This window comes from Manihot esculenta, chromosome 12 (assembly GCF_001659605.2).
Source record: "Manihot esculenta cultivar AM560-2 chromosome 12, M.esculenta_v8, whole genome shotgun sequence".
Taxonomy (NCBI): Eukaryota; Viridiplantae; Streptophyta; class Magnoliopsida; order Malpighiales; family Euphorbiaceae; genus Manihot; species Manihot esculenta.
Window position 1 is genome coordinate 36092355 of NC_035172.2, and position 140499 is coordinate 36232853.

General features: G+C 36.3%; 17 protein-coding genes across 28 annotated transcripts; 7 read left to right on the forward strand and 10 right to left on the reverse strand.

Annotated features, from left to right (window-relative positions):
- The first annotated feature begins 220 nt into the window (after nucleotides 1-220).
- Nucleotides 221-3479, forward strand: LOC110628690 (UDP-glucuronate:xylan alpha-glucuronosyltransferase 1). 3 transcript variants are annotated; one of them, XM_021775483.2, is made up of 5 exons: nucleotides 221-437; nucleotides 548-666; nucleotides 1249-1443; nucleotides 1526-2136; nucleotides 2228-3479. In XM_021775483.2, the coding sequence occupies exons 2-5, from the start codon at nucleotides 599-601 to the stop codon at nucleotides 3256-3258; spliced, it is 1905 nt and encodes a 634-aa protein (XP_021631175.1). In that variant the 5' UTR covers nucleotides 221-437; nucleotides 548-598; the 3' UTR covers nucleotides 3259-3479. The 3 variants fall into 3 exon arrangements, with proteins under 3 accessions (XP_021631175.1, XP_021631176.1, XP_043804929.1); XM_021775484.2 differs by having other exon boundaries at nucleotides 221-384; XM_043948994.1 differs by lacking the exon at nucleotides 221-437 and having other exon boundaries at nucleotides 449-666.
- A 2157-nt stretch (nucleotides 3480-5636) lies between these two features.
- On the reverse strand, nucleotides 5637-8303 carry LOC110627286 (probable pectinesterase/pectinesterase inhibitor 51). The gene is made up of 2 exons (XM_021773544.2): nucleotides 7002-8303; nucleotides 5637-6514 (listed from the first exon to the last, which is right to left on the reverse strand). Exons 1-2 carry the CDS (start codon nucleotides 8038-8040, stop codon nucleotides 5829-5831), a joined length of 1725 nt encoding a protein of 574 aa, XP_021629236.1. The 5' UTR covers nucleotides 8041-8303; the 3' UTR covers nucleotides 5637-5828.
- Nucleotides 8304-8622: 319 nt separating this feature from the next.
- On the reverse strand, nucleotides 8623-11132 carry LOC110627331 (probable pectinesterase/pectinesterase inhibitor 51). Its single transcript, XM_021773597.2, has 2 exons — nucleotides 9931-11132; nucleotides 8623-9480 (listed from the first exon to the last, which is right to left on the reverse strand). Exons 1-2 carry the CDS (start codon nucleotides 10949-10951, stop codon nucleotides 8789-8791), a joined length of 1713 nt encoding a protein of 570 aa, XP_021629289.1. The 5' UTR covers nucleotides 10952-11132; the 3' UTR covers nucleotides 8623-8788.
- A 1513-nt stretch (nucleotides 11133-12645) lies between these two features.
- LOC110627987 (probable pectinesterase/pectinesterase inhibitor 51) lies at nucleotides 12646-14760 on the reverse strand. The gene is made up of 2 exons (XM_021774415.2): nucleotides 13763-14760; nucleotides 12646-13522 (listed from the first exon to the last, which is right to left on the reverse strand). Exons 1-2 carry the CDS (start codon nucleotides 14664-14666, stop codon nucleotides 12837-12839), a joined length of 1590 nt encoding a protein of 529 aa, XP_021630107.1. The 5' UTR covers nucleotides 14667-14760; the 3' UTR covers nucleotides 12646-12836.
- Nucleotides 14761-16340: 1580 nt separating this feature from the next.
- On the forward strand, nucleotides 16341-23723 carry LOC110627885 (zinc finger CCCH domain-containing protein 38). 2 transcript variants are annotated; one of them, XM_021774262.2, is made up of 5 exons: nucleotides 16341-16530; nucleotides 17443-17506; nucleotides 19872-20295; nucleotides 20934-23154; nucleotides 23374-23723. In XM_021774262.2, exons 3-5 carry the CDS (start codon nucleotides 19916-19918, stop codon nucleotides 23404-23406), a joined length of 2634 nt encoding a protein of 877 aa, XP_021629954.1. In that variant the 5' UTR covers nucleotides 16341-16530; nucleotides 17443-17506; nucleotides 19872-19915; the 3' UTR covers nucleotides 23407-23723. The 2 variants fall into 2 exon arrangements, with proteins under 2 accessions (XP_021629954.1, XP_021629955.1); XM_021774263.2 differs by lacking the exon at nucleotides 17443-17506.
- A 9034-nt stretch (nucleotides 23724-32757) lies between these two features.
- LOC110628199 (cyclin-dependent kinase C-2) lies at nucleotides 32758-39624 on the reverse strand. Of its 6 annotated transcripts, none has more exons than XM_021774738.2 (13): nucleotides 39435-39624; nucleotides 39170-39304; nucleotides 38513-38594; nucleotides 38187-38277; nucleotides 38024-38053; nucleotides 37739-37848; nucleotides 37565-37637; nucleotides 37358-37478; nucleotides 37084-37201; nucleotides 36041-36180; nucleotides 35823-35880; nucleotides 33617-33687; nucleotides 32758-33512 (listed from the first exon to the last, which is right to left on the reverse strand). In XM_021774738.2, exons 2-13 carry the CDS (start codon nucleotides 39280-39282, stop codon nucleotides 32972-32974), a joined length of 1548 nt encoding a protein of 515 aa, XP_021630430.1. In that variant the 5' UTR covers nucleotides 39283-39304; nucleotides 39435-39624; the 3' UTR covers nucleotides 32758-32971. The 6 variants fall into 6 exon arrangements, with proteins under 6 accessions (XP_021630430.1, XP_021630429.1, XP_021630428.1 ...); XM_021774737.2 differs by having other exon boundaries at nucleotides 39170-39336; XM_021774736.2 differs by having other exon boundaries at nucleotides 39170-39343.
- Nucleotides 39625-58494: 18870 nt separating this feature from the next.
- LOC110628249 (bifunctional aspartokinase/homoserine dehydrogenase 1, chloroplastic) lies at nucleotides 58495-69581 on the forward strand. The gene is made up of 18 exons (XM_021774818.2): nucleotides 58495-58998; nucleotides 60195-60262; nucleotides 60371-60745; nucleotides 61250-61338; nucleotides 61429-61732; nucleotides 61916-61968; nucleotides 62057-62271; nucleotides 62379-62466; nucleotides 62548-62661; nucleotides 63131-63229; nucleotides 63355-63549; nucleotides 64363-64445; nucleotides 64767-64992; nucleotides 67049-67194; nucleotides 67668-67803; nucleotides 68232-68315; nucleotides 68543-68635; nucleotides 69111-69581. Exons 1-18 carry the CDS (start codon nucleotides 58856-58858, stop codon nucleotides 69354-69356), a joined length of 2757 nt encoding a protein of 918 aa, XP_021630510.1. The 5' UTR covers nucleotides 58495-58855; the 3' UTR covers nucleotides 69357-69581.
- Nucleotides 69582-71025: 1444 nt separating this feature from the next.
- Nucleotides 71026-72093, reverse strand: LOC110627689 (transcription factor HEC3). The gene has a single exon (XM_021774035.2). It carries the CDS (start codon nucleotides 71944-71946, stop codon nucleotides 71266-71268), a length of 681 nt encoding a protein of 226 aa, XP_021629727.2. The 5' UTR covers nucleotides 71947-72093; the 3' UTR covers nucleotides 71026-71265.
- A 4650-nt stretch (nucleotides 72094-76743) lies between these two features.
- Nucleotides 76744-77915, forward strand: LOC110628133 (protein TRACHEARY ELEMENT DIFFERENTIATION-RELATED 7A). Its single transcript, XM_021774641.2, has one exon. The coding sequence runs from the start codon at nucleotides 76790-76792 to the stop codon at nucleotides 77720-77722; it is 933 nt and encodes a 310-aa protein (XP_021630333.1). The 5' UTR covers nucleotides 76744-76789; the 3' UTR covers nucleotides 77723-77915.
- Nucleotides 77567-80424, reverse strand: LOC110628132 (pentatricopeptide repeat-containing protein At5g04780, mitochondrial). Of its 2 annotated transcripts, none has more exons than XM_021774639.2 (2): nucleotides 78802-80424; nucleotides 77567-77704 (listed from the first exon to the last, which is right to left on the reverse strand). In XM_021774639.2, the coding sequence occupies exon 1, from the start codon at nucleotides 80289-80291 to the stop codon at nucleotides 78804-78806; it is 1488 nt and encodes a 495-aa protein (XP_021630331.1). In that variant the 5' UTR covers nucleotides 80292-80424; the 3' UTR covers nucleotides 77567-77704; nucleotides 78802-78803. The 2 variants fall into 2 exon arrangements, with proteins under 2 accessions (XP_021630331.1, XP_021630330.1); XM_021774638.2 differs by having other exon boundaries at nucleotides 77579-77718.
- A 2059-nt stretch (nucleotides 80425-82483) lies between these two features.
- LOC110628134 (cell wall / vacuolar inhibitor of fructosidase 2) lies at nucleotides 82484-83214 on the reverse strand. The gene has a single exon (XM_021774642.2). The coding sequence runs from the start codon at nucleotides 83120-83122 to the stop codon at nucleotides 82565-82567; it is 558 nt and encodes a 185-aa protein (XP_021630334.1). The 5' UTR covers nucleotides 83123-83214; the 3' UTR covers nucleotides 82484-82564.
- Nucleotides 83215-84484: 1270 nt separating this feature from the next.
- LOC110628131 (O-fucosyltransferase 38) lies at nucleotides 84485-93506 on the reverse strand. The gene is made up of 11 exons (XM_021774637.2): nucleotides 93217-93506; nucleotides 91961-92039; nucleotides 91561-91628; nucleotides 90276-90364; nucleotides 89959-90136; nucleotides 87879-88007; nucleotides 87444-87580; nucleotides 86230-86443; nucleotides 85952-86136; nucleotides 85176-85271; nucleotides 84485-84922 (listed from the first exon to the last, which is right to left on the reverse strand). The coding sequence occupies exons 1-11, from the start codon at nucleotides 93463-93465 to the stop codon at nucleotides 84793-84795; spliced, it is 1554 nt and encodes a 517-aa protein (XP_021630329.1). The 5' UTR covers nucleotides 93466-93506; the 3' UTR covers nucleotides 84485-84792.
- A 661-nt stretch (nucleotides 93507-94167) lies between these two features.
- Nucleotides 94168-95779, forward strand: LOC110628178 (chitinase 2). Its single transcript, XM_021774701.2, has 2 exons — nucleotides 94168-94309; nucleotides 94825-95779. The coding sequence occupies exons 1-2, from the start codon at nucleotides 94237-94239 to the stop codon at nucleotides 95646-95648; spliced, it is 897 nt and encodes a 298-aa protein (XP_021630393.1). The 5' UTR covers nucleotides 94168-94236; the 3' UTR covers nucleotides 95649-95779.
- A 161-nt stretch (nucleotides 95780-95940) lies between these two features.
- LOC110628175 (phosphatidylinositol 4-kinase beta 1) lies at nucleotides 95941-111021 on the reverse strand. 2 transcript variants are annotated; one of them, XM_021774698.2, is made up of 16 exons: nucleotides 109046-111018; nucleotides 105850-106041; nucleotides 105570-105618; nucleotides 103961-104093; nucleotides 103354-103819; nucleotides 103191-103271; nucleotides 102981-103100; nucleotides 102584-102653; nucleotides 102077-102174; nucleotides 101892-101996; nucleotides 99135-99188; nucleotides 98581-98724; nucleotides 98349-98402; nucleotides 98179-98253; nucleotides 97137-97220; nucleotides 95941-97051 (listed from the first exon to the last, which is right to left on the reverse strand). In XM_021774698.2, exons 1-16 carry the CDS (start codon nucleotides 110522-110524, stop codon nucleotides 96950-96952), a joined length of 3306 nt encoding a protein of 1101 aa, XP_021630390.1. In that variant the 5' UTR covers nucleotides 110525-111018; the 3' UTR covers nucleotides 95941-96949. The 2 variants fall into 2 exon arrangements, with proteins under 2 accessions (XP_021630390.1, XP_043804909.1); XM_043948974.1 differs by having other exon boundaries at nucleotides 95941-97220; nucleotides 109046-111021.
- Nucleotides 111022-113976: 2955 nt separating this feature from the next.
- On the forward strand, nucleotides 113977-116924 carry LOC110628177 (NAC domain-containing protein 82). 2 transcript variants are annotated; one of them, XM_021774699.2, is made up of 3 exons: nucleotides 113977-114119; nucleotides 114592-115900; nucleotides 116325-116924. In XM_021774699.2, the coding sequence occupies exons 2-3, from the start codon at nucleotides 114908-114910 to the stop codon at nucleotides 116520-116522; spliced, it is 1191 nt and encodes a 396-aa protein (XP_021630391.1). In that variant the 5' UTR covers nucleotides 113977-114119; nucleotides 114592-114907; the 3' UTR covers nucleotides 116523-116924. The 2 variants fall into 2 exon arrangements, with proteins under 2 accessions (XP_021630391.1, XP_021630392.1); XM_021774700.2 differs by having other exon boundaries at nucleotides 113978-114119; nucleotides 116328-116924.
- Nucleotides 116925-117519: 595 nt separating this feature from the next.
- Nucleotides 117520-119135, reverse strand: LOC110628895. Its single transcript, XM_021775718.2, has 3 exons — nucleotides 118956-119135; nucleotides 118808-118870; nucleotides 117520-118302 (listed from the first exon to the last, which is right to left on the reverse strand). Exons 1-3 carry the CDS (start codon nucleotides 119049-119051, stop codon nucleotides 118171-118173), a joined length of 291 nt encoding a protein of 96 aa, XP_021631410.1. The 5' UTR covers nucleotides 119052-119135; the 3' UTR covers nucleotides 117520-118170.
- Nucleotides 119136-129402: 10267 nt separating this feature from the next.
- On the forward strand, nucleotides 129403-135608 carry LOC110627494 (BTB/POZ domain-containing protein At2g13690). The gene is made up of 3 exons (XM_043949164.1): nucleotides 129403-130351; nucleotides 133587-134521; nucleotides 135374-135608. The coding sequence occupies exons 1-3, from the start codon at nucleotides 129650-129652 to the stop codon at nucleotides 135570-135572; spliced, it is 1836 nt and encodes a 611-aa protein (XP_043805099.1). The 5' UTR covers nucleotides 129403-129649; the 3' UTR covers nucleotides 135573-135608.
- Nucleotides 135609-140499: the final 4891 nt, after the last annotated feature.

Below are 140499 nucleotides of genomic sequence, written 5' to 3' on the forward strand. Positions count from 1 at the left end.
ATTCGTTATTAATAAATATTGAGACGAATAGTTTAATTTTTTTTTAAGTGAAATCGAAAATTTTATCCTATAAATGAATTAATATATAAATTCAAGATTTTACAACTTAATTTATTAGTGGAAAGTAAACTTAAGTATCAACGATAGTATCCATAGAGTTCTATATAATTAAAGTGAAGAAGAAAAAAAAAGAGTTGGTGAATGAAAAAAGAGAAAGAAAAAGAAATAAAAACAAGGAATTTCTTAGGGAAAGGAAAATTCAAGTGAAAGTTACATGTTCTATATTGGCATCAACTTGTTCCTTGCTATGCTCTCAACCTCTTCAGTTCCTTTCTTCTCCATATTTTTTTTATACCCTAAAATCCTCCAAACAATAAACACCAGGTTTGCTCCACTGTCTCTTCATTCTCTTCTTGAAAAGACACTGCAGCTCCTTAGTAACTTCTCTTCTCTTTCTGTTCTTGATCTTTAAAGAAATCTTTGTTGATTTGATATTTCACTTTTGGAGTGTTGTGTATGGAGTTGAGGTTGTGTGTTTTTGTTGCAGAGAGATCAGATGGTGGAATTTCTAGGTAGTTGCTGATTAATTTATATTGGAATGAGAGGAGCAATGATGGGTAACTCACCTGCTAATGTTGAAGCTAGGCATCGTTTATCTTCTTCCATGTGAGTTCTTGCTTTTTGTTTTTCCAGTGATTTAAGTCACCATGCAAGGCTAGCTTCTTCTGTTTCATCATCATCATCATAGATATTTCCTTCACTTTCCTGGGAAAATATGGTTTGAAATATGATCAAGCAAATATTATTCTTTGGTTAATAATAAACCTCATATATTAATTAATTTGGTATAAAATACCTTAAAGTTTAGTACAATTGAGAACATTTAAAGCATGGACTATAATTGCAAATTGAAGTAATCTTTTGTTGTTGATCTTTCTCTTTCTCCCATCACAGCTTATGCTATTGCTAACATTAATTAGGGAAGCATCAATCTGATTACTTCATTTTAAAATTTTATTTTCTTTTGAAATGAAATATAATGAAAAAATTATAAAATTATTAATTTTATAATCAAAGACTAAAATTCCACTTTGAAACAACAAAAATTGAAGTTTATATTATGGAAAATATCAAAGTATGTTTTTTTTTAGCTAAGCAATTGTAAGAGGTGCCATTAAATTTTTTTTTTTCCCCTTATAGTCATCCTTGCCTATTATTCACAAGCTATAGCTATATCTCATTGAACAGTGAAGACATATACAAAAGAAGGTTACAAAAAAACAAAGTGAAAGGTATTGAAAAGCCTCTCCACATCCCCATCCAAGACAGGAGCTCTTGCTGCAAATTTCCTCTCCTCAAACTTGCCTTTCTCATTCTCATTTGCTGCACCATTGTTACTCTCTTTCGCTCTCCAGAGGTTGATCTATCACACTCCAGCTCCAGGTACATTTTATTTTTGCAATTTTTCTTATAATAGCTCGACTTTGAAGACATTTTTCACCTGATCCAAAATAATTAACTCCAGGTGGATATGGGGAGGCTCAGATCCGAGATACTTTTCAGATATAGATATGAATTGGGATAGTCTGATGAAAGTTATAGAGAAGCTTGGTGAACAGAATGATTATCAGGGAATTGGGCTTTTGAACTTCAATAAGACTGAAATCAATCATTGGAAGCAGCTTTTGCCTGATGTTACACACGTTGATCTCCAACTAGATTATGCTGATAGAAATTTGACTTGGGAATCTTTATACCCAGAATGGATTGATGAAGAACAAGAAAAAGAAGTTCCAGTTTGTCCATCTCTACCCAAAGTTGATGTCCCTAGAAAAAGACTTGACCTCATTGCTGTTAAGCTTCCTTGCAGAAATGAGTGGAATTGGTCAAGAGATGTTGCCAGGTTGCATTTGCAGATTGCAGCGGCAAGTCTTGCTGCTTCTGCTAAAGGATCTTATCCTGTTCATTTGCTTTTTATTACCAAGCGATTTCCAGTTCCGAATCTCTTTCCTTGCAAGGAACTTGTCGTACGAGAAGGAAATGTCTGGTTATACAAGCCGGATTTGAATGTTTTGAGAGAAAAACTCCAGCTCCCAGTTGGCTCTTGTGAACTTGCTCTTCCTTTAAGAGATAAAGGTCAGTTTTTTTAGCATTTAAGCTCAGTTTATATATGTACATATTCTGCTTGGTGCTGCAGAAACACAGCTAATGCAATCTCTTGAAACAGAGCCGTTTTATTCTGGAAATCCCCGACGAGAAGCATATGCAACAATTCTACATTCTGCACATGTTTATGTCTGTGGAGCCATCGCAGCAGCTCAAAGCATCCGCTTGTCAGGATCAAACAGAGACCTCGTAATACTTGTGGACGAGTCTATCAGTGTTTATCACAGAAGTGGACTTGAGGCTGCAGGATGGAAAATCAGGACAATAAAAAGGATAAGGAATCCAAAAGCTGAGAAAGATGCATACAATGAATGGAATTATAGCAAGTTTCGGTTATGGCAGTTGACAGATTATGACAAAATCATTTTTATTGATGCAGATTTGCTTATACTTAGGAACATTGATTTCTTGTTTGGAATGCCGGAAATTTCTGCAACAGGAAACAATGCTACTCTTTTTAACTCTGGGGTGATGGTCATTGAGCCTTCAAATTGCACATTCCAGCTACTCATGGAACACATAAATGAAATAGAATCATACAATGGTGGAGACCAGGGATACCTAAATGAGATCTTCACATGGTGGCATCGTATTCCTAAGCACATGAACTTCTTGAAGCATTTCTGGGTTGGTGATGAAGAAGAAGTTAAACAGAAGAAAATTCGGCTTTTTGGTTCGGAGCCACCAGTCCTCTATGTTCTTCACTATCTTGGTGTGAAGCCATGGCTATGCTTCAGAGATTACGATTGCAACTGGAACGTAGACATATTTCAAGAATTTGCAAGTGATATTGCTCATGCAAGGTGGTGGAAAGTACATGATGCAATGCCTGAGAAGCTTCATCAGTTTTGTTCCTTGAAATCAAAGCAGAAAGCTCAACTAGAATGGGACAGGAGGCAAGCTGAGCAAACAAACTACACAGATGGACATTGGAAGATTAAAATTCAGGATCACAGATTAAAGAAATGTATTGATAATCTATGTAACTGGAAGAGTATGCTGCGACATTGGGGAGAGAGCAATTGGACTGATGATGAATTCTTTAATCCAACACCTCCTGCAATTTCCACATCTTCTTTATCTGGCTTGTGAGTTTTTATAACTTCTCCATGTCAATGACACAGAATTCACACATGGGTTCACTTTCTTTTTATTCTCTTCATTTTTGAAGCATAAGAGTGATTTAGACTCATTCTGTTTTGGATAGAAATCATCACCTGATTGGATGTTCTGAAGCTGAGTTGCTTACAAATTTTACCTTGTACTAGATTCTAGTTAATTATCTTATAAGAGAACCCTTGAGTTCATATTAACTTCAAGTGCACTATTATCCAAAGGAATCTCTCCTAAGTGATACACTGACATCTTTCTACATCGGATTTACCTGTAAATCATATATATTTAAACTACAAATTTATATAAACCCGGTTTAAATAAGAATTATATTTGATTTGAAATCAATTCGTGTTATAAAATCAATATGGTTTTAGGTTTTTTTTTTTTTTTTAGTCTTTGAAATTTAATCAGAAATAAGGGGTTTTTTAGAACACAAATGCATTTTCAATGAGTAATTAACTAGGAAAATCTGCTGCAATGATGGGTTCATTACATTGGATCATTAATGCTTTATTGGGACAAAGCCCAAATTTGCAGGGCCATGATAATTTGAATACATGATGAGTGTGATTCAGATTTTTCTATTTGAGCTCTTGTTAAGAGCCCAGCAATTAGAGGGGATGTGTTGGTTTTGTTTTTAAGGGTCTTGATTAATATCTCACCCTAAATTTTGTATAAAATTCTATATCTCATTGATAAGAATAATTAAGCTTTATCAAATTAAAGAAAATAATATAACAATTTATTTTAAAACAAATAAAATGATATTCTTATTTATCTCTTAGAACATTAAAAAATGACTTAATTTTTGTCACTCAATTTAACAAGTTACTTTACTGAAATTCTTCAACTTTTTTGTATCAATAAAAACGCTTTATTTTAAATTTTAGAATGCTCTGTTTATAGATTTGAATTCGAAAATATTGATTAAAAGAGTATGAACTCGTAATATCTTAAAAGATTATAAAAGTTGAAAAAAAAGGTAAGAATATGAATGGCTATCAAGAAAAAAACCAAACAAGAAAAAGTTTGGGCACCTACCCATCTCCCACCAATATGCTCTTCTAATTCTAAACAAATGAGGTTGACAATTGAGCCCCACTACAGTTTTTGGACTTGTAAAGGCCATGTGGTAGTTACTAGTTATTGACTTACTGGAATACTTTCTGCAGGGTAGGAATAAAATTGATCTACAATAATGCAAACAAGAATAACTAATGATCATATTTTCTAACTAAACTAATAAATTATAGGTAATGTCAAATTAAATGGTACAATCATAAAAAAAAAGAAATTTAAATGATTTTTTTTTTCCTTGGGAAATGATAGGGGAGGCAGATGATGGCAGTATAGCACCATTGAGCTAGTGGATGCAGAGAGTAGTGGTGCGCCACAATGAGCCTGCTATGAGTGGCAGCCACTAACAAGAGCATTCTCAATTACTTATTCTATAATGCTTTGGCAACCTAAATACATTTAATATTTATGTACTGCCCACTTGGCATACACTAGTGAAATAATTTACAAGAAATTATAAATAGTTACTCTGTGATTTGTCTGATTTCTATTTGAAATTACTCAAATTATTTTGCTTTGTAATTTCTCTAAATAGATTATTAACACTCTGTTTATTAGAGTGAAAATTCATAATGTGATTTTTATGTTTTTGTGCTAAAACCCTAAAGTTTAGTTGCCTAATCTTTTTCCTTTTCAGTGCAATAAAGAAGTGATAGTGATAATTCTCTATTTAGGTAAGGAGTGTGTTTACCTGCCCCATGTGAATTGCATCTCATGCAGAAGAAAATGCCCAATTTGCTTCACTCCATACCCCACTTATTTGGTAGAATTTTCACCAAACTGATAGTGTCCCTCTAAGTTTGAAAGTGTAACAAGTATACTTATTTCTGAAATTTTAATGTTTTATTTCGTAATTAATAGCCTACTGTTTCAATGATGAAGTATGTAGCTTATCATACAAGAGAGTAGTAATTTAAATTCTAGAGACTTCATTACGATGCTTGCAACTTCCAATTCCTGTTTAGCCAAAGGCCATGTCATTCTGATCTCACTTGGAGTTTCTGTATGCAACATGTTACCCTATGATGGATGGTACGCAAAGAGTACACACAACTGCATCATGAAAAGAGCGAGTTGTCCCCCACACATACACAACCAAGGGAGGAAACTTCAGTTTGCTTTCATGGCGAGCTTACCTGCAAGTCAAGTTATATATCATCATTCCACCTTCCTTGCATAAGACGCATGTATGACATAGGGTTGATTCATTATCTCCTCCTTTGTCGTTTACAATGCTCATCTTTTTCAGTCTATGGCCAGAAAAAAGAAAAAAAAAGGAGAATTCGAACTTGAGATATTATCTAAATTGATGGGTGCATCTGCAACCAAGCTAAGTTCAGCTTTCTGTAATCAATCTCCACATTCAACATCAAATTAGATGATTTTACAAGTACTAAGAAATGTACTGCAGCATATAATCAAGGTCAATATACAAGATTATAATTATGACCACATTGAATTTTCAAAAATCAAGAAGATGTTGGCATCCATTCATCTCCTTGAATGAAATTCTGAACTGAATAAGCGTTTACATGCTCTGCCGGAATCTGACTACTCCAGGTTACTCGCTGAGATAAACTAGATCCTGGCCCAGAATTCTTAAACTCTCCATAGTATAGTGTGCTCAGTGCGAAATCACCACTCCAAGGCAGCCATCCTTGTGCTGTTATAAGAGCTTCAAAATAACAGTTTATGTAAACAACTCTTGAGTATTCTTTCCAAGGCCTTCCCAAGAAATTCTTGTGAACTTTAGGTTTGCTATAGTATAATGCCATATATTCTGCAGTGCCATTGATGGAACAATTTTGAAAAACAAAACCTGTTGGTTGGGCAGGGTCTCTCCTTCCGTGTGCTGTGACAGCATTGTTTTCTCCCTTGTCTGGCTTTTCTTGCCTGGGACTCACTAAGATTTGGCAATCTTGAAAAACTGCAGCTGAGTTTCCAAAGATGAAATCTACATTGCCCTGAATGCGACATGATTTATAGAATTGGCGAAGAGAATGTGCATACAAAGTATCTTGATTGCCTAGGAATTCACAGTTCTCAATATATGACAGATCACTGTCTGATCTAAACGCCACTGCTTGGTGGGTAGGAGGTCCTGCTGCATTTTGGAATGTTATACCACTAGCCATGAACCCATCACCAAGAACCGCTGCAAAACAATTGCAGAACATATCAAACTACAATTCACGGGCTATGAAATTTATCTATAAATTTTTCCAATAAATTATACTGGAGCTTATATACATTTAACCAATAAAAAAACAAATTGTACATTTTTTTATTTTGAATAAAACTAAGACTAGTCTACACCAACGGGTATATCCTACCAATAAATTATGAACATATCACTAAAAGATATACCAAGTCTTCTTAGAAAAATGCAGGTTGTGCTACCAAAATTAGATAATTCCCTAAACTGTAACTGATAGCATATGCAATAAGGGGTAACCATAAGTTAATTATAAATTGGATGAATTCAAAAAAAAAAGAAAAAAAACTTTCCCATATCAATTTTGTGCACAAGAAAATCTACAACTTAGATAAATCACAGTGGCATTAAAAATTCCACTTTAATAACAAATAATATTAATAAAATTGGGACAAAAATCAAGTGAAAATGTGAAATTTTGACATACCAACGGTGGCCGTGTTGTAAGTAGAAATACCAGGTTGACCCACAGTCAACGATCCTGTGACGACCGTTTTGCCCATCCCATCTCCCACAAACACAACATTCTTCTTCTCTAACGGAATCCTAACGATCTCGCTATAAACCCCTGCCTTTATGTACACGACAAACTTTTTGCCCACTTGATTATCCGGCGCCGCATTTACAGCCTCCTGCACTGTTTTATAACACCCGCCACTCCCATCCTTACAAACTGTAACATCCGCTGTTAACTTCGACGGGAACCCACCACGGAAACCCATATCACCGCCCGACCCGGAACCTTCCCAAAACCCGTCTCGCTCCGTCTTCGGTGGTGTCCACGACGCGGTTTGCTGCCCGTATACGTCGTAAGCCATAAGCATGCTCAAAGCATTGCTGGTTATCATTTGCAATGTATCCAAAAACGCCATCGTTTCACTTGTCTGCGACGAGTCATTTGCGTACTTGAAATTATTCCAGCAATCATACTGATAAACCAGAGCAGCACCCATCCAAGCTCTCCCGTCCTTATTTCTGCCACGTGGCATAGCATCGACCGTGGATGAGATACGATACGCGGAATTACCGAGTTGCTCTAAGCAGTTTTTAGCTGCGATCGTGCGGTTTGCATTACCAGCGGAGTTGGCTAGAATGGACTTGACCATTGATAGGGCATTTTCGAGATTAGCAGCGGAGATAGAAATCGCCGATTGGATGATTTGTAGGGAAGTTGGGTTAGGAGGGACATGTTTGGGATCGGACAAAGATGATGCGCAGATATCTGGGAATCTGGTGGCTTTACAAGCCTGGAGGATCTCAGGTGGCGCAGAAGTGGGGACTGGGAGTGGTTTTGATTTGGGACGGTGGTTTCTGGGAATGCCAAAGGAGGAGGAGGAGGAGGAGGAGAGAAGGAGAAAGAGAGTGAGGACGGAAAAGGCGAGCAGAGAAGCCATGGAAATGGATAAAAAGCCGTAGTTGGAGAGTGAAAATCTCGTGGGTCTTTTGTGATGGGCAAGTGGTGTCATTGTAGTGGGGTATTTATAGCGGTGATGGATTGCGATTGAGGGTAATGGGATATGGAGATTAGTGGGAATTGGAATGAATTTGGAAGGCAAGCTCAGCAGCTCACGAGAGTGGTCACGGGCTATTATGGGGACCTTGGCGTTTCTGGCGAAAAAGGATAAATGGCTTCATTCACGGATTCACAGCACAGGAATCGAACCGGAAAGAAACTAGATTTTTATACATTGCAGGTTGTTTTTGGATCTAAACTCTCATCTCGCAGTTTCACTCTCCTCCTCTCAAAATTTTTAATTTACTGTTTAAAATATACAAAATGTTATAGATTTCTATATTATTTGGTTTCTAATAAACAAATTTTGTTGTTGCTACTTTTATTATAAATATAAATTATATGAAATACTGTGAAGTTAAAATATATATATATATATATTTTTTTTTTTTTTTTCTCAACCCTTTAGATTTTTCTAAAAAATTTTATAATTTTAATTAAATATAAAACATTAAATGATATTAAAATTCAATACACAACCAATGCAAGCAACTTGATTCTGCAAGTCACCTTATGTATCATAATTCAACCTTGCTTGCCAAAGACACATCCACTAGATTAATTCTCTCCCTCCATTTTCAATTTCACAGAAAGAGAAGACCTCTAAATTGATTACAACTTCTGTAATCAATCTACAAATTAAACAAATTAATTCTGTAAAAGAATGAATTACACCATTATTTATATTGAATCTTCAATAATCAAGAAGATGCAGATGTAGGCATCCATTCATCTCCTTGAATGAAACTCTGTACTGAATATGTGTTGACATGCTCTGCAGGAATTTGAGAACTCCAGGTTACTCTCTCAGACAAATTAGATCCTGGTCCAGAATTCTTGTATTCTCCATAGTACAGTGTAGTCAGTGCGAAATCGCCGTTCCAAGGCATCCATCCTTCTGCTGATATGAGAGCTTCAAAGCTGCAATTTATGTAAACAACTCTTGAGTATTCCTTCCAAGGCCTTCCCAAGTAATTCTTGTGAACCTTTGGGTTGCTATTGTATAATGCCATATACTCTGCAGTGCCACTGATTGAACAATTTTGAAACACAAAGCCTGTTGATTGAGCAGGATCTGTCCTGCCGTGTGCTGTGACAGTATTTTGTTCGCCTTTTTCTGGATTTTCTTGCCTGGGAACAATTAAGATTTGACAATCCTGGAAAACTGCAGCTGAGTTTCCAAAAATGAAATCCACATTGCCCTGAATGCGACATGATTTGTAGAATTGGCGAAGAGAATGTGCATACAAAGTGTCTTGATTGCCTAGGAATTCACAGTTCTCAATATAAGAGAGATCACTGTCTGATCTAAACGCTACTGCTTGGTAAGTAGGAGGTCCTGCTGCATTCTGGAATGTGATACCACTAGCCATGAATCCATCACCAAGAACCCCTGCAGAATAATTACAGAACACATCAAAATACAATCGACAGGCTATGAAATTTATCAAGAAATTTTTCTTTGTGATTAATTTTTCACTAGATTTCTTTTATAAGTTGAAAAATGGACATCATTTTACAGTTTTCAAACATATACAGATGCATCAGCAAAATTCTTTTCCTTCAGAGACTTCAACATACAGAAAGCACTACTCATGGGTTGAAGATGTTCATGCCTATAAGTTCCATTAACAATACGTAGTACTGTACAGTGCAGACATCTACAGTATCTAATGACTCGTTAATTACCAGCAAAATCTCGTGGAGCTTGCCTTAAAATAACTCAGGAGACGAGTTGACTTATAAAATAAAGTGCACAATTTAGCAAATTTTGGCCCAGTTTGGCACCACAGGTACCAATCCAAGCTGCTACTTAAGAAGCATGGAAATGGTTTAAACTTACCAACAGTAGCAGACTCATATGTAGTTACACCTGGCTGAGCAACACTCAATGACCCTGTAATTATCGTTTTCCCCATTCCGTCGCCTAGAAAGACCACATTTTTCTTCTCAAATGGAATCCTGACGATCTCCTCATAAACCCCTTCCTTTATATGTATCACAAATCTTCGCTCCGTCGCATTGGGAGCAGCATTAACAGCTTCCTGTACCGTTCCGTAACATCCACTACTCACATTCTTACACACCGTCGCGTCCACCGTTAGGTTTGACGGGAACTCACTCCTGAAGCCAATTCCACCGCCCAATTTCGGATCCTCCCAGAACCCATCTCGCTCTGTTTTAGGTGGTCGCCAGGACCGGGTTTCGTTGCCAAACAAATCGTAAGAGACTATCATGCTTAAAGCGTTGCTGCTGAGCGTAATCAAATCTTCAAGAAAAGCCCTTGTTTTATTGATTTCCTGCGAGTTTCCCCCATGGTAACCAAGTCCTCCATAACAATCGTACTGGTAAGCCACAGCCGCACTCATCCAAGCACGGACATTTTTGGACTTACCGAATGGCAAAGTGTTATTAGACACTGAACTGCGGTATTGGGAAAAACCCAGAATCTCCAAACAACTTTTGGCAACGTTGGTGATGTTTTGGTTACCAGCAGCGGAAGCTAAGAGGGATTTTAACATTGATTGTGCAATTGAGAGGTTTTGGGAGGATACCCATAATGCAGATTGGATAATTTGAACTGGGGTGGGATTTGGAGGGACAATATTGGACTGATATAGAGACGTCTGACAAGTTTCTGGGTGTTGTGTGGCTTGGCAGGCTAATTGAATGGCCGCTACTGGTACTTTTGAGCTTGAAGATGATTTTGGAGAGTGGGAATCTGAGATCTTGTGACGGAGGGTAAAAAAGAGGACAACACCGATGAGAGACAAAAGCAGGAGAGCAACAATGATAATGACCAGCAGGCGTTTGGATTTTGAGCGACGAAAATTTTTTCTGCTGGTGGTGGTGGGTGCTGTCATGGCGGTGGAGATGGGTATGAGAAATGGAGGAAAAGGAGTCAAAAGTTGATGCTTTTGGAGAAAAGTGGTAATGGAAATGGAGCACAGCGCACGTAATAGATAACGGACCAGAAGATCTAGATTCAATCCAACTCAATTAAATAATTGAGAAAGCTAAAACCGTTGACGAAGAAGAACAAGGACACTGAAGAGCAAGCTTGCACAGTAAAGTAAAATAGGGTAAGAGAAACTAGTCAGTATTGTGATTTTAAAAAATACATTAAAAAGTAAATATTAAAAAATGTATTAATTAATTTTTTATTAATTTTAAATATTAATTATTTTATTATTTAATTTTTATAATATAAAAAATATTAATTTTTCGATTTTATAAAATATGAATTAATTGATTCTTTAATTGGTAATATTTTAAATTTTTTTAGTATTTAATACTTATAATTAATGAAATAATTAATTAATAAAATTTTTAAAATTTTATTAGTATTTTAATATATTTATTAAATTAAAAAATTAATTAGTAAATTTTTTTATACTTATAAAATTCTCAATAGAATATTTGGCGAACAAAAAAGAGACACCTATTTTGACCCTTGCCCTTTGTTTGAATCTATATTGTTTAGATAAAAATTAGAGAAGTTAGAGGAAAAATAAATGGAAAAGAAATAACATTTGAATCTATAACTTCATTATGAATTCTTATAAGAAGTTGAGAAATATATTTTCTCCTCTAAATAAGAAAATTTAAAGAAAAAAAAAATCTTTCCTTTCTCCTCTTTTTATTCTATCAATCCAAAGAAAAAGTTAAAAGTGCTAGCCAGCCAATAATAATATAAGGCTTTAAACTTTTATTAGTACAAATAAGTAATTAAATTATTAAAATAAATTAAATAAATATTTTAAAATGCACCAAATATTTCCAAAATATGCAATTCAACTATTAAAATAAAATTTTTAAAATATTTAAAATATAAAATATGCATTTTTTTATATATAAACCCTTTAAACTTTAAAATGATATAAATAAATTCTTAAACTTTTAAAAATAAATAAAAGGAAAAAAAATACACTAGACAATAACTTCCTTTCAATTTAAGTCTAGCCAAAAGCAATTTACTAAAAATTTTATATCTTATTTGATATATTTTTAAAAATTGAATTACAATTTGAAGGATTTATATGTTTTTAATCTATTTTATTAGTTGAATGACTTATTTAAACCTAAAACGAATTTAAAAGTTTATATTATTACTGATTTATACTTTGAAAATTAAAATAGTTTTTTTTTTTTTTTTACCTTTATTTTATCATACAAGATACTCTTGGTAAATTATATAATATATTGAAAAACATCTGTTTCTTTGCTTATCAATTATCAAACTTTTTTTATTTTCAAAAAAAATTTTCAAACTTTTCTTTTTATCTGTAAAGGTAGATCCTTCTTTTTTCATAATTTATAAAAGATCCATATTTATATAAGAAGATGTTTGGCTTTATACATACAATATTTTTTATAAATTGAAAGGTATCCTTCTTATTTATTTTCTTCATCAAATCAAATACTGCATGATTTTATAAAAAGTTAAGTACAGTTCTTTTTTTTAACAAATTTAATCAAAGCAACCAAAGCTGGCAACTTGGTTCTGTTACAAAAGCAATCTTATCTGCAAGTCACGTTAATATATCATCATTCATCATTGTCAAAGAAACATCTCCATTTTCCATTTCCACAGCTCATCAGTTTTTAATTTATATAAAGAGAAACCCAAATTGATTACAATATCTGTAATCAATCTACAAATTAGACAAAATAATTGTATAAACAAATATAGCAGAGGCCCAGCATATAATGTTTATACAGTTAAAGTTAGCATGCAAGCTTCAACAATCAAGAAGATTTAGGCATCCATTCGTCTCCTTGAATGAAATTCTTTACTGAATATGTGTTTACATGCTCTGCAGGAATTTGAGTGCTCCAGGTTACTCTTTTAGACAAATTAGATCTTGGTCCAGAATTCTTGTACTCTCCAAAGTATAATGTATCCAGTGCATAATCGCCATCCCAAGGCATCCATCCCTCTGCTGCTATGAGAGATTCAAATTTGCAATTAATGTAAACAACTCTTGAGTATTCCTTCCAAGGCCTCCCCAAGTAATTCCTGTGAACCTTTGGGTTGCTTTTGTATAATGCCATATACTCTGCAGTGCCACTGATTGAACACTTTTGAAACACAAAGCCTGCTGATTGAGCAGGATCGAACCTGCCTTGTGCTGTCACAGCATTTTTTTCACCCTTTTTTGGATTTTCTTGTCTGGGTACAATTAAGATTTGGCAATCTTGGAAAACTGCAGCTGCGTTTCCAAAAATGAAATCCACATTGCCTTGAATGCGACATGATTTGTAGAATTGGCGAAGAGAATTTGGATACAAAGTGTCTTGATGGCCTAGGAATTCACAGTTCTCAATATATGATAGATCACTGTCTGATCTAAATGCCACTGCTTGGCTGGTAGGAGGTCCTGCAGCGTTCTTGAATGTGATACCACTGGCCATGAATCCATCCCCAGCAACCCCTACAGCAAAATTTCATAACTATCAAGAAAAGCTTTGTGGTAGGACCTTAAAGTTTTATTTCATTACTAAAATAGTTGTTTAAAATAAATATTTTTATTTTAATTATGTAATTATTTAACGTTATTGAATTCAATCAAGTTCTCTTATGTCAATTATATTATTTCATCCTTTAATAATTAAAGAATTTTGTAAAATAATATATAAAATTGTGAAAAAAAAATAGTTTACCATCGACTTACCAACAGTGGCCGTGTTGTAAGTCTTAAGACTAGGACCCGCGGTCAATGACCCTGTAATGACGGTTTTGCCCATACCATCTCCCAAAAATACTACGTTCTTCTTCTTCAACGGAATCCTAACGATCTCCTTATAAACTCCAGCCTTTATGTGCACCACAAACTTTTTGCTTGATTCATTATCCGGCGCCGCATTTACAGCCTCCTGCACCGTTTTATAACACCCGCCACTCCCATCCTTACAAACAGTAACGTCTGCCGTTAACTTCGACAGGAATCCGCCGTATGATTCCAGCTTATCTCCCGACTTTGGAACTTCCCAAAACCCGTCCCGCTCCGTCTTCGGTACGGTCCATGACTCAGTCTTGTTTCCATATACATCGTAAGCCATAAGCAAGCTTAAAGAATTGCTGGTAATCATTTGAAGCGCATCCAAAAGGGCTACCGTTTCATTAGTCTGAGAAGTATCGCTTACCCTCTGCAAAGAGCTCCAGCAAGAGTATTGAAAAGTCAAAGACGCGGACATCCAAGCCCTAGCGTCCTTGTTCTTGCCACGAGGCAAAGCGTCGAGAGTTGATGAGATACGGTACTGGGAATTACCGAGTTGTTCTATGCAAAATTTAGCTGCGTCGGTACGGTTTAAATTGCCGGCGGAGTCCGCTAGAATATTCTTGACCATTGATTGGGCATGTTGGAGATTGGTACCAGATAAAGAAACCGCGGACTGGACGATTTGAAGAGGGGTTGGTTTTTGAGGGACTTGTTTGGAATTGGCAAAAGATGATACACAAACGTCTGGGAACCTGGTGGAGTTACAAGCTCGGATGATCTCAGGTGGGGTACCGATTGCGGAGGAGAGGAGGAAAAAGAGAGGGAGAAAGCAGAGGGAGAGGAGAGAGGAGGCCATGGAAATGGAATGAAAGCTGGGCAATGGGAGGTGGCGCCATCGGTGGGTATTTATGGCGGTGATGGTTATGATATATTGAACGGAATAAAATGGATAAACTTAGAAAGTAGTTTTGACATGGTGAAAAAAGGAAAAAGGCAGTTTTGAAGGGTTATTTTTAGGCATTTGACATTTCTAGCAAATTACAAATTTATCCATTCCTGCGCCAGGTCATTTTTGTATTGTCGTCTCGCGGTGTCTTGTAGTGGACCCCATTTTATTATCATAAAATACAATATTTTTTATATAGAAATTATTTATTTCTGTAAATAAATGAAACTTTAATTCGAATTCAATTATTTTAATTTAATTTAACTAGGCCCATTTCGGTTTAGAAATTTTCGTTTTTTTTGGTATGGTTTGTGATTTACTAACTAAGATGTGTTCATGATTTTTTTTTCAAATATTTTTGTCTTAAAAAAAAAGATAATGATAAGGGAAGGAATCATGAAAATCTTTTAGAATGTTTACTTCGAGTCTCTCTGAATGATTCTAATACTATTGAATCATGCTGCTTCTTGCCGTTGATAATTTCATTTTAATGGCTTTTTTATGAAAGAGGTAAGGCTACGTTGAGGGTGAGCATTTTGAGAAATATGGATGCTCCAATCTGGACATTCACCTATAGTGATCATGAACTAAACCAAAACCCATAAATTATTTCCATGCTTGATGGAAGAATCTTGACCATCTGCTGTGCTCTATAATTCTATTCACAGAGAATAGGTATAACAATTCAAAAGGGAAATCTTTCAAAAAAAAAAATTAAGTCTAAATCACTCTAAACTGTTTAAAAAAGAGATATCTAATGATTCACTAAATTCAAAACTTTAAAAAGAGTATGTTATTAGTTTTTTCAAATGAATATGTAATTTATCGGAGAAAAATTCAACTGAAAGTCTATAATTTTTTCAGTTTGGAACTGAAATGTTAGTTTCTATATAAATGAAACTGAGCATGAAAGGTACTTTGCACTTGGCAAAATTTTAAATTTGTCTATTAATTTTTGCAATTTGCAGTTTTGCTCTTCATTTACCCATCAAAATTTTACAACTGTGATAACTCTAATACGCAACGTTTTGGCCTCTTGATACAGTAATAAATGCCTAAGATGAGAAACTGGTACATTGTAATTTGCAAGGAAAATCAGATCATCCTCAAATATAAAGAAACAAATTAAAAATTATAGCAACATATATACTAAAAAAATGAAGAAAAAATTTGTTCATCTTCAAATTCCCAATTAAAAGGTGAAAACGAGTTCCAATGCCATGAAAATTGTTTTAGAGCTAGAGAGATGCGGTTTATTCAACTGGATTAGATAACACAGTAAACAGTTGAACGAAATTGTAAGAGCTTATGATTAACAAATATCTTCTAATTTATAAATACATGAAAATATGTTAATAATTCATTTTATCAAATTATTACTGAATTTTTAAATTATAATTTAACATGTAAGAGCTTATGATTATAAATAAAAAATTTTATGTATGAAATTATAGTATTTTCATTAAATTATATTTTATATATAAATAACGTTTTGATTAATTATTTTATTTTAATTTAATTAAACCTTATTAATGCCGACAAACACAAATTTTTACTTTATAAGAAATATGGAAACTCGTCATATAAATATTTTGCAGAGCTGAAGTGTGAAGAGTGGTGACTCAATCCCTAATTTCTCAGTTTTCTTCCCGCACGCGATCGTATCGGCTCGCTCTCTCACTACTGCTGCTTCCACCGCCCGTCTTTAACTCTGCCTCTTTCATATCGCCTATTGCTCTTCTGTTAGACTAGACCATCGACGTTCCCGTTGCAGGTACGCGCTTCATTTCTCTCTCTCTCTCTCTCTCTCTCTCTCTCGCTGGTTGCTTCTCTCTTTTGCTGTCATTTTTGTTGCTTAATTTGTGTTTTTTCGCTCGATAGTTATTCCGTCTTCCTCAAAAAGTTACCATTTCTTGAGAAATCGAAGAAATGTTCCTTCCTTTTTTTTGCTTCAGCAGTGATGCTTAATTTGTGTTTTTGCTGCTTTCGCTCGATAGTTATTCCGTCTTCCTCAAAAATTTAACATTCCTTGAGAAACCGAAGAAATTTTCGTTCGTTTTTTGCTTCAGCAGTGATGATTCCATTTTGTTCTTCCCAGTGAAATTTCTCTTAGGGGCTTTCTTTAACATCGCAGCTAAATATATTTGCTTATGGGGATTTTAGCGCCAAATCCAAAGAGCTGGAACTTGATTAATACTGTGTTTGGATTTTTTGGGCAACTTTCTTCATACACGATAGCTACATTCGCTCAAAAAGTATTCTTTCTTGATTGTGTTAATTGCTTCATGATGGCATGGTAGCTGAAAATATGCTGGAAGGTGGGTGGATATGTCAGCTTAAACTATCTGTCTATTACTACATAAAATGACTGAAAGCAATTCGGGCAATAAATGTTCTCTGTCTTTCTAAAAATCAAAGGTTATTGCTTAACTGTGAAAGTTGAGAATTTGTGGTTTCATCTGTGCATGTCAAAAAGAATTGGAAAGTGAATAAACGCAACTTGGTCACATTGAAATCACCAAAAAAGAGAAAAAAGTTATCACTAAACCTGATAATTTGAGCATGAGTCAATTGCTTATGCATTCAGATTGATACTGTGTTTTGTCTTATCTTTGAGTTTAAATGATGATATGTATTCTCTATTGCTTGTTATTTTTCATAGAATTGATGCAATAATTAATTGTAGGTTCCATGTGTTTCATCTGAATTCATTGAAATGGAGAGCATTTTCATCCAGGAGAGTGAAGTGGGTAAGTAGCAGTGGCATTTGCTTTTATAAGTCTGTAGCTGTGTGATTTAGGAGTTGTTATGGATTTTTTTAAAAATAAAAAAAGGATGCAATGTGGAAAGGGAACTTGTATATTTGGAAATTAAGGCAGGTAGGTGGCCATTCTTTTTTGCATTAATGCTACTTTTGGAGGTTAGATTGAAGATTCCAAAATTTTCTTGTAACTGTTCCCAATCTATACATGCAAGTGGAAGGTCGTCTTCAATGGATACCATGAAAGTTGAATTGCAAACATGTTGGGTGAATAACTTGTTATTATTTACATATATATTGCTTAAATCTCTATGGCCAAAAAAAAAAAAAACACCATACATGTAAAGGTGCACAGCCACTTTTGAATGGAAGATAGAGTGGTAGATGCTTGTATGCATAAATGTTTTGCATCAATCGTTTCATCAATTTAACATTATCAATCAACTTATTGCAGTTGTGCATATTTTCTAAGCAATGCAGACGCAAGTTTTTAGTCTTACCCATAGGCATAACCCAGTCCCTATTGTGACTCGAGCGTGTCTTCGCAGGACCTGTTTCCAATAATTCCTTAAGGGATTTTATCAGTAGGAAAATTTTATTCTGTATTTTTTATTATTTTCTGTAATTCTTAATATTTTTCTTTAAGGACGTTGTATAGACATATTTAGATTTTTGTTGAATTAGAATATTTGGTGTGTATGAACTTAGGATTCTACATCAGATAGCATTGGAGCAAACTTGGGCTTTGTATTGAACTTAGAATTTTACTTTTTTAAAAAATAACATACAAATATGTTGTCACCTTCAAATCCTACCCTATGGAGGTTTATTCGTCATCGTTGCCACCGTTAACTGTGTTTCATGTTATGTTCAATTTGTTGTTGGTCATCACCTGTCAAAGTCACATTGAAAAAAATCATTGGCTAAGCTATTAGAAATTTTCATGATTTTTCCTTTATCATTGAGCTCCTTGCCAGTTAAAACCACCATCGAAGTAGGAACAGAAAGGTCTACTTGAACCCAGCATTTCTGTGTCAGAATCATGCTAGAAAGTAGAAAGACAAACGGTGGTACTTACTGGTGATCCTCAATTCTTTATGATTGGCTTAACAAAGAGAATCTTTTAATACTGTAGTATGAAAAATGTAGAGAGAACATATAGTCACTTGTTTGAAACTTTTTGCTTGCACTTGGTATCACAATACTGCTTAGCAATATGAACTTTGTTAGCATTTGTCTATTACTGGTAGGGTTTTGTTCAAACATTTGATGGTGGAAAATTTTATTCCTCTTTTCTAAGAAAGGGAATTAACCCCAAGTAGTGTGTTCTTTCATAGAGTGACAAGAATGTTGATATTTAAGCCTTGGTGTGAGATAATCTTGTTGCTTAGTATAACTTTTAAAATGCTATTCAATATTGCATCATTAGATATTCTGTTGGACATAATTATGACACAAACTGAATTCATAGTAAGGAGATTTTCTTCCATTGATCAGGGCTATCAGGCTGCAGTATATGCAGGCAACTAAAAAGAATTTTCATTTGTTTGTTACAATTTTGAAGAGAATTGATTATAGTCAATGTCATATGAAGCAGAATGTTACTATGGTGGAACAGAAAAATTACAAGTCACAAGTGTGCTCTAGTGTTGAGAAAATTGTTGATGTTATCAAATTTGTGGTGTCTGATGAAGTTGACAGACAAGCATGTGATCTCTGCTATATTGAATCATAGAGACCTTCAGCAAATGCATGGACGAAACACACACACACACACACACACACACACACACACACACACACACACACACACACACACACACACACACACACTAGTTGATTATAGCAGAAGTTGGAAATTGATCAAACATTTCTAGAACACAATTGAGAACTTTGTTCATATGAAGGGAAAAAACAGTTGCAAAATTTGGGGCATATTGAAAAGTCTATAATGGTGATCAGATCAGAACCAACCTAAAAACCGCACTGAGAAACTAACACACTTATGGTTTCTTTACTATTTTTATTGTCTTACAAGGTGGAAGAGAAGGTCATTGTTGGACTGTCTTCTAATCTTGTTTATTCTTAATGACAACAAAATAATCAATAAGTCTTCTGGATGTTTATATTCTATATTGTTACTTTTGTATACTCTTTCGTGATGCAGCCTAATTTTCAGTACTGCTGCATAATGGTGCCGTTGCTCTATGTTAGCTACATCTGTACCTTTGAATTTGGACCCTGCTTTTAATATATTCTCCTGCAATTAACTGTAGTAGCAAACTTGAGAAGGAAAGAAATTAAATAAAGGCAGGTCGTATATTAAGATTGTAATGTTCTTTTGCTGGCACCAGGTTGTAGTCCTTTTGAATGAGAAGGTAGTGCTGCATTTTGCAAAATGAGTGGAAGTGGCAGAAGGCGCAGCTCTAAGTGGGATTTGAAAGAAGAATCTCGGATCCCATTTGATAGTGTACACGACAATGCATGGCCTGGGAAAGCAGGCTTGTCTTTTCATGACAAAGAATCACAGCGCGGCTGGCTTTCACCTGAAGGAGCTAGTGGTACTCGTGCCAAATGGTCTGCTCTGGAACCTTTATCTGGAAGAAGAGGCTCACGCAGAGATGACAGCATTGACGAGGAACGTAACAGAGATTTAAAAGCAATGCCCACATGGGATGGAGATGAGAATTATGGGACAAGAATGTCTCCTGGTCTTGATGAATGGAGGCAGCAAAATCGACACAATTCTCCTAAAAGTGAAAGGAAAAGATCAAGAAGGTTTGATAGGATTTTTTTCTGAATGATGTTGGTTTTTCCTAAAAGTGAATAAAAAAGAACATTAAGGTCTGTTAAGAATTTTTTTTTATTGATATTAGTCTTCGGATTGTGTTTTCCGTTATGTGTGTATCCATATAAAATGGAGAATGTATCATGTACCTACTTAGACTTAATCCCTCAAACCAGTTAAGGTAGGTTATATGTACCCTTTTCATCCATTTCACCCTGTTAATGTTTACATATTCAGAAAGGCATAGGCCACTAGTCTTTATTCTTTCTTCCACTCTTACGTCTGTCCCTTGCTTTCTCTTATATCCTAATATGTATTAATGATCTATATATTTCTAAGAAATTGTTCTGTTAGTCTTGTTCCTGAACTAGAATTTGCTTGAGATGTAAATTTTAACAACTGCTTAAAGATTTCTTAAATTCTTGTTCGTTTGTAGTTTTTGGTGTTCCTGTCGTGCTTCTCTTGTACTTGGCATAATGTTGTTTCAACTTTCTTATAAAGCTTACACGTTTTAATGACAGATAAATGGTCACTGCTGTCTCTGCTGCTTAAGTTGATTCTATGTTGAATATTTCTCTCTACAGTTGGTTGATGTTATTTGTTTATCCTAATTCTGTTTTATTTGCAGAAGTAGAAGCCGGAGCCAGAGTCGGAGTAGGAGTAGAAGTCCTGCCCGCGGCTTTGGGCGAGAATCAGTAATGCACGACAGAAGTAGAAGCAGATCAGGTGTATCATCTCAATTATGCAAAGACTTTGCCGTTGGAAGATGCAGGAGGGGTAATCACTGTCAATTTCTTCATCAAGATACTCAAGGTTATGCTGATGGCTGGGAAAGACAGAGGAAAACTGTAACTTCAAAATATCCCACTCATGAATCCAGGGAGTACCCCTCAGGGAGTGGAAGATCTATTGATTGTTGTAATGATTTTCTTAAAGGCAACTGTAGGCGGGGTGCATCCTGCAGGTTTTCCCATCATGTTGGCTCTGTGACTGTTAAGGGTTCTTCTAGCGAGGTAACTAGGGAAAGAAATAATGACCGAAGGCATAAAGACGCATCTCCAGAGAGACGTGGTGAGCGTGAAATCCACAGAGCATCTGATGTTCCCTGCAAATTTTTTGCTGCGGGTAATTGTCGCAATGGAAAATATTGCAGGTTTTCTCATCAGGATTTGGCCCATGTAAGTCCTGATGGGTCACGGGATGGCAGGCGTTCACTTGACCAAAACTCTGACGATCTGGAGAAATTGTGGAATGGTCCAAAATGGGGCCCTGCTAGTGCTTTAGATGCTGGAAAGTTGAGTGGGGGTAAAAGTGAGACAGTTGGCGCCCCTGATCAAAGGCGCACTGCACGTTCTGTTTATGATGAATGGGGTCATTGTTTGGAGGATAAGACACTTGATGATGCACCAATTGATCCTAAAATGGTCCAGAGTGAAGCCACCCTTACATGGAAGACAGAAAATGCTAGTGATAACATGCTTGCTTCTGAACAAAGAGCAGGTGGTGAGAAGTGGCTTGGAGATATGGACATGTCTCCTGAGTGGAGTTATAAAGTTCGACATTCTAACCATATTGATAAACAAGATTCTGCTTCTTTAATCAGTTGCAATCCCAGTATAACGAGAGAAGTTTCAGGTCATGCAGGTGATGCCACTGCTGTTATGCCATCATTGATAAATGAACCATCTGCCAAACCCCAGGTCTACAATTTAAGGGAGGTTGGTGCAAATACTCTGCTTCGTGATGATAGTGTGACTGGAAAAATGGCCAGTTCTCATAGTGGTGTTCCTGCCAATATTATTTCTGCACAAAGCTTTGATCATAATGGCATGAATTTAAATGCTTTACCACTTCCAGGCTTGAATGGTATTGGGCAAGGTCAAGTAACAATCTCAACTTCAGGTGGAGGTGATGTGAATCCTCAAAATCAGATGCTGCTTCAGGAGGGAAAGACAATCAACAAGCCAGATAATAGGGAAGAAAATACATCAAAAATTAATTCTGGAGTTTCTATGACACAGAATATGGTAAGCAGTGAACAACTTACTCAGCTCACCAACATCTCGGCCTCTATAGCTCAGTTACTTGCAAATGGACAGCAGCTTCCCCATCTTTTTGTTGTTCACAATGCCCATAATAATACAGAAATATCTTCCTCTGCAAACTCTGAGGAGCTTGTTAAACCAGATTCTGCAGCAACTACAGATTCAAATCAAAATGTAGGTCTGAGGAAGCAGTATGATCCTATATGTGACAGCCTTGATACTGAAAAGAATGATGTCAATAATAATCCAACGGGTTTTTCACAAAACCTTATTATGCAGAAAAATGTTGTGGACAGGAAACTGGAAATGTCATCCAAAAGTTTGTCTCCACCTGTTGCAGGTGCACCAAGTGCTGGTGATTACAAGAAGTTCCATACTTTGCAAGAACCTAATGACAAGAGTTACCAGGTAAATGATATGAAGCCAGGTGCAAACTCCAAGGTTACCAAGGAAAACAATGGAATGGTAACCGAGGAAAGCAGGAAAGTAGAGGAGGACAAGACTGCACAAGAAAATGATCCTGCAGAAAACATTGATGGAGATGGGAAGACTGATGACGGCAAACAAAGCAAGGATGTTAAGGGGATTCGCGCATTTAAGTTTGCACTTGTGGAGTTCATTAAGGAGCTTCTGAAACCCACATGGAAGGAAGGTCAAATGAGCAAGGACGCTTACAAAAACATTGTAAAAAAGGTAGTTGACAAAGTCACTGGTACAATGCAGGGAGCCACTATTCCTCAAACACAAGAAAAAATTCAACAATATCTTTCATTTTCAAAGCCAAAGCTGACAAAACTTGTACAGGTGTGCTCTCATTTACTTGGTTTATGTTGCATTTCTCAGAAAATGATAATACAGTCTCAAATATGACCCTTTTTTTCTCCCTTTAATTCAATTGCTGCTATTACCTGTATCTGTTCTTGGTACAAATTCATTGTGAGGTAGAAGCTATTTAATATGCATACATTTGTTTGCTGTCCTTGATTATAGCTTTTCATTTATTTGTTTTTTGTTGGGTTGCAGGCTTATGTGGAGAAATTTCAGAAGGATAAATGAAACAAGGAACTTCCAGTGTTTTCTATTCATTTATTTTTCCGTGTTATATAGCAAGCCCATACTATTTCTTGTGAATTTATTATGCCTGATACTGCAGTGTCTAGAGTGACATTTTCCTGTTTTGTATCTTAGTAGTTAGAATCAAAGATTGGCTAACCCTTTCAGCTCCTACTTGCAGATTTACCATACCTTATTGTTTGGAAGTCTGTGTTGTCACTTATTTCTGTGTGGGGTATTTATGCTGGCACCTAATTCATGGCAGTGGCAGTGCCCTCTTTTCTTTTATATTACATGATTAGCATTACATGGTTTGGTCTTAGGGGATCTTGCTCACACTTATTTTCATTGCTGCATAGAATGTTTTTGAAGACTTCAAAACTTTCTTGCTCAATTTTTCAGTGTTCATTCTTCTTGCTGACCATCTCACAATTGCTTATGTATTCATTGTACTTTGTATTCTAGTAGTTTCTTGGGGATAATTCTACAGCGCTGTTTTATGAACACAGTTGTCTGGTGGTGTGGTCTGAGCTTTTGCCCCTAACAAGGTCTCTAGTTTTGTCGGGTAGAGATGTCATATGTAGCTTCCAGGTGGTGTGCATTTTCCATCTTTCATTTTCATGGCACTTCACTGGATGGATGGATATGCTTTGTAGGTCTTTATATAACTCTTATTTAATGGTGCCCCTGTGTCTGGACAAGACAAGAATATTCCTGGTTCTGTGATTGGTCCTTTTCGTTTGTTGAATTGTGATGTGGCTATTGCAGAAAGAGATTTAGGTCAGCTGTTCTGTTAATACGTATTTCTTGAACCCTTCTGAATAAATGACGTAAAGGTTTGTGCTGCATCACTGACTGTAATAGTTGAAGAACGATAATACATGGACAGCGATCAAAGCTTCGGGGCAGGTGCTCGATGGAACTGACTGAGGTCCTTTGTGGACCAGGATTTTTAAGCCTTCAGATTTGTGTTTGTTGTGGTAAAAGAAAAATGAGTTGTTCCTGGTTTAGTTATAAACGACCTAGAGAATGCATTTTCCTTCATCGAAGAAAGAATCACGAGAAAGGGAGAAATTCTGTGCAAATTAATACGGCCAAATATAAATTCTAAGATTTATTTTATTATATTCCTCAACTTTTTGGTGAATTTCATGCAATTTCTTAAAAAAGGTATTATCAGTAATGTTTGTTTAATGCCCGCAAAAGTAGGTGATTTTTTTTTTCTAAAAATGCGTAGCTTTTATTTTTTATTTTTTTTTCTTAGTAATCAAAATGTTGCAGAATGTTGAATAAAACAACCCAGTCCAGCATCCATCTTCCCCATGAGAAAAATCCTAACAATCAGCCCTATATATACTCAAGTTACTGCAAATGAAAACAACGTCAATTTAGGTTATACCGTGAGTAGTGTTTAGTTCGAATTAAAAAAAATTAATTGAATCATATTAATTCGAATTAAAAAAAAATAATTAAATTGAATTAATTTAAAATTTTAGTTTAATTTTTTATTTTTTTAATTTAATTTAGTTTGATTTTTGATTGGATTTGATTTTGATTAAAAAATTTGATAAAATTAAATTAATTAATTAACAATATTATATTTTTTTAATAATACAAAAAGAGTAGATTATAATAAAGATTAACGCTTTATAAAATTTTAAAATATTAAAAATAAAATATAAAAAATAAAATATCATTAAAAAAATAAATTAATTAAATTAAATCAGATTGAATTGAATTATATTAATTCGATTTAAATTAATTTTTATTCAAAATCAGTTGGATTTAGTTTTATAAATAGTAAAATTTTAACTTTCAATTTAATTGTTTCAAAACAATTCAATTGAATGCTCCATTTCTAAATATATATTTGTAATTAATGTTGATATATAAAGTGTTAAATAAATTATATTTAATATTATTATTGGTTTATAAAATAATTAATAAGTGTCTATTAATTTATTTTATTAGTGGTTTAACGTGTAGTTATAGATATTTGTAAGTGCTTGATAGCCTGTTCAAGTTTACTCCTAATTCCGTATTGATAAATATTTTCCTCTTCCTGGTCCATGATAGATCTGGTTTTCTTCTGGGTCCCTTCTTGCTGGGCTCCCTGGTGGATCTCTCCATGTTCTTCCTGGTGAAGGGACCTGTAAAATAAGAAAGAATGGTCAGGGGTCTACCGGGTGTGCCCCGGCAGAGGCCCTCCGACGCTCAAGTCAGATTTTATGGCTCAGAGTAGTATATTTAGGCAAGGGTTACAGAAAGAATAATAATGGTGTCCAGGAAGGAAAAGGAAGAAGAAGAGAGAGCCCCCTCTGCGTGGCCTCTACCGTGATATATATATATCTGTCTCTCTGCCACAATGCTAGCTGTCTTCTGTTGCCTAGCTCCGTATGTACGGATGTGTCAGGCGCCTGCTCCATGCGTAACGGCCATTAATTCTCCTCTGATACGTATGATTCTCCTCTGATACGCATGCGGAAGGACCTACCAGTGGGGCATCTTGGTCATTTTCCCCTTTCCGGGCTGGGTTGAATGGTAGGGCTGAAGTTGAGCCTGGTGAGGGCCTGATTACTGGGCCGAGAGGTTTGGGCCGGTTTGATTGAGGAGTCTAGGCGGAGTCCGGCCCTGTGACTGAGCAGGCTGGACCTGGCTCTCGAGGGGAATATTGAAGCCTTCGGATCATGGACTGTTTTCATGGGCCTGGCCTTTATACCGGGGTGAAGAAATTCAGCGATCATCAATTGCCCCTTTATCTCCTCAGCAGTTATTCCATGACTGGTGAGGGGATAAATCTTTAAACTCTATTCATGACCGTGTGGTCTGAGAACTGCTCCTGTCGAAAGTATCACTTTCTTGCCTTTTTATTATTTTTGCCTGAGCGTTGGACTCTTGTGTATGTTTTTTGCCCCTGAGTATTTATGGGCTGTTTTCTCTCGGGCGTTTTGCGGGCTCTTTGTTGCCTGGACCTTTCTCTAGGCCAGCTGAGTTGGTTTAGTGTGAGTGGTCAATTCTCGAGGTCGGTGCCTCTTATGATTGCCCCTGATTCTCTGTTTGGCTTTGTATTTTGGTATGCAGTTTGCTTAGGAATCGTCTTGTCTTAATTCGGTCTGCCTATTGGGTTTACCAGTACGGTGCTCGTTTTCTTGAGATCGGCATGATGCTTTGGTACTTTTGGCTGTTGTGTGAGATTAAAGTCTCTCTACCTGATGACTTGAGCTCCTTTGGGAGGTCGGAGTTTAGCTTTTTCATTTATGGTCCCGTGCCCCAATCTTTTATGTGAGATCAGAACTATGTTCTTTATGAGTTGTTTTTGCTTGTTGCACCGGATGGTCTTGGGGATTCTGGCTATTTTTGCTCCGGGAGATCTTTGAGATCTTTGCCGGTCTTCTACCTCAGTGAGGTCTTCTGCCTCATTGAGGTCTTCTGCCTCAGTGAGGTTTTCTGCCTCTTTGAGGTCTTCTGCCTCTTTGAGGTCTTCTGCCTTATTGAGGTCTTCTGCCTCTTTGAGGTCTTCTGCCTCTTTGAGGTCTTCTGCCTCATTAAGGTCTTCTGCCTCATTGAGGTCTTCTGCCTTTTTGAGGTCTTCTGCCTCTTTTGAGGTCTTCTGCCTCTTTGAGGTCTTCTGCCTCTTTTGAGTTCTTCTGCCTCATTGAGGTCTTCTGCCTCTTTGAGGTCTTCTGCCTCTTTGAGGTCTTCTGCCTCATTGAGGTCTTCTGCCTCATTGAGGTCTTCTGTCTCTTTGAGGTCTTCTGCCTCTTTGAGGTCTTCTACCTCGGTGAGGTCTTCTGCCTCATTGAGGTCTTCTCTTGTCAAGACCTTATTGAGGTCTTCCTTGTCAAGACCTTATTGAGGTCTTCTTTTGCTAGGACCTCAGTGAGGTCTTCTTTTGTCAAGACCTTATTGAGGTCTTCTTTTGTCAGGACCTCAGTGAGGTCTTCTTTTGTCAAGACCTTATTGAGGTCTTCTCTTGTTTTTTCGGGAGTTCTTAGGGGATCCCGGCCTTCTTTGTTTACCCGGGAGTTCTTAGGGGATCCCGGTCTTGTTTGTTTTCCCGGGAGTTCTAGGGGATCCCGGTCTTCTTTGTTCCGGGGTGACCTAGGGGCCCCGCCGGCTGTTTTTTGTTTTGTTTTCCTGGGAGTTCTAGGGGATCCCGGTCTTCTTTGTTCCGGGGTGACCTTGGGGCCCCGCCGGCTGTTTTTTGTTTTGTTTTCCCGGGAGTTCTAGGGGATCCCGGTCTTCTTTGTTCCGGGGTGACCTCGGGGCCCCGCCGGCTGTTTTTTGTTTTGTTTTCCCGGGAGTTCTAGGGGATCCCGGTCTTCTTTGTTCCGGGGTGACCTCGGGGCCCCGCCGGCTGTTTTTTGTTTTGTTTTCCCGGGAGTTCTAGGGGATCCCAGTCTTCTTTGTATTTCCGGGATGACCTCGGGGCCTCGCCGGCTGTTTGTGCACCAGGAGATCTTACGGGATCCTGGCCGTTTTTGTTTTTCCGGGACGACCTCGGGGCCTCGCCGGCTGTTTTTGTTCCAAGAGATCTTACGGGATCCTGGTCATTTTTGTATGTCCAGGACGACCTCGGGGCCTCGCCGGTTGTTTTTGTTCCAGGAGATCTTACGGGATCCTGGTCTTCTTTGTATTTCCGGGACGACCTCGGGGCCTCGCCGGTTATTTTTGCTCCAGGAGATCTTACGGGATCCTGGCCGTTTTTGTTCCGGGGTGACCTCGGGGCCCTGCCGGCTGTCTTTGCTCCCTTAGGAGGTCTTGCGCAAGGTTCAGGCTCATCGGCCTTACTGTCGCTTCGTCATCTCAGCTGGTTTTGTGCCTAACTGAGGTCTTGGGTAAGATTCAGGCTCATTGGCCTTACTGTCGCTTCGTCATTTCAGCTGGTTTTTGTGCCTAACTGAGGTCTTGTTCATTTTTCTGAATTTTTCTGCAAAATAAGAGCTTGTACAGAGCATATATAACGAAGATGCCCGTTGTTAATTCAATAATATTCATCAATAAATGATATGGCGCTCATGCCACTTAGTTTCATTTTTCAGATGCATGCAAGTATTAACTCATGCAATTTTAGAGATGCAATGAACGATATATGTAAATTTCTCCAGAATTTTTCAATCTATATAATGTAAGCAATTATTAGGATATCTAAACTCATAGAGATATATTTTAATTAAATTTAGTCTTACTATTTACATGCGAAGCATGCCTTTTAATAATCTATGAAATCATTTGTATTCAATAATATTTAATTAAAAATAACTTCCAATAACTAAAGGCATCCTTGAAATTCTGAAGCAAGATAATAAATATACACAGCAAATTATGTGTACCTTATTTCAATAGTCAATTGGCATGATTATCCCTCATCCTTCAGTGAAGGATGCAATACAAAATTCTAAGAGCCTTCACTGAACTATGGGCTTGCCCATGAACGGAAGAAATTTCATAATGTGCAGTTGACACTGTACATTGTTGATCTGCAACCTGAGATTTTTTCTGCCAGCCATCAGCTTCTTGAGTACTAAATCTTCCTTTACCATGATGATCAGCTTTACTGTGCAAGCCCTGAGTGGACCTTCTGGGGATGGTTGTTCCACTTACTATTGTTGATTCAAGATTCCTCATTTGTAGAATGACCAGCAAAGGCATTATCAGCTTGCAATTTATTATTCTGTTCCTCCCCACTAGAGACAGGTTTAGTATCATTTCGTCCATCAGAAGTCCGGGACTTTGCATTTAGACCTTCTGTTTTTGATATGTCTTCAAATGCTGTCAATTTCCCCTACTTTCAGGTGATCTCACTTTTGTGGGCCCCCCAATATATATGGTAGTCAGGTAATAATATACTGCTGTTTGCTCTTGCTTGCTCTCTCTCCCTATGTAAAAGTTAGGGTGTGGGCCCGGCTGGTGGCTGTTTTCTTCCATTTCTTTTTTTTATTTTTATTTTTTTTTTTAATTACAAATGTATATGTATTATTGGCAAACAAAAAGGCAAACAGAGGACACTTGTCTTGCTGTTATAGGCCCTAGCCCATTGTAAGAAACCCATGTATATTTTCAAGAACTAAGTGCATCTAAGGTAAAAAAGAAGCACCAGAAGGAAAGTAACAACAGTGACAACAGCCACAAACACAAGAGAGTTCAAAAGGGTACCTCCGAGCTTATCCCAGAAGGAGTCCGAGGTTGTCTCAGTGTAAGCCATGGTAGCTATGGTGTTTATTGTTGTTGATGCCGACGAGGAGTCCGTGTTGAGAATTGAGACCAGAATCACCACAATGAACATGCAGATTGATATTGTTGTTATGATTCTGATTATTTCTTCTCCTAGAAAATCAATAATGCTTTTGGGTCTTTGGATTTGAGCCATTTGGGTGTTCGATTTTTGGATCAATTGAGATTGCGAGGAAGGGTATTCCCTCAGATGATAGATTGGTGGCTTCAAGTTTACTCTGTTTTTGCATTGACTTTCAAGTGGTGGCCTCCTCCCGTAGCGATAGTGGAGCCGAGCTCCCGGTACCAGACGATTATTTTTATCTAACCTGAAATGTGGGCCCGATCACAAACACGGCTCTGACCTCGATCACATCTCAGCTCGAGCACGGGTCCGACCTCAATGGGCAATCTATCGTTGGGGTCGTCGGATTTGCCGAGCTCCTATCTGCCTTGCTATTCCGACCAACCAACTTGTTAATTCAAATTTTAAGAGCGGTCTGGCCATCCGACCAGGAATGCGGGATCGACCTCGAACATGACTTCGACCTCAGGCGTACCTCTATCCGACTTCACGATTTCCATCCCGAGCTTGAGTCCGTCGACTGTTAAGCGTGAGCTGATTTATTCATGTGGTTCACTGTCCAGCCGAGTTTATGATATTTACTGGGAATTTCTTGTGGATTTGTTGAAGTTGTTCTTTCCAAATTTGCTCTATCAACTTGTCTGAGCTTTTCCTCCGACCTCTTTCCTCCTTCCTGAGCAGATGCAGATTTGCATGGCCATCAGGTCTTCATTCACGGGAGAGCCCTCTCAACCTTAACAATCTCGTGCACGACTCGCTGGACTTCGGCGACTCGTTCAACTTCAGCGACTCGCTCAACTTCAGCGATCTCAGGCAGCAGCCGCACTCCAAGTGCATGCATAGCCGACCCGCTGGCGTCGCCAGCCCGGATTGCCAATGACAGGACAACCTTTGTGCTTCGCCGGATTTCCTTTCCGCCGCCGGCGCATACGAAGTCGAAGGCGTTGCAAGAGACCCCGCGATCTCCCGTAGTTGTCTTCCCCATCCTCGAGATGATCGAGCTTTCTCTGCTGTTACAACACACGGCTTCGGGCTTCGCCGGTGACACCCATGACTGGACGCGACCTGCCCTTAATATTTGATTATTTCCTATTGTCGCCAAGTTGCTCTGATACTTGAGGGGCGTTGCTCTGCAACCGAGTTGGCTGGCTATGAATCGTGTTTCTTCCGACCTTGCGCCTTATCCGACCTGAAATGTTAGTCCGACCTCTCCTATTTTTCATTTATTAATTTTCTCTTTAACTTGCTAACCTGATATTTTACAGCCGACCTCACAACTTCAACAAATATATATATATACTTCTCATTCTTTTTTTCTTTTACAGAAAATATTCACCAGACTTCAAAGAAAAAATCAGCCGTAATAAAATCTAATAAATATTAAAATAAATTATCTGAAAGACCATCAAAATATTCTTTAGCACAATGAACCTTTCTTTTCAGCTGGGTTATCTGCTCAAACTTTCGTACCTTATGTGGATCTCAATGGGTGGATCTGAAAACTTTTGAGATAGTAAAATCTCTTTCGTGGAGGGCACATTCCCGGCCAAGCTCGGCGAGGGGTTAAAAGGAATGGGTGGTTGGTTGTTTGGAGTTGTAGGACTGGAAAATAAGAACCGCTGCCCCTCTTGGGCAGAGCTCAGATTATTTGGAATGACGTTAAGGTTATTTTCTTGGTGGTTTGCCATTGTGGATCTCAGTGGGTTTTGAAAGTGAAAACTCCGGTGATGAAAAGATCTCCTTCGTTTCCCACAGACGGCGCCATTTGATAAATATTTTCCTCTTCCTGGTCCATGATAGATCTGGTTTTCTTCTGGGTCCCTTCTTGCTGGGCTCCCTGGTGGATCTCTCCATGTTCTTCCTGGTGAAGGGACCTGTAAAATAAGAAAGAATGGTCAGGGGTCTACCGGGTGTGCCCCGGCAGAGGCCCTCCGACGCTCAAGTCAGATTTTATGGCTCAGAGTAGTATATTTAGGCAAGGGTTACAGAAAGAATAATAATGGTGTCCAGGAAGGAAAAGGAAGAAGAAGAGAGAGCCCCCTCTGCGTGGCCTCTACCGTGATATATATATATCTGTCTCTCTGCCACAATGCTAGCTGTCTTCTGTTGCCTAGCTCCGTATGTACGGATGTGTCAGGCGCCTGCTCCATGCGTAACGGCCATTAATTCTCCTCTGATACGTATGATTCTCCTCTGATACGCATGCAGAAGGACCTACCAGCGGGGCATCTTGGTCATTTTCTCCTTTCCGGGCTGGGTTGAATGGTAGGGCTGAAGTTGAGCCTGGTGAGGGCCTGATTACTGGGCCGAGAGGTTTGGGCCGGTTTGATTGAGGAGTCTAGGCGGAGTCCGGCCCTGTGACTGAGCAGGCTGGACCTGGCTCTCGAGGGGAATATTGAAGCCTTCGGATCATGGACTGTTTTCATGGGCCTGGCCTTTATACCGGGATGAAGAAATCCAGCGATCATCACGTATTAAAAAAGATATTATTATAATTATTAATGAAATATATGTATGCTTATTAATTTACAATGACGTATATAAAAATATAATATAATTTTTAAAATGTAATATGTTGAGATATACAATTACTTTATTCGAGAAAAATAATATTATAACTAATTTATCCTCTTAGCTATTTATCCTCCAATGTATCTAGTGGCGATTTTATCTTACCTCAATAATTAGAAAATTATTGTTACCAGTATTAGATGTTAGATCATTTATAGAATTAACTATACCTATTTATTGCAGGTCGGTTGATTGTCAACATGAATTCAGCTTACAATGTATTTGAAAACCCTTTTCCAAAAGAATATTTTACTGAAAGTCCATAAAACACTTCCATTAATAACCGACCCTTTTTTTGAAGATAGTAAAATGCCGTACATATCGAAGCAGGAAGAGGAAAAATAAAAACCATTCCCTTACTGTAAGTGGGATTACTCCTCAAGCTTCCCTTTGAACACCTATGAAGAAACAACATAATTGGCTTGCAGAAAATTCCGATTGCACATAGAGGACATATCAATCACGAAACCAAATGTATCCACCGATTAGAGAAGCATGTAAGGGTATTATAAAAAGAAAATTCTCAGTTCAAGAATCTTCGCAGCTCATTGAAGGGTATTATAACCGACATAACACATCAAATAGAAAGTGCACAAGAAGCAGGGAAAAACTCCAAGCACTAACCATTTTAATCATATGACTTCTCAATCTGAAGTCACTTAAATATGCTCTTATAGTACATTTGGTCATCAAGCCGCACTATTGTTGCCAACCATACTGCTGGTTGCGGTTTCCACCCATCATGTTTGAGCCACGACCAGCACCAGAGCTCCCATATGGTGCACCTTGAGGATAATTTGGAGCACCAACTCCATACCCACTGCTCCCTCCACCACGAGGAGCACCAGTCATGCCACTTGAACCATAGGGTGGTGCCCGCCCTTGTGGAGGATATGGCCCGCTCCCATAACCTCCACCACCTTGACCTCCACGATTTGGATGATTGTATCCTCCACTTGTTCCACTAGGTGGGTATCTACCTGGACCACCTGCTGGCCCACGAGGCTTCCCATAATGGTGGCTAGGCCCTGTAGCAACTGGAGGCTGAGAATTATGCATGGGCTGATTAGGCCCTGACCTCATCTGTGGATGTGCCTGCCCAGACTGCTGAATTGGTGGAATGCGGCCATGCTGCTGCGGGTGTTGCAGTTTCTGGCGTTTTGCATTCTCATCATGTTGTCTCTGTTGCTGGCGCTTTTTCTTTGTCTGAAATTCGTGTGATGATTCATATTTGGGCAAACTAAACCAATAAACCAAAAATCGTCAAGAAAACAAACCACTTCTGGTACAAATACTTTATTATGTAATGAAATGAAGGCATTCAAGTAAAGAAGAAAACCAAACCTCTTGGGGTCACAAGGCAATGGATCAGTCCAGAAATACTCAGCGTCAAGTGCATCCTTTGCAGATATTCTCTGTTCATATAGAAAAACATAAAAGATTTAGAATATAGTTTAAACGAAGCAATACAAATTCTATATTGAATTTTGCATGTACAAGACCGCCAACTGAAACATCCACTGAAGAGGCAATTTTTCCCCATGTCCCCTCTCTCTCTCTCTCTAGCAACTTGTCTTTTTTCCATAAAATTTGTTGAAACTGATAATAGATCAGATTGCAAATAATGTTTAACCTGGACATTATTTTACAGATCTCTGTTTTACCAAAGTTGCAAGTTACCAGGAAACTTTGTACAAAAGCCATATTTCCATTAAATTGAAAAATGCCATCCACCCAACATAGAACAACCAATTCATAAAGCCAATGTTCATCACCAGATATATGGGATAAAAAAAACTGTTCAAGGCACTAAATGTTGAATAAATTCTTTATGCAAAAACAATGAGTATGCTCATAGAAGAAGAAACACATTTAGTAAATGCCATGAGATGTCATTTAGTAAAGCAGACATCATGAAACGTACCAAGCCAGCAAGTACTGACAATAAAACGATCAACTTTCTACTTCAAGAAAATAACAGCGTAGATTTATAACCACAAATGCAAGGAACAATTACGCAAACACATCCAAGATGCAAGATGAATATGAAGAATGCAATTTCCACAGGCTTAACCAATGCCAAAATTTGATGAATTCCACCAATCAAGTAAGTCCTAAACTCCTGGATGTATGGATGAAATTCTCGAGACAGTTATCAATTAGGACAATTTCCACCATTCAACAATACTCGGGAGTAACTTCATTCATTTATTTACAAACAGTAATAACTTGCATTGCTTCTTATCGGCAAATTGTAACATGAATTTGAATGGGACTATTTATTGTCTAAGAATATAATTAAAAATCAAAGCTTATCGGTACCATCTACAAACAATTGAGTTTAATAATTTAAAATAACTTTAATAACTATGAAAGCAACTCTTGTGAAAAGTAAAATCTTGTATTAATATATGATCTAAAACTTGTAATCATTCTAATTCCATCTTCTAAATAAATTTTTAAATTAAAATTTTAATCCATAAAATATAATCTAATATATTTTCATGATAAAAATAAAAACAATTTAACTCATATAATTAAATGACAAAACATTATCCATAATTGTAAAATAATAACTAAACACTGAAACCAAATTCAATTTTGTATTAAAATCATTATTGCATATAAGTTACAGGTGATACAATATTTTGGAATCTTAATTTATTATAAGTCAAATTTATGAGTCAATATATGTACACACACATATATATATATATAAAGAAAAAGGGTGACCTAGTGCACAAAGTAACCCCACATTGGAGAGGTTGATTATGAGTCAAACTATTATTAGAAAAAGAACTGCATAAGAGGATAAATTGTAATAACAAATGGAAGTTACAAAAGTAAATACCAAATGGGTATTAGGAAAACGTACAAGGAATATTGTTTTGAATGTATATTAATATCACTATTCTTAAGACTACTTTTGAAAAGAAAAAATGTTTCTTAGGAGATTTAATAGCCTGGTCTACACAATGGAAGTAATTTTCTCCTTTTATTAAAAGCATCGCATGCCATGAAAACTATCTTGATCATTGAATTTGAAAAGGAAAATGATTAAGCATCACAGGAGTTGGTAGGGTTAACCCTTGCCGTTGTCAGCATGACCTAACCTCTACATGCTACACAGCCCACACCAGTCAAACAAAAACTGGAGTAATCTCCTCTAAGGACCTGTTTGGCCCGTTAATTCTGAAACTTACTGGGAAATTGGGTTTTATTGGGTTTGACTACCCACACATATTTGGTGGACATCCAAAAGTGATCAGAATGGTTTTAGGTAAACACGATCAGAGCATCCAATCCTGTCTGTGTAAAAGACTAATCCAACTTCTAATTAACTGAGCTCTATATATAAAATAAGTTCCTGCATCAACACTTATAATCTTTAACACATCATCCACATTCAAGGTACAACTTTTGAAATAAATGTAATATTTCAGACAGACATTTACATGCAACTCCACCATAACTGACAAATAACTTTTGGCTCCTAATAATATAACTAGGTTCAGAAACCAAAATGAAGATACATCTGGTAAAGAGATACCTGAGAAGGATCAAGAGTCAGCATTCTCTCCAATAGCTCCAATGCGTGACGGTCAAAACTAACAAAAAATAATGGATGTAAAAGGGCAGGAAAAAGGGGGGGGGGGGGAGAAACAGCAAAACAAAAGGCATACAAGTCATTGAATGTCAAAGAAAAAGTCAAAGTTTCAAAATAATAGAATTATAGCATAGAGCCATAGCACAAGCTTTGTAACTTACTGTCTGAAAACCTCCCTTAGACGTCTCTTCATTGGCCTTGTTGGTTTAAAATTGTTATACCAAGGAATCTTGGAAACTCCAGGCCAATTCACCTCATCTGGAGCTCCACATAACTCGAAAATCTTATTTAATTGTTCAGGCTGCAATCCTCACAAAATAGGTATTAGATGGTGTCATGCGCAAAAAAATAATGATGTAAATGATCAACTGAAAGGGAATTGAAAATTACATATTTTCTCCTCTTTTAGTATTCTTTAATAATACAACCTCATAAAAAATATTAAAAGAAAAATCTTTAAGTGTATCACCATCATCCTACTACATGATTTGCACATGGGACGCTACCTATTGGTTGGTACTCAAATCCAAATAAAAGAAATAATGTTGTAGATCCTCATGGAAAACAAATTCTGACACAATTCCATCTATTATCAATCTCTGACATCATAGAGAGAGAGCCAAAGGTGAGAAGCAGTGACATTTCTCCAATTTTCAGCTGACTCAAAGAAAATATTACTATTGCAATAAGGGATTACATCTGCTGAAGCATATTACTATTCTAACAATTTCAATCAATGAACAAATTGACTCCCATGACTTGTTCTCTTTTACCATTTAAGCATCTAGAATGACTTCTAATTCCTTTTTCACCACACTTAATGGGCATAGGGAATTGTCAAGGTGTTCTAAAAATTAGCCCTTTAACCCTATATGAAAGGCTTTGTATAAGGGGGACTAGGTGAATTGGGGTTGCACTTGCAATTGCAAAGAAAAAAAAATGTAACAAATATTTACTATTATTACCACCATTACTACAAGCATAGCCAATCAGCATTTGCTACTAATGCAAGCATATAGTTCAATAAAATGAAAAACTGAACACACTTTGTAATAACTAACCTCTTAGTTACTACTGTAACATTTCATTCCCAGTCATCTTATCCTTTACGAAAACCCATAAATTATCAAATTGAACATTCACAGCTTCAAATCCTTTCATAAGTTGTACATTAAAATCAATTAACAAGAGCTATTCTGCTCACCTCATCTTTTCCAGGAAAAATTGGCTTCCCATGAAGAAGTTCAGCAAAAATACAGCCAACAGACCACATATCAACAGCTGGACCATACTTTGTTGTCCCAAGCAGCAATTCAGGAGGCCTGCTCAAAATAAAAAGTAATGGATGCTTATTCTTTGACTTTTCTCATTTTCTTATCTTTTGCACTCGTTAGGTGGAAAGGAATGGTGCACAGTTTCTAAAAGAAAGGAAGAAGTTTAGTTAATCAAATCAGAACCATGAAGGAAAAAATTTTTACCTGTACCATAAAGTAATTACACGATTGGTTAGATTTGCATTGTGATCATTTGAGAATGATCGGGCAAGCCCAAAATCAGCAAGCTTCAGATTACCCTCATTGTCTATGAGAAGATTAGAGCCTGCAGTAAAACATAGTTCGGATACTTGGTATCTTATGAAGTACAAAATAAGATACAATAGTAAAATTACTTGCTTTCTTAATAACCTTTGATATCACGATGAAGTACTTGGTTTACATGACAATAGTGAAGCCCCGTCAAAAGCTGCCTCATATAACACTTCAGGAAAAGAAGCAAAATTGAAGGACAAAATAACACAATAAAAATAGACATAAAAAATAAAGAGGATTTTTCCAGCGAACATCAAATGCTTAATATACCTTAATCTGAGGAACTGAAAATCTCATCCCAGGACGATCAGCAAGACCTGTCAAATCATGGTCCATGTATTCAAAGACCATGTATATTCCACCTTTATACTTGTTACCATCTGCAATCCCGCAATAAACATATCAGAAATCAACTATCCTCAAACAAAACAACTATTTAGATCAACATTTTTAGACACAAAAGCCACCAAATGCCCAAGTGCACATGCAGAGGCAAAAACACAAAATGAAAATTACAACCAATTGATAGCAGCACATGCAAAATGGAGAACTTGCCTGGCCTCCCCTGCTCATCCTTTTCAGGACCTACAAAACAATGCCAAGAAATTTAGATTTTTTTTTCAAAAAAAAAAAAACTAATCTGATGCTGTGAATAAAGGATACATCATGAGAGCAGCACTACTCATGTGCAGTGAACTAGTAAAGTTCATAGCATTACCAGGAGATGTCACAATCTCTTTCAACTTGATCACGTTCTCATGATGTAGCTTCTTTAGAATTTTGATTTCACGGATTGCTGTTATGGGAAACTGCAGAGAATAAAAGACTTGTTTTAATAGTGAAACATAATATTTTTCAATTGGATAAGTGGAATCCTTTTTCTTTCAAAAAAAAAAAAAGTGGCATTCCTTTATAATTGATTGACCTCCAAACCAGTGAATAAAAAATACAAACACAAGCAGATCGAAAAGACATATTGGACATATATGATTGTTCATCTAGCAAGTTAAGTTAACAAATAACTTAGCAAAAGCATAGAAGTACCCCCTCTCTTTCATTGTCCATTCTTATTTTCTTCAAAGCAACTATTTCACCTGTCCTTATTTCCCTGGCCATGTAAACTTGACTGGAAAAAGAAAAGCAAAGCATCAGAAATCAAAAATAGGTTCTGTCATCTTCAAAATCACAAAAGAAGAAATCTAGAAAAATAGGTTTTCAACAACATAAATTAGACGATAAGCTCCAGAATAGTGCATCTAGTTTTACCTCATTGGAGATTTGATCCCCAATAAAGAGCTGCACTATAATGAACAGCTTGCCAGAAATTTGGTAGTGAATAGATGAAGAATCACAATGAAGAAAACTGAGCTGAAAGTCAAATTTTTAAACCTTTCTTCTAAAAATTAGGAGCACTAAGAAAATCAACTCACAAAATTATGCTTGAAAAGAAAATGATAGCGAATATCCCATCTCAAAACTAGCAATGCATTAGACGACAATTGTGAAGACCTTATTGACACCAATTTCATAAATTTCGCCAAATTTATGAGCATAAACCATAGAAGCACCACCAAAACGTTATATAAAAAGAAATTAAAGAGAAAGGATTCCTGAAAGCATATGATTTCTCCAAACCAAAAATAGTAAAAGTCATACAAGCACCACCAGAAAGATAACAGAATTTGAGAGTAGGTAACAGACCCGTAAGTGCCCTCGCCAATCTGCTCCAATTTTTCGAAACAATCGACACTTCTTGATCCCCAAGAGGGAGACTCGTTAAGGTTAAGCTGCTGGCCAGGGGCTGTTAAAGCCATAGTCCAATCGTCCTCGGCTCAACTGCGCAGTGAAAACCCTTTCTTCTTTCTATTCTATTCTCTTGCTAAGGCTAAGGCAACATCATCACCAGGTTTCTATCTTCTCTTAAAACCCAAAATAAAGACGAGATAATAAAGAGAAGAAGTCATACCGTCTTCTCCGGCGGCTGTGGAATCCAAAATTAAATAAACTGTCGTCGGATTTTGGTTTTGCGGCGGTACGGCGGCGGTACGGCGGTGGTCGAGCTTCTTGATTTTGCCCCACTTGCCTAAAGCACAACACAGGTTTCCTTTTGAGCCTTGACACTGCAAGTCTGGAATAGACGGAATTTGCGAGTAATTTCTTTTTGGTGTTTCTAAATATTTTTTTTAATTAAAAAAAAATAAAAGTTTTCCTTTAAAAGAAGTAATAAATTTTTAGACTTTTAAATTAAATAACTATTTTATCCTTCAATATTTATCTTTTTCGTCCCTAAATTTACTATTATTATATTTTTTCTCCGTATTTAAAAAAATATTAAAATATCTCTAAATTTTAATTCTACATAAACTTCAATCAATGTTTTCTTTTCTCATTTTTTTGTTATTAAAAAAATGTATTATTTGGAAATTTTTATTAAAAATAAAAATTTAAATGAATTTATATATAAATTATATATTTTAAATTAAAAATTAAATTATCTTATTTTAAATATGAAAAGTAAAAAAATTAAATTAAATGCTTACATAATTTTAATTATAAAGAGAGAATTAAAACCTACCTCTTCAATTCAATATGCATATTATTTTATTTGTTTTTTTTATCAAAATATTAAATATATTATATTTATTTAAGAGCTATAGAGCTAGACTAGATATAAGGTCTAAATCACCAAAAAAAAATCCCAAATAAACAAAATCAGACCTAAAAAAAATTAAACCCAAACTGAATCAATCAACCTCAATCTCCATCTCCAAAGCATGCACCAGTATTACTGATGGCTCCTCACCTCCACGGCGCCACAGTGACTGAACATTAGAGTTGAGCACCGGAGACCTTAAACAAAACCAAAGAAAATAAAAGCACACAAATAGGCATAACAATAGGCATGCATCCAGTCAACAGCACCGAACACATTAACACACTGCCTTAGACATCAACCAGTAAGATCCATAGCCTATAAGTAGAAAGGCATAGAAAAGCAACAAAAACAAGAGAGGTAGAGACAACCGACGTGCAATATAGACAAATAAATAACATGACTTTTATCATAAGATACGTTCATCGACAAAAATAAATTAAATAAAGAGACATTATAAAACTCAATCGAAGAAGCCAATAGTAGCATTGATTAATGGATGTGTTGGTGCAGTCTCGGGATATCGATATCACGCATAGAGCAATCCTTCTCATCAGAAGCTAAAGTCGAAACCCAAACACAAGTCTCACTAGATGCACACTCCCTTACCAAGCTAACGCAGACCTTAAAAAAAAGATAGAAATAAGAAAAAAAAAAGAAAAATAAAAAATAAAAATAATGTCGTCCCATCAATTTATAGCGAGTGAGAGCTGGGATAAATGACAGCTTAAAAAAAACTCTTATTTTTACTCGAAGATAAGCATAAACATACCAAAGGAACCGGCTACAAAATCAAAACCTAAAACCTTTTGCAAAATTAATATTATCCTTTCCGTTTTCTTTTCTCTCTATCTTATATTTTATTACGTTTTCTTTTCTATCTTATATTTTATTACATTTATGATATCATGAGTATTGTAAAAATATTAAAATATTTTATTTTTTATTATTTAATAAAAGTAAATATTTAAATTTATAACTTATTAATAAATATAATTAATATTAATTATTATTTAAAATAATATATAATACTGTATTCAAAATTAATTAATGAAAAATGAACAAACAAATATTAAAACAGCCAAACAATGTGCTTTGCATCTCACTTTTTCACTCTATATGGACAACAAAATTTCTTCAAAAAATCAAAGATTTTATTATTTTTTTTAATATACTTATTCATTATAAATAGAATCATATGAAAAATTAAAGTGAATTTCAAGTACATATATATGTGTGTTTTTTCCTAATAATTTCAACAAAGAGGATCTCACTTCTCACAATGTGTAAAGGCAGCTATCTATGAAATAATAACATCATCGGCTTTAAATTATAGAATTTACGGCATTTAGTTAATTAGATTATTATGTTTTTATATAAAAAAATAGTAATATTTAATTTGGAAAAAATATAGGAACATGATTTTGATTTAAAAAAAAAACTTCCTCCTAATTTGTAATTACATAAATGTTAGAAACATTAATACAAATTACTAATGTTATAAAGATTATACTGATAACGTGGTCAGAATAGAACTATACTGTGATTAGTTAGAGGTAGTGGGTTGATAAAGCATATTCTAGAACAATTTATCATGATATTATTGATGTTAATTTACATTATTTCTGTCTAATTTTATGATTTTAATGTTATTGTGCAGAAAATAGTGTAAAGAGACAATTTGGTGAAAATACCCCTAAAACTGCCTTAAATAGAGTAAAGGAGAGCAAATATGCCAAATGCAACTTGAAAGGAGCCAAATAAAGAAAGTAATTTTAAATTCAAATTTCAAATTCTTAAGAGAATTCAAAATTCAAAATCAAGATTCAGCTCATTAAAGAAAATGGCAAATAAGAAAAGTGGCAAATAAGGAAAGTGCAGTCTGCAGAGCAGTTTGAAATTCAAGATCTTCAAGAATTTTTTTCCTTATTGAAAAAGTCAAATCTCTAGAAGATGCACATTCAAATTTGAAATTCAAATTCAGCTTGTCAAACAAGCCAAAAAAGACACACATGCCACCTCAAGTCTTACACATTCAAAATTCAAAATTCAAAATTCAAAGAGAGGCTCCACCTCATTAATGCAAGATATGGACGGCATGGGCAGCACTTGGGCAGTCAAGAATTCAACTTGGGCAGCAAGTAAGGACCTAGGACAACACTTTCAACTATAAAAAGACACGTAAGGAGCCTCCCCATGCTTTTTCTACTCCCCTTTGGACACACCTATGGGATTGCAAGTGGCACAATCTCTTCTTCTTTCTTTCTTTATTTTTGGGTTTTGTTTCAGTCATGAGTGGCTGAAACTTTTAATTCTAGTTGAAGATTGGTTGAAACATTAGTTGTAACGACCCGAAAACCGGTACCCCTCTCTAACGGCCCGAACCATTACTGGCACTGGGATCCAGATCGGCATAAGGCCGCCGGGACCCGTAGTAAGCCAAATATAACTCTGTGTACCTGATAAATCCCATACATGATCAAAAAGATACTCAACAATCTTGTACAACGACCAGGCTTAACTACTGCTACTCAGATATACAAGTCTGAAACGGCCCTCAGGGCCTATACCAGTGACTACTGACTGCTGTGGGTCAAGGGATTGAAACCCTTTCTTCCCTCACTGTTATGCTTTTGGGTCAAGGGCTTTGATACCCTTTCTTCCCAAACACAACCCACTGGTCTCTCATCAAAGCCATACATTAAGCCTGATTCACACATTTCTCATCAAGAAACGTAAAACAGAATCCATATACAAAGGGATTCATCATACACCACACTACAGCAAAGACACTAGGGAAAGCATGAGTCTATCCAGTATATGACAGTACATATCGATATATTACAGTACAACTCATCTTTTAATTACATCATGTCCATTACTCTATTACAAACATACACTCATGCATATCGTTACTCTTTACTTTTGCCGACTCTGACTTCTCATAGCTATCTCGAAACCTGCAAAACTAGGGTTTAGGGAGTGGGATGAGCTCTATAGCCCAGTGAGTAGGAACAATAAAACAGTTCATTAAATACATGCTTTCATGAAATGCATCACATCACAAACATATCATCTCACGGATGAACTTGTCACCAAGAGCCCTCTACCATAGACATATCGTAATATGTCCTACTGTGCCAAGGAGACTAGGTCGTCACCTGGACTTCTCTTATCTGACTGGCTGACTGTCTATCTCATAGTACCAGGAGCGACCTGGACTATCCAGGAGCGACCTGGTATGGGTACCTCATGCCATATCTCATCTCATAGTATCTTATCTCATATCAAGGGCTACGAATCATCCAATATTCATCCACATGAACAACATCTTATGCAATGCATCATATTCATGAATTCTAATGCAACACAACCTAATACATAACATGGCATTTTATGATGCATGGATTCATGCTAGAAACGTGTCATTTCTCAAGTTAAAACATTAAGGTTAGTTCCACTCACCTCTAGCCACTGCTGGCTCACTCGGGGCCAATTCTCACTCTGGGGCCTCCTCGGTTCTTCGGTCCAAACCTACACAGGTGGACTCAACTGAGGTACCAAACACACTCTAAACAACTCATAAATAACTTTTAAACAACTCTCCAAAACCCCTCTCAAACATCCTAAAACAATCACATAAAGCATGCAAAAGAAGGCTGGACAGGACACTTTCGGCGGCAGGTTCGGCGACCGAATGTCCTCTCCAGAGCCAAAACTCAAGTACCTTCGGCGGCCGAATCTCTACTTTCAGCAGCCGAACCCTTTCGGGAGCAAGGTTCGGGGGCTGAAACATACTCCAGAGACGAAAGTCTCTAACCTTCGGTGGCACCTTCAGCGGCCGAATCCCCCTTCTAGAGCCGAAACTCACAACTCTCGGGGGCGAGGTTTGGTAGCCGAAGCCACTTCCTCAAGGGGTTCGGCGGCCGAATGTACCTTCGGCTGCCGAACCTGAGTTCATCCAGAACTCATCCTCGACGGCAACCAAGCTCCTCACTCCTTCCCAACACCCAAAACATACAAATCTCAATTCCTCAACATACATATACTCTAGTATATGCCCAAAGGGGTCCAAAACTAACTTAAAACCCCAACAAAAACAACAAACATAACACATATACAAGCTTTCACCCATAAACCATCAAAACACACTTTGAAACCCAATTATGCAACTCTACCCAAAACCTCTATAAATCATGAAAAGAAGTTCAAGATCTTCACTTACCTCTTGAATACAAGAAGATGAACGATCTGAACTGAGGGATATAGAGCAACTCTCCTTCAAACTCTCCAAACCACAAAACTTCTCTTTTTAGCTTAAAACCTTCAAAACAATATGAAAACCAATCAAACCTTTGCAAGCTTTGATAAAACCATGAAACATACCCATGGAGGACATGATCTTACCTCTGGAAGTGAAAAGACAAGCTATACTTATCCATTTCACCGACTGGAGGCGTTTTATAGATGGCAAACCGCCTCTCCTTCGGCTGCCGAACCTGCATGCAAAACCATGCAACGTTCGGCGGCCGAACTTGGAGTTTCGGAAGCCGAATCTAAGGCACTTTCGGCGGCCGAACTTCACTTCGGTGGCCGAACCTGGCCAATTCCTCCTTGGTCTTTTCTCTTCAAAACTCAATCCGTTTCCATTCTAAACCTTTAAAACACTTGAAAACATTTGAGAAAACCTTTCTCTTACCCTTCTAGAAACATCTCACATCCTCGAATTCCACCGGACGGTAGGAATTTCGATGTCTGAATCTAGCCAGGTATTACATTCTTCCCCCCTTTAAGAACATTCATCCTCGAATGTTTAAAACAACAATAAACATACAAGTAAGCAATCAAGTAAGGCCGCAAACCTCTCTTCAAAGAGAGACACAGAGACCACTGGAGTAAAAACTCCCGGGTCTTCTAATACAAGTACTATTTTGATCTGTGTCCACACTCTACACTGACTGCTTATCACTCCTGCCGGTACACAACCGACTTGATTCTTTCTTCTGACTACTGACCTTCCTTTCTCTTTGGCTCTTCTACGCTTTATGCACACTATTCTGGCTACACTAACCTTTGCTTCTCTTTACTCAACCCGGTCAGAGGAGCAACAACTCTAAGGAACATTAAGCCTGATTCACACATTTCTCATCAAGAAACGTAAAACAGAATCCATGTACAAAGGGATTCATCATACACCACACTACAGCAAAGACACTAGGGAAAGCACAAGTCTATCCAGTATATGACAGTACATATCGATATATTACAGTACAACTCATCTTTTAATTACATCATGTCCACTACTCTATTACAAACATACACTCATGCATATCGTGTAACGACCCGGAAACCGATACCCTACCGTAACGGCCCGAACCGCCACCGGCGCTAGGATCCAGATCGGCTTAAGGCCGCCGGGACCCGTAGCAAGCCAAACATACATACTATCACCTGGTCAAATCCCATACATGATTAAAACTTAACCATAGAAACATGAAAACTGAACATCAGTTGAACCCAAACCTGACCTGTGCATGTATCCTGACATGAAACATACATCATAAAATCATAAAACCTCCACTGGAGTCCTCATCATATACTCCAATGGGGTAACATTACACGCCTCAAGTTTGGTTCTCAACTCAACATAAAAACATTACATAACCATGCATCAACAGGGATTAACCAGTCTATAGGGCCAAGCACACTCTAATCCATAAACATAAACTCTACTATCAGTTACATACATTATCTCAAATTACATTATATCAACTTATATTACATGTCCACTTCTAGAACTACTAGACTGCAACATAACTATTACATAAAACACACGTCTCTTAATCTTTACCCTGCTGACTTCTGAGCTCTGACTTAAACCTGCAACACTGGGGTTAGGGGAAAGGGATGAGCTAAAAAGCCCAGTGAGTAGAAACATAGAAAACAGTTCATTAATTACATGCTCTCATGAAATGCGTCATATCACAAAGAAATCACATAACTGTCTCTGGTCCGTCTCGGGGCTCATGCAGCTAAATATTCCCCACGGAGTGTTTTTGAGAGTTCCTTTCTTTGCTAGCATCCTTTACTCTCAAGGATCAGACATGACCTCAAAAATCCCTCTGTCGGTGCCCGGCTCCCCCAAAGGAGCTCACACAGGACTTTCACATACATGACAGGGTGCCTAGTCCACAGAGAGCTCACAAGGACTTTCCTATATGTACTTGTCCGGCTCTCAAAAGACTCACCCAAGACTCAATGACAGATATGGGCTATTGAAGTCGCCTTGGTCCGAACCTCCTGAATCAACATCAAATAATGCAATGCGTCACATTCGTGAAACTAGTGCAATCATCCTATTACATATAAACATGATGCATGAGCATGCTTTAGGCATTTGATTTTGTATATAAAAGATTAAGTTTAGTTCTACTCACCTCCTAGCAGACGCTGACTGACTCTGCAACTGCTAACACTGATGGCCTCCTCGATCCCTCGGGTCCGATCCTACACAGGTGGACTCGAATGAGGTGCCAAACACATTCTAACAACTCATAAACATACCCCCAAAAACCCCTCTAAACATCACTTAAACATGCATAGAAAACACCCAAGAAAAGGCTGGACAGGGCACTTTCGGCGGCACCTTCGGCGGCCGAAAGTCCCTTCCAGAGACGAAACTCGGGTAGGTTCGGCGGCAGGTTCGGCGGCCGAAACCCTAGGACAGAAACGAAAGTCCCTCCTTCGGGGGCACATTCGGCAGCCTAAAGACTGCCTCCCATGCAGGTTCGGCGGCCGAAACTCCTTTCGGCGGCCGAACCTGGTCCCCTCTGGACGACAGGTCCGATTCTGCCAAGCCAAAAACCAAACTCAAATATACCCAAATCCTCACATACTCTCTTCCAATCATGCATACTCACTCCCACAAGCATAAAGGAGCATAAACCAACATAAACTCCTCAACACAAACATCACATAACATACATTGGGTATAAAACCCACATGAACCTAAACATGCCATTCTACCCATTCAAAACTCCAATAAACTTACTTAAAACTCATTAAAACATAAAAAGGAAGCATAGATCTACACTTACCTCTTGAAGATCGAGGGTTGCGTGATCTCTAACTCGGAGGTATGGAGAATCCAAGCTCCAAAAGCTCCAAGCTCCCAAAACTCCTTTTAAGCTTTAAATCTTCAAACACAAGGGTAGAAATCATGAAAAACTTGAGAGGATGGGTAGAGAAAACACGAAAACGACCAAAGGAAGGCATAAACTCACCTGAGCTCGAGAATGGGGAGAAAACTTACCCATTTCCGATCTGAGGGCCCTTTATAGGTGGCCTGGTCGAAGACCTTCGGCAGCCTAACGTGCCCCCTAAACTCATGCATGTTCGGCGGCCGAACTTGACTTTCGGCGGCCGAACCTTGACTCGTTCAAACAAGACTTTCGGAGGCCAAAGGCGCTCCCGAAGCCTTCCCATGTTCGGCGGCCGAACTTCACTTTCGGCGGTCGAACCTGGCACTTGCCTCCTTGGTCTTTTTCTTTTCAAAACTCAATTCTATTTCAATTAAAACCATTGAAATCATTATAAAAACATTTAGAAAATACATTTTACCCCTTCTAGAGAGATCCAACACCCTAGATTCCGCCGGAGGGCAGGAATCCCGATGCCGGATTCTAGCCGGGTATTACATATCGTTACTCTTTACTTTTGCCGACTCTGACTTCTCATAGCTATCTCGAAACCTGCAAAACTGGGGTTAAGGGAGTGGGATGAGCTCTATAGCCCAGTGAGTAGGAACAATAAAACAATTCATTAAATACATGCTTTCATGAAATGCATCACATCACAAACATATCATCTCATGGATGAACTTGTCACCAAGAGCCCTCTACCATAGACATATCGTAATATGTCCTACTGTGCTAAGGAGACTAGGTCATCACCTGGACTTCTCTTATCTGACTCATATCATAACATGTCCCACTGTGCTAAGGAGACTAGGTCGTCACCTGTACTTCTCTTATCTGACTGGCTAACTGTCTATCTCATAGTACCAGGAGCGACCTGGTATGGCTACCTCATGCCATATCTCATCTCATAGTATCTTATCTCATATCAAGGGCTACGGATCATCCAACATTCATCCACATGAACAACATCTTATGCAATGCATCATATTCGTGAATTCTAATGCAATACAACCTAATACATAACATGGCATTTTATGATGCATGGATTCATGCTAGAAACGTGTCATTTCTCAAGTTAAAACATTAAGGTTAGTTCCACTCACCTCTAGCCACTGCTGGCTCACTCGGGGCCAATTCTCACTCTGGGGCCTCCTCGGTTCCTCGGTCCAAACCTACACAGGTGGACTCAACTGAGGTACCAAACACACTCTAAACAACTCATAAATAACTTTTAAACAACTCCCCAAAACCCCTCTCAAACATCCTAAAATAATCACATAAAGCATGCAAAAGAAGGCTGGACAGGACACTTTCGGCGGCAGGTTCGGCGGCCGAATGTCCTCTCCAGAGCCAAAACTCAAGCACCTTCGGCGGCCGAACCCTTTCGGGGGCAAGGTTCGGGGGCTGAAACATACTCCAGAGACGAAAGTCTCTAACCTTCGGCGGCACCTTCGACGGTCGAATCCCCCTTTCAGAGCCGAAACTCACAACTCTCGGGGGCGAGGTTTGGCAGCCGAAGCCACTTCCTCAAGGGGTTCGGCGGCCGAATGTACCTTCGGCTGCCGAATCTGAGTTCATCCAAAACTCATCCTCGACGGCAACCAAGCTCCTCACTCCTTCCTAACACCCAAAACATACAAATCTCAACTCCTCAACATACATATACTCTAGTATATGCCCAAAGGGGTCCAAAACTAACTTAAAACCCCAACAAAAACAACAAACATAACACATATACAAGCTTTCACCCATAAACCATCAAAACACACTTTGAAATCCAATTATGTAACTCTACCCAAAACCTCTATAAATCATCAAAAGAAGTTCAAGATCTTCACTTACCTCTTGAATACAAGAAGATGAACGATCTGAACTGAGGGATATAGAGCAACTCTCCTTCAAACTCTCCAAACCACAAAACTTCTCTTTTTAGCTTAAAACCTTCAAAACAATATGAAAACCAATCAAACCTTTGCAAGCTTTGATAAAACCATGAAACATACCCATGGAGGACATGATCTTACCTCTGGAAGTGAAAAGACAAGCTATACTTATCCATTTCACCGACTGGAGGCGTTTTATAGGTGGCAAACCGCCTCTCCTTCGGCTGCCGAACCTGCATGCAAAACCATGCAACGTTCGGCGGCCGAACTTGGAGTTTCGGAAGCCGAATCTAAGGCACTTTCGGCGGCCGAACTTCACTTCGGCGGCCGAACCTGGCCAATTCCTCCTTGGTCTTTTCTCTTCAAAACTCAATCCGTTTCCATTCTAAACCTTTAAAACACTTGAAAACATTTGAGAAAACCTTTCTCTTACCCTTCTAGAAACCTCTGACATTCTCAAATTCCACCGGACGGTAGGAATTTCGATGTCTGAATCTAGCCGGGTATTACATTAGTTGTTTTATGGATTGGGAGATCTGAACATACATTGTTTATCTTTGGTTTATTCAATATTTATGCAATTTCATGCTTGATTCCATTATTGCTTTGTTATTTTGATCAATGTGGCCAATTGATTCTTGATTGCAAGGTAATATATTGTTAGTTTGAATAATTTTGAGTCCGTAATTGCTTGGATTGTTCAAACACAAGAACACTTGGTGTAAAAACTAAGGAAGTTGTATAATCTAGTAATATCACCATGCGTTTGGGTAGCTAGAATTAGGTCTCTCTATTTCTTAATGCAATTGACAGTTGTTTTGATGCCTAAGGCCCAAGGACGTTCATTGACAACTTGATTAGTAATTAATTAGAGGACGTTCCCTAATTGATTTATGCCTAAGGAGAGATATGGTGGTGAGAAGCGTTTTCCATCTCCATAACTAATTTATTGAATCAAACAAAGGAACCTAAGTTTCAATGATCAATCCCAATAACTGAAGTGGATCCAATTCTTCAACTAGATCTTTTTCATTATTGAATCTCTTTATTTTATTATTTTGCTTTACTTTATTGCTTTCTTTATTAATTTAACTGAATCAATCTCAAAACCCTCCTTTTTATTTCGGTTTCAGTTTATTTCGCTTTCAGTTTATTCCGCTTTCAGTTTATTTTCTTGGTCTTGATTTGGAAGATAGGTAAGTTTTCAATTCCCTGTGGATTCGATCATTTCACCACTATCTACAGTTGTAAAATTGTTGATAACCAAAAATGTTATTTTTGACCGGCTTCGACAACCGCGAGTCATGGGTGCCCACAACAGCTATTCTGACGCTCAAATCAGTATGTTGAGGAATAGAAAGAATGCAATGAATTGCTTAGAACTTGAGTAGTGTGAGAGAGTAGCGTACTTTTGCCACAGTGATCCTTTTCTTTTTATACTGTAAAAAGGTGAAGATAAATATAGTATTTCCTGACTCGATGATATAGTCGGCTTCTTGATAAGGAATATTACCAGCTAACAGGTTGGTGATTTCGAGATTACAGGTGTAACAGAGATACGCTGGACTGTCCCCATTTAATGGTAACTTTGTAGAGAGACTCATTCCATCCAAGAGAGGGCGAGCCTTGACGATGAACCGATGTTTAAGATGTTTGGGTTTTTCTTTCCTTGAGTATGACCACGTTACTTACTTATCAAGTTCTTACCACGTGGACCTATCTTGAAGTGACAGCTCATGACTTACTTTGGACATTTGTTATGTAGCATCAGAGGTCCCCACTAGTCTTCAATTTTTTAAATTCGAAGGTGATAATTATTCTCGAGATCTAGGGCACGTGGCCTACTGAGATTGGCTTTCTGTTGCTCATGCTGTTTTGCCTATCTAGCCCCTCAATGATGATTGTTCTGTTTATCGTACCGCATTTAAAGTTTGCTGTCAAAACTATCTTATAAAAATCCTTCTTTTTCCACAAATATCACTTTTGCTTTCACCTGTGACATTCTTCTTTGAAAAAAACTCAGTCACATCTTCTTTTTCGTTTATACTTTCTACGATAATTTTTGTTTCCTTTTTTCTTTTCAAGATGAATAGGAATACTTCCTCTTCCCTTACTCCTAGTGGAGATTATGCTTCAAACTCCTCCTCTGACGATCCCATCTGTGTCTCGGTCCCCATTGTTCTATTGAGGGAGGCTCCAGAAAGTGAGGATAGTTCTATTAGTGACATCCCCTTTGTCTTATCAGAGTAGGATGTAGAGCACCTTTATGACACATACTAAATCCCTCGAGAGACCTTTTGCATCTTTGCCCATTCTCCCTACGTTCGTGTGAATGACTTGATTCTTGCGGAAGACACTATTATGGTCTTCAAGGAGGCATCCTAATAGCTGGAGAATCTTGGTGGTTTTCCGACTTGTCTGCCTTAATAACCACATTAAATCGAGTGTAATGCTTTTGAATTTTAGTATTTTAGCAGGCGAAAACACCTGACTATATTCAATTCAATACCTTCCTCCTTGAAGAGGTGAAAAAAATAAGTTTTTTATTCTCCGTCATTGGACATCTGGGGGTTTTGGGCGCCTTCAAATGAGCTAGCACTTCTGGGTGGAATTGAGGAAGGATGGGGTCCCTATAAAGAGGGAGAAGGATGAGGTTTTAGCATCCCTTTTGACAATGGCTAAATCTATGAAAAAACTGACATTACCCAAGCGGTGAGGAGCTCTGTTTTGTACTGGCAAAGTCATCTTTAGGTGATCCAAGCTTGAGATCCTCGCCCATCCAGCCTCCCTAGCCTTGGGGATGGTACCTCCCTTGCTAATGATCAGGGTACTTCTCTTTCTGCTTTTTTAAGTTTTCAAACTACTTTGCCTACTTACTTTTCTCTTTTTGCAGATATGGCTGGGTCTAGAAGCAGATTTGCTGAGGCAGCACGTGCTGCTTGCAAGGGCAAAACTGTTGTTGGGATAACTAGGCCCCCCTTTAACCATGCTCCTTAGACAGAAGAAGTGATCATGCTTCCTCCTCCTCCTCCTCCTCCTCCTCCTTCGGCCCAACTGTAGTAGAAGAGTCGTCCCACTTACAGCCGGGTCTTCTACTCTGGGCACCTCTGCTTCTACCCTAACCTCTGAGCTTCCTGCTGCTGTCACTACTCCTTCTGAGCCTACTCCTGCGAGCGTGGGGTTGAGTCTTTATGGCCTCCAAGCATCAAACGCATGGCATTGGCGCTAAACCGGGTGCCTTCTCTCATTGATGATCCTACTCTGGGCATCCTGTCAATCAAAAGTGCCTTAAGGCTCGTGGATCTCTACTACCTGAATGAGTTTGAGATAGACGAGCTTTTTGATAATGTCATGCACTCTGCCTTGGAGAGTGCCCTCTATGCTTATGTGGCCAAGGAGTATCATAAAGCCTTGAGGCGGCAATTTGGTACCCGAGAGACGGATATGAGGCTCTTGGTTGAGGAGTGCTCAAGGTTGAAGACTCGGGTCGATGGAGTGAAGGGCACCATGAAGGGCACCATGAAGGAGACCCTAGAGTCGGTGGATAAGCTCCAGGCTTAGCTGAATGAGGCCAATACTTCCAAGCTGGCCCTTGAAAATTGAGCAAAGACTATTGAGGATTAGGTGGCCCTGTTGCATCGTCAAATCCTGGAGTTACAGGCTCATGCTGAGGAGGCCCAAGCCGCCTCTTCCAGAGTTGTCGAGCTTGAGGCAGAGTTGTAGGAAATGGTGGCCCAAAGTGGGGAGATGTTCGTTTGAGGCTAAGACTTGGTAAAGAAAGAGCTGGTGAAACGGTTTCCTTTTGAAGACTTTTCTTGGATAGACGACATCTTCCCTGAGGAGGAGAGAGATGAGATTGAAGAGGGGGAGGGACGAGCTGAGGATAGCTCCAACGATCGAGTCTTTACAAATAATGTAATAAATGCGAAAAATAGTGATGTAATAGAGACTGAGGCTGAGGAACCTAAAGGTATTCCTCCTCCCTTGTAATCTTTTAAAACTTCAATGAAAATATTTTCTCATGTCATTATTTTCACTGAGTGTTTGTATACTCTATGCTCGTTCATAACTCTCTTTCAGGACTTCTTTTAAAGAATTCCTAAGGTTTAACACCTGTAACAGCCCGGAAACCGGTACCCTACCGTAACGGCCCGAACCATCACCGGCGCTAGGATCCAGATCGGCTTAAGGCCGCCGGGACCCGTAGCAAGCCAAACATACATACTAACAACTCATAAACATACCCCCCAAAAACCCCTCTAAAAGCCACTTAAACATGCATGGAAAACACCCAAGAAACGGCTGGACAGGGCACCTTCGGCGGCACCTTCGGCGGCCGAAAGTCCCTTCCAGAGACGAAACTCGGGTAGGTTCGGCGGCAGGTTAGGCGGCCGAAACCCTAGGACAGAAACGAAAGTCCCTCCTTCGGGGGCACGTTCGGCAGCCGAAAGGCTGCCTCCCATGCAGGTTCGGCGGCCGAAACTCCTTTCGGCGGCCGAACCTGGTCCCCTCTGGACGACAGGTCCGATTCTGCCTAGCCAAAAACCGAACTCAAAACACCCAAATCCTTACATACTCTCTCCCAATCATGCATACTCACTCCCACATGCATAAAGGGGCATAAACTAACTTAAAACCCCAACAAAACATCATGTAATCATACATTGGGCACAAAACTCACATAAACCCTATCATGCATCTCTACCCAAACACATACATCAAATCTCTTTAAAACTTACTTAAAACTCATTAAAACATAAAGAAAAGCAGAGATCTACACTAACCTCTTGGAGATCGAGGGTTGGTGTGATCCGAACCTTGGAGATGTGGAGAATCCAAGCTCCAAAAGCTCCAAGCTCCCAAAACTCCTTTTAAGCTTTAAATCTTCAAACACAAAGGTAGAAATCATGAAAAACTTGAGAGATGGGTAGAGAAAACACGAAAACGACCAAAGGAAGGCATAAACTCACCTGAGCTCGAGAATGGGGAGAAAACTCACCCATTTCCGATCTGAGGGCCTTTTATAGGTGGCCTGGTCGAAGACCTTCGGCAGCCTAACGTGCCCCCTAAACTCATGCAAGTTCGGCGGCCGAACTTGACTTTCGGCGGCCGAACCTTGGCTCGTTCAAACAAGACTTTCGGAGGCCAAAGGCGCTCCCGAAGCCTTTCCATGTTCGGCGGCCGAACTTCACTTTCGGCGGCCGAACCTGGCACTTGCCTCCTTGGTCTTTTCTTTTCAAAACTCAATTTATTTCCTTTTAAAACCATGAAATCATGTGAAAAACATTTTAGAAAACACATTTTACCCCTTCTAGAGAGATCCAACACCTTAGATTCCGCCGGAAGGCAGGAATCCCGATGCCGGATTCTAGCCGGGTATTACATTCTTCCCCCCTTACAAAAACATTCGTCCCCGAATGTTAAAACAACAAACACAAGCATGCAAGCAAGCAAGCGAATCCTAAAGCTTCTCTCCAAAGAGAGACACCAAACGCCGGAGTAAGAACTCCCAGGTTCCTAAACACCCATCCACTGTAGTAGCAATAGCTTGAAAACCTTTGAACAATGGAGATAACATCCGGATATATGGCCTAGCAAATGCATGCCTTGGGTCTAAAGTATCCTATAGGATTTTCTGTATCCTTAAGGCTAGTACTCGCCCGTGAACACCAGTCTTGTGGCTTAGGCCTCGAATGTCTCAAAAGTATTATATGAGGCTATCACCCGGTAATTGAATCTAGTGAAACCTGCCTCATGGCATGGCACGAAGGCTTCTATTAGTGAGGCCCTCACCCTTTTTGGCTTGGCTCAAACTCACTATAGCCTTTGGGCATGCCTTGGGATTTTTTATTGGAGATCAACACGTGGCAAGACCCGCCTTATGACCCCTTATGATCGATCACCTTTGATGAATGGAACCAACGCTCATATGGTATGGCGAAACCCGCTTTGTGGCCTTGTTCAGTGGGATCAATGCCCGAATGTCTGGTAGAATCCGCCTTATGACTTAGCCTGGTGGAAAACAATATTGTGGCCTTGTTTAGTGGGACCAATGCCCGAATGGTCTGGCAAAATCCACCTTGTGACCTGACTTGGCGGAAAATCGCTTTGTGGCCTTGTTTAGTAGAACCAATGCCCGAATGGTCTATTGAAACCCGTTTTGTGATCTAGCCTGGCGGAACCCGCCTTATGGCCTTGTTTAGTGGGATCAACATCCTTTTTGGCCTGGCTCACACTCGCCCTATAGCCTTTGGGCACGCCTTATGATTTTTTTATGAGGGATCAACACCTGGCAAGACCCGCCTTGTGGTCTCTTATGATCACCTTTGATAAGTGTGATCAACGCCGGGATGATCTGGCGAAACTCGCATTCTGGTTTGGCGGAACTTGCCTTGTGGCCTTGTTTAGTGGGACCAATACTTGAATGGTCTGGTGGAATCTGCCTTATGGCCTTATTTAGTGGGACCAACGCTCGAATGGTCTGGCAGAACCTGCCTTCTGAGCTGGCCTAGCGGCACCTGCCTTGTGACCTAGCCTAACGAAAACCCGCATTGTGGCCTCTTCTTGTTTCTTTAATCTTTTTTTTAGGAGGGCAATCTCATCGTTCCTTATCACTGAAGAACGCAACATATAAAAATACCTCGTTAACTTTATTATTGAAAAAAATTTTCTTATGTTATAATTATATCGGGAGTAGAGAATCACTCGACCCTCTAGCTTGGCCAGCTTATCCGATTGCTGGGCAAATGACCTTTGAGATTTTACAAGGTCTTTTTCCAACTTATCGAACCAGCAATTATATTTGTTGTCTACTTACTTTCCCTAATCGTCCCTAGGTCCTTCCGTTATTACATATATAACCCCTACATGCTCTCGATCAGGAATGGTTTCGGGAGTTATTTCTTTGGGCTCAGGTCTCCTCTCTTCCCTACTCTTCCTGGTGAATTTCCAAAGAGTATCTTCCTTTATCAACCTCTCGATCTCATCCTTTAGTTGTCGACATTCTTCTATCATATGACCGTGATCTTCATGGTAGTACTTGGTAATATATCATTTTTTTGCTTTTTCAGGGTTGAGCTTGGGCGACCACCTAATTTATTTGTCATTTTTTCTAATCTACATCAAAATATGAGTTCATGAGTCATTTAACGGAGTATAGTCCTTATACTTACTTTGATCATCCCTCTTTCAAGAGATGGGATAACTCTTGTGATCTCCTTTATGTCATCGCCTCTTGGGCTTTTAACTTTGCTTTTGATTCGCTGTCTTGTCTTCTTTTAATACTTGGACTTTGTCATCCAACCTGATATACTTCTGAGTTTTATCTATCAACTGTTGATGCATCGTGGTTGGATTTTTCATTAAGGAATGCATGAATTTAATATTGCGCATTCCTTTCTTTAATGCTTCACACGCTATTTCATGATTTTGTTCTTCCACTTGTATGCCTTTAGCATTGAACCGTAAGATAAAACTCCTTAAAGACTCGCTCTCTCTTTGGAGGATCTTCTGCAAGTTAGAGAAATTTTTTTTATGAGGTATACAAGTAATAAATCTAGATTTAAATAACTTAGCAAACTATGTAAAGTTTAAAATTAAACCTGGACTTAGATATTGGTATCATTTATGAGTCAAACTTGTGAGTATTGATGGAAACACTCGGCACAATACAAAGTTGTTGACATCCTGAAGTTGCATGGTTGTCCTGAAGATTGCTAGGTGGCTTTTGGTATCTGCTGTTTCGTCATACTTGTTTAAACTAGGTAGCTTGAACTTGACTGGAAAGGTTTGTACTAAGATTTCTTCCAAAAGAGGCGAGGCACCATCTAGGCCGAACTCCTCCTCTTATTCCTTTTGGTATCTTTGCACGGTCCATGCTAGCTTCTAATCGATGCCCTTCGGAGTTTCGTCTGATTCATCTTTGGACTCGGCCTTTCATTTAGGCCGCATTTTGTCCGCTTCTATTTGGGCCTTTGGGGTATCTACAGAAGCTTCTTTCATTCTTCCGAGAGCCATGTTTGATGCCTCCTCTCGAGTCTTGTACTGCTCGAGAGTAGCCTACAGTCTTTGGATGTATTGGAGTATCTGTTCGTTGTTTAAATTATTGAGGTCTGCTTCATTGACTATAGAGGGCATGTTTTGTCTATTGTCAGAGACGGAAGAAATGATGACACCTTTGTTGGTAGCAATATTAGTAGTAGCTCGTGAACTATCGGCCATTTGGAGAGTGAAAGGAGAGGGAGGTATTTTTCTATGAGAGAAAGAGTAGGAGCTCGGTCGTAATCCAAATGAATAGAGGGAATTCAATGGATTTCCTGACAACGGAACCAAATGATGTTGTAAAGATTAGATTAATGATGTGATTGGAATAAAGTTACACTGTGATTGACTAGACCTGCAAAGAAGAGAACGTGAGGTGCTGGGTGTCCACGACAACCACTCCAATGCTGAAATCAGTATGCTGAGAAATAGAGAGAATATAATGAATTATCTAAAACTTGAGTGGCGTAAGAGAGTAGCGCACCTTTACTTCGATGATCATTCTCCTTTTATAATATAAGAAGGTGGAGATAATTCTTGATAATCCGACGACGGTATAGCCGGTTGCTTGATAAAAGATATTGCCTGATAACAGGTTGGTGATCCCACGATTACAGGCTGGATTGTCCCCGTTTAATGGTGACTTTATACTAAGACTCATCTCATCTAGAGGAAAGCGAGTTTTGACGATTGACCAAGTGTATGAAATGTCTAAATTTTTATTTTTTTAGATGGAACTGTATTATTTATTTATTAGATTCTTAGCACATAAATCTATTTTGAGATAATAGCTTATAATTTATTTTAGACAATTTATCTAATATTTAGATTACAACAAAAAAGTTCTTATATTTTAAATTCATTTATTAAATTCCCTTCTCTAAAGTTTAATATATATATACTTTTACCATTACATTTTAAAATATAATTCTATTTGCATTAAGATCTAAATAAACAAGACAAACACAGGCCAAACTCAGATTAACAATAAGCGAAATAATATATATATATATAAATATCACTTTATTTTTTAAAATTTAATAATTTAATTTTTATATTTTGACTTTTAAATTAAAAGTTTTTCGCTTAATTTTTATTAATTATTTTAAATAATTAAAATATTTTTGAATAAACCTTTTTCGTGCAATCGTTTTAATATCATGGGTCATGTTTTTTTTTTTATATTTTTTAGATCTAAAATTTTTTGACTTTTTTTAATGCAAATATGGAAGTACATAACAGTAACTTGGTTAATTAACCCTTTTTCTTCCCTCCTCAAGTGTCTGCCAGGCCCTCCTCCATTTCCTCACAGCACTGAACGGCTGCAAAATAGCCGCAATCTCTTCCTCCTTCCGGCGACCAAGGTCAGATCCCGGTTTCATTCACTCTGCACGTCGATCAAATTCGCCGCCTCCTCTTCACCGTCTCTGCGTCAAGCGAGCAAACTGCCAGCTCTTCTTCATCACCTTTCCAATCACCAAAAATTTCGAAAAATTTAATTCTAAAAATCTAGATTATCATATGAATCTTTATCTTCTCAAACTATCTGTTATGCGTTATTTTTGCTGATCAGCTCGCTCTACAAGGACTGAGAATACGAAACAGTGACTGAATGGCGACATATTCGCAGCTAATTTCTACATGGCTAACCCCACAGCTCCATTGCCCATACACACGCATCTCCACAAGCCAGCAAAACAGGAGCCACGCCAACCACCTCCACCGCTTGACAGTACAGCGACACCACCTTGAGTGGTTAGTTCTTGATATATATAAATATACTTTTTTATTTGCATGTATTCTGTTTGGCGATGTGGACATGCTTGGTGGCACATAAAACTTCTAAACGGTGATTCTTATATGGAGCGGGCTGAGGGCGTATTCTCTGGCTGCAGCCCATAAGTACTACATTAGCAAATTCACTATTCAATATGAACATGGAACCACCTGGGCAGATTAAGACCGAAAGAAGTTTGTGAGATATCAGTTAAACTCTGTTTTAGCTATTTTAATGAATTTCGACGAGAATGGTGCCAGAAGTAGAGTTGGGAAGCTTAATGATACAATGTTTTATTCCTTCTAAATACCTTTGTTTGTTACCATAAATGTTTTCAGTAAAGTTGCCTTATAGATCTTTTGATTATTAGCTTATTTCAATCTTAGAAAGGCTATTCAATGCGGTTAGGATACTGATAATTGAACACAAAGGCTGAAAACTACTAAAGGAAAAAAAAAAGAAAAGGTTATAATTATAAAATTCTTAGCATGCCCATGCAATGTTGCTCATCAGAAAATAAAAAGATAAAAAATGTCAATGAAGAAGAAATTAGAGTTGAATTGCCTAGAATTATAAGGTTAATTCTTTGGGAACTAATGGGTTTGATGCCATGGGGTAGCAGAGGAGCCAATTTAATTAACAAAAAATTATATTCATTAATGTTCAGCACTTAACTAAAATGCTTGAAGATATTAGGTTGACTATTGTGGTGTGGAAATGCATCAGCTTGATGCCTTTTTAATGTGATAACTGAATTACATACGTCAAAATAGTGGATCATGCTGTTGCTATGAATTATTGAGATCTCTAAATAAAATCCCGAAAGGTAAGTGGCACAATTCATTAGATGACTGGTTAAGTAGTTATTTATAATGAGACATTATACTAGATGATGGTTAGAATGCTCCAAGTTCGATTGGTGTGAGAGCTGAGAAGCATTAAGACCTGTTATTGGTTAAGCATCTGGAAGGAAGCACTTTTATTTACTTTTGTTCAAATCAAAGTTTTTGTTGTTTAATGTTTCTCTGAGGCTCTACATCCTTCACTTACAATAATGCTGGATATTCAGACGAAGATCCATATTTTGGAGTTGTCATCCTATGTTAGAAGCTCAAAATTCTTTTCTATTTTTGTGAATAAGCTGCTGAACGGTTCATGTGACCTTTTCGTCCAGGACAAGTTTTGTTTCTCAACAGGGAAGAAGGGAGTTAGGATGTGGTCATCTCTCTTCTTCAGTTAAAGGTGCATTGGCTGTTCAATTTTCTTGTTTAGTTTGAACTCATAAATACAAGCTTATAACTAATAAGTATGGTAGTTTGTTCTATTTGTGAATTTTTCCATTGCTTTTAGCTGTTTTGCTGGATGAATCCAAGGAAAGGACTCGCCTTCCAAAAGGCAACATGTGGTCGGTCCATAAGTTTGGTGGTACTTGTGTGGGAACCTCTGAGAGAATCAAGAACGTAGCAGAGATAATTTTTAATGATGGTTCAGAAGGGAAGTTGGTGGTTGTGTCAGCAATGTCAAAGGTGACAGACATGATGTATGACCTCATCTACAAGGCACAATCACGAGATGATTCTTATATTGCTGCTGTTGATGCTGTTTTTGAAAAGCATAGATTGACGGCAGCAGATCTTCTTGATGGGGATGATCTCACTAGTTTTCTGGCCCAGTTACGTGATGATGTTAATAACCTCAGGGCCATGCTTCATGCGATATACATAGGTATCAGACTTGTCTCTCTGCAAAATTGTTGATGAATGGATAGATGGGCACACTTAAGGAAGTACTAGTATGAGAGCAGTCATTCGACGCAATAGTGCTATTTTATTGTTTCTTTTGTCCCCCCAGGTTATGATTGTATGAACTGTGGCTCTTGAGGCCAGTGGTGAATCATACATCATTTGCCTTGCACCTCAATTTCCAATTGCTGGCATTTGGATCTGTCTTTCTTCAAACATGCATTCTTTTTCATTTTTCTTACCCTTGAGGATTGTGAAAGTAGGATTAAGGGTTTTATTAAATAAGAAACAATATCTACTTCTTGAACTTACTGAGAATGCAATAGCAAAGGAACAGATAACAATGTTTATAACATTTCACATGCATTGGCTGTATATTTTGTGTACTAGCTTCTTTTATATTAAAATGAGTTGCTGTAATGTGTTTCGTGAGGATTGTTTTATTTGGACTTCTACTGCCTCTAACAACCAACTTAATCTATTGCAGCTGGTCATGCAACAGAATCATTTTCTGATTTTGTTGTTGGACATGGAGAATTATGGTCTGCTCAGATGTTATCATATGTTGTCAGAAAGGTCCCTCTTTATTTTCTCATAAAGTTGATTAGCTGTCAATTGTAGCTTGTCCATGTTTTCTGAGTATGATTTTATTGATTTCTTGTGCAGAGCGGGTTAGATTGTAAATGGATGGATACAAGAGAAGTGCTTATTGTAAATCCTACCAGCTCTAATCAAGTTGATCCTGACTTTGTGAAATCTGAAAAAAGACTTGAAGAATGGTTATCTCGAAATCCTTGTAAGACAATTGTTGCAACTGGTTTCATTGCCAGCACACCTCAGAATATTCCGACAACTTTGAAGCGGGATGGAAGTGACTTCTCTGCGGCAATAATGGGTGCTTTGTTGAGGGCTCGACAAGTCACTATTTGGACTGATGTTGATGGGGTCTACAGTGCAGACCCCAGAAAAGGTTTGTGCTAGGTCTCATGTGCGTTCATGGTGAACACTTTTCTGCAGAAGGGATCTACCTTAGCATGTGTTACTTGCAGAACAACTAGAATCCTTGATAGCACTTCTTAATAAAAAGGTATTAATTATAAGGTTCAATGAAAGCCTAACATTCCTAATCATTTTCTCCCCTTTGTTTTTGCAGTTAGTGAGGCTGTGATACTAAGGACATTATCTTATCAAGAGGCCTGGGAAATGGTAGCTTTTATCAATTTTCTCATGCCTTTCATAGGTGTTTTAGTTTCTGACTTTATGTTTCTAAGATTAGATTTATGTGCTCATGCAGTCGTATTTTGGAGCAAATGTTTTACATCCCCGCACTATTATTCCTGTTATGCGGTATGATATTCCAATCATGATAAGGAATATTTTCAACCTTGCTTCACCTGGAACAATGATCTGCCAGCCTTCTATGAATGTGAGTGAAGATGGCCAGAAAGTGGACTCCCCTGTCAAAGGTTTTGCAACGATAGACAATGTGGCCCTTGTGAATGTTGAAGGGTGAGCCATTTCATGGTATTTCATTTCATTTATTTGTTTCATATATATATGTATGTACATATGTATGTAATTTTGTCTTTATTTTCATTGTCTTCTTACTTCTGCAGAACTGGAATGGCTGGTGTTCCTGGCACAGCTAGTGCCATTTTTGGTGCTGTGAAAGATGTTGGTGCTAATGTCATTATGATATCCCAGGTATTTCTATCCTCTAATTTCCATAATGATGATTTCCCAGTTCAACAAAGATGTTTAATAATTTGCAGTTATTTATTGAAGGCTAGTAGCGAGCATTCTATATGCTTTGCTGTGCCTGAGAAAGAAGTAAAAGCTGTTGCTGAGGTTCTTCAGTCTAGATTTCATCAAGCTTTGGATGCTGGACGCCTTTCCCAGGTGCTGTTTTTTTATTTAATTTGTACTGCTGGACCTGATTATTGATAAGTATCACAGGATCTGTACTATAGCCCTTTTTTCAGTCTTTGGCCTTGCCATAATGGTACAGAATGGTAAAGATTTGTTGTGTTCCCATACCTAGGAAAATATTAGTTCAGTTAGTAGAGGAACCAAAGAAGAAAAGGAATCAACATTTTATTGATAAGATTTTGGCTTCAACATTTGCGCACTTCGAATTTTGAAGCCTTTCCTTTGTTTCTTACAGCTCCAAGTATGAGCTGGTTATGTTTTTGTTCCTGCTTCATCATTTTAGTTTAGTGTCTTTTTAGCTTGTTTCTTATTTATATGGCATTTATAGCTTTATTCCCAGCTTTACATGTACGATCACATATTTATCGATTTTTTAGCCTATAGATTGGCGCCTTATTTTTCTGACATTAATTTCTCAAAATAACCTTGTTCTTCTTAGGTTGCCATCATTCCAAACTGTAGCATTTTAGCAGCAGTTGGCCAGAAAATGGCCAGTACTCCTGGAGTTAGTGCTACTCTGTTCAATGCCCTAGCTAAGGTCAAATTTTAGATCATTGATTAATTAATTTCATATATTGGTCTGTTCTGAATCTAATTCCCCCTTCTTTCCCCTTTTGGCCCTATATTTTGATACAATTGAAGTTTGAAATATTATATATGCAGGCGAATATTAATGTCCGTGCCATAGCCCAAGGCTGTTCTGAGTATAATATTACTGTGGTAGTCAAGCGTGAAGATTGTATAAGGGCTTTAAGAGCTGTACACTCAAGGTTTTATCTTTCAAAAACCACAATAGCTATGGGAATTATTGGACCTGGTCTGATTGGTGGCACACTACTAGATCAGCTCAGAGATCAGGTACATTCTTGGTTATATCTTCATCCAGTAGTTCACCTAAGAGTGTACCGACTAAGTATAAGGTGTTCCTTATATTGTTGGTTATATCTTTTATTAGTTCACTTAGCTGGTACACTAATTTGGTCACAATACATTAATTATAATTATTTGGGTCATTGGGATCCTTATTGTTAAAATTTTGTTTTTAGGAGCCTTTTATAGTTATTATTTTATGCAACTCTTTTGAAGTGTATTATCATATTGACAATGAATAGTAAAATTAATTGCTATATGAATAATGACAAATTTTCAAAACAAGATCTAATGGCGCTTTTCCAAACAGTTTTGAACCTTAATCCAAAAGAGATCCGATCTCTGGGGATTCTGTGGTTGGATAATTAGCTGGAATAATTTATCCTCATGAATTGCCATTTGTTGGTCTCTCTCAATCCAAAACAGACAAGTCTCTAAGGATCTTATGGTTGGATAATTTTTTGAGATTCTTGATCCTCATGAATTACAATTCATTTGTCTCATACTGTTTCTAAGGATGGGAGTCCCTAGGTCCCACGTAACATTTCTGTTGTAAATGGCTGTGAAGCCTGACCTGCATAGAGGAAAATGAAGTAGCTTCCGGGAGATGCATTAGAGACTAAAGGCTATGATAATTTCAGTTGTTATTGCAATTTGACATTGGCAGCCAAGTTACCAAAAGGCTGAAATGTGGTCTGCTAATAATTCTCTTCAAAATGACAAAATTGGTCCAGTTATAAGTTGTAAGCTTACTTGTTAATGCTCCAATTCAGTTTAACAAAATTTTGATTTCTTTTGCAGGCAGCGGTCCTTAAGGAAGAATTTAACATTGACTTGCGTGTCATGGGGATCATTGGCTCAAGGAGAATGATTTTGAGTGAAGTGTAAGGCATAAGCTTCATGATTCCTAAGTTGCTGCTGCTACCTGTATAATACTGTCTACAGAATTATTTCAATATAACATGAATGCTTTGTTTTCTGTTGAGAGTAAACATAAACATAACCACCATTTGTACATCCTACTGCAAAAACCATTTGCTTAATCAATTAAGTGAAGGATTACTGAAATTTAAACAACCCTTTGTTTTTGCATACATCACATCTGTTTGTCGTGACCAGACTAACATTGTATTTGTTCTGTTAATCACAAAAATACTAGAGTTACTTGCATGTGAGCAATATTCTTAAGTGCCTTTGTCTTGTAGTGGAATTGACTTGTCAAGATGGAGAGAACTTACAAAGGAGAATGGTGAAATAGCTGAGCTGGAGAAATTCACTCACCATGTGCATGGGAACCATTTTATTCCAAATACTGTTTTGGTAGATTGCACAGCAGACTCTAATGTTGCAAGTTGTTATTATGATTGGTTGCGTAAAGGAATTCATGTGATAACCCCAAACAAGAAGGCTAATTCAGGGCCACTTGGTCAGGTAACATGCTAATTTTATTAACACTTAAAAGAGATATGGTTTGATCTTGCTCTAACTGTCTCAATTTAGTATACCTATGTTGCATGCTTGAATTAATTTTTTATCCTGTTTTCTCCAGTTCTTTTTATTTGGTTGCAACCTCCTGTTTCATTCTAGTGAAATTATCCTAGCTTAATGCTATAAATGACTAGAGATTGGAATAGGTTAATTTTTCTGTTACCTCCTGATGTTTTCCTTTAAATAATTTAGACGTGGTTTGAAATGTTTGGAGTTATCTGTTCAGTAGTCAGTCAGAAGCAAGGTCTTTCCACATTAATCAAATCCAGCTTTATTTTACTTCCCACCTATTAACTAGGTTTAGCAAATGCATTCTCCATCGGTACAAAAAAAAGGAGATAACAACATGACATCAAAAAATGAGGCAAAAGAGAAAATATAATGAAAATAACAACAGTCCTGTTGGAAGTAAGATATGCTGTAGTGTCTCATAACTTCTTAAATGAAGTTGCTCCTCCTTATGCCATAAGAATCCTCAATTAAGTTATCCAATAATTCTGGGTAGGAACAGTTTGCATTCATTATTGATAGCAAATTCACCAATATGAACTCCTCCTAAAATATGCAAGTACATATAGAGAACCTTGTCATTAAATTGATTGATACTTGGAGTTCTGTCCCTCCTCTACTTACTGTCTTGCCTTATATTTTTTAACTGCTGCTCCTCTACAAATATTTTCATTTTCATAAAACTATAACAATCCACATAAAACACACATTTTATTTTCATAAAACTAGTTGCCTACACATTTCATTCTTCCTGCTGTGGTTTTTGTCATTACTGCTCTTTGTATGTTATCACTTCATTTGAATACCTCAACTTCTGACATTAACACACCCATTTTGCATTTTCTCAGGATTCTCCTCTTTTGTGCTCTTCTTCTATTTCACATCTATTCACTAGTTAACTGGAAAGACAAGCAACCATATTCCAAATAAAGCACATGGTGGACATTCCTAACAACTTAGATTTTAGAGTCCAATTTGAACTCATCCCTGAAGGTTTTGACAGGTGTAATTTACTCCAAAATTTAACGAACGAGGATTAGACAAAAGGAAAGAATTGTTGCATTGACTGATACTGGTTGAACAATACTAAAGAGACTGCAGTGCTGCTAAAATAATCAGGCAAAATATGTAGTATTTATTCCTGCGAATACTGAGTGCCTGTGCTAATATGGAAGGAGCAACTGAAAATATAGGGACTTTGTCCTACTTAGTATTGGAAAGCTGGAGATATGCCCCATCTTTAACAGTTAAAACAGAAAGGAGAGTTTGTTGATGGTTCTTTTTAGAGGCCAAATGACCAAAACAATTCTAAACGTTTTGCACATTTTATTTATTTATTTATTTATTTATTGTATTCATTTAATTTATTAATTGTACTTGCAACCTTTGCCATTTGCAACAATTATAGGCCATTGACTGGAATTGGCAAACCAAAGACAAGTTTATTGCTTGATCAAATAAAAAAGAATTAATTTCTTTTTTATTTTAAATTGCTTTTGTTTTCCGTTTTTATTCCCTCTCTTTCCTGCACACTCTTTCCTCTTCCTACCCTCCACCATTGTTATGGTACGTACAAGCCAGTGACTTTGCTTTAGATATGATTGGACTTATACAAACATATTGAATATCTCCCGACAACCTTTCTCTTGATGGAAAACCTAACTGCCAAATGCCAATGCCACTACCAACATTACTTGAATTCATAGGAAACTCAATGAAATTATTTTCCACTTCACTTCTAATAATATCATAGATATATGTCAATGGGATCCTATAATGATGACTGTATGAGTTGGTTGATTTATTTGGTTTCTAATTTATTCACAGGAATAGTTAAAGGAGAAAAGATGATATTAAGAACTTCATTTTTAATATTTGATTACGCTGTGGATTTATTGTTTTTTTTTTTTTTTTTTTTCTGCTAAATGCATTATGTTGAGGTTTCAATGATCTTTCTTTTTTTCTTTTCCTCTTTTTGGATTAAATCCAGTATTTAAAACTGAGAGCTCTTCAGCGCCAGTCTTATACACATTACTTTTATGAAGCAACTGTTGGAGCTGGTCTTCCAATTATTAGCACTCTACGAGGTCTCCTTGAAACTGGAGACAAAATATTGCAAATTGAAGGAATTTTCAGGTAATTATTGTCTTCTTTCCTTAGCTGCCAGAAAATCTAGCTTAAAGATTTAAAATCTTTTATTTATTTATTTTATGTTTCTCAACTGTTGCATATTAAATATCATTGTTGAATCCCATATCGGTTGTGGAAAGGGGTAATGTGTCCCTTATATGAGCCATAGGCAATCCTCCCCTTTAAGCTAGCTTTTGGGGTGAGTTAGGCCTGACTCAAATTTAACATGGTATCAGAGCCTCCCCATCCGATGTTGGGCGCCCCATAAATGTGCCACGCACCAGTAAAAAATTCTGGGCGTAGGGGTGTGTTGAATCCCACATCGGTTGTGGAAAGGGGTAATGTGCCCCTTATATGAGCCATAGGCAATCCTCCTCTTTGAGCTAGCTTTTGGGGTGAGTTAGGTCTGACTCAAATTTAACAATTATCACTACTGAATATATTAATGCTAACATTTTTATCATGATTTGTCATCACAGTGGAACTTTGAGTTACATTTTCAACAATTTCATAGGCTCACGATCATTTAGTGAGGTAGTGGCAGAAGCAAAGCAGGCAGGTTATACTGAGCCTGATCCAAGGGATGATCTGTCTGGAACAGATGTTGCCAGAAAGGTAATATCTATCTAAGCTCTTTTTGTCTAATTGTTTAATTGTTTGATAAGTTTGTGCCTACATGTTACTGGCTAGCATCCATTCAAGTGGTTTTCCATATCAATCTGATTATGTTATTCATAATGTATAAGAAGTTACATTTCCTCATGTATGAGTGATTTAGTCAGGCTTTGTTCGAGACTTGTCAGTCAAATTTTGTTAAAGGTCAGTGTATGTGCAACATTGTTCCTTTCCACTTTGTTTTGATTTGGTTTGATGGGTTAGGATCTATTAGTGACTGATTTAATTAGCTGTCAAGGTCAACAATCAATCAGTACAAATCCATGCTGTGCTATGTGATAGAAATAAGCAGATCACTTGATACAACCTCATTGTTTCTGCACTGTGTTTATTCCATTTTCTCTTCCTAAAAGCAATTGCATATGCAGGTGATAATTCTTGCAAGAGAATGTGGTCTGAAATTAGAACTTTCCGATATCCCTGTTCAAAGTCTGGTTCCTGCACCATTGAAAGTAAGTTTACTATTACTATTTTTTAAAATAATCTCTCAATCACTCTAGTTTGGAGACAGATTTTCTCTGACAAGATGGTTTTGATCTGAATATTTATTATTATAGTAATAATAATAATTATAATTATATTATAGTTATTATTATTATCTGAAACATTCTACATCTCACATGCACTGGACTTGAGATGCAAGTTTTTCTTTCTTATGATGGTTTTTATTATCCTTCAGGCCAGTGCATCTGCCAAGGAGTTCATGAAGCAGTTACCGCAATTTGACCAAGACATGGCTAAGGAAAGACAAAATGCCGAGGATTCTGGTGATGTAAGTATATGTTTCTGCTAGTTTCTGAATTAGTCTCAGGATTCTGACTGGCAACTTAACCAGCAATTTATGCACAATAAAGCATTCAAAGAATGCTCAGGATTCCGATTAAACCATTTAGAAAGAAGTATCAGTTAGCTCATAAATGCACATCCAAATGTCTATGGAATTGTTTGCATTAGTACATGAAAGGAATTCATGGACAATCGAGACAATGGGAAGGTGAAAGCCTTTTTCTGTGGGTGAATTCTCTGGGCCAGTTTAGGGTTATTGAAGGACCATTTCTATCATATATATGATGATTGTTTCTTTTCTCTACTTAGCTGGAAATGCGATAAAATACTTAACCAGATGATAGCAATTATGCCATGCACCCTAAATCAACTTTAACTAAAACGAGTAAAATTTCAATCGTTGCATTTTCCCCCTTTTTTTTTTCTCCTGAATTCATTTTGTTACTTCATCTAATCTGAAGGTCTTGAGATATGTTGGGGTGGTGGATGCGGTGAGGCAAGAAGGACGTGTTGAGTTGCGAAGGTATAAGAAAGACCATCCATTTGCACAGCTATCAGGTTCTGATAACATCATAGCTTTCACTACTACAAGGTACAAGGAACAACCACTAATAGTCCGTGGCCCTGGTGCTGGGGCTCAAGTGACAGCCGGAGGAATATTTAGCGACATACTTCGATTAGCCTCATATCTAGGTGCTCCATCATAATAACTTCATTATTTATAGCTGCATTTCCATTAGGTTTTTCCTTCCATTTGTCAATGGCTGAGGTAGTGCTTCAGCTTTAGTTATGTATCCTAATGTATGGATTGCAAATGGAGGTTATTTTATAAAACATTAAATTGCTTTTGGGACTACCGTAGTTTATTCTATATTTCAAAAATGCTTCACCCCAATTCAGTTAGTGACAATTACATTGCGTTTATAATTTTTGTAGCAAATAAGCTATCATTTTTTTCTATAATTGGTTTGGACTGAGATTCAATCTTAGACCAGTTTTGGTGATAACTCTAGTATCAATGATATACAATTCATTCATGTATTATCATTAATCTACATGTATATTGATGATTGGCCGCAATACTTTGACATATATGTATTAAACGTACCCACGCCTGATAATACTACGACCGACTTATATTTATGCTTTAAAGATGTATAATGTCTCAAAATTAACATGAATACGCCAAGGAAGGGATATAGCCTTCAAGTAAAAAGAAAGAGAGCTATACGTGTGAATAAAAAGACCTTAATTTAAAATTTGTATAACAAGTTAATAATTGATGAAAGAAAAACTTTTGTTTTTAATTATTTTCAAATAAACACTTGGTTTCCATTAATATATTGATTGACCAAATTAAAATAAAAATAATGTTCTATTATGAATTAAAGTAAAATAAATATTAATGATTTATTATTTTAGTTAAATATATTATTAGCGAAGTGGAATATATTCACCCTATTGGACATGGAACTTTAGTCTCTACTAATTAACGAAATGAAATTTATTTTTCTTTTTTGGCAAATAAATTCTTGTAAGATTATTTAAAATTTTAATTTTTTTAAAAATAAATTTTTAAAATTAAAATAAATTGAATTTTTTCATTATAAGAAAAAAAAATTGTTAGAAAAAAATAATTAAATTGAATTTTTTTAAAAAATGATTGATTCCAAAGGAAGGATGGTTGACATATGTATCCATATATATGATCTTTATTTTATTTTTTCCTGAGCTATGGTCCTTAGTCATCAAAAGGCTCAATTCCTGTTAAGTTATCACTGGTCTCACAGCTATGATTAATGAACTAATTAATCAGAAAGGTATACAAATTAACACACATGCAAAAGGGGAAAAATAAACTCCCATATAATTAGAAAAATTAAGAAGATGGAGAAAGAGAAACTTGAATGAGTAAGTAAGAAATAGAGAAATCTCTTCACATATATAAAAATCCATTCAAATTGCCCTTCAGTCATAGGGAAACCAGCAATTTCAATTGCTAGTGAGCTTTGAGAGAACATACTGATAAAGTTTTCGCCTCTACCACAGGCCGGAGCTAAGTTACGAAACCTACCATGAATAATTCTTGTTTAAAATGAGTACGCAAAAATTTATAATATCATTTACCGTACGAGTTTATATAGATTCGGTTAAATAAATTACTCTAAAACCATAATACCTTGATCTAAATTATAAGCAGACTTACTGTAATATTCTCTACATTCTCTATAATATATTACTTTCCCATTTTCCCTAATACAAGAGAAATCTTACATTTCCATGCATTCATGAAACTTTGAATACTATATATATATATATAAGAGAGAAAGGGGAAGGAAGATAATATTGAAAAAGTCATCTGACGTCAGTGTTTTATTCCCGGAAGAGAGTCGGCCAAACAAACTTTCCGGCCAACACTCACAATCCATGGGCCTTATTATATAATATATGTATATGGGTTGTACGTAACTGGAGCCAACCGTTATGATTATTCCACAGACCATTATAGTCAACAATATCCTAACAGCTTTTTTTTTTTTTTTTTTTCTCACACATGACACCCTCCTTAAATCATTTACACAATTTCAACAATGATTAACGCTTAATAATTACCCTCTAATCACTGAGTACCTCATGATTGAAGCACATAGCTCCAGGCTCACCACCATTACTGAGAAGAGCGTTTCCAGGGCCTGCTGCTGCTGCTGGAGACTCCAGGGGTGACGATGTGGTCGAAGCAAGAGGTCTCCATCCTCCAATGCTTGGTGGGTTTTGATTAGATTGGAGTAAACGAATCTGTCTCTTCAAGAACTTGACATAAAGAATAGCTTCGTCTAACATGGAGGCAGTGTCCATTTTTGTTCCTCCAGGAACAAGCCTTTGCAGAATTCTGATCTTTTCGCTTATTCTCTCTCTTCTATGACGTGCTGCTACGCTCTGGGGGTCGTCGCTTATCCTTACATTTCGTCTTTTAGGCTTGCGAATTGTTGCTGGATCTATGTCCACAGGCTGCATAGCTGCGATTTTGTACATCATTTCTTTCATGGCTCCTAGCTCTTCCTCTGGTTCTTCCTCCTCCTCCATGTGATCATTTCCTATGCTTATGTGGTCACCAAGAAGGGCTGAGATGGGGATTGAAGTAGAAGAAGAAGAAGAAGAAAGTATTTGGTGTGTTTGGAGGGAGAAACCTGCAGGAAAAAATGAAGTGAAAGGAATTTGGTCTTGGAAGATTTGGGTTTCCATGGACATTTCAAGGCTTGAAGTTTGGTTTATGAACTTAGAAGCGTTGATATCCATGATAAAAAGATTAGGTTTTCTTGGGTGATTTCCTTACAAAAGAAGAAGAAAAAAGAAAAGAACTAAAGATCTTGAAGAGGTTTCTGACTCTAGAAATAAATACTCATCACTATGAAAGCATTTAACATTAAGGGTTTGTCTATAATGATAAAAGAAAAACCTCCTAAGGGATTTCTGAAGGCTGAAACTTTGAGAAGCTGCAAGGCAAATGCCAAGTATAAGAGAGAGAGAGATATGATGCAAAAATTTGGTATTGAAAAAGAAATGAGAAATTAATTAATAAATGGAAAATAGATAGGTAGGGCTAGAGGGTGGCTGAACTTATAGCTACAAATCAAATGATCAAGGGTTGAGATTCTCTTCTTTTCTGGAAAGAACCCTATAGCTATAGAGAGCCAAGAATTGCACCTAAGGAATTGTAGCTAGCAAACTTGACACATAGTTATTATTTTTTTTTCTTCCCATATTGCTTTTTAATATGGGTTTAGCAGGCCAACTCCAGCACTGAAATCCTAGCCTTCTGAGCAAAGGTTTAGTTTTTTTGAAATGATATCTTCTCTTTGTTTCAGCCAATATGGGAAGTGAATTGAAGGAATTGGTTTGGTTTTTCAAAAGTAACTTCTTGATCATTAATATTTGTGTCATTTTTTTTATCAAATGAATTCATTGCATATGGCAACATACACCTCTCTCTATATGCACTATTAATTCTTGAGACTTATTTCTCTTATTTTCTTTTACTTTTTCAAAGCTTGATAAAACCCTTTTCCTGATCAGCCTTTTACAGAAGATCAATCAATAATTTTTGTAGTATTTTTTTAAAGTCAAAGTATGTATTAAGGTTCACAAATCATTCACATTTGAGACTGTTTATATTTGATGGAACAGAAAATCTGAAACAATTTAAAGTTTCACATAGATAGAAATGTACTTGAAGATTGTTAATTTCTTCTTACATGTAAAATTAATTTTATTATAAGTGAAATTATATACGTAAGCTGTTGATGTTTGAAGGCCAAATTACCATAACAATAATATTAGGGTTCTAAAGATGTGTATATCATTTTTGTAACAGATATTAATCAAAGTTGATGAGATTCTGAAACAATGGTGTAGAAAGAAAAAATTGGAGAAAATGAAGAAGAAGAAGAAGAAGAAGAAGAAGAAGAAGAAGAAAAGTAATATATAGAGGAAGGAGTAGCGTATACATGAACTAACCATCTTTGAAAAAGGAGAAGCAGCTGAGTTCACATTATGGAAAGCAATGAGACTTTCCAATTTGAAACGCATTAAATTAAATAAATGCAGAGCTCAGCATGTGATTCGTTGCATTTATTCACCACAAATATACACGTATACCAGCTGCATATTCAGACTCATTAATTAAATCAAATGGATTATTTTGAAAACCCTTAACTTTCTGTGGCTAAATCCTCCTCCTGGTTCATGGGTTATCATTAGACAGAGAGAATTTGTTAGTGTATGCATACACAGCTGTTAGCTAGCTAGTTCCCAGTTAAAAGTTGATAGCATCATGAATAGAAGCTCGACCAGCTTCTTTAATTCTTAATGATTAAAATTGGCTTGAAAACTCCTAAATCCTCAGCAGTTTTTCTTTGGCTATATCTGTCTGGAACATGAGGTACTATCAATCATGAAATACTTGCACCAATTAGCCGAAGAAACGGAGACCCACATGAGACTTTGAATCACGTTCCTCCATTCCAGATCAGACGGTGGTGCAACTATCTCTTAGGTCATATACTTTTTATTTTCAACAAGTGCAACACACACCTGGTTACTTCCTTATGTATCTTTCCTATAATAAGAGATATTCTATACTTGCGCATGCACTTTGCAATCATTCTAGGGTTTCGTTTGAGCTCTTCTCTCCCAAAACCCATCATTTAACTACAGAAGCCATATGCATTTTCACATAAAATATAAAAGATATATCGAACTAATTAATACAGCTAAAGTTTAAAATTATTATGCTTTGAAGAAAAAACTTTAGAAAATATTATATGGAAATTGGGTAGCTTGGATTTGAAGCTAGCTATATGCATGATTCAAATGATACATATAGTCTGCAAAAACTCGATTACTGGTGATGCATGTTGACATGGTTGAGGAATTCAAGCACAGTGCATAAAGCTATACGTCCACTTTGTGATTATCATTTAATCTCATAAAATTTATGAATGACCCATTGGCTATTCCTTTACTAGTTTTAAGATTTTGTGGTTGGAAAATGTCAGGTAAACGCATTAATTATATGCCATAATGATACCATACATGTTCATTTGCATGTACATGAGATGTTTTAATTAATGTATGATGCAGTTGGGATAATTCATAGATTAGGACAATCCATTATGCCATCTTTATAAATAAAGAGACATGGAAAAGGCAAACTAATTTATTCACAAATTCCACTTATCAATCACTGTCCTAATTTAATGTAACCCACCATGAGGGGAAAATTAAAATTTCGTCATTCGTATTTCCTTTATAGATTTTTAGTATACCAAACAAAGACTTATTGATTTCAAATTTAATAATCTCTCATTACCATCCAACTCTTTGGATAATTCTGCTTCTCCAAACATTAAGTAGCATGAAGTAAAAGTAATTATGAGTAGCAAATCCAATGAGGATCCCATGCTAATCATCATTACTGAGTCAATTCTGGGGGTGAAGAAGCAAAAGCAAGCTAGTTAAGCCTGCAAAATGGTGAGTATTGATTACTCACTTTATATATCAATGGTTGGTATTTAAGGAAGAACATGTTTCAAGATAAGGGTTATATTATTGGATTAAAATCTTTGAAACCACTCAAACCTAATTAAAAAGAAAGGAAAATAAAGTAAAAAGAGGGTCATGGTCATGAAATTGAATGCTATCCATGGCTGGTGGCTCCTCCTCAAAGTCTGCACTATACTGACTTATCTTAGGTTGATAGGGAGAAATTTCAAGTTTCCCAAAATGGAGATAATAAAGATAAAAGTAAGCTTCCTTCCTGTTGGATCCTTAAAGGACCCTTTTGAAAACCCCACCTTGTTCTTTTAGATATTATCATATTCTATTATATATTATTTTAAGTAATATATTCATATAACTTTTATTTTTTTTTCCTTTTTAATGATTATGAATATAACTTTAATGTTTGATATATTTCTAATTATTTATAATATCTCTATAATTTTATTAAAAATTATATTAAAGAATTGTGTTATGAATCTTAGATTTATTTATTATCAAAAAAATAATCTTATTAAAAAAAAAACACCATCACCAATGGGCTGTACCCGTGAATAGTTTTGAAAGTTGAACAATCTTGAGCGCAAACCCATTCAGAAAAATCATACCAGAAGAATAAAAATAAAATACTATACACACCTTTGTTATTATTAATTATTAAATTAGAGATACAGTTTATAAATAAATTTATCATTTTTACAAACCTTATAAATAAAAAGCCAAAAAAATTCTTAAATTGCCCAAAAATTTTAGGTTCTGAGTTCCACACTTGGAGTTTGTACATAACGTAAAATTGTATTAACTCGGAGCTAAGTCTTGGCAGGATGGTTGATTGAGATAATGACTACAGAAGTCTTTGGGTGTTGGGAGCCCAAGAACTGGGTCAGGGTGCTTGTGTGATTGGATCTTTGCTTTCATATTTCATAGCCATTGGAGGTGGTTACATTTATGTGCTCCCAAGTTTCACTCAAGCCTTTCAAGGTTCTAGCTGGGATATCTAATTATTGGCTCAAATTCTGATTAATCTAAATTTTGCAATTTCAGCTTTTATATCCCAAAATACTTGTGCTAGATTCATACTACTCTAGTTTTACTTTAATAGACTGTCTCTCTCCCTTTCTAAATTAGTATATCTAATATAGTGTGGAAAAGGAATTTTTCTGAACTATTAATTCTACATCATGGAAAGGGATCTGTTTGTGTTTAGAGCATCATCAGTAATTTTTAGAGTATCATCAAAAGTTAGTTTTAAGTATGAAAAATAAGCTAACATTAGGGGTAATTTCTTACTCTCCAAGTGGTTCAATAAAGGGAATTTGTTCTCAATTTCCAGTCTTACCATACACTGTAATTAAGCCAACTTAACTCCATGAAACAGTCTACATTAAACAATCGAAGGACTAGGTCTTTTCACATGGACAGAAGGTGAAGGTCACATTGGTAATATGAATTTCTATCTTGTTAATAAACTGATACAAAGGACAGAGCCAACTCATTTACTCCCTGCAAGTTTAAGAAACCATAGTTGATCGAATCAGACAATGGAAGCCAGAAATCAATATTCATTTCCATCATAAACCCAAATATCAATCTGTTCAATCGTCAGAAATTTTAGATGATAAGAGCAATAGGGTTTGAGTGAATTTTGTAGAAAACATTCCAATCGGATGGAGGTGCACATGTAATCTCCACATCATTTTCCAAAGCTCCTTGCATAAACTTGATGTGGTCCAACACTTAGGTCCATGTACAATCTAAATTACCAGGAAGACAAAAAAAACTTGTGAATAATTGGTATGGCCATGGCAATCAACACCATCGACATCCTTGTCTTGAATTATTGAAAAAAAAAGCAGGAAGAAGTGTTTTTTAATTCAATCAATGACAGCTCTTCAAAATCTTAGCATGAGAGTCAAGTTACTAAAAGCTTAGAAGCACGCAAATTGGTGCAATCCATTGTACAATTTTACAACATACTCAGGAGTCAACACTACAAATAGGCAGAAGCACCAAGCCATATTCTCCACATCTCAAACACCAGCATAACAGAAGCTGGCAACTTCCATATCTTTCTGGGACTGAAATGGCTCCTATTGATAACTACGACTACCACTTCCCGTATTTTCCTCTACCACCACCACACAATCCCCCATCTCCCCCAAAAGTGACGCCTCCTCATCCTTCTCCATCCCCTCCAAATGTGCCCTCATCCCACAAGCCCCCACCATCTCCAAAAGTGTCGCCACCTCACAATGTGCCCTCCTCTCCAAAAGTATCTCCACCGCATAATCCCATTGCGCCACCACCATCGTTTCCAAAGCCAGGAACTCCACCCTATCATCCATTCCATCCACCACCAAGCCCTTCAGCAAAACCACCCAGCCACCCAATCTCTCCCCCACCATCTCTGACAGTGGCACCACCACATAACACACCCACCCCTCAAGTAGCTCCACCACATCACCCCATCACTCCTCCACCACCATTACCAATTCCTGGAACACCTCCCAATCATCCACCTCTTCCACCAACTCCTGCAGCAAAACCACCCAGTCACCCAATCTATCCCCCACCACCACGGCATCCTATTCCTCCACCATCACCTCCTCATTTTGTTCCACCTCCACCTCCACCTCCAACACCAGCACCAGGACATCATTCAACTGTCATAGTTATTGTCTTTGTCTCACTTGGTGGTCTCTTCTTTCTTGCCTTTCTATCCGTTGCCCTCTGCTGCTTCATTAAGAAGAGAAAGAAGAGAATAGTTCGGAAAACTGAAATTGTAGATTTTGAAGAGCACATGAGAGTCCAGGAAGCCATCGTACCTGGACCACATGGAGAGCAAACCAAGGTACTCACCATTGAAGAGGATGTGCACATTGTGGAGAAGATTAAGAAAAACGAAAAAATAAGTGAAGGTTCACACATCAAATCTTCACATGAGCATTCCCAGGAAACTGATCTCCCAGCATCCTCCTTTCAACCATCTCAGAATTATCTTGAGCACAAAGTCTGATTGAAGTGAAGAAAAATGGAAAAAGAGGCAACATGATAATATTCTTTCATTCAACATCCCTACTGAGATATTACTTGAAAAATTGTATTCTTCATTCCAAAAATATGTATTGACAGAATAACAAGTGAAGCTTGAGGAATAATAATATTCCTTAATATTGGATATCCAAACAAACCATTGAAGGAAATTAAAATAAGACTATCATTATTAGAGTAGCAGAGAAGAACTGAAAATGACACCATCACTAGTAGAGAGATATTTTCACATAAATTTGGCACTAACATGGTAGTCATTGGGATAATTGCATCCCATCAATGTCCTGAATTAAATAGTAATACAAATCCAACATTAAATTCATTAGAAACAAGAAAGTGGACCTTACGAAATACATGCTATACTATATATATAAATCAGCAAACGGAAGATTCTGCTTCAATATAGAAGAAGGTTCAACTACAATGCAACCATATCGATTGTTGTCAGACACAATGGCCTAAGCATAGCACCTAGCGTTACAGCTAAGTTAGTATTAGATCATCTCCTAGTTTTAGAAACAGAATTTATATGATCAAAGTATGCAATCAAGAAATTCAATATACCACAGTACTAGTAAGATAGCATTCCTGTCAAATTGCAGTCAAGAAGCAATTAAAAGCTGAAAGTTGATGCAGATTTTGATAACAGAGAATCCAAGCTTTCCCTTCCTCTGGAACCAAACTGCCATACTATGCATGAAAATACAAACAAATCATTGCCACAAGATAATTCCCCAATCCAAAGTTCTTTCCGAAGTCCATATGAAACAATAGATAACCTAATGAGTTTGTTTGACATTTTACAACCGAAAAAGAATGAAAAATTAATATTGTGCAAAGGTTAAAAGTACCACACTGCAAGCATGTAGAGTTTTTTACATCCATGCTAAGCAATCTGGTTTCACCAGAAAAATGGGGAAAAAATCACAATAATTTCTGAGGTCATAATTTTTTTTTTCTCTTTCTGATAAAATAGACAGTACCATCTGAACATCCTAGTTATTATTGTGGGCAAGCATATTTTGCAAAACAGATTGTACTTACAATTAATGTTCCTGTTCGAAAACATTCAGCAACATGGGGCCCCTGATCATATCATCCAATGCTTCACACATCATCTTTGTGGATGAATGAGAATGATCACCTTGGTAGAATTTGTGTATCATTCCTGCAATGGTTATCCAGCTACAACCAGGAGTCTTCACCAAACCTAGTTCTCTCATATTGCTTCTGATTCTAGTTAAACCATCCCAAATATTCTGAGATTCATAAATACAACTTAAGGCTATGTAATTGCTAGAGTTTATTGGTTCCAGTTCAAAGAGATGGCGAGCTGCTATTTCCCCAACCTTGACATTCTTGTGCATCACACAACCAGCTAGCAAAGCACCCCAAACACTTGCTGTTGCTGCTAACTTCATATTCTGTACCAATCCAAGTGCTTCCTCAAGATGCCCATAACGACCCAAAAGGTCCACCATACAGGCGTAATGCTCTATGCAAGGTTCAAAGCCATAATCTGACTGTATGGAGCAGAAAATTGCCCGACTTTGATCTATTAGACCTGAACGACTGCAACTAGCCAAAACTGCAGTTAGGGTGACGGGGTTAGGTTTAAATCCAAAATCTTTCATTTTTTTAAAAAGATCCAATGACTTCTCTCCTTTCCCGTGAACTCCATAACTGGATATCATTGTAGTCCATGTCACCACATTCAAATTACGCATATTCTGGAAAACCTTCTCTGAATCACCCAAGCCCCCACATTTTGCGTAGGCATCAATCAACGAATTCCCGATTGCTACGTCTTCATTAAATAAGATACTTTTTACTACCTGACCATGAATTTCCTTTGCTTTCATCAAATCACCTCCCCCTACACAAGCATTCAAAATACTAGGAATAGTCATAACATCAACATTTACCCCCTGTGCAATCATATCTCTAAACAAGCTCAATGCCTCTGCACAGCGACCTGCTTTCCCAAACCCCGAAATCATCAAATTCCAAGCACCAGTATCCTTCCACAGCATGTCAGAGAAAACTCTCTTTGCATCAACCAATGCCCCATGCTTCACATAAAAGTCCATAACGGAGCTACCCACAACAACATATCCGTCAAAACCAAGTCTGATTACCCAAGCATGAAGCATCCACCCCAGATAACAATCTCCCACCCCTAAGGATGCCTTAAACAGCGGAGGCAAGGTATAGTGGTCCGGTCGAAAACCACGTTTTAGAAACTTATTAAAAACACCAATAGCATCAGAAAAAAGAGAGTTTTGAACGTACGAGAAGATCATAATGTTCCATGAATGCATGTTCCGGTCGAACATTCTATCGAATACTTTGCGAGCATCTTGGAGAAGACCAGATTTGGAGTAAGCTAACAAGAGATCAGTCTGGAGAGTGACATTCGCAAGGTAATCATTTACAAGAATTTGAGCGTGCGTTTGTTTGGCGGGAGATATTGCCTGTTGAAGAACACAATTTCTCAATTTATAAGAGAGGTGATGAATTGTTTTGTAAGACATTAAAGATGAAAGCGTCAGTATCTGTTCTACAGAGTTTATATACTCTCTTTTTTGAAAAATTACAGAGTACACAGCTTATTCCATGCAAATAATCTCACGTGGAATGGGCGCTCAGTTGTCATTAGCCACTAGTAAATGAACACTTGCATGTATAAATCCCAAAAATTTGTGATTTTTTTTTTCCATGAAATTAATCAATTCTATATTTAAAAACCAAAAATTATAACATGTTTGGTATTTCGATTTGAATGGCTTGAATTTAAAATAGTATCGAATCGAATAAATTAAAAATTAAAAATTAAAAATTTAATATTTATAAAAATTAAATTAAATTAATTTTAATTAAAAATTAAATTAAGTTAAATTTGATTTGATTTGGTTAATTTAAATTTTTTTTATTTATTATTTTTAATATTTTAAAATTTTAATTAAAATATTTTAATTTTAATATAATTTAATATTTTTATATTATTAAAAATAATATATTATTATTATTAATTGATTCGATTTAATTTTTTATTTTTTTAATTAAAATTAAATCAAATTAAAATAATTTAAAATTTTAAAATTAAAAATTAAATCGAACCAAAATAAATAAAAAATCGATATAAATTTTAAAATTAATTCGATTTGATTGTTTCGTTCCACACTAATTGATACAAAGCGTAAAGTTATTTTTTCTTCTCATATAATGCTACTCCATATTAATTAATTGTTGTTTTATATAATCTTTGTCACATTTGTTTTTCATTTTTTATATTAACTTTTTCTACTTTAGCCTTATATATCTATTCTCACAATACATTATTTTTTAGTCAATTACTAATATCTATCTTTAAATTTTTTGAGAAAATATATTAATAATATTTTGTTTAATTATTAGTTTTTTAATAAAAAGAGATTATTCAATAATTTCCTTAATTTTTATAAAAATAATAAAGAAAAGAATCTCAAGCAAGTGAATAATTTTGATTATTATCTTACTTTACAAGATCTAAAAAAAAAATTAGCAAATTCTTATAGTTTCATTTAAAATTAAAAATTTCGTAAAAACTTAATTTAATTATTTTTTATTTAAAAGAAAGAATTTAATTTCTTAATTTAAAAAATTCATTTAAAAATAATTCTTTATTTTTTTTAAATTAAATATTGAGTTTCACTATTCTATAAATTTTAAAATTTCCTGTATTTATTTAAAAAAAAAAAATATCACTGTGATACATCCCTTACTAACAAGTATTATTGTAGTTTCAAAGCTAATTACTTTTCATTTTGAAAATTCGAGTTTGATAATTAGAGATGATATTATTGGAGATATTATAAACTTTTGGAGAATTAACTTTTGTTCAACAATAATTTTAAAAATTATATTTAGTGTATTAAATCGTTATTATTTAACGGTTAAATAAATAAATTATGAAAATTTAATTTTTAAAAATTTGATTACTATTATTTGAATAATTATATACTATTAAAATAATTAATAATTATTACAAAGATTAGTATTATCAATGAATTAGTATTTATGTGGATAAATGTTAAAGATTTTTTTTTTAAAAAAGAAATTTATTATTTAATTTCAAAATATTATAATTATTAATAAATCAATTTTTATATTTTTAAAAATCTATTAAAATATATCTTTTTCAATCAATGGCCGTTAAAATTATCTCACGCTTCTCTTCCGCTACTCCTTCTTCTTCGATTTTGATTATCATTCTTCGATTTTGATTATCATTCTTCATCGGTTCTTTTTCTCCTCCTTTTCATCTTCTTCTTCTATACCCCTCCTCTTCCTTTTCTTTTTTTTTTTTTTAATTTTTTTCTAAACGCCTTTTTTTATAAAAACGTAAAATTATTTTAATAAATTTAAATAAAAATAAAAATATTTTAATAAATTTATAAAAATACACCGTATCGATAGATTAAATAAATAATTTTATTTTAAAAAAAATTAAGTTTTAAAAATTTTCTTCCTCTTATTCATCTATTTTTAATAAAAAAAAAAATAAAAAGAATATTTTATTTAAAAAAGAAATAATAAAAAAATATAGACAGTGAATTATTAATAATAATAATATTCGAAAGCTAAATAATAAATAATAAATCTAAAAAAAAACATATCCTCCGCTCAACCTTCTTTACAGGCGTAGCATCATAAAGATAACTTAACAGTCAATACCTACTAAAAGTAAAAGCAAAAAAGAAATATAATAATTACCAACCAATAATTAGCCATAAGTATTATGCATTAAAAAGGTAGATACAATCAATCACCAACCAAGAAGATCAATGATCCCCAAAACTACATCACAAATATGCTTCAAACCTTGCTCTCTACGTACAATCTCCGGCGGATAAGCAACTGCCGGGTACCTTCTAAAAGCATTATGGCAACCATTTGGATAATCGGCGGCAGCCATGATATGCATATAAGCATAGTCATAAGACTCCATGGCTAGATCTTGAACAGAAGCTTGAAGAGCATCACCTGCATAGCTATACTTATCTGCACACTCTTTTAGTACCTTCTTCAAGACGGTGTCGTTTACAGAGCAAGGGACTTGAGAAGACAAGTAAGAAGATGTAGCTGTTGCATTAGCTATTCCAATACCAATCATGATTAGTGCTAGACCTTTAGTGTCTGCTTTTGAACTTGTGGCATTGGATTTGAGAGATGAAACACAAAGGTCATAGTATTTGGTGTTTTTGCATGTTTTTTGGATCAAATCCATGTCCCCTCTAGCAAAAATATGTGATGGGTGAAAAATCTGTTGAGGAAATGCAAGGGAAAGAAGAAGAAAGAACAAGAAAATGGTAGAGCACCCCATCAGAGAGAGAGAGTGAAGTAGATCCTAGTCTAGTCTCTCACTCTTTCTTTGTGGGCAGATAAGAGTGAAGTAAATGGGGTTTTTAAAGAGCCAAACTTATTGGTACTAGACTTATCTTTGAAGCAGAAATCTCAAATTTGAACAAGATATTAATAATCCCTATTTACTTCTGAATTAAAAAAAGTGATTTTTTTAAAAAAAATTATTATTTAGTTTTTAAGTTGAAATTTATTAATTAATTAATTAATTTTAAAAAATATATTAAAATATTATTTTTTTAATTTGAACATTATTAAAATATTAAAAAATTTATTAATTAATTTTAACTGTTATATATTTTATATCTTAATTCATGTAGCATACGAAAATTTATTAGTCAATCTTTCTGTGAAAATATTATTAACTAATTCTTTTATATTAAAGATATTTAAATTTTTTTATAATATATATTTTAATATATTTTTTTAAAATTAAAAGATTAATTAGTAAATTTTTTTATAATATAAAAATGAAATTTTAATTTTTCTTTTTTCTAATTAAAATTACTAATTCAATACTGACTATGAAGAAGATGGATTTGATCCAATTCTAAACATTATTTATCTTTATGAAATCCAATGGGTATTTTGACTTAGTGGTCACTGACTATTCACTAGACAATCATACATGATTGTAGGCATTGAATGAGTTGTTTTTTTGTAGTTTATGAAGGGCAAGGCCTTATTTTAGGCGGTAGGAATAACAAAATTTGGCAGCTGCCATGCTGCCAAAGCTAGTGTCACGGGTTAGAAAACTACACAAATTTTTAGACACTCATCTCATCTCAGAGCTGTGTGGGTTCTCTAAATGTCTTGTTTGAGCTCTCAACCCTACCATCCATTTCTTGACACTTGCATAGTTTGCAGAGATCTGAGCCACCCAATTATTGTATCATGTTACCCTTTCTAGAACCTATCATCAATAATTTTATTTCCTTTTTCACAATAAAACTTTTAAAATAAAATGGACCCTTTGCCAAGTTTGAATAGAGTAATAATTATGATTATATCAAGAGATGTATGGACTGATTAAAAATATATCAATCTAGTTTGAAAATAAAATTAGATTAATTTTTCATATGTATAATGCTGCTGTTTTGATAAATAGAAGACACTAGAAGAGTGAGATTTTTAGATGGACAAGCTCTTCAGCATGGCCTTCAATCCTCTAGCTTTTCATAGAACAGAAATGAACTTATTCCTTGATGTCAAATCGTTCAGTAGGGCTTTGGAAAGTGAAAGAAACAACAGTTTCTTTCTTTACTTAGTGAACTACCAGGTTAACATAAGGGGAAAAGGATTCATAAATACTTAGTGAGAAGCAGATTCTAAAACACCCTATCTATATATATTGATAGAACTCAATACCATTAAAAACTTACTAGCGCTCACTTGGTGTGGTGGCAATCTGCATAATAATACATAATTTTAACATATTTTGATGTATTGACTAACATTACCTTCTTTTCCCCTTTTCCTTTTCTTTAACTAACAAAGAAATGTCCACTGAGAACCACCAAACTAATCTAAGAACTGGGTTGCTGCTGCTTTGGCTCACTTGGGGAAACCTGGAAGCTCGTGTTTAGTGTTGGTCATCATAGTACATGAAGAAAATGATAATTATTCTTCAAATCACAAGCCTCTTTTTGATCTGCAGATACACTCAGGATATGGATTTTCATAAAAAGATTCTTCAGTTCGGAAACGTGCTCGGCCTTTTACTCCTGGCAATGGACCTTTTCTTTTCCTTGGAGCTCCTTGCCTGTAATGTGATCAAAACTCCAGTCAGCCCTGCCTCTTCTTCATCTAAATTTAATTCAAATTTCGTTGTTCATTAAACACACGATCAGTTCATACAAGTCAATGCAACACAAATTAAAATGGACAACTTTTCAATTCTTCAAATAAATACTGAAACTTATATTAAAGTAAATGGAGTGAGAATTTACTAGAATGCACCAAAAATTAAGAATGAAACTTACTGGATGAATTAAGGGAACCTGCAACAGAATTACCTGTTCTTGTGCATCTCCTGCACGATATGTAAAAATGAAGACCCTTCCTTAAGCTGTCCACTTTCTAGCTTATCAAATAGCTTGACTAGTTCTTTTCTGCAATAGATTATAAAAAATATAAAATTATGGAAGAAAGCCTGTTGACCTCTCCCTCTCAAAGTCATCATTTATGGCAATAGGAATATCGGCTTCAAAGAATGACACATGCACTTACAAAAATACTGCACTAGAAGTGATGAAACTGTAACACTGAATAAGAATAGACTAATCTCATAACTTTCATTGTGACCCAACAGCTCCCAATGAAACAAGCAGCTCATTATAGGCATCAAATCAGGAATATCGAAGACTGAATAGCAAAAGAGTTTTTTGCCAGAAGATCATTTCAATGATAAAACAAGAGCCCAAGTAAGCAATCAATCCATCAAAGTAACTTCCAAGTAGCAAAACTCAATTGTTACAAATATCACAAACTATCAACCTAGGAAACAGCTAAAAAAATAAAGTTGCAGCAACAACAATGCAGTTGCGTTTAGGGCTTTGGGCTTCCTTTTTCTTTTCTTTGAAAAAAAAAATTCCTACAGATCTTTAGCCTGATTGCAGAAAGTCAAAAGGGTGCTAGTACAATTCCCTATTTCATGCAGATAGTTGCCTAGGCCCAAGGTGGCTCCATCTCCAACTGATTAGACATATAAGAAGTGGTTTATACTGGTGGTCTTTTCTTCAGTTTATTATGTTAAATAGTAAAATTTGCAAGAATTTGATAGGACCTGTACCTGTCTGGGGTGATTGTCTTGCGATGCCCTAAGAATCTCCGGTGGCCCTCAACAGCTCTGGCCATATTTCCTGAATATGATGGAATAAAGACATCACTCTCTATAGAAATAATGTAATCAAGTGCTGCTGTCTGAGAAGCATGATTAGAAAATGCTTTTAACTCCTCCGGTGTAGCCAATGTTTCCTGAAATTAATCCAACCGATTCATATTAATTCTATTGGCAGCTGACTGCATCAAACTTATTACCAAAGAAATTATACTAGAATCATTGGCAACCTTGAAAACAGTATTTGGGAACCTAGATGTGAGCTCTACAAGCTGAGATCTACCACCATAAATTTCGCCAGCTGCAATGTAAATCATTGTTGATGGAGAATAACCAAGAGCTTGAAGAAATATCCCCACCTCCTTTGGAGTTAGGGGACAAAATCCTCCCTCTCTCTGCTCCGTTGAATTTATCTTTTTAACCTTCCAATGATTTGTATTCTCCCTAAAACAAAACAAAATAAACAAGTTGATAAATAATAGCCGTTGGCAAACAAAATTACATCACCTAACTTCCAAATGCTGTCTTAAGATGACAGAACAACAATCAATACATGCTAAACCTAAGCTACTGAACCTCTCTGCAGTCTGCAGCAAAGATAATGCTATTAACAAGAATATAGGCATTTCTGGCAGACCAAATCAAATATGTTAAAATCCAAGATATACTTGTTATGACACCTTCTCCACAGGTGAACCAAGAGAAAAGGGGACCAAGAACATTAAGGGTATATTCTAGAAGAAAGGGGAAATTGGTAATTATGATGAGGTGGCAGCAAGTTTTGACCCGTTCGTTACTGGGGGAATATTTGGTGGGTACCCTAGGGAATAAAGGACATATTACAGAAGAGCCGGGGGAAAAGCATGCAGGGAAAAATACGATATAAGCAGGAGGTTAATTTGTTATGGGTGTGGAAAAAATTTTATTGTTAGTAATCGGCTTTCAGCTGGGCCAAGGTCTTCCTTTCCTTGGAGTTTATCTCATTAGTGTGATAACAGTGAGCTCTTGTAAAGAATGCTATATCTCTTTTACTTTGTTGGAGATATTTAATATTATTGCAGCAATTGGCCTTCCCGTTGTGTCTCTTCTTCCTAAATCTTCTCTTGCAAATTCTTAACTCTATCAATACTTTTCTAAATTTCAGACATTTAGATACAAAGAATAACCTAAAATGGCATTAAGGAATAAGAATGGGCCAAAGAGAGAGATCACAGTATTACACATCAACTCCAAACATATTCCTAACAGCATAGCAGTAGAGGAAAACTGCAAAATAGTAGGTATACAGTAGCAAGGTCATCCTTATCATCTGAACAACCAGTCAAGTATATATATATATATATATATGAACCATATGTGTCTGTAATTACAGTGCATATGCACACGTATGCATGCAGGCAAGAGGAATAGATAGAGAGAGAAAGAGATACCCATATATGCTCACCTCATTAGTCGCAGCTCTTCAGATTCTGCCTGAGTCAGCCCATAAGTGCAGCCAGTAAAAGAAAGCATATCCTTCTCATATCTTAAGTGAAGTGCAATGTATCCTCCCCCACGTGATCTCAGCCGCTCCACCAGCTTCTGTTGTGTCATCGTCATGCATTCTCAGAACCTAATTTAACAGGAATCCCCATAGGAGACCTCAATGCATTGATACTGAAAATGAGTGCAAACCTGGGATTATGCATGTTGTTTTATACAATAACACATGTAGCATGAGGTTCTAAACAAATAAACATTGTATCTTTCACCAACTTTAACCAAAACTTTAATCAGATAATCTACTAGTCAATTATAAACTTAAGGATTTGCCAAAACTAGTTATACTTTTGGATAATGGCTGCTTGGAATAGCAATTAAAAGGATATGAATTCCAGACCTTTCCTAGGCTTTCAATTGGGGGAGAGAAGCGAAGAGCCTGATACAGAGCTCGGCATCTTAACCTCTGGATATCAAGTGGCAAATCATTGTTTGCAAGACGAGAATCTGACTTTGCAACATGAATTACCTACAGAGATTAATTCATAAGCAGACATCAACAAATTATAACATAAAAAGGGACCCAGGAACTACCGAACAGCAATCACCCAAACAGAAAGAATTAACCCCAATGCCAATCAGGTCGAGTCCATGAAGATAAAATGAGGAAGTATTTATAAAAAAAGGGGAAAAAAATATGCCAAAGTGTTTATTACATATCCTCAGCTTGAATTCAATAAGGCTAGATTGATTTCATTGGAAGGTAATAAAACAATCAAAATAAACCACCTACTGTGAAGCAAGACAAAAGTCTGTTGGAGAAGTGGGAATCCCACATCAGTAAAAGGAAGGAGAAAGGAAGAGCTAATAAAATAAGGTGAGCCTAATCCAAATTGCCTAAGTGCATTTTGAAAAAGGCTATCACATCAAGCTCAATTAAGTCTCGTTATGGAGCCCAATACTCTCAACACATGCAAACTTGGACCAATCCCATCATCAAATTCCAACAGTGGCATCAGAGCTCAAATGCCCTCATGGCCATGAAGATCCAAAGTCCAAGAAATTTCCTGGCAAGTTGGATTAGCAATTACAGGCTAAACACAGAAAAATACAAGCTTAGGCAAAAATGAAGAGAGACCTAAGGTCTCTGAGACTCAAAAAAGAATGCAAGCCTAGGATGACAAAACAAAAGCAAGTCACAACTGGATTAGGCCAATTGGACTTGAGGGGAGTGTTGGAGAAGTGGGAATCCCACATCTGTAAAAGAAAGGAGAAAGGAAGAGTTAATAAAGTGAAGTGAGTTCAATCCAAATTGCCTAAAGGCATCTTGGAGAAGGCTACCACATCAAGTTCAGTTAAGCCTCGTTATGGGGCCCAACACTTTTACCACATGCAGATTTGGACAAGGCCCATCATCAAATTCCAGCAAAGTCTAGGACCCATTTAACTGTTGAGAACTGAAGCAGTTTTCCAGAAATTTTTCCATAGAAAGAGAAAACTGATGTTTTATGTTTAAATGTAATCGTTTTCCAGTTTTTGAGAAACAGTTTTTTGGAACCCAGCTTTCTACTTTTCCATATCTATACTGATGTTAGAAAATAGATCAATCTCTTATTTTCCTTTATCAAACTCCAACAGTCTACTATTACTTTCCCAATGATCAACCTGTTTTCCACCATTAACCATCACCAAAACAATTGCCACTCCATTCATTGTCTGCCTTGGCTGCACAATCATAAATGCGCAACTCCATCATCTCGCCATGACCCCCCACTACTACATTTAAATGAATCATACTTGATACATATTCAAAACAACTACAATATGTTGTTAAGTAACAAAAAGCAGTTGAAGCATAGAGATGAAAAATAAAGACATTTTTCAATTTCCTATGTGTTAGAAATATATTTTTGCAAGTAACCAACTCCTTCACTATTGGGTGAACCAACCCTTGGACTTACTATAACAAACTTCTTAAGCAACTAATAAGGATTACTAAACATCTCTTACCAAATCAAGCTCTATGAAAACATATAAAAAAAACATATTTGAGAATTGGGTCAATATACAGATCTAGATTGAGATGAAAACATCACCTTTCAAAAGATTAAGGGGGACAAGGGAAGCTTTTTATGCCATATTGGGTGTCCAATCTAAAATCATAAACTATAAACCCCCATACACTTAGGTGCAGTGAAAATTGATTACTCAACATCTCACAAGTTTGTAAACTGAACAATATAGCATCTAAAATATCCAAAGTCCAAACCCATCATAGTGACAGGCTGACAGCTGATGGATTAATCTAGTTTCAACTTTGTTGTTTCAACATTATCTTTCTTCAATGGTATTCTAATTTCTGTGATACTTAGAAAGGTGATATCCTTTTATGTGGGTTCGTGATTATTCAAAAGAGTTGTTCATCCAGAATCTATATGAAATATATGGGGAGTGCTCTAGAGCAAAGTTGTTTACAATACCTGAAATTCCTTCCATAACTGTGTCATCTCTTCATAGTAACCAATGCCAGACCAGGAGGTAAAGTGTTTCCTTGCCCGAGGAATAGATTCCAATCCTTTGGGAAGCTCCTTGATAATTCTTACATCATTTTGTAAGCTTGTGATAAAATGAAGCTCATCAAATATATCTGAAAATGTACTGCACATGGGAACCATGACAAGTGACTAACAGCAACTTCAGGATTATGAATGTGTAAAGAGAAAATTAAAAAGAAACTACATATAGGACACAAATAATTCAAAAGTGCTAGATATGTCGTTGAACTGCTGAAGAACACCTTGTATCTTGCCAAAATGAACGTTTATCTAATTGGGGAATGACTAATGTTGCATTCATGATGTGTGCAACAGCCACCATGTCTGAAATCTGCAGCAAAAGCACATTTATTGAGTTTGTATAGACAATTTTTGCAGCAAATTGAGATGCAAAGCAGCAGAAATGCAGAAGTCCCATCCACAACAATCAATTACAGATGTACATAACACTCCCTTCCAGATCCAGTTATACATTCATCTTTGACATACTGATCTAAGACATCCTAGATGCATGGGACAGTTTGTGCACTTCATGCATCATGTACAAAACTTTTATAGAATTAACTATTCATAAAAATTCTCTTCTTAAATCTTAAGGAATTCATCCTAAAGATAACTGCAATAAGAACATGGGAACCAGGTAACTGCATATTCCAAGAGTTCATGAAAACCACCAATTCAAAATTTCTTAGTCATTCAAAATTATGGCTGAAATTGTTTTAATAGTTTCATAGTTCTTGTCCATAAAAAATTGGCCTATACATAATGGAACAGAAGCTAAGGCAGCAAAAATACACACTGGATCAAATTGTTGTCATGGCCTCATCCATAGAAACAAAAGCATGTCAATAAAATCAGCTCTTTAGAGATGAGAACACTAAAACATGTGCAAAGTACAAGTTATTGAACATACAAGAAAAGAGCACGTTGATAGAATGGTACAAGTGGCAACCATTGCAAATAAGTTCAGGGGGTTGATTGTGATTTTCTTGCCATGTCCAAAACTCCAAATGCTGAAATTCTCATTTAAGTTTGCTTAAATAATAAAATAATAACAGGATAGCAGTTAAAATAAAAGGTCATAATATATTACAATGAATCATAGCTTGACAAGAGAAAAGCATACTAACCAAAAAGAGAAAAATAAGAGGGAGAGGGAAAACAATGGCTATTGAAAGAAAAAAAAAGTTGAGTGAAGGTTTTATGTACACTTTTTATAATAAGAAAAATGAAGTGAAATCTAGAAAAAAAAATAGACCGAACTTGTCAATTCACTATCAATTCTTTCAATTTGGTCACAAGACTCACAACTCAAGTGTGTTTGCAATTCACCCCATATAATGAATCAATAGAATGGAGAATCAAATCAAATTGTATGATTCTAACAACAGTGCTCTATATATCCAACCCACATAGATTGGGATTAAGACTTGGTTGAGGTCAGGTGACCCTTATCTAAAAGAATAGATTCCAACATAGTGAAAGCATATACCATCAAGCAAATATGAACATGCATTATTAACTTACACCAGTGCGCATTTGATTTAATCCTCCATTGCTTTTCACAGTTATATATCGGTCCCATCCTTGGGCAGCTGAAATTTAAAACTGGAATTAGGCAGGGTAAATATACATACATATGAATGCAGGCACATGTGTTTGTCCACATATATTAAGAGAAAGGGAGGGAATACAGGAGGAGAGAAGCCGTCCCCTTAAACTAGATTATGTTTGATGATAACAGAATTTAAAACTACTAACACTACTACTACACAAATATATGTGTGTCTTTGTGTGTGTGTGTGTAAATGGATCCGGAGCTCCTACAATATGTAGTAAATTTAGTTCCAGGTACTTCAAAAGAATAGTAGATTACACCATATATTGAGCAAAAGAATGAAACTACAAAGATGTATACTATTTTAACCTTTATATTTGGCAGTGGGGTTGACACAAGTGCGTAAGCCATAGTTGAGAGGAGTATCCTGCAGCTTTTCATTTGACATCTGCAAAATTAGAAGCATAGCAGCCTTATATCATTTTTTGTACAGAACAATGCATAAAGCTTATACAGAACAGAAAAATGATAACTTGTATTGTATTCCAGAAAATTAAGGGAAATAAGAGGCTTTAGGATTGAGATATACAAGAAATATCTTCAGTATCTAATATGCAAGTAGAAACCAGAACCCATAAATTTTAACTTTGATATGATGTAGGTCAATCACACGGCAAATATCTATCTAACTTGAATAACTTTCAATAATTCTCCAAAAGGGTGCACCAATTTTATAATTTATAGCCTCCTCTCTAATTCAATTAAAAAGAAAATAACAGAATGCGCTTCTATTTTGACATTCTATGGTGTATTGCTTTTTCAACACAATTCTCGAACTCAACACCTCCAATTTCAACAAGTTCATAACTTCATCTTCATGAGTGAATCTTTTTTTTTTCTTCTTTTTTCAGCTAGCAGCCTAAAATTGAAAGTAAAGTGACATTTAAGTAGCATAAAAAATTCTCAAGGGAAGAAAATGCAACTTCCTTTCAGTTGAGCAAGCAAGAAATGTTTTGGCTGATAGGCGGGTGCCCAATAACTTCCTAAATAAAACTGTAAATCATTTTTCCATATCAAAGAACATCTGCACACGTCCCCCTTCCCCAAAGGTCTAATCAGCACAATCAGCAAAGCAAAATCCAATACACAAACTAGCAGTTTATGATCCTAGCATAAACTGCTACCAAAAGCACTAAAAGCAATAATCAACTCTCCCGGTACCAAAAACTGAAGATCTCTCACTTCAATTATTGAACTGAACTCGTCTGAGCCACAGTCGCAGAAACTGAATATTCCTTGCCACACAGGGAACTCACGAATTCACACAAAATAACAAACACAACATTGAAAGACACAAACTGGATCAGAAAGTTGCAATGATAAAGCAACATATTACATATGACCATATTTTTTCCCAAAAAACACGTATAAACAACTCGTACACTCGAGAGACTTGGCAAATACTCAAAGAACAGAACTTGAATATTACTGAAATCATTAAATCGAAGAGAAACAAATGGCCTACTTACCAAACCCACCCAAAATTAACAAATCCCTTGTACAAAAACATTGTCGACCTTAACTAACACATCCAAATTAAAATTTTAAATAGAAAACTAAGAAACCTGCACAGATTGAGGTTGAGATTGAGATTGAGACTGAGACTGAGACTGAGACTGAGATAGAGATTCTTCAGAGAAGCGAGATTTCGGTTCATTGTCCAATATGTCTCTTGCGTTAAAAACAAACACGAAGAGCGAAAAGGCAAAAAGAAGGATCATGTAAAAAGTAATGGCTGAAGGAGACGGTCTTCTTGAGATAAATCTGACCACTGATGAGCTTTTCATACGTGAATGCGCTCTGCTGTTTACCATTCCTCGTCTCGTCTTCTTCGTCACACATTCAACTCCTGTTTCTGGTTATATACCGTTGTCCGGTCACCGGAACGGGGCAGTAGTACTTCGCTCGTTTTCAGGTCGGGTCGGGCCTAATTAAGGCTTGAAGTTTTATCACTGCCCATCACAGGCCCAAGCCCACATTTATTTATGAATAAAATAAAATGATTTTATACATAAATTACTTTATGATCTATAAATATATGAATATAGAAATTTCGTATGATTTGTGATAGAACAATACAATCTTTATAAAATTTTGTACACTCTTTTCTCAATGTTTTTGTTAATTAAATTAATTTATTTTTTTAAAATAATATTAAAATTTGTTCGTCGATATTTTATTTAAATATTTTAATTTTTCATATTCATCCTATACCTGAAATATATGTTAAATTTTACTTAATTTAAATTTTGAGTTAAGGGTATTGTGATTTACACTTTGAAATTTTAATAGTTTTTTATTTTATTTAACTTTTAAATGATATTTATATGTAAATTTGAACAAAAATTACAGTGGAATATGATATTTTTACATGGAGGGTGAGTTTGACCGTTTGTCCAAATGGTAACCTTTGAAAAATTCATAGGAAGACTCGTTGAGATGATTTTTTTTTTTTTTTTCCGACTAGATGAAATCTAAAAAGTGAGTTTAGATGCTTAAGCCGGCTTTAGTTTTCTGCTAATTAATTGGGATTATCTATAAATTAACATTTCTTCTTTTGATCCTCTCATCAAATCATACAGAGAATGACAAGATTCATCAACTTTCTTCTCTTTCTCGTCTTCCATGCTTCCCTCCTTTCTCAACGCTTCACAGCTGGTATGTATTATTTTGTTTTATTTTTATTTATTAGTTATTAAAGACAGAAAGTAGTAGTATCTTATAATGTTTTTTTTTAAGCGAAAATTTTATTTTCACTTGTTTCCATATACCTTATATTGCAGAAATTGAAAGTAATTTTCATTTTTATATTTTTTTTCAGAGAATTAATAATCCTCAGAAAATCCATTAATTATTTTGTTTTATTATGAAAAAGTATTCCTTTTCATATTTTTTGAAAATCGTAAAAATTTCATTTTTCATATTTATCCATTGGATTATATATTTTCATAATAATAATTTACAACCCATGTTTGCACTTATTATCAAAGGCCTTTTTTAAAAAAAAAAAAAAAACTTAAGTTCCATTAAATTAAATTATATATCATAATGCCCACCCTTAACCATAACGTAGCAATTTAATTAATTAAAATTTTTGTAGGTCCCAATTCATAATTTTGCAATTTTAAAGATGATTTTTCATAATGAGTGAAATATTTTAATGATAAATTCAGATGGGAAGGTGATGATGGAGTACATTGGAGCCACAGGAATTCGAGTAACATTTGATTCAGTTCCAGTTGAAGACAAAATAGACTTTCATTTCATACTTAGTTTTGCAATTGATGCAAACTCGTCAGGCAATGCTCAAAATGGTATATTTTCACCATATTGGTCACATACATTGACTCCACAATCTGTTTTAGCCATGAAGAAGAACCATTCAAATGCAAAAGCCTTAGCCAGTCTTTCTGGTTGGAGTTTAAGGGACAAAATCCTAAGCTGGTACAACCCACAAGACCCGAACATTTGGATATCAAATGCCTTCACTTCCCTCAAATCCCTAGCCCATGAGTTTCATCTTGATGGTATAGATATTGACTATGAGAGATTTCCAAAGAATAGTAATGCTACTTTTGCTTATTGCATTGGGGAGCTGATTTCTCTTTTAAAGAATCAGAGTGTAATTTCTGTAGCCACAATTGCACCATTTCATGCCACCGTTTTACCTTATATTGAGCTTTTTAATGGCTATGGAGATGTTATTGATTATGTTAATTACCAATTCTATACTGATAAGGTTAGGACCCCAGAAGCTTATTTGAGAGCATTTAAGCTTAGAACCATGCAATTCAACAAGGATAAGTTGTTGCCTAGCTATGAAGTCAATGGAAGAGGGATTCAAGGGGATGCTTTTTTTGATGCTTTAGCTTTGTTGGAGAATAATGGATTTGATGTTAATGGAGTCATGATCTTCTCTGCTGATGCTTCTTCCTCCAATGACTACTATTATGAGAGGAAATCTCAAGCTTTCTTGCTCAACTCTACAAAAGTATAATGGGGCCTTTTGTTTCATTACATATCTTATACAAAAGCTACAATAAATTTATGCAACAGTTATTTTATCTAAACCAATATATGGATAACTATATCAGTTTCGAATGCAACAATTGGTCTTGCAAACACACGATTATGCATGATTTTTGTTTTTCTTAAAATAAAAAATTTTATATTAAAATAATTGAATTCTTTCACAAACAAGATAATTAATTAAAAAAAAAAAGATCGATTGAATTATATTCTTACAAATTTGGGGATAGAATTAGTAGATTACGTAGATGCAGAACACATGAATCAACAAAATCACATCTCATCACAGGAATTGCCAAGTAAAATTTCCCACTGTACCAGGAGACATTGCCAAGCCTTCGCATCAAGTTGCTTTAACATATTTACACCAATGGTCCTACAGTTGACAAATCAAGACATATTTCTAACACTGACCCACAAAACCTACCATATCCAATGCAACCTAGCTTACAAACTCAAGTCCATCAAATACACAAATGGGACCAGAACTCTATCCCCACCAACGACTATGATATACGACTAGGATTTCAATAAACAATTTTTTCTCACACCTCTAAAGAAAATGGGATACAATCTCACATGATATATTCACTTGCCGCAAATAAGAATTTTATCAGCACTTCTCTGGGAAACAAGTGTCGATAAGTTATACCAGGGAAGACTTGCTATCAAATGGTTGATATCAGAACTGAAGATAGATCGCCAAATCTGATGTCTGACGCTTCTATCTGAAGAATATAGCAACGTCAAAGGGCAAAACTATAGGTATATAAAATCAGGAGTATTTGGTGCTTGTATTGCTTCTGACAGCTATGTGAAATTTGACCAACAATTGTGGCGTTGCAAGCCTTTTCACGTCTGGCCTGTCATCTTCGTAGAAATGAATCTGTACATGTTGTATGAAGAGGTGAAAGTGCACACCTCCTTTTTGATTTTGAATAACTACATTCCCCAAAAGCAAGCAGAGTTCCATATTAAATGACAAGGGGAAACAGTGAAGAATCCACCGAAGACAATTTAGCCTGCTGGACTTCCTAAAAGTATTTCAGCTGATACAATTACAAATTCCTCACGCCAAGAGAAAACAGGCCACAATCTGTTATCACTAACCAGGATTCACAACATCTTCAACATAAACTCCAGAGCCACAAATGCAGCGAACCAATAGCCCTTGCACAGTGATTCACATCACACTCCGATCAAAATGCTTCACTGTAACTGGCAATTGTCAAAGGGAGCAAAGTTTCCGTTGCCATGCAAAACCAAACCTCACAATATTCCATTCAAAACTCTCTGATAATAGTCATACTGCCGTGTCCGCCAAGCATCTAGGCTGCTACTGATAAGAGAAAGCACCAAGGAGACACATTGCTGCTTGAAAGCAACACATTATATTCAACAACCACAGTGGTAAAACCTTGAGCAGAATGATATGAACAACGAAGTTATATATTACCTCTTCTGTCAAACTTAGTTGGAATCGTTTTCTTAGGTTCTGTATGGTCCGTGGACCACCTTTAAAGCAAGGGAAACCAGAGTCCTGATTCACGATATTTCACAAGTATAGTTAGCAACAAAACATCATTAAAGAAGATGATTAAGTGCCCTGCAGTCTTTAACCTAAGGGGGAAAAAACAAACATTTTTTGCAATGCTTGAAACTTCAAAACGCAGGTAAAGATTACAACATGAAACTTCTCTTGTGGCTGTTTCTTGCTCCCTTTAAATGTCCATTCTCACATTTGATTCTATTCAATATTAATTGCAGCTTCACCATTTCTTTCTCTCTCTCTCTCTCTCTCTCTCTCTCTCTCTCTCTCTCCCCCCTTCCCCTGCCCCCATCCTTCAAGCTAACAATTCTTTGTCCCAAATAAAAGGCTTCTAATTAACAGCCAGTGTGCAGGATGAGCAATGCTTTTAAAATGTGGACTTCTGAATCCTCTATAACTATTGTGCCTCCTATTACCTTGATTACTACAATTTTGTTATTTTTATGTTACTTCCATGCATGAATTTTTTCTTTTTTTCTTTTTTTTTTTTTTTTTTTTTTTGGGGGGGGGGGGATTTTAATTAAAAGAGTGGTCAATTGACTCCACATTTTTGAAACATTAGCCACTGCCACTCCCACCACCACAAAATAAAAAAATAATAATAATCACAGTGGTAGGTCAGGGCTGGTCAACCTGAATAGATGCTATACAACCATCATCATCATTGCTGCAAAAGTTTCTGATATAAAGTGCCAAACGATGTATATAAAAGAAAAGGTTAAACAAAGACTTCCCATTTGAACCACTTTCCATCCAATCTAAGATTCTTAGATACAATTAGCATTAAAAGCTCCCATCAAAGAACTTCATCAACTCATGACGTTAACCCTAAGGGCCATATATAGATACAAAACAAAAAACTTGAAAGGAAGAAAAGAAATGCACACTCCAAGTATCTGCGTGCATGCGTGCAGTTAAAGCTAAGCTAAGTTGGAGTTGGTAGTGTTACCTGCAACATCTCAACAAGAAGAATAATCCGCTCTGCATGCTTACGACATGTTAAGAAGCCTTGAATGCACAAAACCTAGATTTGAGAGGCCAAAACCATAAGAAATTATAATTCCCCCATACAATGAGGACAAAAAGTTCCAATAAAATAAATTTTTTATCAGTAAGTACTTTAAAATAGTCAAAGAACTCGCTTGGAACTCCCTCAGCATCAGAATCCATAACCTGGAACAATCACCAGAAGTCCATTACCATAAAATCCAAAGCAAAACCTAAAATCAACTATAAAATACTTAAATATCAAAATCCCATGAGGTTGTAGAACAATGACACTGGAAGTGGAAAAAAGATAAATGGAAAAAGAAACCAGCACAATAGACATAGTACGGATCATAAATATTACCTCAAGGAGTTCTCTGGTTAATTTGAAGGGAGCACTCTCAAAATTGACACCACCAGGTGAATTAGAGAGCATGAATCCAAAATCAATATGTATAATGTGACCATCTTCATCCAGTAAAAGGTTTCCATTGTGCCTATCCTTCACCTAAACAACAGATGTCATAATCAAATTTCATGAGTTTGCCCAGCTGGCTGGCAGTATCAAATAGAAGACTAGAGGCTATCAAACAACACTTCCTTTTTAAAGAAGACTAATGTGCAAAATAGAAGCTGAAATTAATATCTTTCAATTCACACAAGCTGTGACTTGAGTTCAGTGGAACAACTTCAGTAAAAATAAACGAAGACCATGTTGAGCAGTTAATTGACATTATATCAGTGCAGCAAGTAGTTGAGGATGCTGCTGATTCTTAGGAGAAAGGTAACAATTACAGGACATGAACATCACAGATCAATTTACAAGCAAAACTGAAATTACTACATGATTTGACTAGCTAATTAGTGAGGTTGCTAACCAGTAAATTAGATGAAAGAGTGGGAGAGAGAGCACCAAACCTGCAGCAGGTAGCACACTAGGGAATATCCGGCCATACTTTCAACAAAGTTCCTCTGAAGGAAAACAAATAAATCAAATAATTAATAAAGCATCAACTCTGAATCAGAGAGAGAATATCTTCATGTGGAAAGCAAAAAATAGACAAAAATAAATAAATAAATAAACTTTGATTCACCTTTTTCATCATATAACAATTTTTTAAAAAGAGGAGAGGAAGATAAATGCAAAAATGCTAGTCCCAAACCATTTATTTGACCTTTTCAAGGATGAGTAAAGAAACCAGCCATAAGCAGCTTATGTAAAAGATAAACAACCGAATAAAGCATTCTGTAGAAACAAAGCATACAGTATATATTCAATGTTCTCTTTTAATACTTTTCCTATTATATATTACTGCTTCACTATATATCTTCCGACATTTGTAATCATTTTGTAAATTTTAATATATATAGTAACATCTTTCAAATTTGAGTATTTTACATTAAGGATCTGTTCAATTCAAGAGATTTTACCTAATAATTTAAACGGCATCACTGTGCTATTTCTTTAGTATAGGATTATGATTAATAAAAATATTTGGACGTGAAAATAGCCGTGAGAAAGACAAACTAATTAAAAAGAAGAGCGGGGGAGGTTAAGGAAGGGAAGGAGGAGGAAGAAGAAGAACAAAAGCAAAGGAAAATGTGGACTGGCCCCAACTTGACCCAAAAAGTGATAATGATATTTGGGCTATGCTAGGGCTGAATATCCTAAATTCCAATCAGGCTGAACAGGCAGCACCATGCCAAATAAGCCAGACCCATTGGTAATCCTAGTCTCCTAGACATGAGGTACTGCATCCCAAATTCCCAATTAACAACTAAGCTGACCAACTACCCCCATCCCCCAAAAGAATATCATTCAAGATGGCCTACACCAAATAAGTAATCACTCTACTTTTCAAATAAAGATGAAAAAAAAGACAACTCACGCAACAGAAAATGCAGCAGAGATAGACGTCCATTACTATTCACAAACTTCTTATCTTATAGTCCTTTACTTGAAGTCCACACCATGGAACTTGGCTGAGGTTTCCTATGAGAAAAAGCATGTAATAGACAGTTTCACCTTTCAAAAAAGGTCAATTCCTGAAATCTTTCAAAAAAAGATCAGTTCCTGAGATCTCTTCAGAATGAGTGACCTTACCAACCATCCCCACTAAAGGACCCGTTCATTTCAGCCCAAAACAGGGTCAAGCTTAACGTTGACCAAAAGCACAATACTGCACTTCAATTCCGAAGCTTTGGGATACTCTTATAAAGCGTAAACTTCAAGGAGGGAACAGAGAAGACTACAATAAAACCAGATACGACAAGTACAAATACCAACAGCTATGTTAAACAAGCAAGGAAAGTTAACTTCAAAGCCCTTCCCCCACACACCAGTTATCGTCTTAGAATACCTAGTAACTTACTTAACAATGATATAAGTACTACTACAAAAAATAACCTCAAAGTCAAAGGCTTCTATGTCATTTATAATTCCTGCCCCAAGTTGCACTAGGAAATTTCGGACTTGAGCAGAAAGCAAAAGCTTTGTTGGCATATTCTAGTTTCTACATGATTGACATAAGACTACATCACTATTACTTATTCGTTGATGAGATGCATAAGCATCTCGACTCGATGCACGCATGACCAGTTATGAAAGGAGAATTATGGCATAAATGGGTCAGTAGCATTGGCCCTTTATCCAGGTAAGTAAAGCTCTAGCCTCCAAAACTTGTGGTGGGAGGGAGTTACCAGGGTTCCTAAGCCTGAGGTGCAGGCATGTGCTTGAGGGAGGTGAGGCGCCAAAAAAAATTGTGGTCGTATAACCATCCATAATATACTTGTCACTTAGTTCCTTTCCTTGTTTTTGTTCTAATTCCAGAATTAAAATGAATTCCTCTCCCTAATTGCATAATTAAAAATAACCTTTTCCCCCCTAATTTAATTCATAGTTTCAAACAAACAAATTAATGAAGGAATTAATACAAACCTACAATATCAAGCAACAACCAAAGCATCAAATAACAAAGACAAAAACAAGGAGGGGGAAAAGCATAATGATAAGGAGGTCTAGAAAAAGGGACTGACACTAGGCAATTGAGAATGAAGAAAAGGAGGAAGGAGAGGAGCAGGAGGCTGGACTAGAAGGGGAAAAGGATAGAAAGAAGCAGAAAAACATGTTAAAAATAAAAATTGAAAAAACAGATGAAAGGAAAATAGTTGAGGACCTAAGAGGCATGTTTGAGTCATATTGCCTGCCTTTAGCAGGTTAAGAAGATCAGGCTAGTGCCTCTAGTGACTTGCACCTTAGGTGCCCCTTTATAATAACCATGTAGATGTGTAGAACAGCTGAACAGATCTAGATACAAAATATTTGCTCATGCTTCTCACACGGAACTAGCACTTGAGGACAAAATTTTGGTGATATAATGACTCAAAAGGGAAATAAATGCCTCTAATAACCAATCAAACAAAAGAAGCTTTTCATATTATCAAATCATAGACTGCCTAATAATGTTGCGAGTGAGCCAATATTATATCCCCTTTTAAGAATTACTAACATCATGCCTACAATAATTTCGCATCCTATGCAGTGATGGATACTTATCATGGAGGGACTGCTTCCAAGTTTTATGTGAAATATATATTCACAGGGTGATTGAGTTTTTCTAACTACAAAAACAATAATCTGGTGGCATTTCACACCAATAATGCTGCAGTCCGTACCTGCGCAAGCTTAAAACTTGGGGAGTTCTCCTCATACTTAGCAACAAAGAAGTCGCGCAAACTCGTGATGTTGGGATATCTACTCTTGATAGAATGAAGTGAGGCCTGTATAAAGGATCACTGTTACTGAGATAACAAAAGAAGTGTTAAGTGCTGATTAACTAAAAGAGCAGCATTACACATACTGTATCAGGAATCGTCTCAATGAGAGCTGTATAAGATGAAGTGACCAGAACTTCAAAGGGACGCAACCAGAGCGGGAGACCAGCTTCTTGGAATATATCTGGCATCAAAAATAAATTATCATATGTCTCATATCCTGTTAAGAAAGAAAACAAAATGCAAGATTGCAAAGCAATCCATTATAAAGTTTTAATATTATGAGATTCAATTGAGTGTGCCACTGCCACCACAACATATTGATTCAGCAATTACCTACCATGTCCAGCTCGTTGATTACGTTAGTAGAATAGAATTTTCAGCTTCCTTTATCATCTCAAAATTAAAAAGTGAAGAATTTAATTAATACAGGAAAATAATAAAACTTTTAGATGGATGCCGAAACAGACAAGTTCCTTACATCTGACCAAGAACAAACAATATTGCGGTTCTTGCACACTTTAGTAGTAAGAAAATGCAGCAAAACAATGACAACTTTCAGACTGAAAGTATGAACTATTGCTAGCACCTACCATAAAAATGCGAAATAAGTTGCACAGCGAGATGCTCCTGCCTACAATCATCACCACTCTTCACAATAACCTACACAAGAAACAAGCAAAAGGTATCGGAATCACAATCACATGAAAATACAATTGTAACAGAATATTTACGAAAGACTTGGTTGCCCAACCCACTAGCATTTTAAGAATCATAGACATATAACGACGAGCCAAATTAAGAAATTTACCACATTCATTGACCAAATAATCAATTAGTAAATGGTATTTCAATTTCAAGAGACACCACATTGACATCCTTCTAAAATTCTTGAAGGAAAACAAAAACTGTTGATATGCACAAGTTCTTTTTCGTTTCTTTCTTCTTCTTTTTTTTCTATTTTCAAGCAGTTCAATATGCGGAACTTACAGAGCGCAAGTCCCAACCAGGTAATTTTCCATATACAGAAGCTTTACGAATCCTCTCTTTCTTTGCCTCCCAGAGCTCACCAGATAGAGCATCACTGGCCTTAGGGGTTCCACCATTAACCTAATGGAAGTTAAGAACTTTTTGAGTTTCGGCATTCCTCACTAAAAACAACTTGATTTTCCATATTCAAGAATGTTTAAGAATGTCTACCCTCAGTCGTGCATCTGACGAATCTTGCCCAGCCCCCTTTAGAGGAAGTCCAGGAGGGGCTTCACCTTTGGCTGCAGCAGCCTGCATAGATAGTTCAAATTTTACTAACACCAGTAAAAAACCATAAACTAATATTGTAACCTTACTCCATTTAGAAGCCAACCTTCACTTCTTCTATGGCAATCGTACTGGGAACACGACGATGCTCCCTGCGACGAGGTGGTTCTTGATCCCCAATGTCATCCATCCGGACACCAGGGTCTGCTGTCAGCACTACCCTTACCCATTCAAATTCCCCATCATTAGTTGCTCTTTGATGCAGTCCACTGCGATTAATGCCATGGTGGATATCCTGTGCATTGGTGTTTATTGGATGGCGAGGCAATTGCTTCACCACAGAGAGGCTTACATTAGCAAATTTCTGTCTTGCCTCCAAACTATGGGACATTGCCTGGTCAATGGCTTGAGCTGTAGATCTTGACATCCTATCACTGCTATTGCGATACACTTCCTGGGTAGTCCACAAAGGATAGGCCCACGGAGGTGGCTTTGGCAAAAATGCATCTCCATTAGCTAGAGGAATACCTCCTCTGGAAAGTTTTTGACCACCGAATGTACCCTTGTTATTGCTGAAAAAGTTTTGAAAAGAGTGTTTTGAAAAAAAAATCAGATATATGCGCCAATTAAATCAGTTCCAGAAACAAATGTGCTGTAGAATGGTCAAATTGGGAACATTGCTATTTGTACCCATGATATGACACCTTTATTACCTTGGCATTTCACATTTCAAAACTTCAACACAAATCATATATGGTGCCTTTTCCCTAGAATTCAAAAGAATGGCTTCATCTTCAGGTATATGAACTACACGATACATTCCCTTTCCCATCGGAAAGCAAATTCCTAACGATATAAACAACAGATAAGTGTTATGCAGATAAAAGAATAAGAAACAATAGAATGCATGCGAATAAGATTTGCATTTTAACTAAACATTATCATTTTCAGCAACTCAATTACACAAATTGATAATAGTAAAAGAAGTTCAGTTTCTTGGTGCTGAACTTCTATATCTAAAACCTAAAACATGAAAGAGAATATCAATGAACCTTATATGTTACTTACTGAAGGAGATCCTTTATCAGTAAGCCTTAGTTCATAAAGATTGGCACCACTGGCCCAGTTGAAAAACATTGAGAGCCCCATTCACAATGATATTTAAATCTAGACCATTTGATGTTTGAGTTACAAAAGCAATGCCAGATTATTTCGAATTTGCATCAGTCAAAACATGAATATAAAAGAGACCAGAAAAACAGTTGGAGAGGAAGGGAAATGAAAAGAAAAACCAAAGAAAGGCACTAAAAGCAAAATAATTAACCCAACAAAATTGCAAAACAAACGACGCACAGCAATAAATATCATCCTGAGCATGAATGATCAATTTTGAAAAGACAGCCCTGCATAATTTGCAAGATATTTACAAAGCAGTATTATAAAACATCTTGAAATAACCAGCCTAAAAATCCATGCGTGTTTGCATAAATTCTCAACATCATTGAAATATATATAATAGGTTGAAAAGAATTTTTTTTAATTTAAAAAATTAATAACAAAAATGACCCAAACTTTTGATATTGATTTCAAAGTTAAAAGTTTTAGGTATTAGTATAATTTCAGTTGATTAAAAAAATCAATTTCAGCAATTCTTTTAATTTTATGTATGATTGATACCAATAGTTTTGACATTGATTTCTGTTTTATCAATGAAACTTAAATTAACAAAATATATTTTATTCCTTAATCAAATTAAGTATCATTACTTTCAAGTATTTAAAAGTATTTTCCTTCCATTTTATCTCCCCCACTCTCCAGGTCCAAAAACATATTCCCCCCCTGTATGTCCATTCCACCTCAGACTTCAAGCCTATGGAAGAACCCAACAATTAATGTAAAAGAATGGATGTGATTCAAAATCCCTTTTTCTTTGAGAAGGTAAGTAGGTAACATCCTTTTGGTTATTGCAAAAATAAATTACTTTTTCGCTATTCTGCAGTTTTATGACCAAAATATGTCACATCTACCTCAAAATCCGCCATATTTTAATGTTGCCTTATTCTCGATGTCCAATCCTAGATGCCATGACTTGCCTTCAAATGGCCTTTTATAGAAGCAAGTATAATAGCAATGCCATAGACCTTAAATATTCAATATTATAACTTCAAATCTTATAGAAAAAGCACTATCTTGCCACTTTCTGAGACTACTTTAGCCAGTAAAAAGGATGCTCTAGATACCTACATAACAGAATCATTAAACACATACTGAAATTAGAGAGCAATTATTTCAACTTAAATCTACAATAAATATAGCAAGTACCTCCACTATTTTGAGCTTCAGCTAAATGCAAATTGATCTCCACAAGTGACTGAAAATGCAAGAATCACAACAGAGTAATAAATGTGTCAGAAAAAAAATTCAAGATAAATGTCAAGTTTAGTTGCATAATATCTACATCCACACACAAGCAAATGGGTCAAGGTATGTGCACATGCATGTGAGCAAGCAAGCTTATATACATATGTGCTTGAGTGACCAACAGATGGCACCCAAAACAGAAAAAGAAAGCCACAGAAAGCATAAAAAAGAATTGGACAACCTCACGAAGAGCACTTTTCCGATCTTCAAGAGGAAATACATCTACTAAGCCATAAGAAGTCTCACATAGTGACATCACAAAATCCAGTGATTCATGATAAGCCCCTTTTCTGAAATGTGATGCAGTATTGTTATGAAGTGGAGGCTTTGTGTTTGACTTGTCATTCTGCTGCTTTGGTGAACCTGGCCGCTTCTGTCACATAAAATTAAATTAGGAATCATAAGAATCATGCAACTATATACCTTAAGTAAAAGGAATTTCCAACCACTGCAAATACAAGTATGCACTACAGCATGCTAAAGAATCTTGGTTAGCATACTAGTTCATCCTCCAAGAAAAGGAGATGAGTACTATCAATAATTAATTTCTACTTACGCTAGATACCTGTTTTCCCAGATATTCATAAAGTTTAAGCATATGCTCATTAATTAATTTTCACAAGCAAAATTTCACAATCAACTTTCTATTAATTAAGACTTGATGTTGCTGCATGTTCTACATAAATTCCAATTTAGAAAAGGTTTATCTGTGAAAATGCTCACTGGTGGAAAGCCCAGTTTTACACTTAACCATGTGTTGAAATAATATTACAAGTTCATGATCAAATTTCCATAAAAATAAGCTAGCACTGAATGATTCCACATGCTCTCCAATCATTGCTTGGCTGCAAACAGATTTCTTCATTATATTACCTCTTAATGATAATTGTTCCTCTTCTTAATTTTGCTGCATCCTTTAACAACGAATAATAATGTATCTTGATGCTTCAATTTTATTGGTAGTTGCAAAAGTTCTAAATCAGTCTGGGCTCTCAGAAACATAAATCTTTTTAAAAACTAGCAAATGACCCTAGCAAAGGGCACACCAACGCTCCACAACAAATCAACTGATCATTACCACCCATTGCAACCACCAGACAACCAATTCATTCACCCACATCAATCTCTCTCCAATAAGAACATCAATCCAAGCCACCACAAAAATTATCAGAGGCAGAGCACATTGATATGATCCTCATGGCCAAATCCACTATTCCAAATTTTTTAGCTATTTGAATTGGAAATAGTTTACTTGGCCCATTTGTGCTGCATTATACAAATCCTTTTGGCTTAATGCTCTGTTGAATGAATAACTGCTGAAATGATTGTTTATGCACTGCCAGTTCACTTTTCTATTTTGGCATGTTAATTTCAGAGGTTTAAAAAAGTGGAAATTGTGACAAAGATGCCAGTAGGAAAACTGCTGCTGGTGGTGACAGTAATCATTGAGGCAGTGAACCAGTTTTTGCCATGTTTATTTGAGAGAGGTGGATGAATTTGGTGGTTTGTGATGGGAAGCATTGAGGGGTAAGTCAAATTAGTGCTCTAAAATGGTAAGGTACTTAAGGGTGGGGGAAAGGGAAATAAATGCGTAAAGGGGGATGAATTATTACCTTTCTCAGAAAGAATTACTAAAACCTTAGCCATATCACTGCTTAGCCGGTCGGTTTGGACCCAATTCAAGGAAACTAAACCTTAAGGTGAAATTAGGGAAAAAAGGCCATGAGGCTCAGTATTTCACCATAGTTTGAGGGATTATTGATGCATTTGGGAAGTTTGAAGAATGTTGTGCGATAAAAATTTCTAAACCAGACATACCTGAACTCATCTTGATTTAACATATGCTGGAACAATCATAACTACATTCCAACTTAACATGCAAACATGTTTTTTGATGGAGATATTCATTCATCTCCCCCGCCCCCTCCCAAATAGAAAAAGTTAATATTGTCTACCTTATACATAACAACATAGACACGGAAGAGATTGATGAGACTCAGAAATCAATGAAAAAAGCTTCTTTAAACACCATTTGCTGTCTACACAACTCTTATGCTATCCACGCATGATGAGCCCGCAATGGCACAGTCTATACAGGATTTTAGAACACACTACTTACTTCAGAAAATAGTTTATTTAGGTAACTCTGGGTATGTAAAGCATCTAGGGTACCTTTGGTATTTGACATCATTATTAGGATTAGGGTCTATCTTGTGATCTATGTAGGAATTCTTAATAACACATTCAAATGTGAGATCAAAAAGATAAGAATGCAGCTGCAGTGGATGATGAATTTATTCCCTCATTTAAAGGTAATTTCAAAGATACCTGACCAAGTGGGGTGGTCATCCTGATTTTAAAGCTACAAGGATTTCTAGAAAGGAATTTCTATTCACCTGAATTATTAATCAAAGCTGAACTCTCCAAAGTCAATCTTCTTTATTAAGAGAAATGATGTGGAACCCCCAGATAGGAGTTTAAATACTATGTTTTTAGAAGAAAAAAATGTGGAAAATTGGTCATTTTTTGTCCCTCTGGGTCTTATAATTATGTTGGGCATCTTTGGCAATTAGTATTACTAGGGGTAAGCACTGAGGTTTGTTTCATTGTACCTATACAAGCATTCTTATAACTCCTTTACCATTATAGGTTGCTTTGATGATATTGGGATAGTAGTTTAGAGCATTATTTCTTTGCCTTAGTAATTTCATTCTTTTTTGTACTGCCTCTACATGAAAAGATAAACATCATAACCATATACCCTATCATCTAATTTAGGCTACCTAAAAGAATATGAGTGGAAACAGAATATAAAAACTCTACAATCACAATGAGATCTTAAGAGAAATAATAATGGTTCAACACTTCAAGCCTGTCAATTTTACTCTCTCTATGTATAGGCATCACACAGGCATAATTCCAATAGGCTTAAATTTACAAAATTCCATACCAACAAAAACCCCATCCCAAACCCAAAACATCATAAATCACACACGCATATTTACTACCCTCATCGGTATTCAATATCAAAAGCAATACATTTTGAGGAAAAACCCAAACTCTGATGCATTTCCACAAGCACATCCCATGACTAGGATCCACTAAGCAACTTCAATGACCATTAATCTTCTGTATATTTCAAATACACAGTAAAATTACCTTACCAGTGAAAATAAATACAAATATTAGGCCAAGCTATGAAACAAAACTTTATCAAATATTTACATCACAATTTCACATCTGAATAACCATTTCACGCTCATCAAGGAAACATCCATCATTTTAAAGTGATACTATTTATAAACATATATATATACTGCAAGGTGAATATATTTTCAATACTTCCAAGCATGACATAAAATTGATTATCAACATACCTCTTTGTTCTTCTTTGAAACAAACAACTCTGATTCTTCAACTGAACGATCACGATCTCTAAATAGTTTGCGAAAAAATCTTTCAGTTCCAGGGCTGCTCTCAAACAAACCTCCACCATTCCCATTTTCATTCAATGCAGTATTCTTGGCATCCTCAGGATGCACCCGAAACAATCTTCGAAACAATGAAAATTCGGAAGTTTCTTCTTCCTCGCCATTGGCATTTCGGTCATCAATTTTACCATTTCCATCTTTGGCATTTCTGTCATCAATTTTACCATTTCCATCTTTCTTGTCCTCAAACTTATCCTTAAATAATTTGCGAAAAAACCCCTCCTTTTCTTCATCCTCTGCAGATTTAGAACATTTCTCTTCAGAGCTCACCCTTTCTTCATGCTCATCCTTCTTGTCCTCAAACTTCTCCTTAAAAAATTTCCTAAAGAATCCTTCCTTTTCATCATCTTCCACTGATTTAGAAACAGATTTGTCCTCATCATCACTCTTGCTATCCCGAAACAACCTCTTAAAAAACCCTTCCGAGCTAGACGTCAACTCCTCATCTTCACCTTTACTATCCCTTAAAAGCCTCTTAAAAATGCCATCTGATGTTGACGTAATTTCCTCATCATCTCCTCTACTGTTATCTCTCAAAAGCCTCTTGAAAAACCCATCTGAATTTGATGCCGACTCCTCAGCGTCACCTCTACTGCTGTCTCGCAAAAGTCTCTTAAAAAATCCATCCTTCTCACTCTCTTCCTCATCTTTCTCCACTGACTTCCTGAACAACAATGCATCCCTAACTTTTGGACCAGGAATAAACTTCTTAAATATGCTGTTCTGGTCTGGAGATAATAGATTTCCATCCTCAACTAAACTACTCCCGGATGAGGGTGAAAAAGACAGAGACTTATTAGTAGGTGGTGAAGATGTCAGTGACAAAAACTTCTGTTTTGATGACAAGATTTTATTCAGAACCGGGTTCTTACCTCCAACGCTAGAAGACTCACTTGGTGGCCGCACAAGTGGAGGCCATTCTCCCATCAAAGTAGCTGCAATCTGACACTTCTCCTGAATCCTACTAATCCCTTCATTATCATCAGAATCCTCAATCTCCGCCAACAAAAACCAATGCACCTTCAGAGCTATCAGTAGTGACTTTGAGCATATATCAATGACGAACTTATCCAAAGATGGGCTGGGCTTGTGTATTACCATGTAACAAATTTGGAACAGGTAACTTTCGATACCTGATAAAGGCAATGTATACATTCTATTACATAGATAGTCACGTACACCAGCATGATCATGCTTGTATAGGTAGCTCACTGCGATCCACTCACAGAAAAAGGCCGAGTCGAAGAACCTGATTAGCCACCCGCTCTCGCCTGACTCACTTAATAGGCTAGTTCGGGAGGTGATCTCCCTGGGTGACTCGTCTGATTCTCCACGACTCAGTCCCAGAAGCCGCACCATTGTCATACTACCATTATAAGCCCCAAGTCCCAAAATCAGATCGATTGAACCTTGATTGGCTGGCAATCCAAACACAACAATCGAATTGGATAAAGCAGACCAAGCAGAACTCTCCTCTTGAATATTAAACCCTAAAATCGCCAAAAAATTATCAAAATCCTGATTCTGTCGCCAGGGCCAGCTTCCAAAATTCTCAGTTACTTGATTCAAATGAACTCCAGCACATTAAATCTGCTAATTCACAAAAAAAAAAACCTAATTCTCTGCACAGGTAGACCAAAGAATGCAACCTTCAGTTTGTTTCTCGGGAAAATTAGAAGATGAATAAGAAGAAGGTACAGCAAGAAAATGATGGAGAGATCTTCTGAAGTCAAAAGGAGCGCTCTATTTTCAGTTGATGAGACGAGAGAATTGAAATATTACTTGCAGAGAGAAAGTTCAAATGTTAAATATGCGAGAAATAGTAAGACTTGAGAGCAGATCTCGTGAATCAGATACGCATAGAACGACGCCGTAGGCGTTGGGGGTGTTGTCCTCTATGCTGTCACAGACAGCGAAACGGGAGGGTGAAGTAATTATTGTTAATATTAGAAATTCATTTATTTTATTATTATTTAATTTACAGAAAGAAAATTGGGGTTTTGCTAATATGCGCGACAGATCGCGCGCAACTTTGGGAGGAATCTCCTCGACTCCCTTTCCCTCCAAGCTACCTCAAACATGGATTTTGAAAAAAAAAAAGTTTATTTTCTTTGTTTGTTGATGAGTGTACTTCAATAATTTAATTATTTTAGATTAAAAATAAATAAATCATTCTATTCATCACTTCCAATAATTTACTATTTGTCAATGAATTTAATCCAAACAACATAATAGAAAAATAAATAAAAGATAATCTATTTGTTTTCCTCTTTTATTTTCTTTTATCCTATTTAAATTTTGCCAAATATAGCATTGAGCTCAAATAGTCCACAACAAAATCAAGTAGTCCTCTTAATTTTGTTTTTCTAAAATAATTTTTAAATAAAAAGTAAATCATTGCATTCAATTCATTTCCAATTTAAAATGAATCTTAATTTTGTTTTCCTAAAATAATTTTTAAATAAAAAGTAAATAATTACGTTGAATTCATTTCCAATAATCATTTCATTTTAAAAAAATATTCAGTTCAAATAAAAAATATCAATAAAATCGAATTAATTTAAAATTTTAATTTAATTTTAATTTATTTTAATTTGATTTATTTTAAATTTTAAAAATTTTAATTATTTCAATTCATTTTAATTTTGATCATAAAAAAATAAAAAAATTGAATCAAATAAATTGAATCGAATTGATTAATAATAATAATATATTATTTATAATAATAGAGAGATTAGATCATATTAAAATTAAAATATTCTAATTAAATTTTAAAATACTAAAATAAAGTATAAAAAATAAAAAATTTATTAAAAATTCAAGTTAGTCAAACCAAATTGAATGAAATAAATTCAGTTTGATTCAATTTTTGATCAAAATCGATTCGATTCAGTTTTTATAAATACCAAAATTTTTATTTTTAATTTATTCGATTTGATTCGATTTTAAACTAAACTGACCGAATATTCACCTTTAATTATACTCGATCCATTTTTTCAATTATTTATTAAATAAAATAAAATAAAACTAATTCATATTCTTAATTTTCGTAATATTCCATTGAATTGAAGTGCTTTATTTACTGTTGTCTAAGTTTAGTGTCATAAACTTCTTAACAAAAAAAAGTCATAAACTAATAAGAATGATTAAATAAAAATAAATAAATAAATTATATGCGTGCAATTAATATTTATTTCAATCACGGGTTTAGCCTGATAAGTAAATTTGTAAAATTTCGTATTTCACTCACCAATTTTTAATTTTTAATTCAAAAAAATTAATGTTTATTAAATGGTGGATGTTTTTTCACAATGTAACTCACATTTATTATTCTCATTAGAAATAAATTAAATTAAAATATTAATTTTTAAATTTTACATAATTAATAAATTAATTTTTATATTTTCAATATCTCTAAAATCAATCATTTCATATAAGCTACCAAATTGAAATGATTTTATTATTCTTTTAAATTTAAGATATTAATTAAAATCATAATTTTTTATTAAACACTTTGTCTTTTCAATTATCAGTTCATAATGCACTTTAATCTAATTAATAAATTCAATAAATATTAAACATTTTAGTATTTTCACTTATCATTATCATTATATAATACACTTCGTCATAATATCAAAATCATAACATCAATTGCAAATGTAAATTATTAAATTTAATTAATTATAAATATTTTTATTCTTTAATTATCATTGATTTAAATATTTTAATTTTTATAATTTAAATGAATAGAATAAATGGTATTTTAAAAAGAAATTTATATTTTTATATATTTGATCATTTGATTTAATATTTAAAATTGATGAAATTGACTTATTTTTTTATCAGAATGACATATGATAATTTAAATATTATGAAGAAAAATCTATTATTTAATTTATATATGAAATAAAAAAGGAAACTAGATCTCCTGGGCAAAATTATGAAAACTTGGTGTGAACAGAATATCCCAGATTTGACTTCCTTGCCACCCATACGATTCCAAGATTAGAGATGTCCGTATAAAGTTTGATTCCACCCGATTTGATTCTAATAAGTTCGTCATAATTAAAATTTTATTTGTATATGAAAATCAATTTAAAGTTTTTTTAAATTAAGCTGAGATATTTAATTATTAAAAAATTATAATTAATTTTAATTATAATTTTAAGTTGCTGTCCTATCCCTTGCTAGCAATCATATAATATATCATAAAGAAATATTATTTTTTAAAAACTTTAAAACAGTAATTAATAATTAATAATAATATTTTTAAATAATTAATATTTTTACCAAATCTTGATCTGAAAAATCAAATCAGAATTAGAATAAGAAAAACAAGAGAAATGTGAAAAAAAGATAAATTTTTAAAAAGAAAATATTATTATTTGATTCTTATATTATTAAAAATTTTATTAAGTAATTTTTTATTTTTAAATTATAATAAATAAATAATAAAAATTTTAATTAATAAAATAAAAAAATTAATTAATAAATTTTTTAAAATTTTAATATATATTTTTAGAATAAAAAAATCTACTAACGTGTTAATTAAATAATAAATTTTTCATTTTTTATATTGTAAATGTAAAAAAAAAAAAAACACCCCTCTTTTTATTCTTTAAATGGCAGGCGGACGGGGAGTGGCGCAGTCCATTTATGGAGTGGCAAAATCCAAGCCCATATAACTAAATCGACAGCCTGACATGTCCAAAAAGTCCAAATTTATGAAGCAATCGGACCAATCAAAAGCCGAGGATTCCTACAGAAGCTTGCTGTCCAATAGCATTACCCCGAATTAATTTACGGAAAAGCCCCTCTTCCAAGAAGCAAAAACGTGTTATTTTTCACTCGTCCATTTGTGTATATATAAGGAAGGCAAATCCCCTCGCGCTCTGTCACTCTCTAGTGGTGGCTCGCTCTCTGCTAATCCTTCCTGCTCTCAGGCGTATCGCCTCATTAGGTACGATCTTTCTAGGGTTTGTTTGTCTTTATGATTCCTTAATCTGGATTTTTTTCAGTTCTTGCCTGGTTTTTACTATTTTTCTTTTTTTCTTGGGGGACAAGAATTTAGGTTTGATTTTAATCTATTTGTTCCTCTTTTTCTTTTTTCCATTTGATTTCGTTCGATCATATTTCAATGGTTTTTTTATCCATTAGGTACAAATTCTACGTTCTCCTGCGGTTTCTTTGTGTGAAATTTAAAATTTCAATTACCGTGGTCAAATTCTTTATCTTTGGATTTTTGTCCGATGTTATCTTGACGACGTATCTTTGTTTATATTTGACGATCCTGATAGTTTCGTGTTGGTTTCAGTTTGTTTCATTTGTCGGATTCTTTCCTTTATGTTCTGTTTTAGAGTATAATCTATATAGGATTCTTGCACTGTTTATGTCTTGCAACTGATTTCGCTTAGTGATAATGTTTAAAACAGGTACGTATTGCGCATCAAATGTCTTTTGATCTCTGGGAGAAAAATTCGACATATCTTTGGTGTGACTTTGGGTTTATGAGCAGGGGGAGATTGTGGTGTTCGAATAAGATATTGTTTCGACATTGGACTTGATGATCTGTTTCCCGTTTTTCTTTTGTTTATAAGATAAACATCTCGTTTAATCTTAATTGCAAGAGGCAAAACTGCTGTATAGGGTCTGGTACTGCGCAAGCATACTTTGATTGCTCCGGGAAGTAATACTGCATAGTGGATTCAATAACTTCTGCTCATAGTGGGTTTTCTTAAGGCTCCAATTATGGGGAAAAAATCCCTGCCTCCAGGGTTCCGATTTCATCCAACGGATGTTGAACTTGTTAAGTACTATTTGAAGAGAAAAGTGATGGGGAAGAAGCTTCTCATAGATGCCATTGCAGAGGTTGATATTTACAAGTTTGCTCCTTGGGATCTTCCAGATAAATCTTATTTGAAGACTGGGGACCTCAAATGGTATTTCTTTTGCCCCAGAGAGAAGAAATATGCAAGTGGGGCTAGAATGAACCGTGCCACTGATTTGGGGTACTGGAAAATCACAGGCAGGGATAGATCTATTAATTATAATGATAAGATTGTGGGGATGATAAAAACCTTGGTTTTTCACAGAGGCAAAGCTCCTAAAGGGGATCGAACTGATTGGGTTATGCATGAATACAAACTTGAAGATAAGGGGCTGGATCTCAGGGGAGTTGCGCAGGATGCTTATGTGCTTTGTTCAATATTCAAGAAAGATGGACGTGGCCCGAAAAATGGGGCTCAATATGGAGCACCATTTAAGGAGGAAGACTGGGATGATGATGAGGCGGAGGAGGAGGAGGAGGTTAATTTTGTTTCGTCATTTATCATGTCTGCACCAGTGCCAGTTAATCCAAATGGTTCTGTAGTTACAAACCCACATGTGCCAGAAGGCACATGCATAGGATCTACTGCGTTATGTCCATCTGAGATGCCATCTGCATCAAACATCGACACAGTGGTTGCTGATAATTATGTTGCATCAAAAGAGCCTCACCAAGTTGGAACTGAGAATGATGATGTTGCTGTGTTGGCCAACTTCTCAGAGGAAAGTCCGGGATCTACTGCCTTATGTCCATCTGAGTTGCCATCTATATCACATATAGATGCAGTGGATGCTTATGATGATTTTGCATCAGAAGAGCCTCCCCAAGTTGGAACGGAGAATGATGATGTTGTTGCAATGTTGGCCATCTTCTCGGAGGAAAGCCCATTTATTCTAACCAATGACATGAATGAGGTTTGTGACTTTCTCTACTCTTTTTAACTGAAATAGAATAGCCAGTGTTTTCTCTACTTAATGAATTTGTTCCTTGATGTTTCTTTGCTTTTTATTATTGTGACTCCTGGGTCATTGTTTTGCTATCTGGCATAACATCTGAATACTTTTAATGGAAATATTAATTTTAAATTTTTTAAATAAAATGATTTGGGAGGAAAAGTCATAAAAAGTTGTCTTGTAGTGGAGTAATAATCATCTCATGTATAGATGAAGACAAACTCAAAATTATAGTTATTACTTCTAACATTTTCATGTAATTCATTCTAGTTTGGAAGGCATTTTTTAGGGTCGATGTAATTTCTGAATTATGGCTTAGTTTGGCCCTTTATGGCACTTGTATTTGTATCTTGTATTGAAATAGATTGTAATGGTGGTTTCAAAGCAGGTTCATAATATCAATGATGGTGGAAACAATGTGGTTAATCCAAGTTCAGACGGCATTGATATTTATGATGGCTTGGGAGACCTGGGCAACCTAAATAGCTTTGGTGATTATATACCGCCAACCAGGGACCAAATGCTTGGAGGAGATGAAATGCAATATTTGGAGCTGATGGATCTTGATGAGCCTTTGGATTGATCTACTGAAGGTGGTGGATACGAACAAGTCCACACTGGTGGTTTGTATGCTAATGGGAGCCGCCGCTTTGATTCAGAAGACTTGTATTGCATTGCTAATCGTCGTAAGTCTGCAAATTTTGTCCATGAAACAGCAAAACTTCGTCGCACGCGTGAAGATGGGAAAAAGACATGGAGATAAGAAATGCTAGTTTTATTATTATTATTATTATGGAAATTTTTGTGTTCCATTATGTGGGGCACGGACCTAACTAAGGGTACGGCAGCCTTTTTCTGCCAAGCAAAATTTTTATGCCCTCACCAGCTGAGAAACATTTAGGACCTGTTTACTTGTGTGCTGAAACATTGATTTCATTTTCCATATTAATCGTAGTCATCTTTCCACTTCAAACAGTGGAAAACATGTTCCTGCGTGATAATTGTCGATAGCTTAAGGCTTTTACGTGAATGACTTGGAAAGGAAAAAACATGTCTCGTCTAAAATAGTTTTAATAGTTGTATGACATCACACCATTTTTCATAAAGCCCAGTTAAGATTGCTGTATGAACATGAGCTGATGAGCATCAAAGCCAGTACTATTCATGGCCATCCCATCCCTAGGTGCTATACATCCACTGTTCTTACTCCACTTAGCCATCTAAATGTAAACAAAATCAACAAAGCTGTAGTCTAGCATATTACTATATAACTACGCAGCATTATTTGAAAACTCAGCTTTGCACAAGTACTTTTAAAAGTGAGTTGCTTCTGCAACGAGTCTTCTAGTTAGCTTGTTTAACTGTCTTGTGACAGTTAGTTAACCAAATACTTACTCTGACTATGCAATCAAATGCTTGGTTATCATGAAAAATATCATGTACACCAATAAAAAGAGAATGCTTGAGAGATTTTCAAATTAATTGGAATGGTAATTCAGTAAGGTGGAGCGCACGATCTGATGCGTTCTTCAAGATTTCTCCCCGCCTCCCCCCCCCCCCCTCCCAAAAAAAAAAAAAAAAAAAAATAGCTTATTCAATTGCTATATTTGTAATAGAATTTATTTTTATCAATTTTCCAATTATCAAATCATATGACAAATATAAGAGTGAAATGGAGGAAGGGCAAAAAAAAAAAAAAAAAAAAACAAGCTCTCATCTCTCTCTACTATCTCTCTCATTTTGCCTCTTTAGCTGTCTCCATTCTCTCTCACGTAGGCACTTCTTTTGCCTCCCACAGAATATATTGCATTCTCTCTCACGTAGACACTTCTTGCTAGAAGTAGAAACTTTACACGATATATATTGCGACACAGAAATAGTAATTAATTAAAGATGTTACTTGTTTTTTATTATATGATTTGAAGAAATAATTTAAATGGAATCCTGTAATAAGATGCATCACTTTAATTTTTTTAAAACGAAAACTTTTTAAATAAAATAATTGAAAAAAAAATCAATTAGAATTAAATTTTTGTAAAGTTCTTTATTTCAAATCGAAGTGTATGTATAAAAACAATGAGATCCAATTTTTTTACGTTTTAAAAAAAAATCTTTAAAGAGGGGAAAAATCTGAGAATGAATTCTTAAAACTGTGGTTATGTATATATGAGATTGGCAATATGTACAGCATGTAACTATGAATAAAAATGGTAGATTACTATGGAAGAAAGCTAGAAAGGTGCTGATAATACATCTCTTATTCCGGCTAGAAGTTGTAAATGTGCATGTATGCACTTGATTTCTCCATCTAAATCCATTGCTTCACCTGCACTTTGTGCCACACTCACCACTGGCTGTAAACCCTGCAAACCCAATTTCTCCTATCATTTTAGTAAAGGAAATATATCTTTAATTTATAATAGAGTAACAAATTCCAATTTAGAAATACAAGTAAAAAGGGTATTCTATTTTCTTCTATAAGGATTAAAATTAGAATTGAATCAGCAGAAACTTCAGATTACGTTAAAATTCAATTGCTTTTTTTTTATTTATTTAGATTTGAATAGCTAGAGAAAATTAATAATAATTAATATATTGGCTATTTAATTTATTCATTATTTTAATTATTTCATATCAACCCACTAGGTGAGGAACCCTTCATTCCTTCCTTCCTTCCTTCCTTCTGATTGAATTCATATTTTCAAAAGCAAACAGACCCCATATATATATATATATATATATATATATATATATATATATATATATTCACCATGCACAACAACGGAGTTCTGCATCATGCATTACAAACTTAGGAAAATACAGTACAAAGAAAGAAAAAAAAGGGAGTTTGTACAGATTCATTCTTACCTCTGTGAATATGCTCACAGCTTCTTCTTCACTTCTCGTATTCACCACATACAAAGCTGCTTCCTGCACACAAAATCATTTCATTTAGCAATTACGTCGACCATCTTCTTAGCCTTCTTTTTCGCATTGGAAAAGAAAAAAATAATACCCTTGCATATTGGATTTGATCAATTGTGAGAGTCCTTGGCTCGCTTTCTATTGATGATTTTCTTTCAATCCTTACACCTAATCCACCACCCTCCATGATTTAGAGAGAGACAGAGAGAGACAGAAATTTTTTAAAAATAGCTTTGAAAGGTGTCAACGGAGACAGCCATGCGTGAAAATGCAAAATCCTTGCTTCTTATACATATATACCATGGTTAAAGGTGAGATGCTACACCACGTAAAAGCAACGTGGCAATCTATAACAAGAAAAATATTCACACGTGGATTCATGGGGTTAGTTGACTGTACACGTGTGTGGTGATAATATCATGGTCGCAACCGTAGCAACGCTTGTCTCTCAGACCTTCCTAATGAGGAAAAAATTTGGTGGATTTTGTTCTCAAATTCTGATTGTTACGTGTTCGTATATCCTCCTACTGCCAATAGGAAAGTGCCACCCTTGTCGACGCATGGACACGTGTGTGCTATTAATGGGAACTATGGAGTCCCGTTGATCGCGCCGTCGATGAAATCGAGGGGAGGTGTGTGGAAGTTATAAACACGTGAGTTGCAGCCGAATCGTCGGCTGTGCAGGGCTGTTGTATGTCAAGACCACTGAGACAGTTAATTCTTTTATTCATAATATCCAATTTCCCATTTAAAATAAGATAATTTATAAGTTTGAATTTTATTTTTATCTTTTAAAAATAATTTAATTTTTAAAAATATATATTTATGTAATAAAATAATATTTCTATTATAATTTGAATAGAAATAATAACAAATTTTTAATATTATTAATAAATTGTCTTTTAAATTTAGATTTATTATTTCAATTTATGATGGGTTAATAATAATTTTTACATAGTTATATTAACAAAAAGAAATATGGAAGATTAACCTATTTCTTTTTAGAATAAGATATCAAATTGCCATTTTTCATTAAGTTAGAAATCTTTTTAGAGTAATAGAGAAATGAAATACTTTTTTTGTAGCTCTGAATATCAAATTTAGCACGAACGATTAAATTTAATTCAATTCGATGGTTAGATTTTTAAAAAATTTTTTTTTTGAATGAATCAATTGAGATAACCTAAATTTTCTGAACTTATTTACCTTTTTATACATCTACTTTAGTGCCATGTTAATGCAACACGCCTAAAAAAACTTTTAATAGCTTTTTATTATTTTAATTGAAAGTAATAAAGAACTTTAAAAAATAATTTAATTAATTTATTCTTTATCGATTCTCTTATTTTTAATAAAAAAATTAATTTTTTAAAATAATTACTCTTGTATTCTAATTAAATTATCTTTATATTTTATAAATTAAATCAGAATAACTCTTTAATTATTTTTATTAATTAGGATAGTTAATCAATTTATATTTTATAAATTAAATCACCCTCACTTTTTCACTCATCTTCCTCAAGGATCTCTCAATCTCTCTCGTATTCATCATCGAAGAGATAAGACTAATCTATTCAGGCCCATGGTTATGTTTTCATTGGATATGAAAATCAAACCCGTGCCAATATCTCCCTACCCAAGTTACTGATAAGTTGCTGAAGTAGGATTCCTCGGCAACCAAAGAGGCAAGAAAGAAGAGAATTGTACATATCACAACAGCCAAACAAAATTCAGCACCACCAAAATCAGAGTGTAGATCACCATGCAAAGGCTTAATTGGAAATGATAATGTCATGCCAACAATTCAACCTGATGAAAGATCCAGAAATTTTGTTGGGAAAGCCCGATTTTAAAAAATAGTCAATAAAAACAAAACACCTAATATAAAATATACAAAATAAATATATTTTTAAAAAATTTATAAAAATTTATAAAATATTATAATTAAATTACAATTTATTTTTTTTATTAAATAAATTATATTAATAACAAATTTATTTTTTTTAATTTATGATTATATTTTTCTTACTCATGAACCGTAAATAACTTATCTCTCGTTTTATTATAAAATCGACTCTTAATAATATTTATTATAGAAAAAATTCTTTCTGCCGTTAGCTTACATACAAATTTATTAAAAACAATGGCTTTTAATAATATTCATTATATAAAAAACTCTTTCGAATGTAGTTGTGACTTGAAAATTCATAAAAAAAGAAATTAATACTATGAGAGTAACATAATAATTTAATATAATATTTACTATAAAATTTATTTTTTTTAAATTAAATTATTTAACCTATTAGTTATAAAAACTATATTTCCATTTTACTTTTTTCAATTTAAATAATTTACATATTATCTATAAAAATAATACTTGATTTATATTTAAATATTTTAAATTTAAATTATCTAACCCATTACCTATTAAACCTATTACCTATTAAATTTATATTTTTGAAAATTAAATTATTTTTAAATTTAAAGAGTCCACAAAACTCATTCATTAATAAAACATTACTTATAAATACTTTTAATTATAAAAATTTAAAATTTATTTCTCTATATTTAAATAATTTAATAAATAATTTATATTACATAAATAGATTAAAAATAATTAAATGAGATAATTACTTTTTAATAATAAAAATACGTATAATTTAACGTAATGAATAGATAATTTTAAAAAATTTAAATATTGGAGTTGAAATTTTAAAAATAAAAAATAAATTTTTTAAATTGAAATAAATGGAGAATGAGAGGGATAAAATAAAATAAATAATTAAAATTAAATGAATTAAATAATATTAAAGGTGAATAAGAATTTATTTGATAAAAATATTAAAAAATTTAATTTTATAAACTAAAAAAAATTTAATAAAGTAATTTTAAAATAAAGACTAACTAATAAATTTTGTAAATATATAATTTTTTCTGCTATGTATAAAACTACATAAACACCTCCATATAATTTAAAAATTTTCGAGGAGTCCATGGCTCCTTTGGCACCAATGTGGATCCGTCCCTTAGGAGTTGGGTCTACTGGCTTGCTGCCACTGTTGTTTCGGTTATTATTTGTTGGTTTGCCTATAGAACTTGGCCACCAAAGTATAATTCTCCATTAGTGCCATTGAGTCCATGGCTAATTGAGAGAGAGGCTTGAGGAAGGAAATGGAGAGTGAAAGGTAATTTTGAGATTAGAAAATTTTAACAGCTAAATTGGATGATTGTATTTCATTGCTAACAGATTTAAATTGTAGGAGTATTTTAATTTAATTTATAAAATATAAAAATAATTTAATTAGTTTGGTAGTATTATACGGGTGAAAGTGTAATTTATCTCTAATTTTTTTAATTTAAAAACTTTAATTTTAAAAGAAATTCAAAATTTGCACTCCAAGACTTAGTCTGGTGGAAAGTGCATCCTTGTAGTCTTAAGAGATCTAAGATTTGACTCCCCAACCCCCCAATTTCAAAAAAAAAAAAAAAAGAAATTCAAAATTTAAAAAAATTTATTATAATTAAATGAATGGTTAATAACCATAACCTATTGGCACACTACTTTTATTAGTATTTAGCTTTTAGATTGCTATTTTTTTTTAATAAATTATCAAAACATAATAATTAAAACAAAAAGAAATTTTCATCTTAATCCCTTAGACTAATACTATTGAGTTTTAAAGGTAGATTTGCTGGTAAAATCTTGTCCTATGCTTTATTTTTCCTAAACCACTGGCTATTTGAAAAATTTGGATATCATGGAAAGCACTTGTTCATAAGTTTTAAAAGAGTTGCATATTTAAAATTTAAATTCAAAATTATTGGTTAAGGGAAAAAAGAAATTGTGTCATCTCACAGTATCTTATAGGGGAATTATGTAATAAAATTTTTTATACTTCTTTTAAATAATATTTTAAAGAAAAAATGGCGTTAATGTATTAAAAAAATTCATATTTACTTAATAAATTTATTTATACTAACCTACCTAATGAAAATATATTCTTCCAATCACACAGTGACACTGATAAATGATAAAATTTTAACAATTTTCTTTCTACTTTCAAGTAATTAAAAAAAATAAATGCCATCTCATTTATTCCTTTAATTATTCTCCACATATTAATTATTTTTTACATTGATTAAATGAAAATAGGTTTAGGATTGACTGATAAAAATATCTTTAAGAATTGAAATAAAAAAATTTAGAGGAGAAAGGAAGAATCATGATGATATATACCTTTCTAATAATCATATTATTTGAAATAGTTATATAATTAATTATTTTGGTGCAATTTACATAAGAAGGGAGAATTATTGGCTAGCTCCACCATTGATCCAGTTCATTTATTGGGGGTAAGGTAATAAGAGAATATTTCATTAAAATGGAGTAGAATTACCTAAAAAACTTAGAAATGAATGGATAGCACTTGCATTGCATTGTAGGAAGTAGAAAACATGAAACGGCATTACCCACAAATATGAAGTAGCTATAAACACCTTCATCTCTAATGGCATGCAAATGAGTTGCAACATAATTCCTAACTTATTTTCTTGGCAACTAATATTCTGAGATCCAGTAAAGAGTAAGTTCAATGTGTATTTTGGTAAACTTAGTCTCATTTATCTCCCTCATGCTTTTTTTTATTCTTTTTTCTCCTTTGTCCTCTAATGATGCGTAACTGTCATTCTATGTTCATACCTCCTGCCATAGTCATGCTTGATCGTACGTATGGATGTACTACACTCTTTTCTATCGTCAGGCGATCATTTAATTTTATTCGACGCTATGTGGACACGATCCCGAGTGTTACGTGGTCTTATGCCCCACGGGTCTAGCAGGTTAATCGAGTTGGGCCTCCCACATGTAGGCCCGAGCCCTGTCCAATCTGTCCAAGCGAGTTCTGGGCTTATATGTGTGGCAGACCTAATCGTTGGGTCTTAATAGAGTTGAGGCTTGACCTTTCCAGTACGGGCTCAGCCATAGTCGAGGTGTCCAGGGCCCGGTTATCATTAAGTGTCCCTTTACCTACTCATTAATTATTCCATGATTAATGAGGGGGTAAATCCCAAAACTCCAATTATTACTGTGCGGCCCTGGGAGATTTCTTGTCAAAACGTCTCCTCTTCACCTTTACCCATTTCAAACTTACGCTTTTGATTTCACTTGCTGCTCTACCTCTTGTGCTGCTTCTGCTATCTTGCCCTTTCTCTTCCACGTAATTCATGCTTTTCTGATTCGAGGTACATCTTACTCTTCTCATAGCTTCTACTAGAATTTCCGATGTAGTGGGTTTGGTATCCTCTATCACCCCTTCCTCTATTTCTCATTACTTTTTCAGCGACTATTCTGACATCACCATCTATAAAATTAGGATTGTTCTCCCCTACCCACTGCCAGCTGGTCTGATAGATGCCTAATAAGAGCGAAACCTGGTCTTTTTTGTCAAACAGTGCGATTTTGAATTGACCTTCCCTTTTACCTCTTTCTTCATTGAGATCTTTCATCATTTTAGGGTGACTCCTTAGATGTTGTCCCCTAATTCCATCTTGTTCATGTGTTGCTTTGAGTTTGTTTGCCTGTGTTAGGGTTTTGCCCCTTCTATTGAGCTGTTCTACACTTTTTTTCGCCTCGTTAGGTCTACCCATAGGTTCTATTATTTTGATCTCTGGGCTGGATTGTCCATATTTGCTGGATATAAGGACTCATAAAAGGTTAGGCCGAGACTTTCATCGTTGTCGAGCTAAAAGAGAGCTCGAGGATCAATTGATATGTCGACCTCTCCTACGAGGAGGTCTCTCAAGGCTATAATGACTTTTCTAGATTAAGCCTAGTGGACCAAATGTGCCTTCTCTGACTGACCTCTGTAAAGAAAAAATATGACATTGAGAAGTACATGTTTATGTCCAACCTGCAGAACAGTCGGGAAGCTAGTATTTTTTTATGGTTTTCTTTTCTTTTTATATTTTTCTTTTGTGGTTTCGGGCTCTAACTGAATCAATATTTTCTTTTCAGCTTCTGATGTATCAATGGATACCATCAAGCTTTCCAAGAATTTCACCTTGTCCCGAGAGAACATGAAGGTGACTCTGGCCGTTTTTAAGGCCAACAAAACTATAGCTGATGTGACCCAGGAGGTCTTTCAGGCCGTAGACCCTGCATCCGCAACTTGTCACTCTACCCTGCCCCTGCGCCTTCTATGGCTTTGGTGCCAGTGATAGGGAGCTCTCGCTCCACAGCATCAAGGATGTCGGTCCTCGCTAAAGCACTGGCCCTTACCAAGACTCCTCCTGCTCCCAAGGAAACTCCTAAGGAGCCCATTAGGCTCAGCAAGTCGGATGAGAGTAGCTCATAAGAGGGCACCATGACCACTCCTCTGGATGTTCCACCTATCCAAGCTGTGGGAACTGTTGTAATCAAGGGCGGGGTTGCCAAGCGGGCCTAAACTTTGAAGCCTTCGACTAAGGGTAGGGTTGCTAAGTGTGCCCATACCTCGGCACCTGCAAGGGCAGTCCCATCCCCTCCCATTGATAAAGGAAAGAAGGCGGTAGAGCACCTATCATCTGTCCCGGACAGCGAGCTGTTGAACGCCAATGAAGTGACTGCTGAGTCTACCCTAGCTTCTGTGGTGAAGATGTTGCATGAGAGGATGTTTGGAGGGGTCTTAGATGCTTTTGATCCCCGCTTTCTTGCTCTGGTCATTCATCTGGCTTGCTCTACCAGACAACAGGCGGTCTTCAGTTCGTGATTCGGGGAGGATTTTGGGGACAATATGAGAGAGATGCTCCTCATGGTGAATTGTCTGTCCTCCTCGAGAGTATTTATGTTCTTTTGGCTTTCTTTAACTTTATTTTTATTTTTTAGTGGTAGGCTTTGGGTGTGTTCATGGAAATTGATGCCCGGGACCAGTCTCTACAGAGCTCAATGGATCAACGCATCGTTGAGGCACGCCAGGAGGAGAATATAGTTGCCATTGGTGAGGCCTATGGGCACATCATTGAGTTCCAAAATCAAATCGAGGACCTCACCAAGCAGTTAGGGGAGATGAGAAAGGAAGTCACCAAGGCTTCCCAACAGACTTCTGCAGTAGAGTCGTAGTGAGACGATGCCTTAGCACAACTTTCCACTTTGGAGGAGACCTGTAGCCATCGTGACGAAGACAGGGCCCAGCTCGACGAGGCTTTAGCTCATGTTACAGTCCTCCAGCAGGAGCTCAGTTAATACATCAAGGAGCTGAAGGGCATGACTTCGACAGCGGAGGAGTCCTGACTTCAGCAGTAACAACTCTGCCAAGAGGTCTCTGCCCTGAAGGAGAGGTGTACTTCATTGTTGAGGGATGCTCGGACTGTAGAGGACAAGGTCCAATAGGCCTGTGAAGAGCGGTTACAGGAGTACAGGGACTCTACAGAGTTGAAGGAGAAAATCCAGCAGGCTTGTGAAGCACGACTGGAGGAGTATAAGGCCTTTGCCGAGTTAAAAGAAAGAATAAACAAAGAGGCCTTTCGCATGTTCGCTTCACCACTAGAAATATTGCGTAGTGAGTCCGTGACAAGGGTGGCTCCCTTAGGGTGAGGGATACCTTCACTTTTCTTTCCATTGCTACTGGGGTTCCCCCTATCCCCTTGATCGGGGCTTGATCTCTGACCAGCTATTTTTCAGGTATCTTCATTTGATGTCGTCGTTTACTAACACCTTTTGGACCCTGAAGTCATGGATGACAACCTCGATGACCAAGGCATCATCATGAGGCATCCGCACTCCTTGCGCATCCTCCGGGGAAAAAGAGATGGTTATTAGAGAGTGCTTGGTAACTTGCATCACCTCGGCACCACTTTCGTCTTCGTTTCTGCTTCTCTTCTTCCCCCTCCTACTCATGCTACCCCCAGTTTCTCCTATAATCATGTTGAATGTCCACTGGAGCCATCATTTACTGGTGCTCTGATTTGTTTCTTGGGCCTTTCCCCAGCCGTATTCTGTTGTTGCCTTTAGCCCTTTGGCTTCTTCATAAAATTTCGGAGGTGGCCTCTTTTGATGAGTCTTTCTATCTCATTTATCAATCGGTAACAGTCATTTGTGTCATGGTCATGAGTCTTGTGGTATTGGTAATATTTATCTGGGTCTCTTCTGTTTGCTTTTGCTTTTATAGGCTTGGGCCATTGTATGAAGTCTTTGTCTTGGACCGCCACGAGCAATTCGGCTCTGGACATGTTCAGGGGAGCGATCTCAATGGGGAGCCCGGATTGATAGGGTCTTTGCTCCTTTCTCTCCCACTGGTGTTTGTTCAATGCCTCTAGTCCCCGATCATGCCTCATCTCATGCCTGTCTTGTCTCTTGTCCTCCCTGGCTCTTCCTCTGTCTCTATCATCCTTGGCAAACTTGCTTGTGGTTAAGGCATCGTCTTGGCTTATGTACTTCTTTGCTTTTTTCATCAACTCCACCAAGGTGGTAGGGGGCTTTTTGCATAATGATCCGAAGAACTCTGGGGAGGTAGTGCCCTTTTGCATAAATCAAGCTCAGGTATCCGCAAAGCCTCAGAGTTGAACCTGGCCATGTACTCTCTTAAGGATTCATTCCTTCTCTACTGAATGGTATTTAAGTAGCTTGTATTTCTCTCTGTAGGGACCTCGACGATGAATCTACTAATGAACACGCTGGCCAAGTCAAGGATGCTCCTAATACTTCCTGCCTCCAAGCTGTTAAATCATGCCTGGGCTGGTCCTATTAATGTGGTAGGAAAAACCTTGCATATCAAGGCATCCGAGTAGGTTTGCAGTTCTATGAATGTCTTATAGTTCAAAACATGCTCCTTGGGGTTTCTCATCCTATCATAAGCTGCCGTTGTTGGCATCATGAACTTATTGGGAATAGTTTCTTGCTGAACTCGTCTCAGAAATGGTGATGAAGTTGGTAATAGGGGACTGCTATTGTCTTGTGCTCCCAACTCCATTAGTAGCTGTACTTTTAGCCTTTCTAACTTCTTATCTACATCTACGTCCTCCTTCCTGAGCCTCTTCTCCAGGTGGTAGTTTCTTTCTAACTCTTCACTCTCCGACATTTTCGCTGGCTCAGAGAAATAACTCTCAGCCCCATCATTTTACATGAGCTCCCTTACTACCATGCCTTTTATTCTAGCTATCGGCTCGTTTCTCCGACTGGTCTCTCCATCCCCGTCATCTGTTCTCCTACTATTCTGCTGAGGAGCTTGATAGTTTAATATAGGTTGGGATTCATTGACGTTAAACCCCTCAGTGGCAGGTGGTACACTCAACGGGGTGCTAAGCCCTTTCTATTGCTGTAATACCCGGCTAGACCCCGGCACCGGAATTCCTACCTTCAAATTCCATACATTATCAGATGTACAGGATGTATGTTAGGCTTGCTATGGGTTCCGGCGACCTTAAGTCGATCTGAATTTTAGCGCCGGTAGCGGTCCGGTTTCCGGGTCATTACAAAGCAATATCTGAACTAGCCATTGAATAGTGTTTTATAACTGGAGAGCTATATTTTGTAGCTCTTTATCAGATAAGATAGTTCAATGTGTGGTTCTAGCTGAGCTCGGTGAAGGGCTGAATAATATAGGGGGTTGGTTTAGTGGGGCAGTTGGGCTAGAGAATGAGAACTGTGGTTCTTTCTGAGTTGAACTTAGGTCATAGGTGTTTTCAATATGGTTTTCATCGTGGTTGGCCATGTGGATCTCAGTGGGTGAAATGAGGATGAGAACTCCGGTGATGAAAAGATCTCCTTCGTTCCTACAAATGACGCCAATTAATGTTCTGAGATCCAGTAAAGGGTAAGTTCAATGTGTATTTTAGTAAGTTTGGTATGGTTTGTCTCCCCCTACTTCCTTTATTCCTTTTTTTTCTTTGTTCTCTGGTGACGCGTAACCGCCATCCTGTGTTCGTACCTCCTGCCATAGTCACGCTTGACCGTACGTACGGACTTACTACGCTCTTTTTCATTATCAGGTAGCCATTTAATTTCATTTGGCGCTGTGTGGACACGATCCCGAATATTACAGGATCACTGCCCCACGGATCCAGCAAGTTAATTGAACTGAGCCTACCACATGTAAACCCGAGCCTTATTCGGTCTGTACAAGCGAGTCTTAAACTTATATGTGAGACAAACCTAATTATTGAACCTTAATAGAGTTGAAACTTCACCTTTTCAATATGAACTCAATCATAATCAAGATGTCCAGAACCCAATTATCATCAGCAACTAAACATCCCAACCCACTTTTATTAGTACCTTCCCTTGCCATGAAGCAAAACATAAAGAAAAAATTACCTCCAATTAAATACTAAAAGAAATAGTGATGATAATAGCTAACTAATAATTTCTATCCATAAAATTAAAGGTATTAGTTTAATTTTTAAGTCAATTTTAATTTCAAATGAATTGATCATTATTTTTATAAATATTGATTTAAATTGACTAGTGTATAGTTAATTTAATTCAATTTACGTGGCTAGTGGCATCCCATTATATATATTTTTTAAGAAAAAGAAAAGCTCCTAACAAGAGAAAAAAAACAGTGAAGTAAAATAAAATATTTGCCATTACTTGTGACCTCGTAAACAACAAAACGAACATAACAGAATAAGCCTTGAAAAAGATGGAGTCGCGATTCCCGGGAAAGTCACGAAACAAACAACTTTGTCTTAAATCATTACAAGGCATTTCTTCCCTCATAATGCTACTCTCACTCTCTTTATTCTTCATTTCTTCTGTGTTCACCGCTGCTTTCATACTTTGGAACTTGTCATCTGACTCGCCGCCAATCCATGGCCGATTCGGCCCGCCGGAAGCCCTCTTCCCAGACGCGGAAATTCTCCTGTTGCTGCTCTTCATCTGGTCATCCTCATAGCCCGGAGAATACTATAATCATAGCTAAAAAAATTCATAAAAAGCATGATTTTTTCTCTAAACCCACTTCAAACTCGGTTCCCAACTCTCCGGTTAACTCCAAATCCGGGTTAAACTTCGTGGGTAAGATAGATCCTCGTCGGATCCTCTCCCCGGGCCGTGTTTCCCCTCTCGACTCCGACCCAACCGCGGTCGCTTCCATTCATGAACCTTCTCGAGTCGTCGATTCAGCTTTGAAATTGAGATCCGAGCCTTTCCCGGGCAAGGATGAGAGCTCTTTATCACATCCGGGTTCGGGTTCGGAGCAATGTGGGGACATGTTTGACGTGAGGCTGAATCTGAGGGGGAAGAATGGAGGGGCTTTGGTACTGGAAACCAGCTCGGAGGTTCTGCTTGCGAATTCGGAAGTTTTCGCGGGGCTGATTTCGGAATATCGAAAAGGGTTGAGGTCGACGGGTGATAGTAATGTCAGTAATGCTTCGTCAAAGATGTGCAGAATAGAGGTGCCTGATGTAGATAATTTGGGGGTTTTTAGGGACACGATTGAGCTAATGTTCGAGGACAATATCACTAAAAGGCTCTTGAAGATTGGGGTTTATAGAGCCATTGATATACTTGAGGTCAGTGTGCTTTTTATTATATTTTCCTACATGTATTATTGGAAATATTGTGTAATACAGTGGATATATGCAGCATTTGTGGAAGAACTTTGCATTATCAAAAATGAATCATGACAAATTGAGTGTAGGAAAGATTATCTCAACATGAAATTCGTTTTAGGAATAGGTTCCATTCAAGTACGTGCATTTGTATCCTAGTCTACTGTTATGGTGTTGTTCTCTACTTGTTTGAATTTCATATCTAATATGTTGTTCAGGGACAGTAAGTTCTTGCAGCTCTTAAGAAAAAAAAAAGTTCTTGCAGCTCAGAGTTTCCCTTTTAGTGGCTTTCTAGCACTTAAGTTTTGTCATCCTTGACAAGGGGAACGAGAAGAAGAAACAGATGGATGATATTTTTAGAGTAGCCTTATCACATTATGGCAATTGGGGAATAGTTCTTGAGGTTTATGAAATCCTATGAAATGAGGGTCATGGTGGAGGTTTTGTTATGAGGAACCTCTATGTAAGCTGCCATAGCAGCTGACTTATAAAAGAAATATGATCAGAGTATAGGTTTTAGTCAAGTTGCTTATTGTTGCCCAACCAAAAATTTCATCCAATATTCTAATTGACTTATGAGCCCTGCCATAAACTGTTCTATGCTGTAAATGTGTTATTATGTCAGAAATATTTACACAAAATGGGGAGCCAATGTTTTGTTTCCTTCTTAGTTATATACACAACTTCTGGCATCGGTATCAATATAGCAAGGCTTAAGTTGGTGTAGAGACTGTGACTGTACCAATTCTCCCAAATTGTCCCAAATTATTGACTTGGCATATATTTGAGATGCAAGAAATCTTACTGCTGATGCAGCATGTAATTTGATCCAACTAAATGTGGCTACTTCTCCCAAGTTGGTGATGCTACCCAATAAATTTTTGGGATTAAAATTTATGCTATTTCAGCAATGTGGAAGAATTATCACATTTGCAATCATGAAGTTGTGTATTAATTGCACATTTGCAATCATGAATAGGAAAAGAAGGTTTGCCTATCTCTAGCATAGATATGCTGAAGCAATAGTCAAAAGCATCAGGAAAAGGAAAAGGTGAAAGCTAGACAAACTGTCGCATTAATATTTTGATAAAGAATGTTCTTTGAGGCCATATTGTTGGAAATATTTCGTGAATAGAATGGACTAGAAGAAGAGGATCTAAGTTAGCGCATTCAGTTTGAGATTAAAATTTAGTAAAGTTGAGTTGAAATATATTAATCATGAACCTGTCTTCTTGAACACATATACATTTGTATACACACAAACAATGACCTTTATCTATGTCCATTCCCCAAATTTAAATTATGTAAACTTGTTATTTATCCAACAACTTTACAGTGATACTAAGTGAAATTTTATCATTGTATTTCTGATACTGATTAGGGATGTAAACGGGTAGGGTATCCGCGAAAATTAAACTATCCGAACCCGAACTCGATTTATATTAGTAATATCCGAATCCGTTCCGAATCCGATTAAAAATTAATTTAAACTATCCGAATCTGTACCAAATCCGATTATTATTATCCGAATAAAACCCGAACCCGTTTAATCTTATATATTTTAATTAATAATTTATATAAAAAATATTTCTCATTAATAATTTTCATTTAAAAAATCTAATATTTCTAAAAAATATTTATATTTAAATTTTTAAATAAAAATATATAAAAAAAATTTATAAATATTATTGAAAAATATATTTTTTATATTAAATTAATTATTTATATAAACGGGTTCGGGTGGTGGGTACCCTGTACATAAAACCCGAATCCAATCCGAACCCGCAACGGGTATTATTTTTAAAACTCGAATCCGTCCCAAACCCGATTATAACTACCCAAATCCGTTCTATTAGGGTTCGGTCGGATCGGGTACCCGAAAATACCCGATCCGTTGCCATCCCTAATACTGATGCACTTAGCACAACCAAAACCCATTTATAGTGCATCAATATGCTTTTTCAAGGACAAGCTTGAGCCCACTGGCTTTTCATAAGGAGATTATTGAGTGCTTAGGGACCCAATTATCCAAACGCCTATCCAAGGTTTCACAGTACCACATTTGTTTGAAAATAGATGCCTCCTAATGTTTTCATAGGCAATTAACCCCAGGGATGCCCTGAAATACTCAGGCTTAAATTTCTCAAGTTGATACTGTTATCAAATTCAGTCCAAATTAAGAGAACGGATATAAGTTCAATTAAGTCCCTATACTTTGCCTCGAGCTAAATAAGTCCAATTTTAATTTTTGGGCCAATTAAGCGCTTATATTTTTGTTAAGGATCAAATAAATTATAACATAACATAATATTATTTGTTTAATAATAAAATGTTATTTTTAAATAATAAAACATTATTTTTTTATAATTGAAAATATAAAAAATTTAGTATTTTAATTAACATAAAAATTTAAAAAGTATACAGATATAATAAATAATTTTTAAAATGATAAAGATGAAATTTTATTATATAAAAAATATTTTTATTGTTAAAAGTAATATTCTATTATTAAAAAAAATTATATTAGATGAAAGCTTATTTGGCCCTTAAGTAAATGTAGAGGGCTTAATTAGCAAAAAAAAAGTGAATCGGGCTTATTTGACCCTTGAATAAAAGTATAGGGGTTTAATTGAACTTATGTCCAATTAAGAACTATAGCCCATATCTTTTAAAGGGAAGTTATTAACTGCAAATAAATTCAAGGAACATATTTGAGCTCACATTGCATATGTAGTTGGTCCATAATGCATAAAATGCATGGAGTCCTACTTGAGATTTTTACTAAAGAGTACTAGTGGTTGGTTGAAAGACAGCAAATTTGTATTCATGTTATTTTTGGTGATTGTTTTCCAATAGTAATATCTTGAAAAACAATTAATGAAACAAGTGAAAGCACTTCCTGTGGTTTTTCTTTGTTGTAAAAACTTTTCTCTTGAAGACGTCAAGTAAAAAAAACTAGCATGTTTTGATAACAATAATAATAATAGTAAAAAAAACTGTTGGACAAAAGCCAGAATTTTGGTATCAGAATTGATACCAGAAGGCCCTTAATTTGTGATGTGGAAAAATGGTCAAAGTTAGAACTATAGGAACTTGAGTTTTGTCTTGTGTAGAATGGCCATATATAAAAGAAATTTTTGTATTTTATTAGTAATTGTTTTTATTCATTTAACAAGTTATCTTGAAACTATTCTAGGTATCTGCTAGCATCATGTTTACCAAAGGGGTTTCGTCCTGTTTGAAATACCTTGAGGCTGTTCCGTGGACTGAAGAAGAAGAGCAAAAACTCAGGGGTCTGTTTTCAGTGTTTAAGTTTGAGGACACAGAGAGTGGAGATATTTTGGCTAGACTCTACTTGCATAACTCAGTGGATTGCCAACAAAATTTAGGTAGACAACTAGTTTGGTCTGTCACCACCTGTACATACACCAATGCAAGAAATGAATTAAAGTCATTAGTTAAAAGTCTCTTTTGCAGAAGCTCAATGCATGAGAAGTACCATCCTGAACTTAATAAGGAGGATCTCTACATTGTCTGCCAGTCCTGTCTAAGTTCTCTAGTCAACCTTTTAGAGGAGGCCACTAACACTTCACCCAATCGGAAGGCAACAAAAAGAGAAACAGGTAAACCATTGATTGAACGCATCTCCCAACAAGTTGGTAACATCAACTGGTTGCTAGAAATCCTTCTTGATCAGCAGATGGGCGAGAAATTTGTGGATATGTGGGCAGATCAAGGGGAACTGCTTAAACTGCATGAGGATACATCTCCAATGATCAGATATGAGCTTAGCCGGATTTCTGCAACACTAATAATTGCAATGGGTACCAGAAAACTGCATTGCCATTCAGATGCAAGAACAGGGTTTCTCCAGGCATGGTTTCATCCAATGTTATCAGATTTTGGTTGGTTGCGGAGATGTAAAAAGGAGTTGGACATGAAGGCACTGGAAGAAGCCATGGGTCAGACACTCTTAACACTTCCCCGGAAGCAACAGCATACGTTATTTATGGAATGGTTCAGGTGTTTCTCCAAGCGTGGTACTGAATGCCCCAATCTCAGCAAAGCTTTCCAGATATGGTGGCGCCGATCATTCCTAAGAGGCTCTGAAAATAATGCTGTTGAATTCAGGTAACTGGAGGCGAATCTGGTATTGTTTTCTACCCCAGTATAAGGTTGCCAAATGTTAGATTGAGGATTTGAAATAACTGGAATTGAATACTGCAGATTAACCGTGTAGAATTGTTGTAATAGCTGGTAGAAAGCACCAGGAAATGCACTTGAGATTTCGGCACCTATAATTAAGGCAACAACGTTTAGCTTCGTCATTCCATGGCTCATAGCTGTGTGAAAGTGATAGCCATTGCTCATTGGCCAACACGAAGAGTAATAAGCCTTCAGTTAATGCATTTACTTTCGTATATAGACATAATAAAGGTCCATTCAATGTGCAACACCAACGACTTTTGAGTTTGATATGAAAAACTTTTTAATCCCTAGAGTATGGTTTTCTTTATAGCAAACTATGCTGTTCATCAAAGCTTAATAAAAAACAATCTGAATTTTTCTAATAATAATCTAAATCTTTTAATTTTAGTCTTAAATAAGTAAATTAATTATAATTTTATTAGACCTGCGTACATGAGCATTACTAAGCCAGGCAATGTAATGCTACGAATTATACCTGAATAGTTGGAAGTAGTTGAGCTCCTCAACAAGACCACCGAATAGAAAGCTAAGATTGATGCATGCCTCTGGCTATTTCTCTTCACCCTTTTCTCGGGTTGCTTTGAAATCGAGAAATGGTCAGGCTGCTCAAGAGCATGCTGAACCTTCCTATTTTCCATTCTCATTGTTCTACTATTAGCATTTTGTTGTTCCTCCTTACATGCATTTAGTCCTCTGATGCTTTGCAGAAGAAATTGATTTAGTTACTACAGTATTTATCAATTTAATGTTAACAGTTTTTAATTATTTTTGGAGCACGTCTCGTTTAACCAATGTTTCTGACAAGGGACGAGTTATTACCTCCCTGAAGCAAGAACAGGGCTTATCCAGGCATGGTTTCATCCAACGCTGTCAGATATTCGTCGGCCGCGGAGGGGTTGGTCATGAAGGCATTAGAAGGAGCAACAATATAGGTTGTTTATGGGATGCCCCAATCTCTGAAGAGCATTCCTAAGAGGCTCAGAAACTTGCGACATTGAATCCAGGTGGGGGGGGGGAGGGGGGGGGGAGAGATTTTTGTCTTGTTTCTAGCCCTGTAACATTGTCAAATGTTAGATTAGGTTTCTGAGGTAACTGAAATTGAATAATGTAGATTAACAATGTAGAATTCCTGTAATAGCTGGAAGAGATAAAACGGAAACATATTCTCTGTGAGATTGGTACCTGCATCTTTATCAAGTGGGAATAGTCAGAAACTTTAAGAAAGCATGTGATAACCTTGTTTTCTCTTACTCCTTCCCATGAGTCTCTCGATACTTATCTTGAAAAAAGATATGAAAAATAAAGAAAAATGGACAAACTACTGGATCTTTTCGGTGGAGACCTTCCAACGTTCAGATTAGATCTGTAACCTAGAGTAATAATAATAGGTAGAAGATGCCGAGAAAACAATAGAGAAGAGGAAGAAGAAGTTAGGAAAAAGGAAAAATGGAAAGGGACAAAGCCTCTCATGAGGAGAAAGTCCCCCTTAAAAGGAGAGAAGCCTCTTTTCAAGGTCTGCCCACCTTGAAAAGAGGAGCTCTCATTTGTCTTATCATTTGTTTCATTAGTTGTTGTCTATGGATAAATGTAAGAATATTTCTTGGCATATTTATAAATGAGATTTTTTTTAAAAATAAGATAATATTATAATATTTATATATTATTATATTTTCTTTCACTTCTCTAAGGGTTATATGACGTTGGAGAATTCCCTTTCACTTTTTTGAGAGTTATATATGACGTGGGAGAAAGAAATCCGATCTGCTAGTTTGAGGCCAGCTATTCCTTGGTAGACATTTATGAATTTCGAAAAGAGGGCTACCGAACCTGCCGCGAAAGTTCTCTACCCAGCCTTCTTTTACTTGATTCTTATGCATGTTTTGTTATGTTTTAGGGGGTTTTTGGGGGAGTTGTTTAGAGTCATGTAATAGTTATGTTGGTCCCTCATTTGCGTCCACCTGTGTAGGATCGGACCAGGGAGACCGTAGATGTAATACCCGGCTAGACGCCGGCATTGAAATTCTGACTTTCCGGTGGAACGAGGATGTCGGAACCGTCTCGAAGGGTGTAAAAGAGGTTGTCAAAATGTTTTTAAGTGTTTTATGGTTTTGAATGCAAAGGAATTGGGTTTTGAAAGGGAAAAGACCAAGGAGGAACATTTCAGGTTCGGCCGCCGAAGGATAAGTTCGGCCGCCGAAGGATAAGTTCGGCCGCCAACGATAAGTTCGGCCGCTGAACATTGCATGGTTTCGCCCGTCGAAGGTAAAGTTCGACTGCCGAACGTTGCATGGTTTTGCATGCAGCTTAGGCCGCCGAAGGAGAGACGGTTGGCCACCTATAAAAGCCCCGTTGACCGGAAATGGAGTGAGCTTTCACTCTCTTTTCGTGCAAAGGTAGGTTTTTGTCCTCCTTGGATAGAGTTCAAGTTCTTTTCCCAAATCGCTCAAGTTTTCATGGGTTTTATCCTTGGTTTTGAAGGTTTTAAGCTTTAAGCAAAGTTTTAGAGCTTGGAGGCTTTGGAGCTTGGATTCTCCATATCTCTAAGTTTGGATCGCACCAACTCTCGTTCTTCAAGAGGTAAGTGTAGATCCTTAGCTTTTATGATGTTTTAAGTGAGTTTTATGAAGGGTTATGGGGGGTTTTGATGCATGAGTTGCATGGTTGTGCATGTGAGGGTTTATGGACCCTTTATGCCTATGTATGCTCTATGTTGTTGTGTGTTGGAGTTTAAGCTTATTTATGCATGGTTAAGGGTTTATGCATGTGTTGGAGAAGTTGGATGCATGTTTTGGGTTGTTGGATGCTTGGAGAGGCTTGTTTGGGCATGAGGCTGAGTTCTGGATGAACTCAGGTTCGGCCGCCGAAGGAGGTTTCGGCCGCCGAACCTGCCTGTGATGGCATGTATTGGCTGCCGAACCCTGCCCCCGAAAGTTGGACTTTCGGCTCTGGAGGGGAGATTCGGCCGCCAAAGGTGCCGCCGAACATGCATGAGGTTCGTCTCTGGAGAGGACTTTCGGCCGCCGAACCTGCCGCCGAAAGTGCCCTGTCCAGCCTTTTCTTGGGTGTTTTCTATGCATGCTTTTGTGATGTTTTAGGGGATTTTTGGGAGTTGTTTATGAGTTGTTTAGAGTGTATTTGGCACCTCATTCGAGTCCCCCTGTGTAGGATCGGATCTGAGGGATCAAGGAGGCCGTTAGTGTTAGCTGGTGTAGAATCAGTCCAGCGTCTGCCAGAGGTGAGTGGAACTAAACTTAATGTTTTCAATTGAGCAATTAACTGCTTTTAGCATGTTTCATGCACCATGAGTATGCAATAGGTTGATTGCCTTAGTAGTCACGACTATAACGCATTGCATTAGTTCTTGCTGATGTGGATGGACCAAGGCGACCTCAATAGCCCACGATCTGTTAAGTAAGGAAAGACCTGTGTGAGCTTCCTGGGGGGGGCCGGGCGCTGACAGAGGGAGTTTTGAGGTCATGTCCAATCCGAGATGTGAAATGTTTGTGCTGTGACGCATTTCATGAAAGCATGTTATTAATAAATTGTTTTCATTGTTTCTACTCACTGGGCTTTTTAGCTCACCCCTCTCCCCTAACCCTAGTTTTGCAGGGCCAGAGATAGCTATGGGGAGTCAGAGTCTGCAGAGTTAGAGTATGAAGTGTATGTAATAGAGTAGTGGACATGATGTAAATTAAAGGATTAGTATGTAATGGAATATCTCGATATGTAATGTCATGTAATGGATAGAGTTGTGCTTTGCCCTAGTGTATGGTTACTCCCTTGTTATGCATGATCTTTATTGACTGTTTTATGTGTTAAGATAAGAAAGGTGTGGAACCAAGGCAGACTTGTGATATGCTGACCTTATGAGAGTAGGTTCTATGTTGACAGACATAGTGCATGCAGGTCAAGCTTGGTAAGGGAAAGAAGGGTTTTTTTCCGTTTTTATGTTTATGTTTGATCATGTATGGGATTTATCAGGTACACAGAGTTCAGGATAGGCTTGATATGGGTCCCGGTGGCCTTACGCCGATCTGAATCCTAGCGCCGGTAGCGGTTCGGGCCGTTACAAAGGGGTATCGAATTTCGGGCTGTTACAGATTGGTATCAGAGTCCCAGGTTCATATGGTCGGACCGAAGGGGTGTGAGCCCTAGGTTCATATGATCGGATCTAGAGTGTGTTGGGTTCATAGAGGTCATAGTAGGGCAAGCAAAATAGGCAAAATCATGTCCACTAGGTTAGAATGTAGAGTCCTGTCTTGCATGATGATGATGTGAAATGCCATGATTTATGCATGTGCATTAATGTTATGTATGCATGTATGATGTAGGTTCATGTGTTTTCACTTGAACCGTATGATACTAATGATCGTTTGTATGATTGTGTGTTGTTCTTCAGAGGAGCTAGGATGAGAGGTGCTCATCGATCTGTGGAATCGACTGGAGTTCCGTCTGCGAGGGAAGGTATGGACACCTGTCCCCCTGCTCTGCCAAAGGCACAGTCGGGTGAAGTTGGTAGATGGGGAACATCAAGGGACCCTGGAAGATCTTTTGATGAAAGCAGAGAAGGAATGGATCTAAGGAGAATGTCTGACAGGAGGGAAGGAGAAATAGATGTGCAAAGGAGAGGTAGAGGTCGGGATGTGATCATGCTAGAAGAAGGCATGGGAGAGTCTCAAGAAGGTGCTTGGACTCAGGATTCCAGGATCTCAGGTTTTGGAGGGAATGATCCCTCCACTCGGAGTACAGCTACCTCGAGAGGAGTGAAGTGGGGGAAAACCACTGGGAAAGGAAATAGAGGCCTGAGAAGGTCAAAGAAGAGCAAGTTTTGGAAAAGGTTGAAGGCTAGTCTGAGTTGTGGTGCTGGTTCAAGCTCTGGCTTAGGCAGATCAAGATGTTTGAGGTGTGGAAGGCCACATAAGGGAGTCTGCCGTTATGGGACAACAGCTTGTTTCAGGTGTGGACAGGAAGGACACATAGCATGTGAGTATCCTACTGCGCCACGAGTAGCACAGTCTCAGCGGTTAGCTTCAGGTAGAGAGGCTCAGCCAGCAGCTCCAGCAGTGTCTCAGAGCAGAGGTCAAGGCAGAGGAAGAGGGTCAGCCCCTCAGTCCTCAGGTTCCCGTGGAGAAGGTCCGTCAGCTCCGGCTCGGATCTTCACTCAGGCTCAGCAAGAGGCAGACACATCAAACACAGTGGTGCCAGGTATGCTCACTTTTGAGTGTTCTGCTGTGTATGTTTTTGTGAACCCAGTGTTTCTCTTTCCTTATTATTTAGTGAGCCGTAGTGAGGGTGGGTTTGATGACTTCTGGGCTTAGAGTGTTCTCTTTGATCAGTGGACCTGAGTGTGATCCATCTGGAGCAGAGTCAGTCTACCGGAGTAGATGCCTTCCAGGTGGTTCTAGATGTGACTGTGTGATGTCATTCTAGTGATGGATTGGCTAGCTACTCGTGGTTCTACTCGAGTCTGCAGAGACAAGATAGACAGGTTCAGAGGTTAGGATGGATCAGAGGTTGTAATACCCGACTAGATTCCGGCATCGGAATCCCTACCTTCCGGCGGAATCTCCGTTGGAATATGGAATTTTGATGATGCCAGAGTCTTCTAGAGGGGTAAAATGTGATTTCTAAAATGATTTTTTACTGATTTCATGGTTTTAAATGAAAAAGATTTGAGTTTTGAAAAGGAAAAGACCAAGGAGGTTTTTGCCAGGTTCGGCCGCCGAAAGTAAAGTTCGGCCGCCGAACATGAGTTGGTTTTGGGAGCGCTTTTGGGCCTCCGAAGGCCTTGTTTGAACAAACCAGGTTCGGCCGCCGAACATGAGGGTGTTTTGCATGCAATGTTAGGCCGCCGAAGGAGGTTTGGCTGGCCACCTATAAAAGCCCCTCAGACCGAAAAT

Coding starts and splice junctions, on each gene's coding strand:
- LOC110628690 (XM_021775483.2), top strand. CDS start 599: ATGAGAGGAGCAATGATGGGTAACTCACCTGCTAATGTTGAAGCTAGG. Junction 667..1,248: donor CATCGTTTATCTTCTTCCAT/GTGAGTTCTTGC, acceptor CTCATTGAACAG/TGAAGACATATACAAAAGAA. Junction 1,444..1,525: donor CTATCACACTCCAGCTCCAG/GTACATTTTATT, acceptor AATTAACTCCAG/GTGGATATGGGGAGGCTCAG.
- LOC110627286 (XM_021773544.2), bottom strand. CDS start 8,040: ATGACACCACTTGCCCATCACAAAAGACCCACGAGATTTTCACTCTCC. Junction 6,515..7,001: donor TTACAACACGGCCACCGTTG/GTATGTCAAAAT, acceptor ATTGTTTTGCAG/CGGTTCTTGGTGATGGGTTC.
- LOC110627331 (XM_021773597.2), bottom strand. CDS start 10,951: ATGACAGCACCCACCACCACCAGCAGAAAAAATTTTCGTCGCTCAAAA. Junction 9,481..9,930: donor ATATGAGTCTGCTACTGTTG/GTAAGTTTAAAC, acceptor ATTATTCTGCAG/GGGTTCTTGGTGATGGATTC.
- LOC110627987 (XM_021774415.2), bottom strand. CDS start 14,666: ATGGCCTCCTCTCTCCTCTCCCTCTGCTTTCTCCCTCTCTTTTTCCTC. Junction 13,523..13,762: donor TTACAACACGGCCACTGTTG/GTAAGTCGATGG, acceptor ATTTTGCTGTAG/GGGTTGCTGGGGATGGATTC.
- LOC110627885 (XM_021774262.2), top strand. CDS start 19,916: ATGAGTGGAAGTGGCAGAAGGCGCAGCTCTAAGTGGGATTTGAAAGAA. Junction 20,296..20,933: donor GAAAGGAAAAGATCAAGAAG/GTTTGATAGGAT, acceptor TTTTATTTGCAG/AAGTAGAAGCCGGAGCCAGA. Junction 23,155..23,373: donor AGCTGACAAAACTTGTACAG/GTGTGCTCTCAT, acceptor GTTGGGTTGCAG/GCTTATGTGGAGAAATTTCA.
- LOC110628199 (XM_021774738.2), bottom strand. CDS start 39,282: ATGGCTTTAACAGCCCCTGGCCAGCAGCTTAACCTTAACGAGTCTCCC. Junction 38,054..38,186: donor AGAGATTGTGACATCTCCTG/GTAATGCTATGA, acceptor ATTGTTTTGTAG/GTCCTGAAAAGGATGAGCAG. Junction 33,513..33,616: donor TTGCCTTGTGACCCCAAGAG/GTTTGGTTTTCT, acceptor TTATTGGTTTAG/TTTGCCCAAATATGAATCAT.
- LOC110628249 (XM_021774818.2), top strand. CDS start 58,856: ATGGCGACATATTCGCAGCTAATTTCTACATGGCTAACCCCACAGCTC. Junction 62,662..63,130: donor ATGCTGGACGCCTTTCCCAG/GTGCTGTTTTTT, acceptor TGTTCTTCTTAG/GTTGCCATCATTCCAAACTG. Junction 63,550..64,362: donor TAGATCAGCTCAGAGATCAG/GTACATTCTTGG, acceptor TTTCTTTTGCAG/GCAGCGGTCCTTAAGGAAGA.
- LOC110627689 (XM_021774035.2), bottom strand. CDS start 71,946: ATGGATATCAACGCTTCTAAGTTCATAAACCAAACTTCAAGCCTTGAA.
- LOC110628133 (XM_021774641.2), top strand. CDS start 76,790: ATGGCTCCTATTGATAACTACGACTACCACTTCCCGTATTTTCCTCTA.
- LOC110628132 (XM_021774639.2), bottom strand. CDS start 80,291: ATGTCTTACAAAACAATTCATCACCTCTCTTATAAATTGAGAAATTGT.
- LOC110628134 (XM_021774642.2), bottom strand. CDS start 83,122: ATGGGGTGCTCTACCATTTTCTTGTTCTTTCTTCTTCTTTCCCTTGCA.
- LOC110628131 (XM_021774637.2), bottom strand. CDS start 93,465: ATGGTAAACAGCAGAGCGCATTCACGTATGAAAAGCTCATCAGTGGTC. Junction 91,629..91,960: donor CCCCACTGCCAAATATAAAG/GTTAAAATAGTA, acceptor TTTAAATTTCAG/CTGCCCAAGGATGGGACCGA. Junction 86,444..87,443: donor GAAGAGCTGCGACTAATGAG/GTGAGCATATAT, acceptor GTTTTGTTTTAG/GGAGAATACAAATCATTGGA.
- LOC110628178 (XM_021774701.2), top strand. CDS start 94,237: ATGACAAGATTCATCAACTTTCTTCTCTTTCTCGTCTTCCATGCTTCC. Junction 94,310..94,824: donor TTCTCAACGCTTCACAGCTG/GTATGTATTATT, acceptor TGATAAATTCAG/ATGGGAAGGTGATGATGGAG.
- LOC110628175 (XM_043948974.1), bottom strand. CDS start 110,524: ATGACAATGGTGCGGCTTCTGGGACTGAGTCGTGGAGAATCAGACGAG. Junction 103,820..103,960: donor TTGAAATGTGAAATGCCAAG/GTAATAAAGGTG, acceptor AAACTTTTTCAG/CAATAACAAGGGTACATTCG. Junction 97,221..98,178: donor TTCTTGTTGAGATGTTGCAG/GTAACACTACCA, acceptor ATCGTGAATCAG/GACTCTGGTTTCCCTTGCTT.
- LOC110628177 (XM_021774699.2), top strand. CDS start 114,908: ATGGGGAAAAAATCCCTGCCTCCAGGGTTCCGATTTCATCCAACGGAT. Junction 115,901..116,324: donor TAACCAATGACATGAATGAG/GTTTGTGACTTT, acceptor GTGGTTTCAAAG/CAGGTTCATAATATCAATGA.
- LOC110628895 (XM_021775718.2), bottom strand. CDS start 119,051: ATGGAGGGTGGTGGATTAGGTGTAAGGATTGAAAGAAAATCATCAATA. Junction 118,871..118,955: donor ATCAAATCCAATATGCAAGG/GTATTATTTTTT, acceptor TTTTGTGTGCAG/GAAGCAGCTTTGTATGTGGT. Junction 118,303..118,807: donor CTGTGAGCATATTCACAGAG/GTAAGAATGAAT, acceptor TTGGGTTTGCAG/GGTTTACAGCCAGTGGTGAG.
- LOC110627494 (XM_043949164.1), top strand. CDS start 129,650: ATGGCCGATTCGGCCCGCCGGAAGCCCTCTTCCCAGACGCGGAAATTC. Junction 130,352..133,586: donor GAGCCATTGATATACTTGAG/GTCAGTGTGCTT, acceptor AAACTATTCTAG/GTATCTGCTAGCATCATGTT. Junction 134,522..135,373: donor AATAATGCTGTTGAATTCAG/GTAACTGGAGGC, acceptor TTATTTTTGGAG/CACGTCTCGTTTAACCAATG.